This window comes from Aythya marila (genome assembly GCF_965140915.1).
Source record: "Aythya marila genome assembly, chromosome: 1".
NCBI lineage: Eukaryota > Metazoa > Chordata > Aves > Anseriformes > Anatidae > Aythya > Aythya marila.
This window is the reverse complement of record NC_139042.1, coordinates 134507366-134629261: the sequence shown is the minus strand read 5'-3', so window position 1 is coordinate 134629261 and position 121896 is coordinate 134507366. Positions and strand designations below refer to the sequence as shown.

General features: G+C 40.4%; 1 protein-coding gene across 8 annotated transcripts; it reads right to left on the bottom strand.

The window, feature by feature from the left end:
* Positions 1-2121: 2121 nt before the first annotated feature.
* LOC309879809 (rho GTPase-activating protein 8-like) lies at positions 2122-110702 on the bottom strand. 8 transcript variants are annotated; one of them, XM_082764023.1, is made up of 14 exons: positions 110591-110702; positions 65517-65628; positions 61025-61162; positions 50142-50229; positions 47316-47447; positions 43026-43112; positions 39037-39135; positions 37762-37872; positions 28643-28716; positions 18017-18094; positions 17182-17310; positions 12576-12679; positions 5618-5725; positions 2122-4292 (listed from the first exon to the last, which is right to left on the bottom strand). In XM_082764023.1, exons 2-14 carry the CDS (start codon positions 65551-65553, stop codon positions 4269-4271), a joined length of 1209 nt encoding a protein of 402 aa, XP_082620149.1. In that variant the 5' UTR covers positions 65554-65628; positions 110591-110702; the 3' UTR covers positions 2122-4268. The 8 variants fall into 8 exon arrangements, with proteins under 8 accessions (XP_082620149.1, XP_082620147.1, XP_082620148.1 ...); XM_082764021.1 differs by lacking the exon at positions 2122-4292 and having other exon boundaries at positions 4301-5725; XM_082764022.1 differs by lacking the exons at positions 2122-4292; positions 110591-110702 and adding an exon at positions 94111-94170 and having other exon boundaries at positions 4301-5725.
* Positions 110703-121896: the final 11194 nt, after the last annotated feature.

Sequence of the window (121896 nt, the reverse complement as noted above, 5' to 3'; positions counted from 1 at the left end):
CTTGACAACTTAAAGCAAGACATATTGTTCAAAAGGAATGGAAAATGGACACTGTTAAGTCATGGAACTTAAAAGATTGTTTGTTACCTTTCCTGATTGTAAGCATATATAGGCATGCTTGCATTTTGTATGTAAAGCAATGTTCTGTATATTTAGAATGTTTGATGTTCGTGTGTGCGTGTTGGTGGAGCGTAGACTCCCCGCACACCCAGCGCTGTTTACTTGCATTTTATACCTAATAGAAATATTTGTTTTACAAATATTACAAAATTCAGATTGAGTTGAGACCTCATTTATAACAGGCTGATGGATAAGTTCACTGCTGGGAAGGTCCAGGAGAATTGCCTCTGAAAGTGATGACCATTTACTCACAGAAACCAAATCAGCAGTTGATTTGCACTGAGCAATGCCCAAGTGCACAGAAGCAAGAGAAAAGCACCCAGTATGCAAGTGCTGGTGTCTAACAATGTGTCGGACATGTTTTGGGACATATTCTAGGTGGCTCCCCCCCTCCTGCTCTTCAGCTTTGGGACACCCTGCTGGCCAGATTAAAGGAGAAGTGATTCAAGATGGGTTTATGAAGACCTTGACGCACTGAATATGTCAGCCCACTCATACTTGGCATGCAGTAAGTCCTAATATTTGGCAACAGCAGACTGTAGCAGAGCAGCTTTGGCTGTCTGCTGTGATGGACATACACATACACTGATCTGCACACTCAGTCTAAGGATTGCGTTTAAACACGAAACGAACACAGGATTTAATGCATTATGGTTGAACTAACTCTGTACAGAGCATGTTCAGTCCAAAACCTCCCCAACCCAAAATGTGACAAGCATGAAGCACAGACTGTTGTCAGCAGGCTTTTGCTGTTATGCCCCGTTGACCTGGACATGCCTTTTGACCCAGGCCTATTGGCCTTGAAAAGGAGATGGATATGCTTTTCTTCAATCTAGGAAGAACGGGATACATAAGGCCTGAAGACCGAGTTGCTTGACAACTTAAAGCGAGACATATTGTTCAAAGGGAATGGAAAATGGAGACTTGTATGTAATCTAGAAAAGGAGTGGAAAATGGAGACTGTTAAGTCATGGAACTTAAAGGATTGTTTGTTACCTTTTCTGATTGTACGTATATATAGGCATACATGTACTTGTGTTTAGTATGTAAAGCTATGTTCTTTATATTTAGAATGTTTGATGTTCATGTGTGCGTGTTGGTGGAGCGTAGACTCCCCCCACATCCAGCGCTGTTTACTTGCCTTTTGTACCTAATAGAAATATTTGTTTTATAAATATTACAAAATTCAGATTGAGTTGAGACCTCATTTATAACAATATTAAAGTTTGCAAGGCTCTGAGAGATTCTGTGATGCTTAAGGAGTACAGCATGCACATGCAGGTCGTTTGCTCACACGTAAGTGATATTAATACATGGAAGTTTTTTGTAAGAACTGTAAAGACCCCCCTTGGTTAATGACATATTATTCGATCTTCCTACATTTTTTCATAGATTCAGGGTAGAAAAGTACTCCTTTCCCCCTTCAGTGCTTGTTGCTAGAAGCATCCAGATAATCAGACTAATCTTGGGACCAATTTTCAACTCCTAACAGCTCAGTAAACTAAAATACTTAGGCAATTTATTCTCTGTATATTGTCAGCTAGGCAACACTTGATTTCTCATTCCATGACTGCATTTTATTGTTTTAAACTGAAATCCAGCATGTGTGTTTCCAACAGATTATCTCCATAAGCACTTTCTTTTTGCTATGGAAATGATCTGAAAATTGTTCTTTGATATGAGAGAAGAGTTCACAAGGCCACACTGTACAAAAGCTCGAATTGTGCAATTATCATTTGTAAAGAGAAACTGTTATCAAAGTAACTGCAGGGGACACCTCCAGGACTCCTCTTAAAGTCAGGAAATTTGAAACATATATTTCTCTAACATGAATTTCACTCCAAACCCTTCTGAATAATTCATGAGAGCAGATTTAATGTCATAGTTAAATCTGGCACTCAGGACAGAGATCAGGGGCTTCTGTGGCAGATGTAGGATTTTGCCAGCTCCTTTAGGGTTGGGGGGGGTGGTTAGAGAGGTCTGACCAGCTGGGATCTCATCAGGAGGGTTTGGCTACTGAGGTGTGAATTGATTTGGGGAAGTTCCTTACCTGTGATGAACAAATTGGCAAGGAAAGACTGGGGTAGAAGTCACAGCCACACTTGGTGCTTCTTGTTGCTGCCAATTGGAGAGGCAGGAAGGTGATGGGGAGCAGGAGCGCACCATCCCCGTGCCCCATTCTGCCCCCACCAGCGCTAGTGGCAACCAGAACCACAGCCTCTATTTTTCTTACATGGCAACAAATTATCCACACCAAGGGATAACAGATGTTACCTGTTCTTTAAAGAAAGAAGCCACCTCGAAAGAAGAAAACGCCACTTTGCTCTTCATTCAGTAAATGAGTGTTATAAATTGCTGGGAAATGGTAGCTTACAAAGCACTCAAAGAAAGACCTACAGTTTGGCATGTGACCAATACCAAGGAGTGACTGCTTCTAATTAGCACGTGGTGTGTCTACAGCCAGGCAAACTAGCTGAGGGGATGTTCATTTTTTGCAATCCCTGCTCTTTCCCAACCTAGGATGAGTTGGAGAACTATGTCTGTGAGTGTGGGAATATAAATGTTTTTGCAGAGTTACATCGTTTAAGGGTAAGAAATGTGGTAATGAGATATGCTTGCAGTGATAAGAAAACTTAGCAGGCAACCTTGTAAAATGCAACCAGACTCCTTAGAACAATTAGGTGAAAATCACGGTGTCAAGTCAGGTAAGTGAAGAAACATTACCACTTCAAGCAGTAAAACAGTCAAAAGAAATTTGAAGTTTAACAGGCCAGCAACTGAAGGCCATGCATTGTCTGTGAAGCATCAGATAGATTGTGAACCTGGATTACCCACTCAGTGGGAAAACAGGGGAGGGTCCTGTCATCAAAGAAGTATATAAACTGTGTTTTGGAACTAGTAGGCGTGCTCTCCTGCTCCTGGTCATTGAGAAATAAAGTATATAAACAGTACTGTGTGACTAGTAGGTACGCTCCTGCTTGTGGGATGCCCGCCCTTGTAATCGCGAATAAATTACTACTTCACTGAGATCCTCGCCTGAGCCTAAGTTACTGGCTACGGAGTGTTTCTCAAAGTGAGGTAGACCCATCTCCCCCCAGCAAGCAAAGCTGGCTTCCACGAACTAGGGATTTCACCCCATTGGGATCTGGTACCTTAAAACCATCCAGTAATCACATTCCCATTATGCAGTGTAGCCTTAAGACTACTACATTTAAAATGCCATTTAATACCGCTAGATTTTTGGAAGAGCACAAAGGAAATGGAAAACAATTATTTTATACTGCTTATCAGCATTTAATCTCAAAGCACTTTTCTAATGCCAAGTGCTACCTCATTTTACAGACGGCAAGTCTAAAAGTTATACATATGTATTTTTACCAAGGTCAGAAAGTGGAAAAATATTCAGGTTTTGTTGATTCCCAGCCTCAGCCACGGGCTTGAAGCCACATTCCTCGTATGTTAAGAACACGCTGCTGATTCACAGAACCATGCTATGCCAAATCACTGAACAGCACTGAGCAGAACCGTGTGTTTTCCATAACACAAGCTATGGTGCTGTTACTGATAACTCAGACAAAACCAATATTAACTGCAATACAAAATCTAGACAGTTGTGTCCTTTGCAACCTCCTTTTGCTGAAATGCAACAATCATGAATAAATATTAATTATTCTCTTTGTACTATGCATAATTTTATATTTAAATAGGAGTCATATGTGGTTCTTACTCATAAATATTCAAAAGCCAAAAAATTGTCCTTAAGACACTGGATGAACTACCAAAAACACATGACTATGATGTGGAAAGTTGGTCCTAACGGATCTTGCTCTAAAGCCTCTGTATTTTTCAAATTTCAAATCATTGCCTAATGCTATAGATGACACCTACTGGGCAAATGAAGGCCTGGCACATCCAGCATGACAGCCCTCAGAATGTTTGGTTATTTCCCTAAATTGCTGAAAAAAACAAATCATCTTTACCCACTGCAATAAGATTTTATTGCACCCATTACATAGGGAGGCAATTCATAACTGCTGAGAGGAAGGTGAGAAGTACAAGTCATCAACTAGTTAGAACCTTCAGGATAAAAAGCAGCTTTTGTTTGCAGAGGAGGGGATGTCTAAATTGTCCTCCAGAGGCAAGTAGTTCTATTGAAGTCTGTTTCCATAGTTCTGTAGAAGCAGGAAGATGTGAACATTAGGGCAAATACTGCTTACCTTTTATTTTTAACCATTTTCTTTTGCTTTGCAAGCAAAAATTTGTTACACCAATAATTTCATTACACCAACCCACACTAATCAGTGTTAAACAATGAAAGAGTAATGGTTTAGAGTTCATCAAATACGAGCAATATCAATGGCATAGTTAGAAGGGAAACACTGAAAAATCTCCCTTTATGTTGGCTAATTATTCACATTGAGTCTAATAACAGACTTTAGATGTATAATAATGACATTAGGTATATTATCCAACTTATTGCTGTTACTGCTTTTTAGAGAAATCAATCTGAAGAACAAATTTCCATCAACTTAAACTGCAAAGGCATGCAGCCCAAACATAAGGAGTACTTTTCTCAAAGTTATTCTGTATTATCTATTATGCACTCACTAATGTTCCACTGATAAAGGTTACAAGTACCAAGAGTAAAAATGTAAGATTATTGTTCTTCATTTAAACTTACAATAAAAAGGACCTTCCACACATTTTGCATGTGTAGGTACAGTGATTAACTGCATAAGTTAGAAATCTGCAAGCATAACTAGCTAGCTGTCTGCACAGCTCATATTATCCAGGAAATACTTCACAGCAGCAGCAAGCCTGACATGCCACAACTGCACACACCTTTCTGTATAAAACAAAACACTTAAATATAGGGAAAAATAGGTCTAGACATTTTAATATCTTAAAAATTGATTCCATCTTTATTAACTTAGAGAAATTTCTAACAAACAAATAACAACAAAATAGCTGTACAGTCAGGTGTGGTCCAGAATTTAGCTCTGCATGGCCCCAGAAAATAATGTCATATAGTAAGGTCTTCAGATCCCTAAACAAATAACAGTGTCACCTACTGTCATGATTTTTTTTTTAACATACCTGTTTTTGTCAACTGTTCAAGTTTAATAAGGGGATTCACTTTGACCTATAGGTCTTTGAATGTTCATATTCTCCCATTTGAGAGGAACACATGGGGCACTGTGCTTCTCTCAATGTCTTTGGTACCTGGAAAGTTATAGAAACTTTACTCTGTATTGAAAGGTTTTGTTTGTTTGTTTGTTTGTTTGTTTGTTTGTTTGTTTTTTACAGGAGAGGGAACTGAATATAAAGCTCCTACCACGGAGCACATTTCCGTGGCACGGAGACATTTTCCTTAGGCAGTCTAACGTCATTTCCCTTTCTGGGAACATTAAGGTAAGACCTCACCAGGCACTGTTCGGGAGTTGAATATATTCACGTAGAAATCTATCAGTAGTTCAGTGAAGAGATTCAGAGGTACCAGAGCACTCAGTGAAACTGTTCCTTTAGACGGCCAGATCAAATTCAAGCCAAAGACACAGGCCAGGCTGGATGCTGTCATTCTGTTATATATGCTCTCATGTGAAACCTGAAAAGATATAAACATAAATAGGTATATGCAGATGCATGCCCTGTGACTGGGAGATGAGACTCCCCCATACTGAGGATGAGCCAATGACGGGCATAGACCCTGACCACAGGTACATCAGTAGCTTCTTAATAGCCTCAGGACTGTGAGGAATGTTTTAACAATTCGTGTCAATAAAGAACAGTCCTGTCTGCCTCTGGGTCCTGCACTGGCAATTTAATTCTTGAACCACAGATGCAGTGTGTCCCAGTCTCCCCCTCATTCTAGTCAATTTATCAAGTCTTCAGAAAATGCTCCTCAAATTTATGAACCTGTTTACTTTTGTTATTCCGAACTTCTATTTCTAACAGTTACAGCCTTTTTTTTGTCTTCTTCGAGATTGACTTAACACTGCTATAGGTCTGACTGTCCCTGTGAATGGCTGATGAGGAATGTTTTAATAAGAAAGCTATTTGTGTTTGTATGAAGTCTTTGATGTCCGGGGGTTTCAGAACAACTGATAACAACTAGTGACTGTTATGGGATACTATGCAAGCCTCTGATATCTGGCCAGGTGGCCAAGAGATTAAGAAGAAAAAAAAAAAGAAGCTGAAGGACGGCTAGGAGACAAGACCTGCAGGGGATGCTGTATAAACTTGATATGGTGCCAAGGAGTACAAAGGGGAAGGACAAGAAAAAAACTTGGAGAGGAAGACTATGAGCCTTCAGCATGAAAGACCCCTAGAGACCCCCAGAGGGACCACTGGAGACTGATGCGCATGCTCCAGTAGGAGGGACTGGACCCTGGAAGCTAATTATAATAACCTGGTTTTTTTAGAAGTAGTAATGAATACGTATTAGTCTAGGAGTATAAAAATCAGGTACTTGATGTGGCTGGTGTGCATCCTGGTGGAGCGGAGACTCCCGGTGCACCCAGTGCTGTTTGCTTACCTCTATTCTTTTAATAAATCCTATTTTTTTATTTAATCCTATTTTGAAGACTGAGCCATTTCTAACAGGACTGACCATGTAGCTGAGAGTCAGGGGACTACTAGGGTCTGTGTCCCACAAGAAAAGATTTCAGCGACTCAAGCAAAAAGACTGAACTGTTTCCTTATGCTAGGAAAAATAATTGTGTTGAGTCTTCTATATGGAATCTGTTGTTATCTGTGCTGGAGGGCAGAGAAGGACAGCAGAAACAGCTATTCCATCTGCTTGTGCTACATCTTTTACAGAATAAACCTCCAAAGTTCTGAAGTTGTTTGTGAGGGTTCAAAAGAACTTTTTTCTTCCACTGAAGCATGACTTCACTTCCAAGTACCTCCACATTCATCCAATTCCTCTAAAGCTATTGAGGTGTAAATGGGCTGTAGGTGAGATATTCAGCACTGAAATCTGTTCTGTACCTGCATGATGTATCCTTTGTGTGTCTATAGATGTGAACCCTGAACTGGGTAGCAGAAATAATTTTTCTTCCCTGTATGATCTTGGCAAGGAATTTGTGTATATTCTGCCCTCCTGCATTGCATGTCTGGTATCCAAAGCCAATAAGGTCAGGGTGTAATATCTGACAGGTTCCCTGCTATTGCAAACAGCCAGCTAGTTGAAAGTTTGTTCTTCCTGACATAGGTAATTCAGCCAGTTCTTCCCAGGCTGATGGCTGCAGTTGTTGGTAAGCAGTAATCTGTCATAGGAAGACCATACAGTCACATACTGTGACATGCAGGCTGCTTTGAAGTTGTCGCCTTGGAGTAGAATGGGGAAGAATTGGCTATATAATCCTGTGTGCTAGAGTTTCAAGTAGAAGAGAAAAACAAAAATTTTGCTTCTCATTGCCTCTCAATTTCTGCCTTTGCCATAAGGCCTCCTGAAAAGGCAGCTTAGTAGTATTGTGAAAAGTCTGATGGCAGTAAAGGAAAAATCTAAGAAACACTATAATCATGTGAGCACTTCTTAGTACATGCATAAAGTCCAGTTGCCCTCTACCCAGTAACGAAGGTTTTGTTCCCTTCTGCCTCCTTGAATGACCCCACTTTCCTCAGTGTTCTACCTAGAGAGAAGCCTTCTTGCTCAGCCATCAGGGGATATAAAATCCTTTAGACACACATGCAGGATGAATGTTTTCTTTGGGAGACATGAAGAAGCACACGTGCCAAAAGCTTAGCATTTTCTCTCTAGCCATAATTACTTTTTCCAAAAAGAGGTACAATTTTTCCTTCCAATCTTTCCTTTACCCTCCTAGGCCATTAGAGATACTATGATGTTGCCAATATTAAAGGGTCCAATTTTTTTTTAAGGTCATGAAGCAGGGCTGAATAAAGGAAGGGCTGTTAATAAGAACATACTGGAGCCATAACTACCTTTTCAAAGGATTGAGTTCACAATGCAAGACTAAAAAGTCACCAGATTAAACAATGATGCCTGCTTCATGACCTTACAGAAAACCCACATCATTCTCTCTAGACTATGTACCACATATAGCAATGTAGCAAGCTACCACCAAAGTAACTGATGAGGGAAAACAATCAGGACAATGACAATTACCCTGCTAACAATGTGGCACAGACCTAGGTATAACCCTGCTGGTAGATGGACAGTGAAGCTTGCCTTTGGATTCAAGTAAATGCAGCAAGGTTATGGACTGGTGTTCTGGCTCTCAGGTCAAGAGACCCACACTGGCTACATCCACACTGAGCAATGTGCTGAGTAGAACAAATCATTTTTTGGTGTTTCTTTCACTTTGAAGTCTCTAAAATAATGTGAGAGCTCTGCTGCAGCCTATCACATTGGTGTGCTTTTACAGCATGAAATTAAAACCATGTGCTGCATACCCTAAGGAGGGTACTTTAAGCATACATGGGTCAGCTACATTGTGGTGGCACAAAAGCACATGGTATTACCCAAGGGCAGTGGAGGGTGGAAGTAGCCAAACCTGTTGCAGGTGCCTCTCCCATGGTTTTTGAGGGTACTCCTGACATACTCTCACCTGCAAGGTGTACAGGTGCTGTCATTGAGTGCTTGTTGAAACACATCTAGATCAAACTACCCATCTCCTCAAATGCCAGTGCTTCAGCCCAAAGCAACAACACTGCAACTTGCTGGTAGAGCTGCATTATAATTCTTTTTTTTTTTATTTATTTTTTTTTATTTTCAGGTCCACTGTCTCAAAGACCGTTTCTAACTCTGAGATAAATCCACCTCTTCTTTCCTGTTACCGCTTCATGAACATTTCAAGGAGGCAGTCCATGTCAAAACAATCAACAAAAATACCCACGACACAGCCTCTCTCCTGAGAGAGACAATTCTTAACATAAAATGAACCAGTGATTATGTCTGAGGCAGAGCTATGCTAAGCCTTGCCTGTGAGTCATCAATTAGGTAGATGCTCAGGAATTCAAGGGAGACATTGCACTCATTCTACCTTGTTCTCATTCCGCAGTGTGCAGCAATGCCTTCCTCAGCAGATCCCAGAAAAAGTGTGCAGCTGAATCCTACTCTTTCTCCACAATAATCTTTGCTGCTCATCAAAAGCTGCAAGCAAGGAAGCCCTTTCATAACAGTGGTAACAGCTTTATCCCTCCCTGAGGGGATTTGGCTTCTTACAAGAAGAATACAAGATTTTGGCCATACAATTGGCATCTTTAGCATTTGGACTAACTCTCCTAGACTCTTTCTTTGATTCCATCACAAAGTTACTAACCATTACCTGTTTCAAGTGAGAATACACTTGCTCTGCCAATTTGACATGTTAATAAAAGACAATTCTCCAAGGACCTAGATTTTATCTTCAAAGGAATCATCTGAACATCACAAAAAAGTGTAGCAAGAAAGAACTACACAACTCCAGCTTGCTGGGTTTTTCCTTCTTTGACCTTCTTTTTTTTTCCTTCTTTTATATGGAACACGTATAAAAAATCATTATGTAATGACAACTTATATTGAAAGAAAGGCCTCTAGAAATCTTATTATTTACCTTCAAATAAAACTTGCAAATTGCTAAACTCATCATTGGAAGTAAATGCTGAAGATTTAGTGCCACATCAACAAATACAAAATATACATCTCCACCACTCCAGATTGCATATCCAGTTTCCCCCAGCAAAGCAGTAAAAATTTTTGGACTCCACAAACGTGCATCCCAGCACCCTGATGGATACTGCAGGAATGACACCAGTCTGCCACTATTCTGCATAATGAACTTCAACAGTGTAATGATAGAAGGTAGAAACTTCAGCAGTGTAATGATAGAAGGTAGAAACAACCAATTACCATCACATTTTACAAATACAAGGACATCACCATCTTTTTGTCTTTGTACTCACAATGCTTAAGGGAAGTTGACAAGCCACTTCCAGATGAAAAATACTAAATATTAAAACACTCCCACAAACTGACTGGAAATGCAAGTTTCTATCCCCTACTCTCTGCTATCCGCACATATGTGCCAACTGCTTGTATCTCCTCCACGAGGTTTAGTCATCTAATCCTTCCCAACGTGCCCCATAGCCCCAGCCCCCTCCAGGCTTTCCTGGTGCTAATTACACTTTTAAATTGGACAAGTGATTGAGATAAAACATCAATTCTTAGGTTTGTTTCTTCGGTTTTGGATCTGAAGCATAGCTCATGTGACACAAAATCTTATCTATTTTTTCCAGTTGGTCCAGGTAGACATTTTGAATTTGGCAGGTTTTTGCAGTAGCTCCCTCAGGCAAATCAGCCACCCTTTCCCTGCATCAGTGATGATTAAAGGGACAGAAAGATGCAGCAGAATGGGAAGGTGTGTAAGTATAGTGACAGGGGCTGTATGTGCTGTTTTGCCACTTGTTCCTGGTTGTCTGATTTTGTCTACAGACCTCAGTTCTCTGTGAATCCAAAGGGGCCTGCAGATCCCTCACTAGTGGCCACCTGTACTGCAAAGTGGAGATGGACAGTGTGGATCTTTAACAGTCAGCTGGGCTCCTTACTGGCAAAATCCCTGCCAGTCTAAGGTTAAGGAATTTGGGCCTATTTTTAAAATGCAAGTCTTTTACTTCTGTAGGAGTTGTAATGTCTTGATGTAGTACTCTTGGACTAGAAGGAGCTGTTTCATTAAGTAAGGGGGTCGAGACTGCAGAGAAAATGGAGATTTTTTTCTTCTTCCACAAGCCTGTATCAGCCTGTACTTAGAGTATTCAAAACCTGTATCTAGTGATTACAACGCATCCCACTTCATGAAATTAGCACAAGTGCCTCTTGTACTACTCAAGGCTGAGCTCATGGAAGAATTAAATTGCCTCTTATACGTAAGAAGGTTGATGCTTGCAGGTAAGAACTAGGATTATTGGTAGAGAGGTCTAAGTTTGAATTGTGTCAGTTTGCGCCGCACACCAATCTGCAATGAACAGAAATCTCTAGCTGCTAGATTGTTTCACATTCCCTTGACCTTTCCACATGCAAATATTCCCCAGGGCACTAAGGACGAAAAGCTATGAATCAGCAAAAATTGCAGAGCTGAGCACTAGTATCAGCTTGATGCTGTGCTTTACATAACAAGGCACACTCAAAAATAATGCTATGTTCTGTTGCCCAATTACAGAAAACACTATATAGTACTTTTGCACACCTCATTAACACCTCAAGTGCTTAGCTCTTAAGAAGTGCATTGAGATGGTGCATCTATTACTGGAACAAAGTCACTTACATGATTCATAATGCTGAGGAGAGATATCAGGTGCTAAAAGAATAGCCAGTAACAGGAGTTCCTTAAAAGCATTAGAGTTCAGCTAAGCAACAGTAAACGAGCATGTAGGTATTACAGGAACCTTGAAAGCACTGTCTGAGCAAGGGTCATATCAAGGGTCTTTCCTTTAATCTTGCTTTTCTGTAGTGTTTTGAGGTAATATGGGATGAAATGTACCTGCTTATGAAATACGCTACATGCTAGAATATGGATTATAGCCCAAGAATAGTTACAGAGGGCTAATTCCTCCAGTGGTAAAAATCAGCATTGTTCTGTATCTGTCATTAGTTCAGTGGGCTCTTCAGACTTCTGAAGGATGGGTCACTTCATTTAGTTGTCAGCTAAAGTTGATCCTCAATTTTAGGCACTTAGGTTTGAAAAATGCAATCTAGAAAAGGTAATGCACTGGATAAGGCAGAAAGGAGGGAAACTAACACCCTCCTTACTGTCTTTTCCTGCACATAAACTGGCAGCAAAAGGATGTCACTAGGATGACTGGAGAATGACAGGTACTGGAAGTTCCCCAAACCCTCACACTTGTGGGGTTAAAAATAATCAGCAAGCTGTAAAGTAAAACAGAACACAAATTATTTAGTTTATTCAGAAGTATACCAACCGTCCTTGCAAAATGGCACGACCAAAGCTTTTGTTCAACATTGTAGTAAATTCATTGCAGTAAATTCAAATTACAGAATTAGAGGCTATTTTACACAGGAAAATGTTATTTTAAAGATTATATAGAAAATACTTTGCTGATTGTTGTTCCAAAGCTCATTAATATTTTTACCATTCACTAAAATGACACAAATGTAGTGTTTTGTTTGTCCAAAACTTATGCCTTGGAAAAAAAAAAAAAAAGTGATTTTATGTAGTTTTATTCTGGCACCAAAAATTACACACTCACCATTGTCAATCTTTCTCACTGCAAATTAGGAAAAAAAAAGAGTAAAACATATATTTGTGAATGGGGAGTGGAGGACAGAAGACTTTTAAATATTTCAGTGCAGGCAGAGTTTCATTTACACAGTAGATTTTCTTACATCTAAAGAATTTCATGGTTAAGGTACGTCTGAGACTGTTGTTTAGCACTGGCTTTTGTTAGAAGCGGCACTAAAGATTGGCATTACTTTTGGAAATTTTGCTTATACTCACCATATGGAGAAAGCATATCAGATACTTCAGAACAACATAATTATGTTCAGGAAGTCCATGAATGATCTGTTTACATCTCGTTACTCGTAAACTGCTCTCCACACCTGCAATATCAAAGTCAGTCTTAATTTAACTCGAAAACATCAAAATATTACCAAGAACTAGCACCTTATTTATATCATCTGGATTTACTTTGGCTATTCATCTGTAAAACTGACCACAGAAATCAGCCCTATTAACTTCCACCAGCACTGTAACAGTTTGGGCTATCTCTTTGTATAAGCCGATCATATTCAGTATTTATCTGGCTAAGACTAACTTCCAGAGTATTTTCTCCATTCAGTGAAAGAGCCAAAATAATTTCTTTGCTAGAAAATACTTTCCAAGGTCTTGTTTTGAATCCCATTATCTCCCCATGCACTGAATCCAGATGTCTACCTTTCATGCCTTGATTTTATGCTTGCTGATCAAAGTGCTCTTTTGGCACTCTACTAACTTCAAACGCACTTCTGTGATTCTGCAGGAAACTTTTCAGTCTTGGACAAGGATTTAAGAGGCAGCCACTTGAATGGGTAAGAACTTTGTAGAGGTAAGCTTAAGCAGGTTCATTAACTCATTTCTATAGATGGGCAAATCTGCAACTAGACCCCAAACTCACTTAGACAGTCTGGGTAAGAATTATGCAAACATTAGAATGCATTTTGAATGCTATTCCAAGTGACTTTTTTTCTTTTTTCTTTTTTTTTCTTTTTTTTTTTCTTTTTTTCCCTGTAATATTGTAATTATCTTAGTACTGGAAGTTTAACATCAATTTGGAGAAAGGTCTGACTGTTACAATCATGCCTGACCTAACCGGCTGATTTGTGCTGATGTTTTTTCTCCATTTGTTCAATTTTTCTTTCTCTCCCTGACATTGCTAGAGATGTACAGAAGAATCTATGCATGCACAAAATTCCAGCATGTTAAATGTTCCCTTAAGCTCTGATTTAAATACACGAAGCTATACCCTGGTGAGCTGTGTTGATATTTTTACTATTGCAAAGCTATTACTAGTAGCTTTAGTAGCTTTTTTTTTTTTTTTTTGCTAGTAGCTAGTAGCTTTTACTACTGCAAAGCTAGCCTGTAAGACACAAAAATCTGAGTCACAAGAATTTTCTTGTCAGCCTTCTGCAGAGTAAATAATTCAGGAAGTATAGCAACACCAGGCAAAGTAACTTGAGTAGTTTTCATGACCAAACAAGAAGTTCTTTGAAAATGTCAAGCTTCAAGTTTCTATTATTTTATTTTTTTTTTATTTTATTTTGCCAGTCACTTGGCTAATTTATTTCTCAGCTCCTGTCAATAAATCTAGTAAAAAATATTTCAGATGAGACACTAAAGAGAAAAGCTTCGCTATTATTTCAAAGTATTGTAAAGTAGGCATAGTGTTTTTCTGGGTTTGCAGGTTAAGAGATGTAATAGATACATCACACACTGCTCTGGTGTTTTCCAGAAGCCAGAATGAGAATTTTCAAATCATCCCAAGACAGCTGTCTGTGATCAGACCTGTTCAAAGCTCCCTTCTGCACTGTATTCACAGAGAATATGCCTTTGCTGCAGTCCAGCTTGGCTCTCAGGCTTAACATCTTTAAAAAGTAGGATATCACCATAGCATCAAGAAAAGATAGTGGACATCACACTGCATAACAAAAAAGCTCAAGGAGAAATTATTTTAAACTCCATATTTCAACATATGCTGTCAACATTTAAAACACCAATAAACAAAAATAACATTGACTTAGACCTTCACAGATACTTTGCCATGAAAAAAAACCTTTAGTATTCCTAGGACAATGCATTGCTCTCAGACTTCAGATTTGTTCTTTTTTTTTTTCACTTAGCTCTAGCACAGAGTAACATCAGGCCCAGAAAGTCAGCAGACTAATTCAGTAAAAACTAGCAATCAATTTGAAATTCCCTTATTCTTTACTCTATTCTGAATGACTATCCTTACTTCCTTAATTTTTACAACTGCCTTGTGAAAAGACTTATTTCTCTTAACACCCTGAGATATTTATTGTGTAGATGTATGAATCCTTGATTTTAGTCTTGCAAATAAAAAACAGTATGAAACTTCAGAGGATTCTGAACACAATTATCTTTATTATTTTTAATGGAAATACATCAATAATGTTAGTGATATTAAATAATACATGCAGATGCCAGTGATGGGCACAGTATAAGAATTTTACGTAGAATGAAGTGTATCTAGGTACACTAAACTTTCTGTACTGTTATTTGAATAGTAGCAAAACATAGAAACCTCAGAAGGAGTCTTCACTACACTTTACCAACATGGTGCAGTTGAGATTTATGCCCAGCCCTAATTATTTTATTCAGCTACCCCAACAGCAATGGACTTCATAACGATGATAACCTTCACTTTGCAACAGCATCATCCAGTGGTTACCAGAGGTATGTTACCAGACTCAGTTGGAAACTCTACTCCATTATGATCTAATTTCCTCAAAAAACAGGTGTTGGAAAAATGTGTGCTTGTGATTTGTCACTGAAAGCCCCACTGGTTCTCTGCTAAATTGACAAGAGCCGCAATGGCAAAATACCAGCCTGAACAAGTACACCTATAATAAATCTCAGATTTCAACTTCTGTTATTAGGGGGTTGCCTTGCTAACATTATAAACTTTCACTTCCTGACAAAGGCCACACAATTAAAGTTCTATAATTCATACATTTATGTGGTATCAGATCTTTAGATAATCAATGCCTTCTATTCTCATGGTTTTAGATCCTTGGTTCCCTAATATGTTACTGTCCTGGTTTCAGCTAGGATAGAGTTAATTTTCCCCCTAGTAGCAGGTATGGTGCTGTGTTTGGGATTTAGGATGAGAATAATGTTGATAACACACTGTTTTACTTGTTGCAGAGCAATGCTTACACTAAGCCAACGACTTTTCAGCTTCTCGCTCTATCCTGCCAGCGGGCAGGCTGGAGGTGCAGTGGGAGCTGGGAGAGGACAGACCCAGGACAGCTGACCCAAACTGGCCAAAGGGGTATTCCATACCATCTGGGGTCATGCTAAACAATATATAGGGGTGGCTAGCTGGGGTGGGGGGAATGGCTGCTCAGGGATAGGCTGGGCATCGGTCAGCAGGTGGTGAGCAATTGCATTGTGCATCACTTGTTTGTACTCATTAATAGTAGTAGTACTATTATCATTATTGTTATTATTTTCCTTTCTTTTCTGTCCTAATAAACTGTCTCTATCTCAACCCCACAGGCCTTCATCTCTTTCTAATTCTCTCCCTCATCCCAGAGAGGGAGGGGGGAGGGTTAGTGAACAGCAGTGTGGTGCTTAGCTGCTGGGCTTAAACCACAGCAGTTACCCAGATAACAGTTCCAATACAAAAGATGTTCCTGTCCCTCTCCTCACACAAGAACAACCGTAACAAAAGATAAAATAAGCATACAAATGACCACCTATTTTTTTTTCTATGATCATTTTCTATGATTCTACAGTTTGGAAAAAGGACTTTCCAATTTACTGTAAGGTTCAAAGTTCTATCCCACAAAGGCCGTAAGAAAAGAAATTTCAAAATGAAAGCATTTTTGTGTGTGTAAAAGCAGATTTTTATTCTTCCAGACTGCCAGTAAAGAGGATGCATTGAAAAAAAAAAGGGGGGGGGGGGACATGGAGAAGAGTGTCTAAAGTACTGATTTTTCAGGCTGCTTTTCTGCAGAGACTGGACTTCTGGTGTGCTATCTGCCATCCATCTTCTGGTCCCCACCAACATTTAAACTGTTGGCACAATTAGATTAGATTTGATAGAGATGTAGATCAATGTCAATGTATTATATGCCTACACATTTTGTGGAATTAGGCAACCAGGTAAAGAAGATGGACCCTAAAGCTGTCCCTGCTTTGAAAACATGCTACTGTGTGATATCAATTCTCACTAGGCATTAGAGGAGACAAAAGAAAGCTCATGTTTGTGATGCAAATCCACAGGAAAACATGCTTCCTTAGCTCTGCTAGTCATAGGACTAGCTGTTCTTAGAGTCCTCTGTATGCACAAACAGTGAAAAAGATTGAGAGTGGACATTGGTATCAGGAAATGCAAATACAGGGAACACAAGAAGAATTATAAAGATGATTAACAGCCTATTTACCGTACTTACAGCAGAGTCTCTAATGTCTACAAAACATTATCTAACAATATAATGTGTTTGTACTTTTGTATTGAAGGTTAAGCCAAACTCCAAAAAGAACAGTAGTGGTGGTAGAGAAATTTGTCCCTCATATGTCCTGGTAAGGAGCTACATGTCAGTGTTCTGAACAGCCCATGATACTCAACAAAGCAAAAGAGCTTCTGATTCCCATGTTTTAAACTTCTGACAAGGAAATTACACCACTGTCCTCTTCTGGGTGGAATCCCACCTTGTGCTGGTACAGATTATGAGGTTGCCCATTAATGGCTGCACTGAAAGCACTAATAGTTTTATGTACCCACAACTAAGTCATGGTTAGCAAACAACGGTGATTAAGAATTAGCCTGGTCCGGTTCAAAATGCTGTATGAATTTTTCTAAAACTGAGTTAATACTCACTGGTGATTCCAAGGATATGATCATAACATTCAAAGGTTAGTAATGGCTGAGGGAGTTCCCTAAGGAAAGTCTTTAAGATAACAGCAGGAATATGGATATCGTGATAGTCATCAAAATTCACAGACTTGCCTAAAAGAAAGAAAGAAAAAAAAAAAAGAAAAAGGTGTTCAATCATATGTTTTACTTATTCTTTAAACCACCATTTAAAACCTGTTTCACACCACAGTTAGAAGAGAAAACCTTCTGTCTTTCCTGCTTTTGGCAACTCCTAGCATTTTCTTTTAATATTTTTCATGGAGTTTTATTCATCTTGCTGTAAGAGATTCTCCCCATTAAGGCATTTCATAAAATTACTTTACAGGGAAGTCAATGACTTGCAAAATGACTTCAATGTATTTCATAAACTATTGTGTAAAATTACATTTTGGTGCCATAGTCAAGGAAAAACACCAAAGGCAAAATGACACAAAGACACAGTACTTGGCATTTTTAACTAACTCTGGTAACTCAAACTGCACAGAAGTAATAGGGGTGTTTATGATAAAACAGACCATTTTTGACTCAAACTTTATCACTCATTAGCTGCTACGGCTTTCAGAAGCTTTGGTCTGACATCAGTTGATGACTGATGCTGAGTTGCTGTTCAGCAAGCTTTAAGTGCCTATTGCTATTTTTCAAGCTTCTGTATTAGTGCTCTTATTATGTTATTTTAGTTTACAAATGACTTCATGATTAACTAATTATAAAAAAAAACTAGCATCTCTGCTTCACAAACAGAAACAAGATCAATAAGCCCTCACACTATTAATCTGTGGCAGTGGTTATGGCAGCTTACCCTGATTGTAGAGTTTCTGAACATCTTTGATAGTCTGGACACTGGCTGACCTTCTGAAGAGGCCCTCTACTTGTAGTCCTGAAAAACAGTTAATGTCCCATCTGTAAAAGCCATCACTCTCTTGCTTTTCCACATAGGTTCAGTTGAAGATAGAACAGAGGGAGAAGGTTTGGGAACAAATCCACTTGATACACTCAAGGTGGTAATAAAGTCTTTCAAATCAAATATTTTTGGGAGAATCAAATAATGTTGTAGCAGTGCCGATATCACTTTCTTTAACGTGTCTCACAGAAATACTACCACCTTTCCTTAAGTTTTTTAATGTGTTGTACCAACTGTATTTTTTTCTTTAGAAGTAGCTTTCAATTGTGCCTCATGACAAGAAGCTGCATATTTACATATTTACATTCACCAGGCTGCTTATGACCTCACCCTCACTAAGCGTATCTGCAAACTGAGCCCCAAACCATGCCTGTAATCTGCTATTCTACTTTTAAATGCCTTAAAGCCTTTAGCAAGCTAAAGAGAGTATTTGCAAAGATTCCCTAAGCTCCCTCTTCTGTTAGCGGGAGAGACAAGATCCTTTAGGCTGAGGAATTTTTTATAGCATCTTTGGATGGAGGAGCCTATATCTTATCATTGGAGGGACATTAGCCTCCCCAGCTTCAAGGCAGGTTTGTGCAGACCACTGCTCTTTCCACCTCTCTCTGAAAGTCAGCTGGATTTAAGACTCTGCCTGCCCATGGTATTTTGAAATACCTGATTCTGGTCTTGAGGCACTTCTGAAATACGTATCATAAATTTCAGGAAGGGTTCCTATCTAGTTTCATTTTATGACTTTGACTAACTGAAATCCGTTTTCAGCTACAGAGGAAAAACTTCATACAGTCAAGGATCTAAGTAGGATCTAAGTAGGATCTAAGGACAACAGCTTTCAAGGTAAGTTATTTATCTGAATTATTACGCAAAATGGGATTTGGACAAGAAGTGTTACTTTTATTGAGACTTGCAGTACTTCCTGCTTTTGAGTTTGGTAAAATCATTGTTTCCCTCTCTTTTTCCCTCTCTGGTTTGTGCTGTTCCTTCCACCCAGCAGGTAATGCGATTTGGCTCACACATAGTCTAACTTTGAGATACCTACTGGAATCACAGCTATGCAAAATATTAGACTACCCTTGCCTGACAAAACATAAAATTGCAGGCATTTTGAGAAGGGTGGCAGACTACCCACTGACTTCAAGGGATTGCTGTGTGTTTTTTTTACATGAATGTGTGACAACAGATGATTGAACTTTTATTTTCTTTATAATCTTGCAGAAGCTAAGTAGCCAGGCTGAAAGCAATGCTTGTGTATCTCAACTGAAGTATGTGCATACCTATTTGAATGATCAAGAACTATTATGCTATTCTAAAAATATTGAGTCATATACTAGTGAAAGATATTGCCATTCTTGTAAATTCACCCAGGTCACATGCAAGAGAACTTTTTTTACTTGAAAAACTAATAAATACAATATTCCTTAATCAACCCATTCCTTACAGAATACCATTTAGTATCGGACATATGAATTTAAAACAATATACTAAAAGGATAGATAGTGTAATATTGAAGTAAATTTTCAAAGACAAGTCTCAGAGGCTTTTGCAAAGAAACACAAGCTCTACTTAAAAGCTCCTCACTCACAAGATTTAGAGGCTTAGATGGAGTTTAGCTGAATATGGCCCCTTGTTTTTCATTTTTTTTTTGTTTGTTTTGTTTTTCTGAACACTTACGCTCTCTTTTTAAGTCCTAGGTTAAATATTAAAACTTTAGCTCATGCCTTCAAATCTGGAAGGAGTATGAAATCTCAGACTATACTATCTGAGAAGAACATGTGTGTGTTTACTAAAGGAACCCAATAGAATGTAATTACGATCTATTTGAAGGCTTGTTTATTCCCAACCACATCATGTTTCAATTGGATAAAGTTACTGCAAATGACATCACTGTACTAAAACTGTTGCTTTAGATTTATAGCGCAACTTGTCTAAAGGCATGGCTTTGGAAACACAGGTCTGACCAGCTAGCTTGTCAAGGCATTGCCCTCAGCAAACAACAAATGCAATAATTTTCTTAAAATTTGTAGAATTTTATGCTGGCTGTCAGAGGTTTTCCATAGAAATACATTTCAGAAGAGGACATCATAAATGCTTACAATTTGCTTTGCAGGAATTCCCTGAATAGTTAATGCTTTAATCTGATGTGAAACTCACTGTATAAACTACAGTGTAATAAATATCCATTTTTAACATGTTTATTCCTTTATTGGCTGTGCTTTCAAGAGTCTAATTAAAGACATTAATCTGTAGTGCAGACAGCAGCTGTACTTGTCTGGCCCTGCATCCCATCAATGTTACTGTAATGGCACATAACACCAAGCTCTTTCTGGATATGTTGTTTGGACGTCTTAAGGGGGAAAAAGCATCTTTCCTCCTCATCTGCAGAAATGGGGAATATGGGTGAAAACTTTGTTACTTCTAGAATTACTTTTCTTGGACAGCTAAAACTGAATAAATATACAGTAATTTATTTGATCAATAGTGGCAACAAGCCAAATACCAATGCATGTATCTCCATTTCTTACATTTGTGGACAGCCACATGTACAACTTAGTCAAATGACATGACTAATTAAATGCAGATTAATGCAACAATTCTTAGGAATAAAGAAAAAGATAAACTCTTTCTAAAGTAAAAGAACAGCAACTGCATAATAGCTGTGCCTTTTTTTTCATTAAAAATGCTCAGAACAGAAAATAATATACTACAGGGATTTTTAAACAAATCATGGGTCATAACTTCAGCCCACTGGTAAACAGATTTGAGTCAGCAGCAGTTATGCTATTGAATGTGGAAAATGATGAGCCTGGGCACAAAGACAGACCTTCTGTTCCACATTTTTCTGACTTGATACATATGAACTGAGCGGGATCCTTCACTAAGAAGTTTGCAGGCTTAGTATTTGCTCTCAGTGCTTTCTGTGTTTCAGATGGGCCTGGCATAATAAGAGTAAGGGAAAGCTACCTAAATCATTTGAATGATGGTGCTACATGGAATTTGCCATGTCACATAGCCTGAACAGCATTAGCATATGCCCCTAGCTGGAGTCTCATAATATGGGACAGGAAAGGGAAAAGGGACCTAATGCCTCTTGTTGGTTATTCCACTGGGAAGGGTAAATATACAGCCTTACACACAACCAGGAAATATATTTGCCAAGCCTGACTCATCCCTTTCAGTCACTAGAGGGAAAAAAAAAAAAAAAAAAAAAAAAAAAGAGAGAGAGAGAGAGAAACAGTTCTTGGAACTACCATAATTAAGCAACGTTTAGCACTAGGTGTCCCCACTGAAGTGAAATTAATCACTTTGGTTTTGGAGACAACATACATGCCAGAGCTACCAGAGTTACGAGATGAGGAAACAAAATTGGTTGCAGACAATCCTGGTCATTGCACTTGAAAATATCAAAATACTCGTTTTTGCTCTTTCGAGAATATATTTTGATGTAGCCTATTTACTTTTTTGTTAGCAGTGTTCTCCAATCAAGTTCTGTTTACAGCATGATTTATGTCAGCTATCTCTTTAAACAGAAAAAAAATATATAGAGAGAGAGGTGTACAAGTTGAACTATTTTGCCATTATAGGCATGGGTATCCCAGTCCATTGAAAATACAAAAATTAGACTGAGAATTTAACTGAGTAATTATTTAAATGTCAGTAATCATAAATGAAAGCAGACAGGCTTTTCATTCCACACTGAAATAAGATGTGTTTTACCATAGTAGACAAAATGTTACACTGCAATGACACAATTGTGTCACACTGTGAATTAATAAATTGTTGCTAAAAATACTTAACCCCCTTCTGCCTCCCTGATCAGTTGTCCTAAAGGAAATACACAGAAAATCAAAACACATAGAGATAAATTAAAGCAACACATGCTGTCACATTGCTGAAAACTTGTCAAAGAAAGAGAGATGAGAAAATTACATTCTTTTTCTTTCAATCATCCTTGATTTGAGGGTTGCTGGCATCAAAAACCTTTGTTAATTTGTCTGTTTTCACAAGAGAAACAGCAAAGAGTGAGCATTTGAATTCCTTCTGTCCCATATTGAGTTTGGAAATGCTTCTGTTTACTGCTGGTCCTGCCAAGTCTCAGGAAGTGTCCATTCTGATTTGGAATCAGCTTTCATCCTCACTAATACAACTGATTCAGGCATCTTCTTGCAGATTAACTAATTCTAACAAGATTCCCTTTTAAAAATCCAAACTGATTTATTTCTACCACGAAACTGATGAGTTCCTATCATATTTCGAGTAATATCTTAGTTGTCCAAAGTGGTACCAATTAAAAATGTTTATACTTAGGATAAAATTTGAGATTTTTTTTAAGGCTAGAATACAGTACAAATTTTGCACAGCCTTCCTTTTCCTTGTACTCTGTGCAATGAATACAGAACAAGTGAGCATGATGTCTGCAGTTTGCAAAGATGATTTGCACAGCAAGAAGGTCCATAGAAAATCAAGGACAGAGGGAAAGAGAAGGCACAGTTTCAGCCCTACAAAAAAGCTGAGCAGTGGCAACAAGAATTTAGAACAGTGCATCTTCCCTAGAACTCAAAGTGTATTTGTGTCCTTGCAGTTTTGAAATGTACAGTCTAGCCTTTGGATTTATGAATGAATATTCTCAGTTTACACTTGGCACCCCTGAACATAATTTATTTACAATTACTGAGCATCTAAAACACAAACTGCTTTTTACAAGGTTCATTTTTATTTGATGACACATGAACCAGTCTTGAGGTTTATCTTGTCCCCATGAACCCCAGGTAAAAACATTCTCATGAAAACAGAAAGAGCCAAGAACTCAGAAATGTTTATATGGCCAATGTCAAGCTTTCCCAGTGTTGCATTTTTAAAAGATATTTGAGTGATCACAAGAAGTGGAGACCAGGAGGCAAAGTCACTAAGCTGCAGCACTCCATATGTACTCAGAACGCATAACTATCCATCTCTACCCATTCTGACTATCACCATCAGGATGCATTCATTCACATTAAAAAACGAAACCGAACTTCCTCCATCAGCAAGATTTGTTGTGCTTCATGAAAGGGATGGGAAGGAAAGATTAATCACTGTTTACCACTGCTTTTGCTATTGAACAGATAAAGGACAGTTTTAGTTGTCACTATAATCATACTATATAACATTTATTAATTTGTCATTAAACTTCTATAGTATAGTTATTACCGTTGCATTTAGAAGTTTTAGTCATTACCCAGGACTCTCCTGTGTCACAAGTCAACATGGAACAGAAAATTTGTGCTGCAAAGCACTTGCAGTCAACAAAAGAGATGAAGTAAGAGAGAAAGTCCCAGTAATGGGGACTACTGGGAGACAATTTTTCTTTAGGGGACTGTTATTTTTCATTTTTATTACTGTAGAGTGATTCCTTCACTGTGAGTTTATTGGTCTGTTCCATCACTTCTGAGCTGCTACTGATCTCAAATGCTCTCTTTAGTAATCAGCTCTCCCAAGTTTTCTACATAATTTTTGTATCCATTTCCTTTACAATGCATCAAATAAAAATTCCTTTAAAAGCTGGTTTCTGACCTCCAGAAGTTGATCTGCTTACAAACAGAGTATTGATTTTGCCATGCAGCTTTATTTTTAGTGTTTATCAGTTAGTACACTCAAACATAGGTTAGACTTTAAAAACCAAGAGAGCATAGTGAATTGTATTAATACTGCTCTAAACAAACACCAAAACCACAAGCCACACTCCATCCAGCTTTTAATTTCTCTTGATACCTTATATCCAGTATGTAAACTGGTTTCTATGAAAACAAATAAAAAATAAAGAATACATTAAAAAAAAAACAGACACGTAACCAAAAGACATGAAAGGGAACTGCTGTGACATCTTAAGTTTAAAGGCAGAAGTACATGTCTGAATCCTAAATCCTTCAGTGGATAAAACCACCAGCAAAGCTGAACCATTCTGAAGCCATCAGGTCCGTCTATGTCCTGTCAGGTCGCAGTGAGCAGCACCTGCAGCTGTAGCTACTTACACATCCCTGAGTATTAGGGACACACAAAGGTGCATCCTCTGTACCGTGGCATTACTTACATCCCTGGTTATCAAAACAGTCTGCTAGAAGTGACAGCTCCCATTTGCAATCTCACTTCAGCACAAAATAGGTTGATAAGGACATGTGGGGACATATTAACCAGAGAAAAAATTACTACCCTGTGGCATAAGCTAGGATTTTTTGAGCAAAGGGCCTGTGAGCAAAGCATCAAGATCATTGCCACCAAAGGAATGACACCAAGTTAGAAACACTTATGAATTGTTCTGACAAGAGAGTGAATATTTAATTAAGCAAGGTAATTTCTCATGGCATGGTAGAGATAAGGTAGTACACAGAAATCTTATTTAGTGCAAGTCAAGCCTTGCATTTTAAACTAGACAGACGAACAGGTTGAGGTTTTGAGTCTGAGCAAAGAAAAAAAAACATTCTGTGGCTTGCTGGTGGCTATGAAGATCTATTCACAAACATACTTTGTTAAACCTATCCTTTCTCTTTGGCTTGACTAAATCATTATCTGGCTTCAGGATGATACTTTCACTTTTTAAATTAAGAGAACTTCTCTATTTTGGTCCAGAAGATGAACTCTACGACTTAGTCTTAATGAGATGATGATCTTCTCAGACACTCAGAAATTGTTTTGAGAAACCAATTCTTCTCTATGAAGGTTAGCAAGAACCGATATGATGCATTTTTAAAATTCAGTAATAAAAACATCAAAACCATTTTCACCCTAAAGTCAAGCTAGAATGACTGAAAGTAGTGAAATGTCTGTTTTCTCTTCCTTTGTTAAAAAAATAACCTGAACTTTATTATAGAAATTAAGAAACGTAGTTCATTGTGTTTATTGTAACAGCAACTGAGGCATCAGGCAGTAACAGATCTCATTTACATGATACAAACAGATGTACATCTGTTTATGGTATATTCTTTAGTGTCTGTTAAGCTGTTACAGTACTGGGTGACTTACTATGGATCCGTTCAGAGTCACCTTGCTCAGAGACAGTTATCTAAATATTTTCTTGGATAAATATATGAGGAAGAAACCTGCACTCACTGTTAATTTGGCTGCTGGGGATAAGGATGTAGTTGCTGCCTTCAGAGTCCACTCAGTAATGTGGTAAAAGAAGGGGAGTTGTGGCTCACTTGCAAACAAGGGTGTCTGAGAAGTTTCTGTGATCTAAGTTTCAGAAATTGATTTCAGATACATAGATGGGGAGATGTAATAATGGGAAGAAAGAGCGGAAATACTTCACCTAGTGTAAAACAACAACAACGACAACAAAACTTCCCCCTGCAAATTCTGTGAGGACAAAAACTATGCCAAAAATCAAGTGGAAAAGGTAGTGACAGTGAATTTTTGTCACTTCCGGAAGATGAACTGAAGTTTTCGCCACACTCAGAACTGCATCTGGAGTGCAAAGAACGCTGCCAGTCAGCCTCCAGGGCTGTCAGCACTGAGACCGACACTCGCTGAAGCTGATGGTAGAATTGAGACATTCCAGATTTAGATAAAGAGTTAAAATCAGAGCAGACAGCAGGTACAACAGATACCTGCACACTTATAATCAAGTGCAAAAAACTGCATGTCTATCACCTACTGCTTAACAGCCTTGGCATGGCAGGTAGTTGGCTTTCAAGCATCAGCTGGCTGAGAATGTCAGAAAATGCTCTACCTGACATGCCATCTCTCTAACCTAGAAATCTGGTTTGAGGAGATCTCTTTATGATAGGGAATATGTCAGCTCTGAACAAACCTATGCTCGGTTGGAAGATACCAATGTTGGCAGAGCCTGTGTCCTGCCTTCTTGGGGACACAGAAGGACAGAGAGCTGAGGAAAAATGTGATAGTCTGGCCAGCAAGCGCATTGGCTGGACTACAGATCTGTGGTCAGCATTACCATACCACTGACTTGCACAGATGCACAAAGAAGGCTTTTGTTCAGAAGTGTCATCACAATTCCTCAGAGACTATCCTTAACAAATGGTGCTGATACTGCACTGAACAGATGAATTTTTAGCCAAAAAAAAAAAAAGATTAAGTTTGGAGAAAATGGATGATTACTGCTTTCAGAATAAAAAACATTAATCTAGGAGAAATTCTGCAATGACAAGGTTGAGACAACCCCCCCCCCCCCCCCTTTTTTTTTTCAACCCTGAAAGCTGAAACTTGTGGGTTGTTTTTTACTTTGTTTTGTTGTTGTTATTTTTGAGGGAGGAGGGCAAGTTTTTATATGCTGTGTTTTCAGAAAACTGAGGGCACCTGATCTGGATCCAACGACTGGTGAGAGGGAAGGGTCTGAGATAATGCAGTGGTGATGAGACAAAATAACAAGAAAAACGGGTCATGGGGGAGCTTTTGAGTCTGATCAGTACAACAAACTGCTAGTGAAACACTAGTCACCAAAATACAATGACAGCAAGAAACCCTCTAAATTTCTTAAAGATTTCTTTAAAATCTTTAAATAGGTCCAAGTAAATGCCAGATGAGAAAACAACACCTCCTCCATGCAGCCATAAGTTTAAAACAATTGACAATTTTAGTGACTGATTTTTCACTCAATTTCTTAATAATAACAGCTATGAGAAATAATCATAGTGCACATTCATCCTTGTTTCAGCTCTCCTGCCTCCTGTGGATTACCGAGGAAGAAGTATTTCCCTATTAAGATAAGCTAAATAGATGTAAGGATGATTGTTTCATAACAATTTAAAACATGAAAAAGTCTGTCTTTCATCTGCAGATGGGGCATGCACTGATACACTACGCAAGCTCTAATTATCCACTTACAATTATAATTACAGAGATTGTCTCAAGCTGCCAGTCACTTGCCTTCAACATCCCTAGTAGTGAACTATTTACATTTTCTGTATCCACCCATAATACATTTGAAACAAGCTACACCTGCAAAGTTTTCATCTTTAATATGTCTTGGAGCAGCACATCCAAACAATTTTATAAGCTTGAGTGGAAATTCTGAATTAGGACCAAGAGGCCTTCAATAAAGTCCATTGGGGGCCCTTCATGTGCTGCAGATCAGTAGATACCTTTAATAGCAGAACTGGCCCCACTCCAATACTTGGCCTTCGGCAGCTGCAGGTATTTTGAAGATAAATCAGCAATTTCAAGAGGCAAGGAGCCAGCTGTTCTGCACACAAGCAGGCCTATAGATGCTACGCTCTGCTTGTGAACTGAAAGAAGGTATCCACTGCAGTGGATCTGTCTCTCAATCTCCTACACACATCATTAAGCATCACTCAAGGTATGAAACCTAAACAAAAAAGGCAGTTATTGAATATTCTTATTTTCTACAGGATAAACTGAATTATGCAGGAGCTTAGCTAGCAATGAGGGCATGATACTGCACTGATTTAAATGAAGCCAGGATTTCTCATGAGAGTCAGCAATACAACTGAGAAGCATTTTTCTTGACACCCCCTCTTTGTTTTCACAAACGTGAAGCTTATTCGGTGCAGGTTTTAAAAATGTTTGAAATTTCTCACTCAGGATTCAAATAAACTCGTAACTCGAAACAAACCCTGCTGGCAACAGTTAAAACGAACAGAAAACAATGATGCACATACTTGAATACTGAAAGGAAAAATTACCTTGTTCAGAACAGCAGTTCAATAATGCAGTTAAGAATTGGGAATATTTGGGGATGTAGGTTTGGGGTAAGCCTCTCTAACACTTGTGAAACTCTGAGGCCTTGGAACATGAAGGGCTATGGATATGTTACTGTCACGGCTTTCAAAAACAGGGATCAAAATGTGCAATTATATTATACAGAGAAAATAAAAGGAATTTCACAACTTTAGCCTTGTATCTTTCTCCCTGCATGCTACTTTACATTGCTCTGGTATGCACTGAGGAGCCCAGCTGGTACAGTCAACATTTCAAAGTTGCCCCTCTTCACTCTGTTACATGAAGGTGATTTAGGAGCTCAGATTTGGACATTTCCATTTTAAATAAGGGCCGTTGTAATGTGTTTCCCCACATACTGCAGCTATAGATAGGAACTCCTGTCAAAGGGTATATAACTGCCATTAAAAATATTTTGTGAAGGGAAGACTTCAGGTTTACTCCTGCAAAATGCAATTTCTTTAATGAGTTTTTATGCCCACTGGTTCTGTAAATACAGAACTACTCCTTGATTTTAAAAGTAAGTGCTAATTAAAATCCACCATATGATATGGGTTCATGATGAGGATTTCAAGACATCTTTTCTCACTTGCTATTCCCTAATCTAATATTCAGAGCAAGAAGGTGTTTTGTTTTGTTTGTTTCTTTTCCATAGTGGGACAATAATCTACTTCCTATCAAAGATTTTGAAGCAGTGCCCAATTGCCATTCAAGTTTTCAGGATTTAAACACAACCTTCAATCGTAGGCTATTAATTAGGATATTAACTTTGGTGAATTGGGCACTGAGTGCTATACAGTTTCATGCTACTGACCTTGTTCTGAAAAACATATCATCCTTTAAAATAAAACTCACCTTTTCTTTTTAGGTAGGATACAGTTTCCTTCATTACTGGGGGGATTAATTCACCCTTATTTTTGTCCTTGATACTGTTAGAAAGAGGAAAAAAAAAGTAATGGTCTTTAAACAGTATTGAAAGAAAAGTTAAACACAAGACAGAGCAGTCTCAGGAAAAAACTTGGACTGAAAGCATACATTTGTTTCCACAAATAAAGGAGCCCACATCTTGGTGCCTGCACCAACTACAAGAGTCCTCCACAACTGCAGGAAGTGCTGAATGAGCCACTGAAAGAGACAACTGGGAGTTTCAGTCAAAAAGCCATTCCTAATTTTTTTTTTTTCCTGCTAGAAAGGATGTATGACCACAATGGCGATTCATAGACAGAAGTGATCTTTGCTGTGCTGAAACTGTCAAGGACAGTGGCAGAATGGCGTTCCAGGCTAACTCTGCCCCCACTTGAGGCTGGTTTTGCTCTAGTTTTGTTCCCCTCACTTGGCACGCCCCAGCTGGGCAGTGCTCAAGAGGTCATGGTGACAACAGAGGTGATTGCGTTGACTGTATTCGGTTGTATGCCCCTGGTGGAATGTGGCTTTAAGGCAGCTTAGAGGCAGATGAGGAAGGAGTTTGCAATGAATGCTTTCTAATAGTCTTGATCAAGGGATGCTGCAAGTTTAGGAGCCCTTTATCATGCAGATTTTTCTTTGTCATTTCTTTTCAAGCCACAGTGTATGTATAATTAAAAGGATATTGTACTATTTATTTTGAAGGCAGTGATTGATGCAGTGATTGATGCAGTGAGATTGAGGTTATTAATGCTTTGAATGATTCCCATGAAATGAGATTTCTTTCTCTTTCATGAGTGAGCAGCCGAGGCAAAAATCAAACATAGCACTTTCTTGATCTAGACAGCATGGAAAAATCCACAATTATCTTATTAAAAAAAATGAATTTAGCAGTTTTAGAAGTATAACAAAAAAGACAGTATCTGCTGAGCATTCTGCTACATTCATATAGTAATCAACAAAAAAATAAAGGACACATCTCAGATTTAAATGTAGCAATTTTATATGTCATATTTAAAGGGTGACCAGATTTACTGACAAGCTCTAAAGCACCTGCGCAACACAACATGGAGACTGTGACTGTACAGAGGGAGGCTGCCACTTCTGCAGCTCATCTACAGAGTATGCGAGATGCTTACAGAAGATGATATACACAATGTGTTAAACATACCCTCAACCTAGCTGAGGTTTGCACCTGTAGACAGGAAAGATTCTTACAGAGTTTTTCTTTTCAAAGCACTGTGATTTCTTTTCTTTTTGTCTAGGCTGGCTTAGTTTCTCAGCATAAAGCAACTGATACTAACTGGAATGTATTTGATAAAACTTCTGTAACACTGTTGCATGGAATGAGCAATCCAATATTCTATTTTGTGTTTACACTACACATAAAAACATATTTTAAAATAAGTATTACAGCTACGTCAGTCAGCATGGAGGGGTAAGGAAAGTGGTGAAGGAAATCTCCCCCTCCACCTCGCGTTTATTTGCCTGTGCCTATGAAGTGAGTTAGAAGAGGTCATGTAGACTGTTTGATCTAGGTTCTCTAGGCTTAGGAGGCTGCCCACCCAGCCTCACACACAGGGCTGGTGAGGGAGCTCCTCAAAAGGGAAGAGTCAGAGCAGGATCCTGCCTTAGACACACACCCACCGTGTGGTTTTGCCTCTCTCATAAACTGACAGGAATATACTTCACACCATTTAGTTATTCACCCTTATAACGTTTTCATCTAATTCATCACCCCAGTGACACAATGCTGAGCCATCAGTGCCATTTCTTCCAGTTACAGTTTTACTGTCCACCCAGCCCTGCTCTTCCTCTTTCCTGTCTTCACCATCCAACCTCTTTCTAGGCACTCATGTCTGTGAATGTTATCCAGATCTTCTCAGACCATATTCTTTTTCCTCTACGGTGCATATTTAGTGTGTCTCTTCCCCTGGTGCTACGTAAAACAATACAACTTGATAGGTAATTGGGATAAACTTGCTTATCCAGCTCCTACATCTTGCTTTACTACTTCAAATACCCTAGACCACCCTGCTGTTCAAAAGGAAATAAGCTTTCCCTTCAGCCACAGACCTAATGAAGTTGATCTGCTATGGATTTGTATCCTGTGTCCTATCAGTTTCCTCATGATAGTGATTGTGGATAGTTTCCGTATGTTATAAACTCACTTTCCTTCCATGGTACTTTCATTTCCTCCCCTCATCTCTTTCCCTCAGGTTTCCTCACGTTAGGAGCAACCCATAATTAATCACCACCTAAACACTAACTGGCGTATCAGTAGACCAAAGACAAAAAAAGAACCTAAATTTGTGCTATAGTTCCCCCCCTTCCAGACAGTGATTTTTAAAAGCTTGTTGAAATGTAGCATTTGTGAGAGCCCTTTCCTCTGCCGAATGTGGTTGACATATGTCTGTATCTTCCCTACAAAACCTGACTAAAAATCAATCCACTGAACTTTTTTTTTTCCTGCTCTTCTTCAACAAAGTACCCATACCAGAACCTGAAGTGTATAAAATTCAATTCAGATGTATGTATGTATTAATACTATTTTGTGAAGACAGTGCTGTATCTATATGTAACAGGAACTGTAGGAGAGAGGAATTTTCTGTAATGTAAGCAGACATAGGAATTTTGCTAGAAAATATACTCCAGTTTTACCTACCACATTCACAACATGATAATTTTAGTCATTTGACCAAATAAATTCTGTGTATGTGTGCAATGCACTTGCAGGAAGACCAACAGTAAGGACTGAGTTTAATTCAGATAATCCTAAAGTATGACCTTTTATGTATCAGTAATTCTCATCATTTGCTGCTGCTTGCAAGTATGATCTTAAGATCAAATGATACAAATTCCTGTCCTTACACACTGGCAAGGCAACATTAATTTCAATATGAAGCATTACTGGACTTGCTGGAGTAATCACTCTCTGCAATATCATAACAACATGGCAATAGCCAGAAGATTTATGACCTGACTTGTAAGTCCAAATTCACCTTTCTCATTACCACAGACATCTTGTGAGAGCTACGTTAGAGGCCAGAAATGCTTCACGAAAAATCTCACTGACTAGAGACAGACATGGCCTGAAATGCTACCAGGGCCAGGTTTATGACCTTGCCCTCAGAGGAGCATCCTCTTCCTACCCACGGTGACAATCAGGTACCTGAATACCCGATTTTTTTTTAACCTGAGCAAAATATCTTTCCCAGCAGCATAATCCTCCTAGCCGCTTTCAGGATATGAATTCTGTTACTCCTAAGTACTAAGTCTCTCCCTCTCCTTCCAGCTTCAGCATTACCTTCAACAAACTTCCAGCAGTTTCACAGATGCTGGTGACACCATAGCACAGAAAGTCAGTGTTACAACCATGCAGGAGACATGCAATGCTCTCAGAACAGCTCTGAGAGCCAGGTTGTCCTCCCCTTCACCCAACATCCACCTAGACCCTTGGGAGGAAAAATTTAAAAGCAGCTTTGCTGCAGTGCCATGAGTTCTTATACCAGCCCCTGCAAAAGGAACACAGCCACATAAACACAAAACATGTGAACCACATACTATGCTCTGAAAGGTTGCTTCTGAATGGGAGTTGTTTTCTCTTGCAGCAGATCACCGTTGTCTAACAACCCTGATGCAACAAAATAGGAGAGAACAGGCAGTGACTGTGCAGCCCCACTAACAAATTAACCTTCCTAATAAACCAAAAAGCAAGGGGGTTCTAGGGGTTCTCTGCACTACATGCAAAGTTGAAATCCCCAGTGAAATGACATACCCCAGACATGTATTAAACAAGAAAAAGTGTTGGGAGATTAGGTCAATTCCAAGGTCACCATCCGGGATACCAGTGAAGGAAAGGTTGCAGCAGATCAAGACAAAGACAAAAAAATATTATAGCCTTTCTCATAGGGCAGTTATGACACATTCTTTGTGTGCCAAATAATTTTATTTCATGTATTCAAGTCAGTACCTTAAACTTTTAGGACAACTTTTATTAAAATTAGTTGAAAGTCTAATTCACTTAAATGAGAACATTATCAAGACTTTAATTTGTTTGGAAGCTGTTACATCTTTATTGACAATTTGAGCTCATGGAATCCATTCTCAGTCTCTCTGAAGTTGCATTGATTGTTTTTGCTTTCTTACAGCTGTTCACTCCAGAGGCACCAAATAGCAGCCCGGCAGCTTTTTATAAACGTTTTCTAATTATTATCGTTTCCCATAAATGTGTTTCCCCATTTCAGGGTATAAATAGCAAACTGATTATTTACAGCACTTGCACCTGCTGAGTGCTAGCTTATCTGTCAGAGAGGTGAAACAAATAACTGGGCTATAATTTGTAATAATAAAACCTACACATTATTTTTCTGTTTCTAGGAAAAGAAAACCCTAGTTTCTGCACATTTGCCACTTTCTACAGGATTCCTTTTCCTCTTGAGGAAAGGTTCTGTTCCAAGCACATGAAAGAGGACCTCAGGATAAACTGTATTTTAAAATAGTGTAGAAAGTCACATGCCAAGTTTGTTCTATTTTTCCAATACCAGAGAAAGTCTGGATGCATACTTTCACAACATTTCACAATGTGGGAGATAGTGTTCAGTTTACTGGACCTAAGGTGACAGAAAATAATAGGGACATTACCTCAGCTAATGTAAATCAGACCAGCTCAGAGGTCAATGAAATTACACCTCTATCTTTTCTTTGTGGATCCTGTCAAGTAATCTGCATTTTTCTCCTCTTGTTCAGGATGGTCAGGATGGTATGATGAGCAGCTGTGCTCTGTGATGGACTATGGAAACTGCCACTGGAGATCAGGCTGTACGACAGGCAATTTGAAATGCAAGGTCTCTTACACTTTCTATTTAAGACATGGGCAAAACAGAGCATTTCAGTGCACAGTATAGTTTTCTGTAACTGATTCAGGTGTCTGAATCATAGTGCAACAATATGTCAGACTCAAGAGGGATCTATTTCAGTAAACACAGTAGCCAGGGAGACTGACTATTCCTCACTATAGAAATATATGATTAGTTACTGTGACATGTTACACATCCAATGACTCATTTCTAGTCTGTGGACAGTTATCATGAAGGGCCTCCACACATTGTTCTGAAGTGTCATTAAGTATTCTTGGTTGATAATCTCTCTATTCTCCTCCTCTCATTTTCATTTTTTCCCTGCTGAGACATGCTGAGATTCGGTTTCAAATGCATTCTTCTCCATGGTCACGCATGCACAGCATGCACAAGAAGATTATGACCAAAAGGAGAGTACCCTGAAATATTTATGATAACAATTCAACAAGCAAAAGCTGTACGGTTGTTGCAATTTTGTGATTTTTTCTCTGCCCTCAACTAGATAGGAAATGAAAGCATTTCCTATATTCCCACAAAAGTTATTTAATTTTAGATTTTAAAACCAGTTGGAGAAAACAGAACAATGTCAACAGCTAGTCAAGGTCAACTATGTTCTGTGGTGGAGCTCAGCTGTAGCCATCCTTGATTACAGGGGCAATAGGGTGCAGCAACAGGGGTTTGTAGGAGCTTGTTGAACATACAGCAGAGGACAATGATACAATTTGGCCCTCCATGGAAACTTCAGCACAACTTGGTACCAGACTTAAGTTCTAGCTGCAAAGACCCTGTAACTCACAGGAGCTCACGATGATGCAGGTTTCTATTTCATGTCTCTGCCTAACAATAAACACACCTACATTACAAAGAACTACATTTAAATAAAGTAGGATTCTTTGCCGAATCACAATGTGAACACTTGGCTTGGGATAACATAAATTTCTGTCACTCAGTCCAGAACAGATCTCTGATCTCCCAAAGCCCAGTCTCATATCTTTGCTGTCTTGCTCTTCTAGGTAAGATTCAAGCATACTGTGCAGGAATACTTACCGGGTTAAGTGCATTAGTGGAGTTAATTATAATGATTTTTTTTTTTTTGCTTTAAAAATAGTTATTTTAATTAAGTCTGCTCCAACACAAGATTCTGGGTCCCTTCACAGGTCTGTTAACAGGCATTCGCAAAATTGGGACCACAGGCAGATGCAACTGGGAACAACTACCTAACCTGTCTTCCTTTCTGCACGTATAGCATGTGTAGCATGCACTTGATCTGTGCCTAGATAGAATAGTGCATGCATTGAAGAGTAAAAACAAAGTTATGACTGTTCAGACTTCCCTCTGCACTTGAGTCTGAGCTCCCCTCATTTCATTGCACTGTGCAGCAACAGCACCTTGATTCACAGAAAAGCTCTTTAAAACAGACAAATATTTCTGAAAATCCCTCTATAATTACATACTTTAAGTAACAGAAATACACAAAAAAACTAGTATATGCATATTTTTGAAACACTGGAAAAGTCTAAAATAGCTATCTTAAGTTATGGGACACAAATAAAATGCCTGAGAGTGTGCTGCTGAATTTCATGGCTGAAATGACCAAAAATGCTTTCTGCCTGTATGTATTCCTCATGAGTAACTGCTAACTGTGGCCCATAACCCTCCAATGTCATCACATATTCCTTCAGTGATTCCTTCAGGTATTTATAGCTTTATTTTCTTCCCCTCTGCACAAACAATCACCTTCAGGATTCAACATAAATATAATTCTGCACTTTAAAGATATAAAGTCAGCGTAGTGTTTGTTTCTTCCCCCCACATAGAGCGTAAGTTGACACTGAGGGGTTAAAGAGATCAAAAGAAGACTTAAACTCAGATTTTGGATCATAAGCAGAGAAGGGTAACATAAGAAATAAAAGTTTTGAACTAACCTGATCATACATGTAAGTCCTTCAGCTAACTCATAAATTAAATGCAATTCAGTATATATTACATTTCCGAGTATTACACTCACAGCTCTCACAGACTTTCCACGATGTTTAAATGCCTAGTTGCCTGATGTCATTTTGAAAATTCAACTCTACAAGGTTAAAAATGTCTTTGTGATTTAACCGATTAGTCCAAGATGAGACACTGGTTCCAAACAGCTATTTCTCAGTGTCTAGATGGAAACTTCCTTCAGTTTTGTCTTGCTGTTCTACCAAACCAGGATTTTTTTCCCCTGCCCACTGGATGAAAATGAGAGATCTTGAACCAATGCTTAGTCACTTTTTGCTGTTCTAATTTTTAATTACAGCTACAAAAAACAAATGCATTAACAAATACAAACTGAGAAAAAAGTTAAATGAGGAAGTGTTACCTAAGACAGCATTGTCTGCTGCTTTTAGGGAGAAACATTCAAAAGGATATGGGTTTACCACTTTCCATAGCCAGAAGTTATTGGGATGCCATTGTGAAATATCTGATCAAAATTAGGCCATCTATGAGGGCTTTGGATAATCTCATTCACCATCCTTTAACTGCCTGAATAAAGATCATCATCCCAGAAGTACAGAAACTGGCAAAACCTCAAACCTATGGGTCTTTATTATTAAAAAAAAAAAAAAAAAAAAAAAGATTCCACAGAGAAATAGTCCTTTAATGACAGTAGCTTTCTCTCAGCAGCACGTAGCAGATATATTCCCAGATGAAATAGGAACCACGTAGCAGATATATTCCCATAAACCTGTACAAAATAAAATCAGGCTATCCCTGCAGCCCTCTTCAGAAAACAGAAACAACCTCACCTGTCTCTTTGGTGGGAGGTCACTGAACATTTTGACATTACAGACTATAGAGATCATAAAAGTAGAAGGAATCAGCAAGAGCAGTTAATTCATCAAGATAAAAGCTAATACTATTTTTTGTTAAAAAAAAAAAAGAAAATTAAAAGCTAATAAAAAACAAATTTAATACTATTTTTTTGCTCCATCAGCTTTATTTATTTTTTTTTTTTTTAAAAAAAAGCATAAGGCATTTTAAATCCAGTAAAAATCAGTTCATCTACTCATTTATAAGTTGTAGGGGATTTGTTTATTTGTAATTTCTGCATGGTGATGCAGCACTACCTCTTCTGCAAGAAGTGATCTAGACAAATGTGGGCAAACGATAATGAATATCCACAATGCTTCAGTTTTGGACATCAAAGTGCTCTGAACTCACACAAGGAGCCTCCTTAGTGAGTGGTAGAACTCTCCAGACCAAAAATGATAGTAATGCTTCTCTCAATGATCCTCCACCGACAGACTTTCCACAGAAAAGTTCTTTTTAAAGCAGCCACCCTCTATATACTTGCAAAGGTTGAGGCATGTAAGAAGGATGTGGTTTGCTGATGGTAACACAACTGGAAAGCAGCAGAGCCAGGAAGGATAGCCCCTGCACACTCATCATGTGCAACTCAGTCAAACACACTGTTCAGAGACACTGTTCAGGCACAGAGAAATAAAATACCAGTAGCAGATGGTAAGTGTGTCACACAACATGCTGTCTGATTGCATAAGCCTGCGAGAGGTTAGATAGAGCTGCTTGAGAAGCCAGGCTGGGCTGGAGGCAAGTGATAGCATGCCCTGATGCCAGACAACAGTCCCACCTTTACTATTGAAGCAGTGGCTTAAAATATTGTCCTTCTTAATGTCCCAATGAAGCCCACCTAAAACATATTTTCTGAATTAGGAAAGTGAGTTAGTCGCATTTCAAGTGTTAGGTTAGACTCTAAAGAGGTATCATAAAAGTTAATGTCATAGTAGCTCTTACACAATAGATATGGATTGTTCTAATATCAGGCCTTCCAGAGAGGACTGATGCTTAACATTTAACCAGGGGAAAATTACATATATTTTATATCTAATTTAAAGCTGAATCATTAGAACCAAAAGAGCAGAGTTGGGGGTGGGAAGAAATCCGACAAATGTCCATGGATAAGACAAACTGAATTGTTTTTGTTGAATGCAAACAGTATTTGTCAGCCACTCTTGAGAAGGACACCATCACAGGGAGTAAGGCCTGTCTTGGATTCATAAAAGCTACCGCCTAGCTCTGTAGTTTTATGGCTTTCAAAGAGAACAAGAAACTAAACATATACTAAATGAAACATCTGTTGACTTTGCGACCAGTGAATTTGCACATTATAGAAGGCTGCAGGATATAGAAATCTTGTATTATATAAATCTCATGGCTTACTATTGTAGGCTGACTCCAAATTGCTGGGTAGGTAGAGGTGGTCTTGGTGGAGGAATTTTAACAACAGGTGACAGTTTTCCCTTCTGTTTCCTCCGAAGATTTTCATCATGTCTGCAAAAATCAAGAAATCACTGATTTTCTCTGCATCACAGCTGACGACCTGTATGTACGAAGAGGTACCATTTTTGTTCATAACACTAATCTCCTGACAATACTCTATATGCTGCAGGTCTTATAGAATTTACATTTTAATTTAATGTAAGAATTAGGGAATTTTTAAAGTAGTATTTGCAGAAGAATCATTAAGCAAGGCACAGAATCCTTAAGCAAGGCATGCTTCAGCCAACAGAGTGCACTAACAGATGTGTCCAGATGTCCAAAAAATAGGAACGCACTACAATTTAAAGCTTACTTGCTACACAAAATATAACTTCCCTCTCTTTTGTAGCCATGCAATCCAATTTATAACCTTAGAGCTGTAAGGTATTTTCTGTTACTCCCTATTTACAAAAAAGGTGTGTAAAAACACAACAGGCATCAATAACTGTCAAAATCAAAGCTTCCAGTTACCTTCATTCAGCAGTGACATAAAATCACTTCCTGTCAGTATATCAAAGCATTTCCATGTAAAGCATTGAGTCCTAAATACTGTTATTGATACTAATACCAGCACTTGACAATTTTGGCATATATACCCTGTGCATGTCTTTTTCTTTCCCTCTCCATTACTCCTCCCTAACACACATACATACACAACATAAAAGTTCTGTTCATTCATAAAAATGGATCTGCTAACAATAGATGTATCCATAAAGTTTAAAATCAATCAACTCTTTGCTGATTGTGAATGCTCTTATCAAAAGGAAGTCACTCGATCTGTTACAATATGCAAGCGAAGATGTCAGGATTGTTATTTTTGCCCATAAACATTACAAGGTACTCACAAGCAGTAACGACATATGGATTGGTTTTGTTAACACTCACACAGAAGCTGCAATTATATGAAGAAAATGCTCCACAACTGAGATGTAGATATTTCAGATCTGTAGAAAACTATAAAGGGTTCTCCTCTGTAAATACGTGAAAAACTTTAGCGTGTCTTTCATGACATTGCAGCTTTCAGAATTAAATCCAGCGAAGCACAGATAGGTAAATTAGACTCTGAAGAAATTCATCACTGAAGAAATATGATAAGATTCTGCTTGGAATACAATGAACATGACACAGCTCTACCTGTTAAAAGGTGAGACCAAATATTTGAAACTTGCCACTTACTGGATGACTTCTTGAGGAATATTAAGCTGGTCATATTTGAGATGTTCTCTCAGGTCACTTAAATAGTTCAAGTAGGTGATTTTTTTCCCAAACTTATGGCTGAAAAAAATTGCAAAGAAGTATAAAAATCAGCATGAGAGGAACATTTTTGAAGGGTTTAGTTTCCATTACAAAAATGTAAGTGCTGATGCAACTCAAAATTAGACTGTAATTGAAGCAGCAGGAGACATGATGTATTTCATTTCATATGATCAAACATACACAGTTCATGCCTGAGAGTCTGATTTGAATAAAAATAACTGACTTCCATCTGAACGTTTTGTGATTTGCATAGATATGAAAAACACTGCTTTAAATGACACTGAAAAACAGCTTTCATACAGCATTACAAGGCTTGCTAACAGAACTGTTAACTTCTTTTATGTGGCCAACAGACTATGTTTGTGTTATTTAGGTATTCCTCCCTACCAAAAGACAGAATAATGGCACCATAGACAAAAACTATAAAGTAGTAATCGACAGGCAAGACTTTCAAAGAGTGGACAGTGTATACCCTTGAAGTGTTGGGCCATCTGTTTTGGAAAGGGCTGAATAGCTTCTAGGAAACAACTTGAATAATAAGGCTCTTTCGACAAACTGCACAAAACAGACTTTCAATTTTAAAGTACCAACTATTAGTAGCTGGGTCTTGAGTTTCAGTTACAGGTGGTCCAAAATAATTTCATATTTTTCTGCAGTACAAAATATCTGTCCTGTAATGAATTGTCAAGAAAAGTAGTAGGTGTTTACAATAAAAACTGCACTTTGCTGCAAGTTACTTTGATAGCAAAACTGGAGAAAAATTCTCTCACAGTAATGAATTTGTCACTGAACTGTCAAACATATGTACACATTGTCCCTCTAGTGGGAGATGGTACAAATTAAAGTTGCTTCAGAATTTTAGGGGCTTTTAATTGCAAAGTGCAAAATTTTGCTAGTAGACAAGTGATTTTGTAATCTGATAGTTATCTGTCCCTGTGTGTACAACTTCAGAGCTTTTCAGCTTGTCCTTTTTCCAAGCATTTTTTTTGGCCTGTGATTTCAAAATTATAAGTCAGGGCTAACAAAGAATTCTCTGTGAGTGACTTAGGAACTTTTCAGAGTTTACTCATACTTTCAATTATTTTCTCATAATACTTAGTATTATTATGACATATGACATGTCATAATAATCATTATTATTATTCCCAGTGTACAAATTTCTGTTGGTCATGTGGTGTTGTTTTGTTTGGTTGGTTGCATTAACAAGTAGAGTATTACCAGATCAGAGTCAAAACAAGTATCCAGGTATACAGTGGTAAAAGTTGAGTACAACCAAGAATACCCAATCCCGATGAAAGCAGGGTGTTCAGAAGGAAAAGATGATCATGCATCTAAGGTTACAAGCCCTGGTTTGAATTTTCTATGCCAGATACAGATGTTTAAGTTTGTCAATATCACTCATTTTCTCATCCAAAGTAAACAAGGATTTAAATGCCAGTGTATCAATGTAACATACTGTTGAAAGAAAAAAAATTATTAATTTTATTTATCATCTTAATATCCAGAGAAAACGAATACTTGAAAAGTTAACTTTTTCTTTTCTAAGTATTATCAGCCAATTATTATTCTAGACAAATAATATATCAGTCAAAATAAATATCTACAGTAATTCTTCTTGTTTCAAGAACAACAGATTCCAGAATGATTTCAAGCTTTAATTATTTTTTTTATTTTCACACACTTCTTGCATGTTCTGTTCAGTCTAGAATTTAGATTTCTCCCTTACAATTAAATAACTTGCTGCTATAACGGACATGAGTTGTTCGTTCGTTATGGTTTTCTCGAGATACGTTGCTTTATTCCTTTAACCCTGAGGACATTCATAATATATTTTGCAAAATGTTAGAATTTGAAAGTGATAGAAGTTCAGGAGCAAAATCTTAAGAAATCCCAACCAACTTAGCATTTATCAGTATCCATCCATTGTTGTGGGTTCCATGTAGCTACTACCATCGGTTTCTACTACACAAAGGAAAAGAATCTACCAGTAAAATACATTCAACATTATACCCTCCATCTCAAATTCTTAGGGGTACTTCAGGGCTTATCTATTAACTCTGAACACATGAGTAGCATCAATCCTATTCATCCCAGCATTTGAGATCAGATCAAAGGTTAAGCATTCATTATCTGCTTCACCATACAACCCAGTAACTCCAGTCAGGGACCCAGTTCTCTTGTGCTAAGTACTGTTAAACAGGACAAAAAAGTCATTCATGGGCCACAGAATAATTACATTTTAAAGTGGTGTTTAATTTAACATACCACTGAACCTACTATGAATCAAGACTGCCTTTTCTTAGATAGAAAAAACCCTCTACCCTATTATTCATAACCAAGCTTAAACTCATCTTACACAGTAGGTCAAAGCAATTTAAATGGGTGTTGTGCTGTTACCTGTTATATATGGAGTGGTAATTCGTGTCGAGAAAATGGTTGATATTAATAAAGAAGGAGGACATTTGGGAGTGTGGCCATAGGGGTAAGAAAGCCCTGTGGTTCATGATAACATTAGACTCTTAATGATGAGGCCATCAGGAATGTAAAAGAGTTTAGAGGGAACAAAGAAGGGTGATTCAGGAGACTCCATGCAGTCTGGGGTTTCTTGTTCTCCAGCCATTAAGGCATGGAAGTTTCTGGGTGTTTGCTGTTGTTGATATATTCAAAGTTGTTTGGCCAATGGAAAGTTGTTTTGAAAAGAACTGCTGTGGAGAGAAGGGTAGAAGAGGGGAGCCTCCCCTCAAGATAAAAAAGGCAACACGATGAAGTTATGTCATCAATAAAGAAGCAGGAAAAAGAAGTGAAGAGGAACAGGCTGGCAGAATAGAGACCAGAACAGGAACAGGCACATTGATCGCCTCACGAAGATAGGTTCGGCCAAACTCAGCAAACTGCTCAAAGAAGCTCTTACTGAAAGTCACTGGAAATGGGTGCACTGGAGCTGGAGAGAAGCTCAAGCTGAGAGAAGCGGACCTGCGCACACAACTGCCTCTCGCTGGTAAGCAGTTGCACATTATGGGGAATCATACGTCCCTAGAACAAAGACTGTCCTGGTAACCTTACAGCTTATTCTCCTTATTAACAATCAGACAGTTTATGATCCTGAAATATGGGACCAAATTGAGGTCAAGGTGTGGGACTCTGCAACTAAAAACGACAAGGTAGCAGTGGGATTGCTCGGCACCTGGCGAGCAATCTCTGAGGCCTTAAAGAGCCCTGTGGGGCCACAATCACAAACGTGTGGCTTTCCAGACAGCGAGTGAGCTGCAGGCTCCTTTACTGATCCGACTGCTACGCCATGGGCCCCTCTGCTGTTACAGCCATCGAAGGCTTTTGCTGTTATGCCCCCTGCTGACCTGCACTTGCCTTTTGACCCAGGCCTATTGGCCTTGAAGAGGAGATGGATATGCTTTTCTTCAATCTGGGAAGAACGGGATACGTAAGGCCCAAAGACCGAGTTGCTTGACAACTTAAAGCAAGACATATTGTTCAAAAGGAATGGAAAATGGAGTCTTGTTAGTAATCAAGAAAAGGAATGGAAAATGGAGACTGTTAAGTCATGGAACTTAAAGGATTGTTTGTTACCTTTTCTGATTGTACATATGTATAGGCATACTCGGGTTTAGTATGTGAAGCAATGTTCTATATATTTAGAATGTTTGATGTTTGTGTGTGCGTGTTGGTGGAGTGTAGACTCCCTGCACACCCAGCGCTGTTTACTTGCCTTTTAAACCTTTTATAGCTTTCATACCTTTTATCAGTATAGCTATTACTAAATTCAGATTGAGTTGAGACTTCATTTATAACATACCTGACATATTTTACTTCAAGCTTTTTAAGAGCAAAATATTAGAGAACAAATCATCCTTAAATAAACAGGAAAATGTGTTGAATAAAATGCGAAGTACCTTATAAGAGGTTTAAAAATATTCCACAGAATTTTTATGAAGTTGGTTGGATGTACAACATACAGTGCTTTAAGGTTTTTCTTATACCTAGTAGAAGAAAATGAAATTGTTAGAATATTTTTCAGTATCACCGACTGTAGAACTGAATAGATACAACTGAATGAAAGCTATTATTACAGCAAGTTTCCATTGGAGTTTCATACTAGAGAAATTTTCTAAATTTTCAGATGTAAAATCTACACCTAATCTTTTTCTTTCTTACTACTTTTGTCTTATCTTTGGTCATTGTTACCAAAGTTGACACCAATTACACATTGTTTTATATCAGATGGTCCCCTTCATTTAAAACAAAAGACTTTATTACAGCATTGCCTGATTTTACAGTGTTATATCACGGTACTCAACAGATTCTAGTAGGCTGAAACTGAAATGGAAACCAGGCTGCACAAAAAGACTCTGATTTTATTCAATCTTACTGCAAAATGAGATTGACAAAACACATAATCAAATACCCTGCTTTTCTATATAAACTGTTTCTTAGAAATTGCAAGTTTTCTTCCCAGTAGGGAAGCCTCTCTGGTGTTCACCATTCATTGCTAGAAAAAATAATCTTTAACTATTAAGAAAAATCTTCATGTAACAGGTTATGGTAAGAGGAAAAAAGGGTTCAACTCAGCAGTTACAACAGTTTTTCCTTTTGGGTTTTAACTGGACCCGTATATCTTTGAATAAAAATAGCATTGTTTTTACAAAGCCAGTATCACACAAGCAAGAACTACCCTCCTGTGCAACAGGCACCACTGTGGATAAGAACTCAAAATCAATGATAAAAACTAACAAGCAGAGCAGCTGAGGTGTTTTACTGATGTTTATATTTTAAGTCTTTTTTGCATCTTGAAGCAGTGGTCATAAGCCATTACTTCTATTGAAATTTACATACTTCACATTTTCCTGAGCTGCAATTAAATGCCCAAAAGACTTACTGAGCCTCTGCTTAAAAACAAGACCTATTCTTTTGAAACTATTCCAGTTAAGCATTTACTTTCATGATGCTAGCTAATTACTATATTCCTTTGTACTCTCTTTTTTTCTTTCTTTCATTTGACCCCCAAAACACATGCATGCAAGAATCTGAAAGGTGCTTTCTCCACATCCCCCCCCCATCTGGCTAGTATAGCTGAATATTTATGTTGTGCTGTAAATACCGCTGTGAGCTTCTCAATGACAGTATGCTAAGAACTTCATTGTGTATAAAATGAGTGAGTGTAAAGTTGACTGTAACGTTGCCTGCTTTTTCCCAGCTACCTGTCTTTATCTGTTCCTCTGGTTCTCCTGTTTTCAGGGTTGGGATGGGAGAACAGAGAAAACAGATTTCGGGCTTAACCCAGTCACACTGTACACCAGAGGTATTCGCAGGTCAGAAGGCAGCAAAACTGAAGAAGATATTGCCCCACATAATGCCTCTCCCCATAGCGCTGCTGTAAATTAGTTTGGGTTTGTCTTATAAGAAAAAGAAAACAATAGGGTAGGCTTCCAATTACTTACAGTGATTTATTTTCAAGAACTGTCAGAGTACAACAAAAAAACAGTATTGTAGTCCAAACCTTTCACCAAATATAAAATACAGGATGTTATATATGGAGTGGTAATTCGTGTTGAGAAAATGGTTGATATTAATAAAAAAAGGATGAGATGTGGGAGCATGGCCATGGGGGTAAGAAAGCCCTGTGGTTCATGATAACATTAGACTCTTAATGATGAGGCCATCAGGAATGTAAAAGAGTTTAGAGGGGACAAAGAAGGGTGATTCAGGAGATTCCATGCAGTCTGGGGTTTCTTGTTCTCCAGCCATTAAGGCATGGAAGTTTCTGGGTGTTTGCTGTTGCTGTTACATGCAAAGTTGTTTGACAATGAAAATTTGTTTTTGAAAATGACTGCTGTGGGCAGAAGAGTTTAAGAGGGGAGCCTGTCCTCAAGTTAAAAAAAAAAAAAAAAAGGCAACACAATAAAGTTATGTCATCAATAAAGAAGCAGAAAGAAGGAATGAAAAGGAACAGGCTAGCAGAATAGAGACCAGGACGGGAACAGGCACTTTGATCGCCTCACGAAGATAGGTTCAGCCAAACTCAGCAAACTGCTCAAAGAAGCTCTTACTGAAAGTCACTGGAAATGGGTGCACTGGAGCTGGAGAGAAGCTCAAGCTGAGAGAAGCGGACCTGCGCACACAACTGCCTCTCGCTGGTAAGCAGTTGCACATTATGGGGAATCATACGTCCCTAGAACAAAGACTGTCCTGGTAACCTTACAGCTTATTCTCCTTATTAACAATCAGACAGTTTATGATCCTGAAATATGGGACCAAATTGAGGTCAAGGTGTGGGACTCTGCAACTAAAAACGACAAGGTAGCAGTGGGATTGCTCGGCACCTGGCGAGCAATCTCTGAGGCCTTAAAGAGCCCTGTGGGGCCACAATCACAAACGTGTGGCTTTCCAGACAGTGAGGGAGCTGTGGGCTCCTTTATTGATCCGACTGCTACGCCATGGCCCCTCTGCTGCTACAGCCATCAAAGGTTTTTGCTGTTACACCCCCTGCTGACCTGCACTTGCCTTTTGACCCAGGCCTATTGGCCTTGAAGAGGAGATGGATATGCTTTTCTTCAATCTGGGAAGAACGGGATACGTAAGGCCCGAAGACTGAGTTGCTTGACAACTTAAAGCAAGACATATTGTTCAAAAGGAATGGAAAATGGAGACTTGTTAGTAATCAAGAAAAGGAATGGAAAATGGAGACTGTTAAGTCATGGAACTTAAAGGATTGTTTGTTACCCTTTCTAGTTGTACCTATGTATAGGCATACTCGGGTTTAGTATGTAAAGCAATGTTCTATATATTTAGAATGTTTGATGTTTGTGTGTGCGTGTTGGTGGAGTGTAGACTCCCTGCACACCCAGTGCTGTTTACTTGCCTTTTATACATTTTAGAAATATTCCTTTTATAAATATTACTAAATTCAGATTGAGTTGAGACTTCATTTATAACAAGGAGATCCCTTGCCTTTATTCTCCCTTACCCTATTTACAGAAGCAATAGATGCATTCTAGTAAACATACTCAGAAACCTAAAAAAAAAAATAAGCTTTTTTGGTCTGTTGCTGAGCCAAGAGCAGTCTCTCATGAAAACAGTTAGATGCTTCAGATGACTCCTTCCCACTGCAGCTCTATGCACAACCGCATTTTCTTGCATAGTGGATTTTAGAGTTTCAGGATGCTATTAAGATTCAAAAGACTGAGCTCTGGCACTAGACAACCAAACATTTTTGTACACATCTCAACTTCCATTTTTAAAGCAGGGTGGTGTGCAGTGTGAAATTCTCATGTATTTACATTCCAGCTTAGTCTAGAAACACCCAATAATTTTTTTTCACAGTGTCTTTTTGGAGATTTACTTCTTGCTCCAGCTCCCAAATCAAAAAAATCAGACATGTACAAACCATCTCCCCAGTACGCACACAGTTGTACACTTCCACTACCAGCAAAGAGCCATTTATGTATGTTCTTGCTTCCAGTCATGTTGCTCTCTTGAAGCCAACTTACAAAACCAAGTAAAACAAGTAACAACTTGCAAACAAGTAAAAGCCTAACTCATTTCAATAGGAACTTACAGTTCCATTGATAAGTACTCATTTTCAGAGAATAAACATCAGATATTTAGTTTTCACTTCTGAAATGCTATATATAGAGAAGCTTTAGCCTAGACCACACCACATCCAACCCCCTCAAAAAGAAGTCATCAGCAGTAGCCATTGTTGCTCCAAAGGACAGGCATATACAAAGCACAGGGGTCACTTCAGGCTTTACATATAACAATGAATGCCACAAGTGCTGTGTGAAATGATCTGTTAGAAACTAATCTCTCCCTTTTCGTATAGATCCTAGCCTTAAGATGATTAAAGGTTCACACACAACTGTGAGATAACAGAGAATGATGGCTAATGGAGTGCCACGGGCTTCTTGTTAAATAGTGCACATAAAGGCAGCACCTCTCAGTTCTTGTTCCCAAGGCTTTTCATATATTTGTATAACCATTCCAACACCTAGGACATTTGTTAGTACTTCACAGAAGACATTTATAAGAGAACCAACAGACTGAGATAATTACAAAAATTTGCAATGGCAAAATAAACTCAACAGCTAGCTGCGGGTGTATTGGGATAAATATGCTTCCTTCACAGAAGTTAGCTACAGACATTACAAAAACAAATGAGTAAACCAAATATTTTGGAGACATACTTCCTGTCAAATTCTTTGTAGGCAGTTTGTAACCATTTCAAAGATGGTTTATTCAGACTCTTCAAGCCATAGTGAAAGTAGACAACCATATAATCATTCTCTACATAGTGGTCCAGAGTATACTTCAAGTACCTGAGAAGAAAGAGAACATTTTAGTTTTGAGACAGTTTACTGGATGGGATTCTTAACCAAGAAATAAATGTGCTCTGAACACTCATGACTGCAGATTCATGCTTGCTTCAATGTATTTATCAAATAAGTTTGTCTTGCTTTAGTGACAGTGTTGTCAATAATTCTACCTCAGTACAAAGCATGAAATTTAAAAGAACATATTTAATTACAAAAATGGTGGTGTTCACAAATCACTAAAAGATGAAGAAGACAATATGGGACTGTGCTTTCCAAGAAATACTTTAAAGGATGCATTTTAACAGATGGTGACTTCTATTTTTGCTGTTTTTCTGGTCTTTGTAAATTCCTTTCTATTAGCCAAGTTTTACTTTTTAAAATAATAAGTCTTTTTTTCCTCTCAATTTAAACCATTTTAAATTATAAAAATAAAATAATCAATTAACCCTAATTACTGCTAATTACAACTGGTTACAGTAAACTGTTTTCTTGAATATGTTTACCTTTCCCCTGTTTGTGATACAGGGACTACATTCATAGATCATTTCCTTTAAAACTAATTTAAAGAACTACACTACTTATCCCATCTTGAAATAATACTGCATGTTTTATAAGAAGATTTCTGTACATTGATTCTTTTATGGTATAGCGTAAGATGCTTTTGTCTTCCCTTTCTCCTACAATTGAAAACAATGTATCGTCTATTACACAGCTCAGTGATTCAAATAAAGCAATGATGGAGGAATGCAATCTGGCCTCATTTCTTGCTGTGTCAGATTTGAACTTTCTCAAGTCATTCTCAATGCTATCTTATTATTCTGCAACAGAGCCCCAGCTATTGTTCTTAATTGCAAATAAGCCTTTTTCATTCAACAAAATATAGTTTCCTGTGACATTTATTAGGCTGTGGCTATTGCAAGTATGAAGGACACTGAATATTCACCTATGCAAAAGCAGGTAACTTCACTGCTACACTGCACTCCCACAGTCTTACTGATCTACTTACTCGCCCATCATACCGTAAATCTTAAGATTCCTTGTCTGGGACAAGGAATGCCACTTCAATTAATATAGTGCTGTTTTGATCCCTGACTTGAGTATTAAATAGTATTTTAATGGAAGTAGTGGTAACAGTTATTCAAGACTTGGAAAAAAAAATAGTCTGAAAAGAGTCTAAAATCAAAATATACCTAAACAGATACTCTTACATAAAGAGAGCCTCATGTTTTATTTTATAGTATGCAAATTCCTTGCCACATTGCATACAGAAAACCTGTACTTCTAAAAATAATTGAGAGCTTTGTGGGCATAAAATAAACAATGTTTCTGAACAATTAACTGTTCCATGGTTGTAACAGAATTGGAGGGACGTTATAAAAGCTTTACCAAATCAATTCTCTAAGTAATTTAATCACAAAACACCTGCCAAATTGGATCTACTCCACAGTTTCTTCCTCAAAATTCAACATCTTAGTCTAACTACTACCAAGTGATCTACTCTAACACAGATCACTTGATAGTTATATTGGCAGCTTCACATTCAGACATTTTCCTTCAGCTCTCTCTCTTAGCACAGACTTTCAAAGTGAATTTGATGTAGGCTCAGGTACAAAAAAACATTTAAGTGTTCAAGTCCAGGAGAGTCCTAGGGCTGGAAATCCTAGTTTCATCAAGGTGCCTCCCTGCAGAACTGAGGAAGGTTCTTAGATCTGATGATGTGGTTTGTCACATTCCTTTCTTTGGCATTTCCTATTAATCTGTGCAGGCAACTCCTCTAGGTTAGGTGCTGACTGGTGGGGCTCTTATTCCTAGGTGCTAACGCTCCCCAAGTGTTACACAGCAACTTTTGGCTTAAGGCTGTGGAGATATGCTAGGTGTGATGAGCACACAAATGAAGCAATATGGTCTCAAACACTCCTCTCTGCTTCTCAAAAGTTGAGATAAGAACATTTCTGTCCTTTACAAGGGTGATGGATACTGATGGTTGAAAGGTGCTCAAACATTTTGGTAATGGTGGCTGTACAAGAACTCCAAAAAGTTTTAAAATACTTAATAAGAACAAGCATTTCATGGCAGAATAGATCTCATTGCAATGACGGACGGTGAGTTCCAGCAGAAACATGTCCTTGCTGCAGCAAGTTTATAAGGAAGAATGTTGTGATTTTTTAGTTATATCCTCTTTTAAACAAAAAGAATATTACAAAGTGAGACATAAGAGAGTTAAGTATAATAATATTGTACTTAATGCAGGCCATTTTATACAAAGAGGAAAAACACTAACACATAAATAACAAAAACTTCTTGTTAAGTGATTTAGGAGCTGAAGTAGCCAATTAAGGAAAACCTTGCTATTCGTGAGAACATATATACTGAGCATTAAAATACTAGAATTCCTCCTCTCATCATAAATTCCATTTTAAAATACTATCAGAATTCATTAATAAAATTATGAGACCAAGTTAATTTCAGTACATAGTGCATTGCTTCTGCTAGTCAATATTCCAGGTGAAGTAACTGACAGTTTCATCCACATTTCATTGACTTAGTATTAACACTAGTAGGTTGTGCATTCTTTTTTCTTTTCACTCTCTAACTCCTGCTTCTCTGCCCTGAAAGCTCATTCATCTGGAAACAAGCTAATAGAAGTTCACATATAAAATGTAAAGTAGTCCACACAGAAGATTGAGAGAAACTTACTCCAGCAATCTGGTGTGATTGAGCTGGTGGGAAGGGGGCATACGGCAGCAACTGAAGGTAATCACCTTCCTTCCAAAATTGTCATCACCTAGTGAACAAAACAGTTAGTAAAGATAAAACTCACTCACTTATGCAGTGAGACATCAGTGATCTGAGGGAAAGGCTTGCATCTTCTCATACTGGGGGCTACCTTTGTATTTCTCAGCTCTACTCAACACCCTGTGAAACTCCACAATCAAATAGTGTCACCTACAGAAATCCGTTTGGCCACCACTTTAGTGAAATGAAGCAGCTGCTGGGCAACTGAGGCAACTAAGCTGAGAAAGTCACATTCAAAGGGTGGCTGGTAGTACGCAGCTCCTGAAAGAGAACGGTTAAGTCCTCTCACAGAATTCAGGAATGGAAAAAAACACGCTGGCTTTCTGTAGTAGTCTTAGAAGTGACATTTTTAAAGTCTTCATGCCTTAATTCTGGAATTTATAAAAATACTGTTCTGCTACACACACTTTTGGCATCTGCTTTGTCGAACATATAAGTCAATATTTTAACCAAATTAAGCTTTCTTAGATACTTTTCCAAAAGCACTGCTACATTCAGATCCATGAAAATCAATAAGACTCCATCCTTTAGCCCCTCTGGCAAAGCGTGTATTGTTGCACTCAAGTTCTGCTGTCTGGAAATCCAGACTCAGAAGTAAAGCAATGATCATACTGAAGGTAACTGCACTGAAGATTGTGAGGTGTTAAGATTTTAACATATATCTATATGAACGATATCAATTCTATTAAAATAATTCAGAAATATCAGAAAGTCACAGAATGGCTTCAGTTGGAAGGGACTTTAAACATCATCTAGTTTAAAACTATTTCCCCTTGTCCTATCATTATCTGAGCAAGCAAAATGTTGCTCTCCATCTTTTTTATAAGACTCCTTTAAGTATCGAAAAGTTGCAATAAGGTCATCCTGGAACCTTTTCTTTTTCAGGCTGAATAACCCCAGCTCTCTCAGCCTTTCTTCCATAGGAGAGGTGCTCCAGCCCTCTGATCAACTTCATGGCCCTGCTCTGGACCCACTCCAGCAGGCCCACATCCTTATGGTGCTGGGGACCCTAGAGCTGGCTGTAGCACTCCAAGTTGGGCCTCACAAGGCAGAGCAGAGGGGGACAATCCCCTCCCTTGACCTGCTGCTGGCCATACTTCTGTTGATGCAGCCCAGGGTGCAGTTGGTCTTCTGGGCTGCAAGCGCGTACTGCTGGCTCATGCCGAGCTTTTGGTCCAGCAGAACCCCCAAGTTCTCTCCACAGGGCTGCTCTTAGTGAGTTCTTCTCCCAGGCTGTCCTCATGTCTGGGATTGCCCCGACCCAGGTGCAGCACCTTGTACTTGGCCTTGCTGACCCTCCTTAGGCTCAGGTGGGCCCACTTCCCGAGCTTGTCCAGCTCTCTCTGGATGGCATCCCTTCCTTCTCTTGTACTGATCACACCACTCAGCTTGGTGTCACCTGCAAACTTTCTGAGGGTGCACCCAATGCCACTGCCTATGTCATTAATAAAAATATTAAATAGAACTGGTCTCAGTACAGACCCCTGAGGGACACCACTTGTCACCAGCCTCTACTTGGAAGTGGAGCTGTTGACCACCACTCTCTGGGTGCAGCATTCAAGCCAATTCCTTATACACTGAATGGTCCTCCCTTCAGTGGACCAGGATGTTTCAACTGAATTAATATTTGAGACATTATTGGTGTAATTTCAATATCCAAACTAAGCTATATTTAATCCTCGCTTCTATTCCCATTAAAACATTGAAGTTTGGCTTTGACATCAGTAGGAGTACAATAAAGTTAATAATTTGCCTTTTTTTAGATATTCTTTATAATTGTTGTTCTCCTTCCTCCTCTAATTATGTATGTAGCTGGAAAGAATAAGCAAGAAGTAAAAAGGGGCAAGTTAACTCTATAGCATAGTAACTTAATGAATTAAAAAAAATCTTGCATTTCTTTGACAACTGGATAGAAAAGCTTCACCTGTCCTAGTCTGTATTACTGATGTTAATTCAAATTACATGATCTGAATGAACAGACTATTTCCCAGCTTTGAAAACACACACAGTTTCCATGAAAACCCACCACTGACAGTAATATGCATCCCAGAGGTCACAATAGGACAGTATTTTTTTTATTTTTATTATTTATTTTGTATTATTATTTCTTCTTAAAGCAATTCTGTTTTAGGTGTGGGAGGAGAAAAGGGATAGAAGAGATGAGATTAACTCTTAATGACTTTTCACTTATGAATGCCAACTGGTAGACATCTTCTGCATTATAATTTCCAAGCCTGCGTTATCACCAGAAACCATACCCATATCCCTTCCATTGACTTGTCAAGCTCCATCTTGAATATCAGTGAGGTTTTTCTGGTTCTTGCTCATGCTGCTCAATGCTTTGACAACATGGAGCCTTTCTTTCTCAATTCCAATCTAAAAGTCATAGCAAGTTTGAACAAATGTGTTTGTGGGACAATGACATGACTTGGGTGAAACAGCTCTTCTCCAGTATTGTTTAACATCCTGAAGGAAGATCTAGGCAAGAATCACATCCCCCCTCAGCCTGCATTTTACTGTTTGCAAACAAGTTAGATCTCTGTCTTTTAAGATATTAAGATATTATCTAGATATTTTCTACAGTCTTGAATTCATCTTTCCTACACCTGGGGGCGTTAGCTTCTCAAGGTGAAGAGTTAGGTAGGTATCAGGTGAAGAGTTAGGTAATAAATTGTAGATGAACATCACACACAGAACTTAAAAGATTTTCTAATAATATCAACATCATCTTTACTGAAAACCAAGATGAAGTATTAATTTGACAGCTATACCTGGATTATCTCTGATGTCCACTCCACTCCCATTTCACAGATCATTTTTCTCCTTTTTCTCTCTTTGTAAAACCAAAGAAACTTTTGCTATTTGCTCTAACATCCCTTAAAGATCTAACTCAGCTTTTGTTTTGGCAATCAACACTTTAGTCCTGTAGTTTCGACTTCTACAACATAGTTTTCTCTGCTGGATGATGAGTTTCTCCTGTTCCTTTTAGGCTGGCTGCTTATTTTTATTTTTTCTTGAAGGTGCTTTTTCATCCCCCATGGTCCTGTGCCCCATTCCACATTAATGATAAATTCTGACTCCTGTGTTAAATAAGGTGCTTAAGCACCACTCAAGGAAAGATATGCATAACAACACAATTATATGTACTCAGGTACATGTATATATTGCTCTTAAATAGGCCATAATTTTATTTCCTGAAGTTATATTTAAGTGTCTTATTTGATATTCTCAGAGTACTTATAAAGGCATTATAATGTGATAAGCATTAATATAAATGATGTACTTAAATTAAAACATTAATAAAAGATTGTTCTCTAAATCATGACTTGTTTGTGGAAAAACTGCTGTGTTACAGTACACTGTGGAATATTTTATTTGTTAGAGACAACCATTTTTATGAGCAAAATAAATCTAAAAAATGATTCCAGTTAAATTACTAAATGAGTCACTAATTGTTACTGTTGGTTGCATTCAACTGTCTGATTTAAAAGGCAGAAAAAAAACACTTACCTTTATAAAAGAGTGCAAGCAGATACACTTAGAACATATACAAACACCGTTCCCTAGTTTCAGTGATGGGAAAATTAAGCCAGAGTAGCTTTGTCAAAACTACCAGCAGAGCAGAGAATAGAATCTTGGTTTCCCATCACATAGAGCCATCGGGGCAACAACCACAAAGCTGAAACACTGACTGAGAACTTCAACTTGACTAAAAACTAAATTAAGCAGTGCCAGGTTCCCACTACTGATGACAGATAATGAAGGGAAAGAGATGGCTATTTTTGCGTAGGCATCAATAATGCTTTGAAAAACATATTTTTTTAAAAAGACACATGAAGCGTTGATGCAAAGCCAAGCAGATCTCCCTTGCCCTCCACCAGAAGGGCTGTGACCAAGCACCCTACAAAATTCCTGTTGCTTTAGAGTGTTTGCTTCTCAGTTCAAAACAGTTTGAAGCCCAAGACTCTGGAGATACAACTTTTACCCAACCATGTGAAAGTGCAGTTTGAAGGGTAAAGTGGGGAACAGCAGTCATAATTAACAGAGCGCAATTTGAAGTATGCTGATTTTAAACCAGCACAGAGCAACAGATTATGCATTTGTTCCACAAAACCTGTATTTTTCTAGTACTTGGAATAAAACAAGTTAGAACTGAAAGATGCCTCAACTCTCTACAGGGGACAATGCAAAGAAGAAAAAAAAAAGAAAGAAAAAGTGCAATTTCAGCTTTGTTCCTTGATGTTTTACTTACAGGTCAAAAATATAGTTTTGTATTAATCTACTTTATTCCACATTACCAAACACTTTCAGATGATAACCTGTTCTACAGTCCCTGGAAATGTGCTCCTCCCCTTATCCTTCTACACCGTTTTTGAGCTCCAAGCATTCCAGAAGCATTCCCAAAGACAGAGTATCTTAACTGCACCCATACTCCTCTAACCAACTATCTCTATCTTCCTGCTCTTATTTTTTTTCATGTTGGCAAATCCCCTGGCTCAAATTCTGCCCTCATGCACAAAAAACATCTGGTAGACTTCTCTTGCCCATGGACAGGAGGATATTGCCTCGATGTCAGTCCCGTGTTATCATGCAGACACATTCACAGGTAAGGTATGTAAATACAGAAATCTCAGGCAGTCTCAGGACTGTGCACACTGCTGAGTCATTTCTGTGAGCTCAGCCCTGCAAAACCAACCTCCTCCTCTACACTTGATGAGTAAAGAGGAGTGTGAGAAGTGTAGTGTCCAGAATAATATTTATGCCCATTAAAATACAAGATATCCACTGAATAGATATCCTATGTATTCAGAGAAATAGACTGTGTGTATTTCTCTGAATCAGATATGATTCATACATCACTTCTGATATCAAACTTTGCAGTACCAAAAAAAACAGTTACAGTAAGAGACAAAGAAGGGCACATGAGAAAAAGTATTGTTCTACTTTTTTAATTAAGAATTTGGATGGCACAGCACTTACTGCTTCTTGCAAATTAAGTTTTTTTTCTAATGATACAGATCATTCCAACTTGCAAACAAGATCCATTGAATGCTGCAATTTTAGCATGACTTTTTAAAAGCCTTTATTCTGATGATCCTAAACATTACCATTTTATAAGTGAAAAGTGAAATACCGTTTTATTTCACTGAAGCTTGTCATTATCAATTGCAGTTACAATTACACCACAAATTATCAATTATAATAAAACAAAGCAAGATCCTGAAGTCCATGGAAGTTTTGCCATTGGTTTCAGCAGGAGCAGAAGCTTAGTCAAAATCCAGGAGACGTGCTACGACAGTGAAAAGACTGGCTCCTGTATCTGTTTCTTTCACAGAAATTAAACTAATGAAAATGAGTTTAAATCTCAATTACACTGTGATAAATGGTAAGACAAACTGTGCTTTCTAACCTCCTCCTGCTCTCTATGATTCAGAGAAATATGGGGGTGCGAAAAAGCCAGTATTAAACTTCTATGTTTTGCCTAGGCTGAGTAATGAATGGACAATAAATACGCCCACAATTAATACCACATGGGTCTTTGCCCATCAATAACGACAAACTTCTCACTTGACTAAGAAATACACAGCCAAGATAACTTTGAGTCTCAACATTTGAGATAACAGCTGAGTCTCAACGTTAGCAGTAAAAGCTTATACCTTTACATGCAGAGCCTTGAGTCCTCTTTCATGTGGCACTGATCACCCTGGTTGATCATACGAAAGCACATTACAATGGATATTTTAATACTTCAGCTTTAAGATGGTCAAAAATTGTGATAATGAGCCAGCTGTTTATCCTTCAGGACAGAGATTGGATTCCCCAAATAGATATTGGGAGTGACATCAACTCTAAATGCCAAGTCAACCCATTTTGATTTCACAAACTTCTCTTTTTGTATTCATCCCTCTGAATGCTCCTCATGTTCACCCATTTATTTAGAAACCAATTTTCTGTGAGAGGATGGCACCTGCACTCTACCTGTCTAACTCTGGAAAGTGCTAAAATTGTAATTAAAATCAAGTATATGCTCAGGATGATTCCTAAAAAGGAACTACTGTAAGTGAATATTTCAGAGATTTCCTACATCAAAACCTTTATACATTCCCTTTGGAAAATAAATATTCCTCAGCAGAGATTCCTCCATGGAAAATTTTTCTTCTAAATTTTGACTAAGAGAAATCCTTTGTCACAGCACATTTTCTTCAGGCCAGATGAAAGCAAAGGGACAGATTGTTTTTTGGTGTAATTAATTATTTACATTTTGTCTGTGCTATTCTTAAAGCATGCAAAATTATCTGAAATACCAGTGAGTTAGTCATTCCTGAACCTAACCTCTAAATATAGGTACATCTGGCTGATTCTGTGTTTTCTCAGATTCAACAAGAAAATACGTGGATATATTTTGATGAAATTAACTCTGCTCTGTCTTTAAAAGTGACAGCATTGCAGGCTGATGTTCGAAAGTGAGAAAAGGATTTGTTTTATTTGACATTCTGAGAAGGAAATAGTTGGAGAAAGAAGCAACAGAAAAAACATCTCAATGTGGAAAATCCAAATTCAATTCCTCCCTGAAGAATTTGAACCCATGTATTTAAAATGACAACAACCAAATGGTTAGGACAGGTTTCCTAAAGTGCAAAGCCCACATTAACATCTTATCTGGTACTGCAGATAAGTTACAACACCCTCAGTTTCCTTTTCGGAAAGTGTCCAAGTTTTAGGTCTCTCCAGCTGATTTTTTGTTTTCACCAGAAGGGTATTATTCATGATATAATGCCAAAGATAACAATTTCAGGAATACCCTTTGGAAATATGATTTTCTTTGTCCATTTTTTTTTTCTCTTTTAAGAAGAAAAGTATTAAACACAGCTCTTTCTTATTGCACTGCAATTTATATACTACAAATCTACTCCTGAAAGTATTGCAAGAAGCGGCAAAGCTGTCAATGATATGGCCTGAATGTTATAAAGACCCATGTCTTAGTCTTATTAGGTAATTCACTACTGTTTCTCCTTACATGTCACAAAAACTTTGTTACCATTATCTTTCACAGCCTGATCCATGTAGCACAATTTTAATCAGTTTCTAATGCACAAGTCTAAAATCGTAAATGTGCATGAAATGAAGCTCGAAGAAAAATACAGTCAGTCTCTCCCAAAGAACTAACATTTCAAATCTTTAAATATAACCAGAAAAGCAGAAAAAAAATGATGAGCAAAATACAGCGTTAAAACAATAATACACTTTACTTCCATTAAAAAGTTTAATCAAACACATAAGAAGATGTAACTGGTAGTTAATGAAAGCATAAGTACTGGGAACAGACTCATTCAAAATCATCACATAGTAAAAAAAAAAAAAAAAAAAAAAGGTACTATGTAAAGTTATCAGCAATGACATTATAAAAGCAAACCATAGAAAACTGGAAAGCTTGGTACATCTTATATGCTTATATGTCCCTTCCTGTTTGCCACAAAAAAACACTCTACATTCTTTTTAGGCAACAGATTGAAATTTCTCATTCAAGATGGAAATAAAAAGAACCAGCACTGAAGAACTGTTCCATTTACATGTGCTTAGAATAGTCAGCTGCACTTTGGTGTTAATGAGATAAACCAATGTAATTAATAAAAAGTAATTAAAGCTTACACCTTTTAAAAATGTTCCCTGATTTTATTTGTTTCATACTGTATAACTACAACTCAGATATCTCCTTTGCACATAGTAAAACCTATTGTTACAGAAAGCATGTGCTAGTCAATTTACAAAAAGCGAAGAGGAATCTTATTTTTTTTTTTAATAACTTGGAAATTAGATCATTGTAAGAGATGGGTAAATCACTGCAAATATTTTCACCTGAATTCTTTTTTTTTTTTTTCTTCATTCACTTCAAACAATACATCTCATTGTCTTTCAATGACATAATTTAAACGGAAGGAACAGCTTTTAAAATTGCTTTAAAACAGCCATTCCAAACACTGAAATTACACTTTTTCTTTTTCAAAGAGATTATTAAAATCATAATAACCAAGTATAAATCATTTTAAAATGATTTGTTTCAAAAGGGATGGGCCTCTTGCAAGATGGGAAGGAGATCTGAAGAGCTCATCCTTTCCTCACTTGAATGTAAATCCAGAAAGCAATCAAACCTGACTCCACTCCAGTTCACAGAGGGGATAGGGAGGTCTCCTTTTGTGGAGGTGAAGCATGTCTTTGGATGGTATTTTACCTCCTACATGTTTCTGCATGCATATGCACACCTCTGTGTTCCCATCTTACACTTTACTATCAGAATTATTTTACATGCACATATACTGCATTCTGAAGCACAGTTCCTGGCTTGTGCTTTGCATTTAAATTGACCAGTAGACTTGCAAAATCCCATCAAATTTTTCTGACCGAAATGGCAGCTAAAGTCACTTTTTTCCAAGCTTAGACAAAGGCTAAGGGGCATGTTTTCCCTACAAAAGACCGCTATATTAAGATGAAAAACATAAAAAATCCAGTGTTTCAGCCAAGATTCATCTTGTGAATACCCCCACTTACTTCAGCAAATTTATACCAGGAGCATACCTAATGTTTGGATTGTACTCCAAGCATACACTGATATGAAGGAAGTTCCAAGAAGAATCAATGAATGCTACCACTACCAGGAGGTCTCTTTAAAAAACACTATTGTTTTCACTCAACTACACTTAAGCACATTCCCATTTTCTAATACAGGAATAATGCAAAGGCATACACATAAAATGAAGGCAGTTGAGACTGATCTAGAATGGACAGGTTGTTTATCACTCTGTTCCCACCACATGTACTCCGTTTCACCATCAGTAAAAGTGATGATTTTTAAAAGGAGCTGTTCCAGTATATTTCACCATCTCACCTAAAACTTAGCCCTTTTTTGAGTTCCCCCACCATTTCAACTTTTCCAAGTCAAATGGTAGTGTCAGTCTGCAGCTATGGAAGTTGTGTTTTTTGTTTGCCTAGGCAATAAGTGAACTTTTACTTACTCACTTTTTAAAATGAGCTGGGAATGTCTTATTGGTCAGTCAAGCAGAGATTACTAGGACTGCCAACTTGTTCCCTTCCCCTCCAGTACAAAGGGACAGAGAAAGCAAAAGTTTTCAAAATGCAGACCCAGGGGTTTCAGCTCATCATCAGGCATGTCTGCCCATAGCTGTAAAAATCATAATGATTCCTCCCAGCAAGATAAACACAAAAGGACACTTTAGAATTACCACCACTAAACCAGACAAATACCAAGTGCTTCTGACTTCCACGGCAGCTTTGACTGAATGAAAAATGAGGACTAACAATAAATGTTTACTAAATAGTTGTGCATGACTAAAGCTGAAGCAGTAAATATGTGGCCCACCCACAACTGGATCTTGAGTATACTAGAAGGAGAAAAAAACCTCTTAATAATGCTTTAAAAGAGAGCTCTTTCAGTAGCACTGCCTAATAAAGCAGATGGGAGAAGTTCTTAGAGTGACTCTGGAGTATCCAGTGTGTCTGTTAACACACTATTTCACACTTCGTCAGTTTGATTTCAATGTTTTCATTAATAACTCCTGGTATTTCCTCCATCCCAAACTGGTGCTTGAGCACGAAACATCCTACTGGTCTAGTAGACAGTAGCTTTTTACTCACAAGAGTGTGGATGTTACTCCCTTGTTTATGGATAGGAATCTTATGATGGGGTGTAAGTTTTTATAAAGCTAAAAAGTAATTATTATCCAGTGCATAACTAGCTTCAAGAAGACATTAGTATGGGTACAATTCTCATTCCACTACAGTCAGAAGTCAAACTACAACAGTTTTTCCTACCCTATTCAATCAAACTTTTTCAGAGGACTGGTTCAGCTGAAGGTCATACTCATCTGGATGACATTCTGTTTATGGCTCAAATTCAGGAAGGTGAATACCTATAACTTGAGTTCATCATTTTCCAGATAAACCACAGGCCCATCATGCCCACTAAAGTATGAAGTGCAAAAAGCGTGTAATATTGAGTAATCTTAAGCTTCATTAGAATGAGCAGTGTTAAAAAATTTTATTTCTTATCGTATTTTTTTTTTAGTTCAGTACCCTGGTTATTAATATTAGCTTAACAAGTGTGTTAATTCCCAAAGTAAACCAAATGGATTAAAAAAAAAAATGTATACTTTAAAGAGGTGCTTTTATTTCATAAATGTGCTTGCGTGTCCTGTATATTGCCAGAAAGTTTTAAAACTAAATAACTGTAAACACCAAATGAACCAATATTCAAATATGTTAGGTACCCATAACTTCTCTCCATATCACAACATAAAGTCAGGTGATAAATGTAGTTAACATTTATGTCAACAGTTTCCTTTCTGCCTTTTATTAGTTTTTATGCAGTAACCCATATCTCTTTAGCTGCATGCCCTTCCCTGAGCAGACTAGAAAAATGATTACATGTGTGGCTTCACAACACTTCAGATATTCACAATATTTGTGAATAATTTAAGATTATTCACAAAACAAAATTACTTATCACTGAAATAAAGTACAGCTCTGTTACAGCCACAGTTAGGACCTAGATTATAATATATTGTTATGGTTATATTTTAAAGCAAGATTAAGCTCAAATATTTGGCTCATATGTCACCTTTAGAAAAGCAAGGGATCACGTTACTATGCAACTACTTTTCAAGATTAAGGCTGAAAGTATTAGCATGATTACAATGCATTACATCAAGGAGTACAGTGAGAAAAATATGATAAGGGGCTTAATAATGTGAATCTTTCTCCAAACATACCTGCTAATTGGATGATGCCGTGTCTTGCAACATCATAGTAGGGGTGATTGATATTTAACTCAGTATCCTCAAATGGTGGAGACATAAATGTTTTTTCCTGTCCTGACTGTGCGTCTTCTGTTTCATCTTTCTGCAGTTCTAAAAAAGCAAGCAAGAATGCTTAAGTGCTAGTGAACAAAGAAAAACTTTTGCCTCTGATGAATTATTAAGGGGGTGAATTTTTCCTCAATCAAAAACACAGGCCTTGATCACCATTTGTTTCATTTTCAATTCAGGTTCTTGCTCTTTCTCCACTCTCCAGTATGGAAAAAACAATCTTCTAATTACTCAAAGCTACCTTCGCATCCTACTTAAAGTTAGTATCTGCTGCAGTGCTCATAAAAATCTTGACAATGACTGGACAGCTGGCATACTGTGACTTTGCTATGCACAACTGCTGTTGTCTCATTATTTCCTAGACTCTCACAATCTGCTTGTTGTATCCATCTACATCTTCTTGTCTTTTACTTCAAGGTTGTCCAAATGGGGAAATCAAAGTTTCAGTATGCTAATGCGCGTTGACAACTACTCCATGTGTGCACTGTCTGAAAGCAGACTTTCAAAAGGATACCTTGCATAAAGGTATCAAAGTGCAAAAAAGCCTTCACCATAACTGCATGAAAATCCACCATTTACTTTAAATCCTTCAACCTTCAGAACCTGCAATAAGCAAAGCAGCCATATGTCGATCCATCATATAGTCCAGCTAGAGGCCAAGCTAAGTTGCTCAAAAGATCATCTCAAAAGCCCAATGAAATCAATAGGCATCTTTCTCTCTCTCCCCTCCCCGCCCCCCCCTTTAGTAGATTCTGGACTAGGTCCTCAAGTTAAAATCTACTTTGCACTAAAATGAACAATACAAAGTCAATCAATCTTATTTGAAGGTTTGGTTAATTTTTCCCCCAACTTTTTACAAATTGTTTTACAGTTCAAGAAAGGATGATCCTAAGTACCTTCCCAGATAAACACAGATTCTGGGATAACTGCTGGCCCTGAGGTTGCCACACTATCCAAGTGAATGCTTCCTAGAAACTGACTAGGGACCAACAATAGTGCCAACCATACCCTGGGGTGCATTGAGCATGACGTTGCTAGCGGGTTAGAGGGAAATGACTGTCCTGCTCTGTGCTGCACTGGTGCAGCCTCACCTTGAGCGCTGTGTTCCATTTTGGGGCACCACAATAATAAGAAGGACATAAAACTATTAGAGAGTGTCCGAAGTATGGTTACAAAGATGGTGAAGAGTCTAGAGGGGAAGACGTATGAGAAGCAGCTGAAGTTGTTCGTTTTGTTCTGTCCAGATCAGAGTAGGCTGAGGGGAGGCCTCATGGGGGCCTCCAGCTTCCTCAAGAGGGGAGCGGAGGGGCAGGCGCTGAGCTCTTCTCTCTGAGAACAGCAACAGGACCTGAGTGAACAGCATGGAGCTGGGACAGGGGATGGTCAGGCTGGATGTTAGGAAATGGTTCTTCACTCAGAGGGTGGTCAGGCACTGGGACAGGCTCCCCAGGGCAGTAGTGACAGCACTGAGCCTGATGGAGTTCAAGAAGCATTGGGACAACACTCTCAGGCATAGGGTCTGGTTTTTGGGTGGTCCTGAGCAGAGCCAGGAGTTGGACTCCATGATCCTTGTGGGTGCCTTCCAACTCAGGATAGTCTATGATTCTATGACAAGAATAAACATTATATTAACCCATCAACACACAAGTGTCTTGGTGGCTTAAGAGAAGAAAACAGAATCATAGAATGGCTTGGGCTGGAAGGGGCCTTAAAGACCATCTAATTCCATCCCCCCCCCACCATGGGCATGGACATGTTGCTCTAGACCAGGTTGCCCAAAGCCCCATCCAACATGGCTTTAAACATCTCGAGCATGGGATAGGACATTCACAACTTCTCTGGGCAACATGTTCCAGTGCCTCACCACCCTCTGAGTAAAGAATTTCCTCCTTATATCTGATCTAAGTCTTCCCTCTTTTAGTTCTAAACCATTCCCCCTTGTTCTATCACTACACTCCCTAACAGAGTCTCTCCCCAGCTTTCCTGTAGGCCCCCTTTAAGTACTGGAAGGCTGCTATAAGGTCTCCCTGGATCCTTCTCTTCTCCAGGCTGAACAACTCCAACTCCCTCATCCCCTCTTCATCGGACAGGTGCTCCAGCCCTCTGATCATCTTCATGACCCTCCTCTGGACCTGGTCTAATATGTCCATGCCCTTCTTGTGCTGGGGCTCCAGGTGGGGTCTCACAAGAGCAGAGCAGAGGGGGAGATTCACCACATCCTGTACATCATTCATCTCTTTTATCATACAAGTTTTAATAAGGTGGAATCAGCAGGTTTATCTATAACACTATTAGTGCCACTTAATTTTAAGTCCTTCAAGAATGTTTTGCCTTCTGATCATTTTATATGCCTTAACCACCACCAAAGATACACTAGGGCAGACAGAATATATTAGGTATTGATTTCAGCCAGATTTATGTACTAGTAGCTAATACATGTCAGAGAAAAAACTCTCAGTAAATATTTTTGAATGCTTTACACTCAGTTTCCCAGTATCTTTCTATTCTATAAATGGTTATATGAAATCTTGTCTCATTTTTGTTTTTAACATGGTTAGTACCAAAACTGTATTTCAAAAGGATGAAGATTGTAACCAATGGCTGGGCTTCTCAAAGACAAAGAGCAGTCACAAATTATATTTTTTCTTAAGTTTATTTATGTTTGAATTCAAATCAAAGCTTCTTCAGAAAATAAAGCAACAGTCCTATTAGTCTCAGGGAAAAAAAAAAAAAAAAAAAAAAGAAACCTGTGTTTAGAAATATACCATTAGAGTTCTCCACGTACACAAAAACTTAATTTTTTTTATTGTCTCCAAAATCTGTATCATTCTACCATTTAAAAGTGTATCATACATAAAGAGCTACACTAACCTCAACTGGAAAAGTATTCTTTCCTTTTAAAGAATTATTTTTTCCCCAAAGCCAAAAAGAACAATACAAATATAACCCAATACCTGAATTTCACCATTTCCCCCCTCTATTTATATATTTGAAGTCACATTAAAATGACAAAAAACAAAAGCGCTGCTTTGTTTAGTATGTTTTCATGTCTGAGCACTGTAACCACCCTAAGTACCAAAAACTTGCAAAGAAAATAGAGAACGTGACTGGGTGGGAATGTGAAGTGGGAAACAGAAACTATGTACCAGGATCCACTGAAACTGAACAAGCCTTATTAAAAGTGAAATGTATATTAAAGTTAAAAACAGAAACAACTAATATTCCAACTACAGCCTTTAGTACAGAGAGGTGGATGCCAATTCCTCCTGTGAATATATATTTTTTTATTACATATAGTAATAGGCTTCCAAAAAGCAGGATTTGTAACCAAGTACAGACAGCTATCTGGCTTTGAAAAATGGCAAAGAACTAGAGAAGCAAAATATCCATGACCATTTGTACTGCAGTTATTCACAGGGACTAAAGCAGTCCCAGCAGTAATCACAAATTACTTGAAAAGCTAGTTAACTCTAACCTAGTAAATAATTATTTGTTTATTCTTTTTCTTTCCCTTAGTTTTCTCCCCATACATGAACAAGAGGACTGAATCTCAAGAGACATTTCCAAATAAACACAAATAAAAAAGAAGATTAATTGTTCCAAACTGAGGAAGACCTGAGCTTCATATTTCTCCTGCAAATGATAGGAGTTTATTGTCCTGCTTCATGAGCCATAGCAGAGAATCATCTGTTACCAATCACACTGCTACTGCTGTTCAACCCTTGCTGGGAGACACCACAAAAGGTCTGATCCAGAGATTGCCAAGGCTGAGAGGAAAATTGCTTTCCATGGGTTTTGAATCACGCCTTAAGAATAGAAAGCTGGCCAGCTGCAGTTGAAAGTCATGACATGGAGAAATCAAAGCTAAATGGATGGTCAGGGAGACTGAGGCAGAGGGGGAAAAACAAACAAAAAAACCTGAAAGACACTTGCTCTGGAGTTCAGCCTGACAACCTCAAAATCTCAGTGAAAAAAAACACATAATGCTGATCTTCAAAATGAAAGATCATGGTCAAATGCCATGGTCATATTGCTCAGGTCGACTAACATCTTTGGAGATAACACGCAATACAGCAATCACTGTGCTCATTCAATACGTGTCTCTTTGGAGTAATGACTCCCATTTGTGCCACAATATGTGATGATGGTGATATTCCAACAGCCTAGAATTGCACTGGGAACATTTAAAAATAATTCATAAGAGAAGCATGCATTAAACTAACCTTCAACCCTAATGGCTTTAATAGGGTACCTATTAGTACAGTGGCTGTAACTCATACAGGATTGCTCCAAGAAGCATTACAAAATGCCAGTGAAGCCTCTCACTGAAGATGCTCTATTAAATCACCTGTAACTCTACACAGATGTCATTTGAAGTATAATAAAACATATTTACCTATTTCAGCTAACTTCTCATAGTCAATCTCAGACATGTTTCCCCTTAGGAGGAAGTCTGCGCAGATCTTACTAACTGATTCTTGCACGATGAAATGGTTGTCAGGTCAACCCTACAAAAATAAACAGAAGCTGTGAGTACAGCATGCCATATTTTACACACTACACAGGTATAAAAAGAACATAAAAAAATAACAGTAACACAAGTCCTCTTGCTGTTACGGCTCAGGAACAAACTCATTTGCATTTAGGCACCATTCTCCTAGAACACAGAGTACTACTAAAGAATTTTAAAAGAGCAGTTCAAAAAGAAAGCTGCATATAATAACAAGACTACCAACCAATTTACATGTTTTTATTTGGGGGGTTATTCTACAAAATATATTATACACATTTGTATGATAAACAACAGAATTTAGGATTAATTCACTTCTATAAACAACATTAATCTTCTTTATATCTTCCTAATTGTATTTCTCTGATGAAGATACATACTCCATACCCTCACACTAAAGTCACTTTTTCTATGGCAGTCATAAGGTTTATTACAGGAAAATGTTGTATACTTCACGTTGCACATGCAACAGCTTCATGAAAATTTCAAGTGAGCATTAACATTCATAAAATTGAAAAAAACAGCACTTCCTGTAGCTAATCATTGCTTTGTATCAAATTCTCTGCAGAGCACTTTGTAAACAGAATATTAAGTAACACACCCAAAGAGAACATCAGGAACTAAAAATACAATTTAGAAGCTCTGTTTTCCCAAGCAGCTGCTCCATGCAGCAATAAGGGTACTTCCCTTAAATTAAAAATCCAGACTCAGATGGGGAGGTGAGAAAGAAATGGAGCTTTTCAAACTCTCCTTTTAATTTCAATACCCTGTTTCATACCAGTTTATTTCCATATACGCATGTTAAAAATAAGATAGGTAAATTTATGGTCTAGTTATTGAGAAAATGCATATACAAGCACATTCTTCTCTCCTCTCCCAGAAGGTTACATATTGTACTGTTACTTCAAAGCACTGAAACTGGGAAATTACCGTATGCCAAACAAACAAACACACAAGCTAAAAGGCCAGTCTGCCTGCTAACTGCTGCCCACCCTGCATATCCCACAGCTTAAGGATGCTTGTTCTAGACCCCTAAGTCCTCAGACTAGATACCATCTATTTTCTTTTAACCAGAGAATGGATATCTAAGTAGATTTCCAGGAATAAAATAGATGTTTGCTTGCTTGGTTGATGTGAACATCTGCTTAATTATAGGCGTATGTTTACCTATTTTGTTGCAGAGGGATTAGTCATTAGAGTGATCACAGCTATTGGGTGTGTGAACTAGAGTCAGGATCTCACTGGCTGATGCAAAGTTTAACTTTCGGTTTCAAGTTTCTGCAGAAAAAATGAATTTGCATCCTAGTATGACTACAACTCCCAAGTACTACAGTAAAACAAGTACCTGTTAACAGTCACAATAATTAAGAGCTTCTAATGGCTAGTGAAGCTTTTTTAAAAATTTCATAACATTTTACAGATCTGATACTAATGTAGTAGTAATTATCACCAAAGGCAACCATGCATTTCCATAACTTGCTGCACTTTAGATATGGCTCTACTACTTTGTAGATTTTTAACACAAACCAACTATTTCATAATATTTTTCTTCATTTTTTCTTGAAAATTATATTCATTTTTTCTTGAAAATTATCATCTTCATTTTCAGCAAATTTAAAAGCACAATTTGCAATTTACAATTATTTACACCCAATTTAAAAGCACATACACTGGAAAAAGACCTAAAAAAATATTTTCAAGAGAAAATCCCCACTAAATAACAATTTTCTTAAAAAAATAAATTAATTCTTGGCCAGATATATTTCATTTTGTGTTAACTTTTTTTCACATGACATTCAAAATGAAAATACTGTTATTGTTTTAAAGTTATGATGCAAAGAAAACACTTAGTGATTGATATTCCAACCAGTGATTAATTTGTTCATTACTATTGAGAATGGTATTTTGACATTTCTAAAATTAATAATTAGCAACTAGTGTGATAAAGTGTGTTTTATTTAGCAACTAATTTGTGACAGGTATTCTAGATGAATTGCTATTTGATGCAGTTTGCTCATAAGTAATCGGTATATTATCTGATCATGTGTGCCTGTGATGGTGAGAAGCAATTGGTATGTATGTAATTTGGCCAAACCAAAGAGGTGTTTTTGAAGCAAAAAGCAGTTTCAAAGTAAGGTCAGGAAAGATGACTTTTTTTCTACCTTACTTGAACACTTCCTTCCCAGCTTTTCCTCCTAAATGAAGTATTTACATTTTGTAGGCATGTTTTATTTCAATACAGAGTAGTTTTCAAGGAGCTCCAAATTAAAACAGAGCTCACACTTGTGTTCTACTAATTTTAAAGTCTCCAATGCCACCAAGCATTTAAAGCTAGACTTTCAACCCTCTGCTGAAGCTGGAACTTGACCGCAATAAGCTCTTTGTAACAACACAGACATTGTTTTTGTTATGTTTTTCCATTCTGTGTCCAGAGACCACCACCTACACCCAGTCAAACTTTCAGAACAAAGAAAGACAATGGGTAGGATGGATGTTTTTACCTCTGTAGACTCTTCATCCCAACCAAATACACCCAAAAGCCCTTATAATGTAACAGACCACTACCTTGCTTCTTCAGTGCCTCTTTGTGCCAGGCTCTTCCATCCTATTGAACATTAATTATAAATAAGTGGAAAAAAAAAACACAGCCTATATCTTTGGTGCTGCAATGCTTTTCAAATCTCATGAATAATAAAATCTCAGTGTAATGATGGGGGAAAAAATGCCACCTCCTTATGCCTCTTCTTGGCAAAACAAAACACCACACACACCACCATCTTTCCACTGCATAGAATGAAATAAAAAACAATTTCTCCTTCACATCAGTTGCTAACACTCCAGGCTAGGAGTAGCAGCTCAATCTAAAGAGAACAGATTTAAATATCTCCCAGAACCTGCTGAAGAATATCGGGCTTTTGAAGAGCCAAGTTACTGTACAAGTGAAAGCAACTATTATAGTTTAAACGTTTAATGCACAAAGTTAGTGGGAAGCTAGAAATTATTCAGATGGAATCAAAGGAGGAGGAAATAGGGAAGGAACCATCTGCCTGCTTTTCAGCTCACTGTTCCCTTGGGGCAGCAATTAGAAAGTTTCCAGTTACAAGACAAATTTACTGTAGCACCCTCAGAAATTGATTTCCTGTTGACCACAGCATTCTCTGTTCCTGGGAGATAACAATCTCCTTAACTGTGCTCCTTGCCATGTATCGCTGTTTATAGTAAACCATCAGATTTAGTACCTTCCCCCACCTCACCCCACTAGAAAGGTAATAAAAAACAGCATCCAATAGAACTGAACTACAAGCCTTTTATTAATAACAGACATTTGGAAGTATTTTACAAAATACCACATCCTACATCCCTCCACAGGCAAGGTTATTATTTAATGACATCCCTAAAAGAGCATTACTTTATCAAAAATGAAGGCAGTCACCCAGAGAACTGCTCAGTAATGAACTCGCATCTACAGATAGTCCAAACAAAGGTGAGGGATCCCTCACAACATTTGTCTGGGCACAAATGCATTTGATGCCTATTCTTTTTGTTCATTCAGCTGTCAGAAATGTTATTCTTCAAAATTAAACAGTGGGGCTTCTCTTCATTTTTTCGCGATGTTGTTGCCTTCAACAGATATTCTTTGTTACTTTTCAGAGGTGTGACACAGCATCAGTATGCAATTTACATTTCGATTAGATGCTTCTGCATAGACCAGCATTTGCTAAGGAGTATAGTCGACAAAACCAGGTAAAGAGGTTTCAGAAGGTTATTTTATTATTTATAATGCTGTGGTAACTTTGCTATGAAACTTATAAACACAGAACCACACCAATTGATTGCATAATGTGCTTGTGGAAAGTGTATTCAACACGTTCTGCTTTTCCTCCCATATGTTGTCTGTTCTACTACATATTTTTCCTCAGTGTATTCCTCCCACAATGTCTACCAAACCCAAAGTCCATATTATTCATCAGCAGTATATTTCAAGTGTTTGACACTTATATTCTGTATGAACGTACCACTCTTTATTGACAATACATAAAAGAAAGTTAGCTAGACCACACATAGGAAGCAAACACCAAGAGGACTGACTGTCAGCTACAGCACACAGGGCCGCAGTTCTTCGGGCCTCCTTTAGTTTAACCACAGAAGGGTTGAGGTGGAAAGGGCCCTTTGGAGGCCATTTGGCCCAGCCCCTGATCCAGGAAGGCCACCTGGAGCAGGCTGCCCAGCACCACGCCCTGGTGGCTTCAGAAGATCTCCAAGGAGGAGACTCCACGAACTCTCTGGGCAAACTCTCTGTGCTCCGTCACACCCACACAGCACAAAAGGGTTACTGATATTCAGAGGGAACCTCCTGTCCGTCAGTTTGTGCCCAATGCCGCTTGTCCCAGCACTGGGCAACCCTGACAAGAGCCTGGCTCTGTCCTTTTTGCAGCCTCCCTTCATGTATTTATACACACTCACGAGCTCACACCCTGAGCCTCCTCTTCTCCAGGCACAGCAGTCCCAGCCCTCTCAGCCTCTCTTCATAGGAGAGATACTTTAATCAGTTTAATGACTGAATTTGGTCTAGTTTAGCTAACATCAAAAGCCTGCCTTACTTCTCAGAGGCTGTCACTTCTCGATAAATTTTTCTATGACAGAAAAAAAAAAAATAATTCAAGAGGATCACCATATTTTCACATATATAACTTAAGGATTAGCTTTTAAAAAGGAAACTGTGGTTCAGCAGCAGAACAGCTGTACACCCAGGCAAGGAACATGAGCAGTGCAGGTTATCACAGCCATCCTTCGTTGCACTGTTTCTTCCACAGGAAGCATTTACTCCAACAACCTCCCTGCCCCAAATCCTGCAGCAGCACTGATCCCCCTCCAACTCTTCTTCTCCCTCTTTCTGATCTTGATTTTGTGCAAAATCCTGCAGAGGTGAGCCACATGAGGGTACAGAGCACACACAGACTCATTTTTAAATACCAACACCAGAATCAAGATCTGTCACAGATGAAAATATAGCAAATCCTTTCCTTTTTGTAGCTTTAACGAATTATCACACCACACAACCTGTTAAAGTTTCACTTGTCAGCAGGTGGGGCTTTGGGATTTATTTACTTTTAAATCTACAGCTGTCATACTAACACTTTCAGCCCTCCTGTTTGCTCAGAGCTCTTGCTTCTCTTCTTCCTTTGTGTCAGGCTGCTGTTTATATTGAATATACTGTATATATTGTTGGCGTAACCTCATAGCAGAGGTTCACCCTCAAGAAAATCCACACTTTCTTGCAAGGCCTGTTACTTCATCTGCCTTCCTGGCATCACAAGGCTGGACAGCGCACTGCCACCGCTACACAGCCCTGCCTGTGCCAGCCCTCCTGCTGCCGTGCTTTCAGCCAACACCAAGGGATGAAGGAGGATGAGAGCCTGTAACCAACAGGCACGCTCTCAGTTGTATCTGGCAGCAGCTCGCGCGTTTTGGAGAACATTCAAGGTCCCAAAATCAGGCCTACACCCTGCAGTAGAGTTGTGAAGACTTGCAGTGTAAGATCCAACTGCACCACGCTGACCAGAACAGAAATGGGAACAGATGGATCAATCTGCTCTTAAAATGCAGTGGGTCTCCTGTTCATTACAGTGCCTCTCCATCGAGTCCACAGACTCAGTGGAGATCTACCTTCTAGCTGAGACTCCTGAGCTCTGCCAGCATGCCAGCCACGCAGCCAGGCTTCGCAAGAAAAAAGCAGAGCCTCCTGCCAGCGTCTCAGGCTTCGCACAACACTGCAATACCCAAACCAAAAATACTGAGAAGCCTGTGAAGGCAAATATTCCATTATTACTTCCACACATCAATATTGATGAAAAATTGTATTGAACTGAAACTCAGAAAAATTTAAACAGCTTTAATTTTATTACATTTTCCATTTAGGCTCTATTCCCAAATTAATTTTACTACTATAATAACTTTAATTGATTTCAGTGCAGTAAAGATAAATACACATAAATTCATAGATGTGGCCACATTCCCCTGAAGTGTCAAAATATTTTTAACCAAACTTTCCATGAAAAATTCATTTTAAAAGGAAAAAGTAGTTTATCAAACTGAAAAAAAAAATAATTTGAAGTATGATGATCATACACAGGTTGATATATTTATATTGACAGAAAGTTAACTAGCTTGTAAATATTATGATAAAAATATTATGCTAAGATGGACTAGTAAAAATAAAAAATTAAATGCATATAGCCTTAAAAATATGCCAAACACTTCATCCTTTGTTATCATTAATTTGGTGGATTTTGAGCTTCTTTTTATGTAATGATCAGAGAAGAAGCACACACAGAGGTTAATTCCTGCCATGGACTGAGATACAGCCTTGAAAATCAGAAAGCAAGGAAGACAGTCACCCTGTCACAAGTCTCCGTGCTCTATCACACCAAGTTACATACTGATCAAACAGCAATGATTTCTCTAAAAGCAATTTTCTACTAGTCTCATCCATTCAGTGCTTGGAAAATAGGAGAACACTGTCTATTTGGTGATGGTAAATATTGTCCTAAACTTGGAAAGAAGCCCAAGTTCATGCAGCTATATTTTTTTCCCAGTGTTTATGCCTGGATAAGTACTGAAGCGTTATTCTGTAACTATGTGAAGCCCCCAGTCATCTCAGTTTCTTTCTTTCTTTGGAGCTGTGATGCCACCCTGAAAACAGGGCTTTGCTCTTCTAACATCTGAGCCACCCCGCACGTCCACACTGCTATTCTGGGCCACAGAAAGCAACACAATATGGCAGAGCCCCACAGCACAGCGCCGTGCAGAAATCCTGGCTGGTGTCTCAACTTGGCAGAGCAATGACTGTGGAGAGAGTGCTACAGTTATTTGGCATTCCCATGGTCCTCACCTCCACAGTGCATGGGGGGGGGGTAGAGTTACCCACCTAGCCCACCCCTACTCCCAGGCACTACTCCTTTCTGATCTAGGGACTCTGATTTCGATACTGATTTTTGCTGGCAACTCACCCCTGGGTCCTGGTCATCCTGGATCTTGCTGGCACGGGGAAGGAGGGAGAGCCAGGGATCTGCTACTGGTCTTCCCTCCACAACAGTGTTTTCAGTCATACTTTCCTGCGCCCATTCAAGTTGATCAATTCCTTCTTTAGCTCTCACCTCATTTTCTGTCTTCCCATCCACCAAGCTCTCTCCTTTTCCCTGTCTGGCTTTCCCCTTTGCTCATCTCTCTGCTTGCTCATCTCTGTTTTCCCTTCCACCACAACCTTTTCCACATTCTCTCTAGTTCCCTCATCTTGGCTTAGTTCCTCTGTACATCTTTTTGTTCTCAACAGAGCAAACTGCAACTACCACCAAATCCACTGGTTAACACACTCCTCTGTGTTGCTGATGTCCAACTTCTCCTGCCTAAACTCCTCTCTCTCCTCAGCTCTCTCAGCATGAACTCATTTTGAGCTCTCAGGCTGTACAGGAATTAACAACCCTCCGAGGCTATAGGAGAAAAAGGAATGCAAAGACCGTAACTGCAAAAAAAGGCACTTCTTCAGTCCCCTGCATTTTTTACATCTTCCCTGTTACCTGTTAGAGCAGAGTTCTGTCTGAAACTTGCAGAAACATCTTTTCTTACTTTGCAGTTCCTTAAATGATCACAGCTTAAGAATTCATCCCTCTATGCTTTTACTGCTTAAACTGTTAATGATGAAACTTGACTTAATAAGTGCATTTTTATTTCCTTACCACTTAAAATTATACTGGCAGCCAGAACTGCAATCTTCTAAGCAACAAACTCTTCATTTGTGATCTAGTTTTTGAGGAAGCTTGATGGCTCAATAACCTGGTATGCAGACAGTTATCACCTCTAAATTAGTAGCATGGATTTCTTATGTTTACTTAAGTAATAGCTTACTCTATGTTCATCTTACAGGCATGAGACAGCAAAGACAGAAAAGACCAGTAAATTGACAAACAGAAATAGTAAGCGTTTTTATCAAAGGTGCTAAATGCAGTTTTGAAACATCCTCTTAACCCCCCCACGGTTTGGACCTTATTTAGAACACAAATTTATTCATGCTGAAGGGAGAAAGGAGGTGCTTACGTTCTATGTTGTACTTGTGCCAACGATAAATCAGACTGCATTTTTTGATGACTTTAGTGAGTAATTTTTAACCAGTGCTGCATTCATTTACAGTAAACATCCACTGTATATAAAATAAAGCAAAACGTGTTACACTGTGTAAGAGAGCAAATTTTCATCAGAAAGAATGGTAAACACTGCATAGCATAGTCCTGAAATGAGAATTGTTCCCAAAACAGTTTTTCCCCCAGAAAGAAAGTCAGAGAAAAGAAACATATTTTTTGCTACACACACATATATGAAAATTTAGAACATAATTACCTAACAGTACAGATGCTGGAGTGGGGTAGATATGAAAGAGCAAGATGACTGTCCAGTGCAGGACCACCAAGCCCTTCCTGCAGCAGTGGTTATGGTGCAGTTTGGGATGTACTTCACAGCCTTTTCTGGGCCACGAGCAACCAAGCAGGATGCCTAAACCTGACTCTGTCCCTCATGTCTTTCCTCTGAAAGAAGGAACTACCCCATGAGCTGACTCTGGCCTGCAGGCTGCCATGAAGGCCTCACTAACCTAGTAAAATATTTTCCCAAAGTTACATACTGTTGGCAATCTCCAACAACTGTATTGCACAGTACCTGCCTCTATAGTGCTTGTGATCCCCTCTGTTGCAGGACTAGAACAGGCAGGTTAACAGAGGCTATACTTCCAACCTACAGAGCACCCATCACGAGATTTCCTCAATTAGGAAACCAGTGACACATGGTAAAGGGGAAAAAAAAAGACAGGAAACCATGAAATACATAAGCACTGTCTCTTTGCCCTCACCATACCTTCCCTGCTGGACAGTCAAAAATCTATTTATGGGAAGAATTAAATACATCAGAGTGAAACAGAAATTGTTTCCCTAATATGTATAAATATCTGTATGTATCAGCTACTCCCATTTGAAAGCACTGAATTAACGGGATTATTTCTACCCATTACTAGCACAGAGATTTTTGGAAATACTCTTTTGTTGTCTGAAACAGTGTAGCTATTTTCTTATCACATTCACTCATTCATTTGGCACAGTGCAAGTACATGGAAAAAAGTGCCTAATGTTTAACCTATTAACAGAAATCCATGTAAGCCTCTTGTATCATTAGAGTAAAATTATGTGAACATGGATAAGTGGCTGCATTATGACACACTACAAGACCATTTTTTTGATTCAATGTAAGTGTTTATTGGCTAAACAAAGATTACGATAATGTAATCATAATAAGCATTAATGATCAACTATAAAGTCATCTATGGAACTTGCTTTCTAAATTAATATACTGTAATGCACACTAATGTGGCAGAATTATGTCAGGCTGAACTCATGTTTAATTAGTGCTTCCATCTCAAGGGATTAAACACTTGCAATTGCAGACAAGTACACTTTTAAGACTGTATTCTTTAATAAAATTAATCTGACAAGTTACTGGACAAAGAGTTGGTGTATTATCATATATTTTTTTAATATGTATAATTATTCACTGGGGATTCCTCGGGCTGGAATAAATTAGGACTTGTATAAGAAATTAATATTCTTTTTTTTTTTTTTTTTTTTTTTTTTTTTTAGTAACTCAGGCCATTGTTTCTAGCTCTTGTCAAGACATAGTTGCAGCTCACCCAGCTTAGCACCATCCCTCCTGTAGCCTAGCTGCACCAAAATGAAACAGTGCATTATAGCAGAGAAGAGTAGTTCCGTTCCAAAATCCATTTTATATGGGCAATGTATAGCCCATATTTAGATATAAATCTTAACTCAAAACTAAGCAAAATGATGATAACCACACCTATTGTCCCACTGTTTCTCCATTTGCACTGGATTTGTCCTTAGTCAGTGCACTAAAGACCTGGTTGTCTGTTTGCCTAAAATAATTATTTTTCCCTTAATTCACAAGTGCTAAGACTAAACATTTTCATCCCAGCAAATTTGTGAGTTACCATAACTTACTGTGCAAAACAAAAAATTCAGTATAGTAAAACACCACCAGGCTTTGCAATAAGAGCTCAATGCATAATGTCAAGGCAAGCTGCCCAAGCAGTCCAGCGCGTTTCAAATGAGAATTCAGTCATTGATCCGCATGTGGCAACGTACCTAGTAGGGCCCAAAACAGTTCATGTTTGATAATCTCATTATTATCAAGCAGTAACAACGGCCACTTCAAACCTAACTCTGAAACCAACTTCCTTCTATAATCCTCATTTTTAGTCCACCTCAAACTTCCCCTCTACTCACATCAGTACATCCCATCACCAGAACCTTATTTTTTAAATTGCATCCTATGCTAGATAATCAATAAATGTTTTGTAGTTAGAACTGAAGAGAAATTGAGAAAGGATCCAACATTTCCAGAGTTTTGACTGGTTTTTGGTGTTAGAATTGTAAAGACATTTACATTGGTAGCTTATCTTGCTACCAAAATTAAAACTCACTGCAAAGTCACAAACACTTTATTATTTTGCTGGCTTTTGTGAGCAAAGCTATTAGTTTGTGATGGGCAATGTTTGTGGAAGAGCACAAAGAATCCTTATATGTGGAAAACTGAGAAATAAAATAATAATATTTTTGTCAGCAAAGACTACGGAGTATAGGAAACTAGAGGAAGACGAAGAAATAGAAAAGGAAAGGAGAGGGAGGAGAATCTTTCCACACTAAATTATAAAGGCTGGAAAAAATAATTAGATTTAAAGTTTGAAATGTGGCTAAAATGCTTCCTGTTCACTTTCCGTCTTATTCACTATGCCCATGTCTTACAGAGAAGTAATTCTCCTGCCTGGTATAGCATACAGACCTTCAAAAGACTAGTTAAAACCTACGTGAGAAGCATCTCATGCCACGGTTCAATGATACAGTACATGTGGATTTTAACTTCCCTGCACAGGATCAGAAAAATTGAGGTCACAGGAAAGTAACAAATGGCCGAGCATGAATGAACTCTGAATTCAAATTTGTTCAAAAAATTTTGGCAGGTTATTTTTTCTGTTGGAAAGATTTGTGTGTTATCAAGTATCTCCTGTCCTTGAAAAGCTAACAAACAAGGATTTATGCCTTTTTGCTTCCCCTATGTACTTTTGACTAACTTGATGGAAATGGGATTGTGCATCACTACATGAGCTGGATCAAATTTTTATCACTGGGTGATCTGCTTGCATGTATATTTGGTAATAGTGGCTGTGAAACCATTGCCCCATTATGAAGGCTTCTACCCTGAAGACATCATCACCTTATCCAAAGGTCTTTGCCTATATCCATGCATATTACAGAGCAGTTTTCAGGTAAGAGACTGGAGGGAAAAAAAAAATGAAGGACTAGCACAACAGCTGAAAATATGGCTTACAATTATTAAGTGGATTCTGCTATCAGACCTTTTCAACACTTTAATGGAAGTCCAAGAAAACTTGTCAATTCCCCGATATCACAAACTACTTGGCATCATTGCACCTGGTTTCTTACCTTTCTCTTTCTTACCTACAACCCCAAAACATTCACAAATTATCATCCTAGGAAATAATACAAAGTTCTAGTATCTGGAAGATAACATATCCTATTTCCCACATAGTAAGTCTAACAACGGAAACATTCTGCAGGAATGATTCACTCTAGCCCACTAATGTCCATGAAACACTACTAGAAGGCTCTTCAGAGGTACTTAACAGCAATGGTACCCATATCTTTCTGAACTTGCAAACACACGTATGCTAACTGCTAGACAAACCTAAAGATACATCACTTGTATGCACACTTCTCTAAACCTATGCTAACTTTAACAAGACCACACTGCTTATTCTTCTTCTTAGCAGCACATCACAAAAATGGAAACTTTAGAGAAATTTTATATTTCTTCCATGTTGAAATAGTCATTGGTGCTGCTACACTCTACAATATGACTACAACAGTAGTGACATGAAGGTCTGTGATTAAGCAAGGAACAGAGGGAAAGATGAGGTTTTTGCTTGTTTGGTTGGTTTGCTTTTATTGATTTTTTTTATTAGACCAACTAATGCAGCCGTTTGAAAAACAATTGGTAACTTTTCAGGCATTCAAGCCCTTCTGGTGACCTCCAAGAGAAGCTTGTGCACCCAACAGCTTATCATTTTAGGCACCTTCCAACAACTTTGATATATTTAATAAATATTTAATAAGCAGTATATAAACAATGAAGTGCAGAGTTCGAGAAAGGTGCAAGGGGACAAAGCTACCCTAAGGCAGCTGTGGAAGACAGCAAGGACATAGCCTAGGAGAAGAACATGCAAACCACTCATAAATGCAATAATTGGAAATGTATAAGGTTGTCAGGTAAGGTTCTTCTCCTCTATCTGCCATAATTTATAATTTAACCATTTAAATAAACCTTGAGTTTTCTTAAACAATATTTATTCTCTTCCTAAGGATGTAGAGACCTTGCTAACCTCTCCTGAAATGCTACATAACACACTTGATTTACCAAAATGGTTGGCAAGAAAAATGTATTTGCTTAGAGTGGTTAATGTATATGCTGTTGTTGTCTCTGCTGTAGCTATACCTATTCCATATGCTTCTTAAGCCAGCATCATTTTTTTTTTTTTCCCAGAAGTAGCTCAGATGCCAAACCCTGAAAATAATTCAGGGTCAGCAAGAAAAATCCTTCCATTCTTCTCAGATGGTCAATTAAAACTATGCAGAACCAAAATCAAACCAGACCAAAAAAAAACCACCACAACAACAAACAAACATAAACCACGAAACACCCTCCACACTGCTTACCAGGTAAGTTTTCAGTTACAGTGTCACACTGACATAAACTTTGAGAATCCCATCAGTACAACAAAGCATGTGACAGTACAATCCAAACATGGATTTTATTCTTTTCTTCATTTTAAATTAGCTATTAAGAACAAACACCTGTAAGTCATTTGCTGTACCTCAATGTAAAATAGATATACAACCCCATTAGGCCCAGACTGAGGAAAGCATTTGGGACAGCCATAAAACAAAAGCACAGAAGCCCAGCTGAAATGATTGATGCGTTCAAGGTTTTCTTGAATCAATGCCTCAAAGAAGTCTTAGTGGCCTGATCAGTCAGGAGGCAGCTCTGCTACCCTTTGCCTGATCACATCTTGCTACTTTTAGCTCACATTGTGATAGATCTTCTTTCAAAGTACTTTTGCAGATACCAGGATCACAATGAAATTGGGTTTCACTCCCCCCAGCCATAGCTGCTGAAATCAAAACCCCTCCACTTGCACCCCACTCTGTGCCCACCTGGCAGACAATCAGTGAAAATAAATGGTATTCCTTGTGGCAAAGCATGCCATTTATTGTCAGTCATGGTATCACAGCAGAGCTCTTCGTTAGCTTCTGTTGAAAAGCGTACTTCAGGAGTAAAGTAATATCGCTTTTTCATCCAGTCTTTGGTATATGACTTCTAACAACAACTCTCTCTTCATAAATTTAGTCAGCCTTCTGTAGGGTTTCATGAGGCTTCTTAAACGTATCTTTTTTCTCATCATCTGACTTCAAAATTCACCAAAAAAGTTTCAAATAAGTTACCCCAATAAGAAATATGAATTGTTTGACTCCAGAGCCAATTCATTCATGTTTCCTGTCTGCTGGCAAAGAAAGAAGAGAGGGAAATAAAAAAGAAACCAAAAGGTGAATTTATTATAATCCTGTTTATAATGATTGGACCCTACTAGATTTAAGGCTGGAACAAGAAGCTATTTTAATCTTTCAAAGGCATTTTATACTTAAAATTAATTTCTATCCAAGGCATTTTACCTGTTGCTGGTACAACTAAAAGCAAAGAAAACTACAAGAAATTAAGAATAAGACTTTTCCCCAGTGTCATGGTTTTCTTCTCCGGTGGTTCTTAATTTCAGCCCTGAACAAGTGCAAAATCCAAGAAAACTGGTAGAATGTTTGCAAGACATATGCCCTGACCCTGGCAATACTAGAGAACTCCACCAGCTTGCTGCACTCCGCTGGGATCTGGCTTATGCCTATCAAATGTCAATTAACATTGCCCAGCACCCTCAAGGGGATAGGGAAGTTCCTGAATTTGATGATGAGACAGCACAGACTGTGACCACTCCAGAGGACCAACCATCTATGGTATCAGTCGCCCCTATAGTAAAGACAAAACAATGGAAACAGAAATCAGGTCATTTAGTAAGGGAAGAAGCTCCTCCTAAGGATGAGGGAGAAGAGGAAAAGGCAGGCAGCTCTAAAGCAGCGTCATCACGGCAACAGCAGGGAGAAGAGACCGAAATCATAGATGAATCAGAAACTACTCAGTCTCTACCCTTGAGTGAGCTGCGAGAAATACGAAAAGATTTTAGTCGTCTTCCAGGTGAGCACACCCTCACCTGGCTGCTTTGATGCTGGGACACTGGGGCCAACAGCCAACAGCTAGAAGGCAATGAAGCCAAGCAGCTGGGATCCCTCTCTAGAGAAAGGCTCATTGATAGAGTAATTGGGAGAGAGGCACAAGTTCTCAGCCTCTGGAGGTGACTCCTAACAGCTGTGAAAGAAGGGTATCCCCACAAGGAAGATATTGTATACCAAGTAAGCAAATGGACCACTATGGATAAGGGCCTCCGGCACCTGCAGGAATTAGCTGTGCTGGAGATGCTATATAGTGATTTAAACAACGCCCAGGCACCTAAAGACCCTAATGAAGTCCAATGCGCAACATCCATGTGGCGGAAGTTTGTACGGGCTGCACCCTCATCACATGCCAGCATACTGGCAGCAATGGATTGGGAGGAGGGGATGGGGCCAACTGTGGATAACGTGTCCAACCAGCTTCATAAATATGAATAAAATCTCTCTGGCCCATTATGGGCCTGCATTTCAGCTGTGGAGAGACTGTCCCAACGATTAGAAGAACACATAGCTTCCTCCTCACCTAGACGGAAGAATCTTTTGGCCATCAAGCGCCAGCACTCCCCAGCTCAAACAAGGGAGAATCCAGGATGCACACCGCGGGGTACCTTGTGGTTTTATTTACGTGACCACGGGGAAAATACGTGTAAGTAGGACGGTGAACCAACCTTGGCCCTACCTGCTTGGGTACATGAGCTGTGGAAAGATACAGCAGCAACAAAGGGGGTCCCTAGGAGGATTGCTGCCCCAGTTTCTGTTGGGCAGTCCCCCAGAGGCAGTAGAAGGGTTAGTATTACTTCTGACCCTGACGAAGAAACCTCTGCTTCACATTTGGAAGAATTAATTGATAGATGCTCCAACCAGGACTAGTAGGGCCCTGCCTCTGGACAGGTAGAGGAGAGGGACAACCAGATTTACTTGACTGCGTGGATTCAATGGCCTGGCACACCAGAACCGCAGAAATATAAAGCTTTAGTGGACACAGACACACAGTGTACCCTAATGCCATCAGGCCACCAAGGGGCAGAACTCGTCTCTATCTCTGGAGTGACAGGGGGATCCCAAGAGCTAACTGTCTTGGAAGCTGAAGTGAGTCTAACCGGGAATGAGTGGCAAAAGCACCCCATTGTGACTGGCCCAGAGGCTCCGTGCATCCTCGGCATAGACTACCTCAAGAAAGGGTACTTCAAGGATCCAAAAGAGTACCGGTGGGCTTTTGGCATAGCTGCCTTGAGCACAGAGAAGATTAAGCAGCTGTCTGCCCTGCCTGGTCTCTCACACGACCCTTCTGCTGTAGGATTGGTGAGGACTGAAGAACAGCAAGTGCCAATTGCAACTACAACTGTGCACTGGCGGCAATATCGCACCAACCGAGACTCCCTGATTCCTATCCATGAGTTAGTTCATCATCTGGAGAGCCAAGGAATGATCAGCAAGACTCACTCACCTTTTAACAGTCCTATATGGCCAGTGCGAAAGTCTAATGGTGAGTGGAGGCTAATGGTGGACTATCGGGGCCTGAATGAAGTCACACCACCACTAAGTGCTACAGTGCCAGACATGCTGGAACTCCAGTACAAACTAGAGTCAAAGGCAGACAAGTGGTATGCTACAATCAATATTGCTTATGCATTTTTCTCCATCCCTCTGGCAGCAGCATGCAGGCCACAATTTGCTTTCACTTGGAGGGGCATTCAGTATACTTGGAATCGACTGCCCCAGGGGTGGAAACACAGCCCTACCATTTGCCATGGACTGATCCAGACAACACTGGAACAGGGGAACGTTCCCGAATACCTGCAGTACTTTGATGATATCACCGTATGGGGTAACACAGCAGAAGTTCTTTTTGAGAAAGGGAAGAAAATAATTCAAATTCTCCTGAAAGCTGGCTTTGCTATTAAACAGAATAAGGTCAAGGGACCCGCACAGGAAATCCAGTTCTTGGGGGTAAAATGGCAGGATGGACGTCACTACATTCCGATGGATGTGATCAACAAATAACAGTTATGTCTCCGCCAACTAGCAAAAAAGAAACACAAGCTTTCCTAGGCCTTGTGGGATTTTGGAGAATGCATGTGCCAGGCTATAGTCAGCTTGTGAGTCCTCTATATCGAGTGACTTGAAAGAGGAACTCTTTTCAGAATAACAGAACTCTTCCGAGTGGGGCCCCAAGCAACAACAGGCTTGTGAACAACTTAAACAAGAAATAGATCGTGCAGTAGCCCTTGGGCCTGTCCACACCAGACCAGCTGTGCAAAACATACTTTATACTGCAGCTGGGGAGCATGGGCTCACCTGGAGCCTCTGGCAGAAGACCCCAGGAGAAACTTGACGCCGACCTCTGGGGTTCTGGAGCCAAGGCTATCGAGGATCAGAAGCCAATTACACTCCAACTGAAAAGGGAATATTAACAGCATATGAGGGGATTCAAGCCACCTCAGAAGTTGTTGGTACAGAACCACAACTCCTCTTGGCCCCACAGCTACCTGTGTTACATTGGATGTTCAAAGGGAAAATCCCCACTACACATCATGCAACCAACGCTACGTGGCGTAAATGGGTAGCGTTAATTACACAGCGGGCTCGAATGGGGAAACTCAACCGCCCGGGAATCCTGGAACAGATTATGGACTGGCCAGAGGGCAGGGATTTCAGAGCACCAACAGAAGAGGTAACTCGTGCTGAAGAGGCACCACCACACAATGAGTTGCCAGAAGACAGAAAGCAGTATGTGTTGTTCACTGACAGATCCTGCCGTGTGGTAGGGAGCCATCAGAAGTGGAAAGCTGCTGTGTGGAGTCCCACACGACGAGTTGTGGAGGCCATGGAAGGGGAAGGTGAGTCGAGTCAGTATGCAGCAGTGAAAGCTATACAACTGGCCTTAGAAATTGCTGAAACAGAAAAATGGCCGGTACTGTATCTCTACACTGACTCATGGGTGGTGGCAAATGCTCTGTGGGGGTGGCTGTGACAATGGAAACAGAACAACTGGAAGCACAGAGGTAATCCCATCTGGGCTGCTACCCTGTGGCAAGACATTGCTGCCCAGGTAGAAAACCTGGCTGTAAAAGTACGTCATGTAGATGCCCACATGCCTACGAATCGTGCCTCCGAAGAACATTAAAACAATGAAGAAGAAGATCGAGCTTCGAAAATTGAAGTAGCTCAGGTGGACCTGGACTGGGGACATAAGGGTGAGCTGTTTGTAGCTCGATGGGCCCATGAAACATCAGGACATCTAGGGAAGGATGCCACATACAGATGGGCTCATGATCAAGGGGTGGACCTGACCATTGAGGCCATTACACAGGTTACCCATCAGTGTGAGACCTGTGCTGCAATCAAACGAGCCATGAGGGTAAAGTCTCCCTGGAATAGGGGGAGATGGCTTGGATTTCGATATGGTGAGGCCTGGCAGATTGACTACATCGGACCACTCCCACAAACCCGCCAAGGTAAATGTTACATACTCACCATGGTAGAAGCAATTACTGGGTGGCTGGAAACATATCCAGTAAACCATGCCACGGCCCGAAACACTACTTGGGCCTGGAAAGACAAGTGCTGTGGCAACATGGTACACCAGAGAGAATTGAGTCTGACAATGGGAGTCACTTCCGAGACAATTTGGTTACTTCCTGGGCCAAGAGACATGGCATTGAATGGGTGTATCACATCCCTTATCACCCACAAGCCTCTGGGAAGGTTGAGAGGTACAATGGACTGTTAAAAACTATGCTGCGAGCATTGGGTGCTGGGACGTGGAAACATTGGGATATAAATCTACCAGAGGCCACTTGGCTAGTTAACAACAGGGGGTCTGACAGCTGTCCTGGTCCTGCTGAAACAAAACCCCTACACACTGTGGGAGAAGCTAAAGTCACTGTAGTGCATGTGGAAAAGTGGAAGGGGAAGGAGGTGTGGGTTTCCCCTGCCATGGGAAAAGGCAAACCCACTCGTGGGATTGTCTTCACCCAAGGACCAGGGTATACCTGGTGGGTAATGCAGAAGGATGGGGATATCAAGTGTGTGCCTCAAGGAGATTTAACACTGGGAGAAAATTAATCTGTAATCCAAGTTATGTGTTGTAGGAGGACACTGCAGAACCAATGACAGGTCAACTTCACAAGGAACCAGGCAAGTGCAACAGTGATGAGCTAAGCTGGTGCTGGTGTCAAGAAAACCAACTTTGCCTGCCCTGAGTGACCACTTTGACAGATGAAGCTGAAACCATCAACAGTTTTTATGAACATTTTGGGAAAAGACCTATGGAATGAAAGGAAGTACAGACATATAAATACTTCAATGGACAGAGAACAATGGTGATGAGAGCATCTATATACTAAACTGTACCTGATTGTGACACAAATGTTATGGAATAAGGGGTGGAGGTTGTGTTGGGTCTGTCTGAGCTGGAGTCACCTTTTCCCTGCAGCAGCCCACACAGTGCTGTGCTCTGCACTCGTAGCTGGAACAGCACTGATATCACTCAAGTGTTGTGTCTATTGTTGCATAGTGCTGGCACAGCATCAGGACTCCTTCCAAGCCCCCAAGAGCCAGCAGACTGGGGATGGGCAAGTGATGGGGAGGGAACAATGCCAGGGCAGCTGACCTAAACCAACCAAAGGGATATTCCATAACACCTGATGTCACACTCAGCAATAAAAAGGGGGGCTCTCATGGGGGAGTGGGCTGTTCCTCCTGAACAACCACTACACGTTTTGAGGCCCTGCCTCCCAGGACATGGCCGAACATCGCTCGTTGATGGGAAGTAGAGAATATTTTTTTTTCCCCTCTCTCTGTGCTTCCACGCAGAATTATTGTTTCTTTTGTTTCTTTTTCTCCCCATTCCCTTTCCCTTTAATTAAACCTTCTCATCTCAAACCTCGAGTTCTCTGTGTTGTATTTTCTCCCCCTTCCTCTTTGAGGAGAGGGGGAGTGAGAGAGTGGTTGTGGTGGAGCTTGGCTGCTCACCTGAGTAAAACCACCACACCCGGTTTACAATTTCTTTCTTTTAGTTGATACTTTTAATGGTACTTAGTTGGTAGGTACCATTCTATACTGAGACACCTTCACCATCTCTTCAGTAGTTTACTGGCTCCTTTGCATGGGTCTTTCACAAAAGGAAGAGAAATCTTTTTTAAGGGACAAGAAAATAAGGGATGAGAACAGTTACCAGGTTGTCAGAGGGAACAAGAAGCAAATGAAATATGTGAAGCTAATTATAATAAATTGCTTAAAAACCACTAGCTTTCAGTTCCTATCAGTGCAGCTCTTCTTTCTATGTTAACTGCAATACAACATTAAATATTTACAGACAGGATGTCAGCTGGTAACAGTAAACAATCAACGAGGCCAACATACTCAGAATAAAATTTAAGACACTCATAAAAAAGACCTATATTACTTGTGTTTTTGTAACACCAGCAGTACTACACTACATCCAAAGTCCACAAGACAGCTGTTGAATCAAACACAATTTCCTTTTTTCCTTTTTCCTTCAGAATTTTCCTTTGTAGCTCTTAACAACATACATTTTATCCTGACTTGTAGGGCTCTGACTGTAAAGGTAAGTTTACAACTGTGAGTTTGTCAAGTCCGCTTAATCTTTCTGTCAAGCAAAACAGCACGTATCACAGGTCCAGATGCTGAGAAAAATAAAGCAGCAAACAACTGCAACTCATTCTGCTACCTGAACACTGTCTCAGAAGAATTTCTTTGCCATTAGGCAGGGTCATAAAAACATTGCCAAAACAACATCACCCAGTGGACACACCGGAGCAGGTAAGACAACACAAAGCCTTTGGGTACCACCTGTTTCTGAGTTCCAAGTTTAACATAAAAGCTTGTCTACCTGTTTAATGGCATTCTTGCATACACTGCGCAAAGTTCTGTCTCTGGGGAAATCAGCACCATAACTCACACTGACCTCAGCTGAACTGGGGTAAGATCTCCTCAGGCATTTTCCTCCCAAGCAGAAGATCAGTTCTTATATTAAAACTTTCTTCTGAGGAACACAAGAATTATCCACCTTCTTTTGTGAGTCATCTTCCTTCCCCCATGGTGCTCAGCTTCAGCAGAGGACCCTGTAGCATCCCATCATACTCTCAGCTAAGACTCAACAAGCATGCTGAAGCTTTCAATTCTCATCTTCTAAAACACAGGGTAAAATCCAGTAAACCAATGGTATATTTTTCAGAAAATAATAAAATAAATAGATTACATTTGTTCATAGTTCATCCAATAGTTGTAAATAAGCACCATATCCATGCAAATGTTCATAGTTATATTGAACTGAGGTTTAGAGCTGAAGCTACCATGGTGTCCAGACTACCACATACTAAAGCTAGATATAGATGAGTTGCTGTGAGCGTCGGTATTCTCTGAAGCTACAGAAATCAGCCTAAGTTGTAAAGGCTTTGTTTAAAGCCAGCTTTATAAGGAACATGCCAAATCTTTGAGTTTCAGCCCCAGACTCAAGCAGGTAGCTTCTAGAGATCGGGGCAGCTTCCAAAAATGGAACTTCCAATGACACTACACACTTTTGTTAGCAACATTTACCAGAAGAGAAGACAGATTCTGAGAAAAAAAAGCCCATTAAACTTTTTTCATTGCTTTTATTAATTTTAATGCACAGTATGAATGAACATATTAAAGCCCATGTATATAGTAAACAAAATCATTTTTGTGCTTTTCTCTGCCTTGCACAGCAAATTAAAATACAGAATGATAAAACAAAAGATGGATGTGGAAACTATATGATGGGAAACATCTCAATCTTTCCAATTTTTAAATGTTGGTTATGCATTCTTCCCTAATTATTTGATGCCTTCTTATAAGTAAAAATCGACTCAATAGCCTTACTTTCAGAATGTGTTGTATAAAGCAGCAGAGACTTAAGACAGCAACATCAGACAAAACAGAAATAGTGTAGGTCATTTATTATCAAAACAACACCAACAAGATCTGGATATTTACTGAGATTATTCACTGGAGAAAAAGAGAGAAAAAAAAAAAAAAGACCACTTTTCTGTAAATGACCTTGTACCATTTTCCTGTACATCCCTTTTTACACCTAGCCTAAGTTCCACATGCCCATCTGTGAGAGCCCATCAGTGGCCAGCAAACCCCTGCAAGGGCTACCACATGGGCACTTAAATACCTGAGAATTACAGGATCATTTAGATTGGAAAAAACCTTCAGGATCATCGTGTTTTTGAAAGCTGTGGTGAAAAGAGAAACCAACTATCCCCTACAAGGAATTCCTGGTGAATGATCTTCTTGCAAATCTGATATTCACCTTACAAGCATAGCCCTGGAACATCATGACAAAGGCAGTACATTCCTTGCTGGCTGCAGCAGCCACGTAGAGAAGGAAGCTCAAAGTCTCCAGAAAGCTCAATTTCAAAGTTTGAAAAGCCTAGTGAAATATATGCACTGCACAGCATATATAAAATGCCAGGTGAAGAATTTACAGCTAAAAGAAATATTCCTAGAATATATTAACATAAAGTATAAAAGATATCTTCAGAATGCAGAAGTCAAAGAAACATCCCTTGAGGTAGACATCACTGAAGGGCAATGAAGTTACATGGCTGTTGATTTTCTTTATTACAGACAGGATTGGTATCACAGCCTAGTCGCTATCATTAATGTTACTTCAAACTTTCAAGTCTGAGATCCTTTTTTCAGTTCTTCACAACTTGATTTGTGGACTGAAATTTTCCAACCTCAGAAGAAGTGTGTGCATAAGATTGATATTCAGGAAGGATTACTGAGAAGGCTAAGTGAAAGAAATGGGATTTGAACAAATAAGAGAGAAGAGATGAGATAGGAGAGAAGTTGAATGAGTCCCAACTGGGGATAATAGGCAGAAAATCTGTGCCCACTAATGTAGCTTGAAATGAAACCCAAGATTGCACCGTCTCACTTTTTTTTTTCCGTCCTATCAGCACATTGGCTGTTACATCCTCTTACACTGCTTGGATGCAGAAACAGCAACCTACAATTGTTATCAGTTATTCCATCACATCAACACACAGAATGCTGTGCAGTTAATCTTGAGATTCAGCCTTGATGATGACAGACACTGGTGTCAATAACATGTCCTACAACAGAATTACCATGTTTTTTGTTTATTTAAATTAAAGGACTATATACGGATACAAAATAACAGTTTGTTACAACATCAGTACTCTTCCTAAGCTTACTATTCAAGCCTTTAGGAACACCAGAGATGACTTTGCCTCAAAAATGTCATCTTTTATCCCTATGCATGTGTAAAGACACATTTTTAATTACAGGCTCAGAAGAGAAATTTTTCTTTCCATGTATTCCTGCTCCAGCTGCTGCATAGGAGAACAAGATTTCTGACAAAGAGATGATTGTCTTCCCATTAACATACTCATACAGGCAAAACTTGCACACATGGAAGAGGAAAGTGGATGATCTCAGAGCTAATATCGAAGATCCAGAAACTATTTTTGCCTCTGCCAACAATTTCCAATGGGATACTTTGTAAGTTATCAAATAAAACTTTTCTCTTAAATGATTTTAAGACTACTTAAAAGTTTACCAAGAGAAAACATAAGAAAAATGAACAGACTGATTCCCTCAGGAGAGCTGATCCTAGCTTACTTCCCTTGACTGACAGATCTGTAAGGCCTTCCACATGGGCTCACATGACATCCTGATCTCCAGGTTGCAGAGAGATGGATGTGAAAGGTGGGCCATTCAGTAGGCAAGGAATTGGCTATAAGGCCACACCCAGAGAGCGGTAGACAGTGGCTCTACATCCACGTGGAGGCTGGTGATGAGTGGTGTCCCTCAGGGGTCTGTCTTGGGACCAGTAACAAATACCTTTATCCACGACAAATACAGTGGGATCAGGTGCACTCTCAGAAAGTTTCCAGGTGACACCAAGCTGAGTGGTGTAGTTGATGCAAGCAAAGGAAGGGATGCCATCCAAACGGACTTGGACATGCTTGAGAAGTGGGCCCATGTGAGCCTAAAGGAGGTTCAGCAAGGCCAAGCACAAGGTGCTGCACCTGGGTCAGGACAATCCCAGACATGAGGACAGACTGGGAGAAGAACTCACTGAGAGCAGCCCTGCAGAGAGAACTTGGGGTTTCTGGTGGACCAAAAGCTTGGCATGACCAGCAGTGTGCCTGCAGCCCAGGCCAATTGCCATCTTTCACTGCCTTTTGATTAGACATTGCTAATTCAGACTTTTCCTTAGAATATGTGAGTGATAGTACTATTTTTTATTTTTTCTTTAAAGAATAAATAAAAGTGTTTACATTTTCCAAATCATTTTTGCTGTATTTATTTTTCCATTAAAATTTTGATACTGTTCACACAGCCTGTTTTTTTAAAAAAGACATTTTTCAAGAAGAAAATATAAATTCTATCTGCAACTTTCACGCCTACACATGCACATATCTGCTTCTTTTTTGTAGTTCTGCTGGACCAATAAAGTCAGGCAATGCGCAGAAAAACTGTCAAATGCAAGTCATTTCTTCTTTCCTTTGAAAGCAAAGGGTGCCCAACCTGTGCAACTTGCCTGACTCATAGGCCAGTCAGATGTGGTTCCCATGATAACACCTGTATCATTACATAGAATCGTAGAACATCCCGAGTTGGAAGGGACCCATAAGGATCATCAAGTCCAACTCCTGGCAACACACAAGTCTACACAAAATTTTAGACCATGTGACTAAGTGCACAGTCCAAACACTTCTTAAATTCAGACAGGCTTGGTGCAGTGACTACTTCCCTGGAGGGCCTGTTCCAGTGTGCAGCTAACCTCTTGATGAAGAACCTCTTCCTGATGTCTAGCCTAAACCTCCCCTGCCTCAGCTTAACACCATTCCCACAGGTCCCATCGTTGGTCACTAAAGAGAATAGATTGGCGCCTTCCCCTCCACTCCCTCTCATGAGGAAGCTGTAGACCGCGATGAGGTCTCCCCTCAGCCTCCTCTTCTCCAGGCTGAACAGGCCCAGTGCCATCAGCCGCTCCTCACACATCTTCCCCTCTAGGCCTTTCACCATCTTCATCGCCCTCCTCTGGACACTCTCCAACAGTTTTACATCCTTTTTGTACTGTGGTGTCCAGAACTGCATGCAGTACTCAAGGTGAGGCCACACCAGTGCAGAGTAGAGCGGGACAATCCCTTCCCTTGACCAACTAACAATGCCATCCTTGATGCATCCCAGGATACGGTTGGCCCTCCTGGCTGCCAGGGCACACTGCTGGCTCATAGTCAACTTACTGTCAACCACAACCCCCAGATCCCTCTCTGCAGGGCTGCTGTCCAGCGTCCCATCACCCAGTCTGTACATATAGCCAGGGTTGCCCAGTCCCAGGTGCAGGACCCGGCACTTGCTCTTGTTAAACATCATGCAGCGGGTAATTGCCCAGATCTCTCTGCAAGGCCTTTCCACCCTCATCTGAGTCCACAACTCCTCCAAGTTTAGTGTTATCAGCAAATTTGCTCAAAACATCTTCTAGTACTACATCCAAATTGTTTATAAAAACATTGAAATGAAATAAAATTAAATTTATGAAAGCAGCATAGTACCAACATCTGCTCTGATCATCCAGCAACAGTGTAAATTTAAAACACAGCATGAACTCAGTGACCTTCTGACTATTGGCAAGAAAGGGGTTGGGGTGCAGGGGGGGGAAGAGAAGGAGAAAATTAATTTAAAGAACATTTTTTGGGGAAGGGAGTGTGCTTTGGTCTGAGCTTTTGGGTAGACCTGTGCGGTGTCAAGAGTTGGACTTGATGATCCTTAAGGGTCCCTTCCAACTCAGGATATTCTATGATTCTATGAAGAGGACTGGCCCTAAAATGGAGCGTTGGGGGACCCCACTGGTGACCATCTACCATCCTGATGTGGCCCCATTAACCACAACCCTTTGAGCCCTGCCCGTCAGCCAATTGCTCACCCATCATATGATGTTTTTGTTTAGCTGTGTGCTGGATATTTTGTCTAGTAGGATCCTATGGGAAACTGTGTCAAAAGCTTTGCTGAAGTCCAAAAAGATCACATCAGCTGGTTTCCCTTGGTCGACTAGATGGGTGATCTTATGATAAAAGGAAATCAAATTTGTTAAACAGGACCTACCCCTCATGAACCCATGCTGGCTAGGACCAATGACTGCATTGTCCCCTAGGTTCAATAACTTCAAGGACAATCTTCTTCATAATTTTACCAGGCACTGACATGAGACTGACAGGCCTGTAACTGCTAGGGTCTTCTTTCTTGCCCTTCTTGAAAAGTGTGGAGGCTGGCAACAAATCTGAAACCCCAACTTTGAACATAGTGAGCAGCAGGCCACCTAGACTCCTTCATTTCCACCTCTCAGAGCTACATCCGTAGCCATAGCAACATTTTGGACAATCACTTGTATGGTCTGGAGGGCAACAATCCTTATCTTAGAGTTATAATGGTCTGTTAAATGCCACAAAAATATGAAGCATTGGTAATTCTAATCAAAAATCAATTTTAAATAAAATTGGATTTCTAATTTCAATGAGTATTAAATAATGACTGTTCAATTATAGCTGAATTTCAAACTTAAACCAATCCAGTCAGCACAGCATAAACACCTACAGCTATTCTACACACAAACACTTTACACCAAGGTCAGTTTTGACTCTGAACAATTTCCCTTTAAAAAAAAAGAAAAAAAAGCATTAATTTAAAGCTGATAGCCACATGAACATACAGAACACTCATTCAGCTGAGTTAAAGAATGATTTCATGGCTCTATCCATATTCTTACAGTAAAGCTTAAAATTTAATAAGTACAAAAATATTGTTTATGCATTTCCCCAGCTGTACTACTATTAAGCATCTATTCAAACCAGAATACCTTTAAAAATCCAGTTTACATCTCACCATGGTTATTTACTTTTTGAATTCCTGCTCTAACAATGAAGAAACCAACACAAGGAAGTCACCTTCATTTCACATAATACACTTAGTTCCACTTAGTATGACTGCATATTTTTGTCTGAAGCCATCGAAACAGCAACTAATTTGTGTAAAAGCAACTTTATTTTAAAAGTTATTTTGTCACAGAATCATTGTAGCCTTTCTTAGATGCATTCAAAACCCTCTTCAGCAAACTGCTAAATTTGAGGCTAAAATGGCATGCTGTTTTAGACAACATATATGGCATGCTTGTCAATAACAAGCATGCAGCAAAATCACACATAGATCCCAGAACACCTCACAAAAGCAGAGGTCACTCCTCAAAAGTAGTGAGGCCCTTACCTTCAAAGGCCCTGGCTGCTGCTCCAGAAGGAGCCTTCACTCCTGTACCCAGCCACCTAGGCTGGACTTGCAAAGGGGAAAGACCAGACAAAAAGCAGTTTAGTGATCATTCAGCGCAGGGACTGAGTAACAGGCAAAAAGCTCATCTGTGTTAAAAAAGAAAAACTGCCAACATCCCAGCAAGGCCATCATTACAACACAGAGGACAGGGGACTCCTGTCTGTGCACCTGGTCACATTTGTGGGAAGGGGAAAGGTATTTCCTTGGAAATGGGCTTCTTTCTCAGATTGAGATGAGCTGTTTAGTTGCAGTGCAAGCACGTAAAGAAGGGCTTAAACTCTTTTGCCACTGTTGGAGATTTTCAGCCTCTTCGTGGACAACTTCTACCAGGGTGTGTTTCCAAGGGGGGCAGGAAGGAAGGAATTGCAGGAATGCTGGTGGCAACTCACCCACAGCATCAGTTCCAGAACACTCTCCTGGGCTACCACGGCCCACCTGAGGTTAAACCTGTATCAACAAAACCCTGCTCTGCCTCCTACCTGGAAAACTTGCTGTGCAATAACAAGGTCACAGGATCATTGCTCAGACATCTGGAAAGGTCAGAATGAAATATTCATGTGCAACATGAATTCAGCCCCCTTCACATTTCACAGAAAAGCCAGATGCAACATATACAAAAAGAGTGCTGAAAAATTAAACTAATAATAAATACATATTATAGTAGCAATGAAGAGGAATTCATTTTTCAAAGGACTGGTAACAAAGAGGAGGAAAGAAGCCCTAAAAGAACAATATATGAGTATATAGCTAAAGACATTCTTTATGAGATTTTATGGCTTCTAGTTACAGTGTTAAATTTCTACACCCTCAGTTTGTCATGTCCAGACAACCACACAACGTTTACTGTAATCTTTACCCCTGCTTACCCTGTGTATTGTGAGATCTTATACCCAAACATGAGCTCCAATTCTCCAACAGCTCTTCCACACAGAAGCTTTTGGTCCTTCCATGAAGTCAGGGGGCATGACCACAAGAGCACAAATTCACCCACCCACCATTGAACCGGAAAAATGACATTGCATGAACATAGAAAATCCTCCTGGGCTGAGTCATATCCCTGTGTAAACAGCTACAAGGCTCAGTTCTGTGACTGAGGAGCAAGCACAGCTGTAAGCCAACAGCCTCATATAAAGCCTGCGACTGTTGACCCCATCCATCATTATGAACTTTGAATCCTATTGTTGTGGGATATTGTAGAAATGGACGCATCCCACAGAACGAGCACATTCATGCTCCCAGTTGGTCATACTGGAAGCTAAAAGCTTCTTTAGCTTCCAAACAGTCATCTTGCCCCGCACAAAAACCTCTTGTGTGTCCTCGCGGGGCACACCAAACACTGCACAGGGGAACAGCAAGGCTGCCTCCCTAGCATACACACACAAGGAAGAAAGGCTGGCAGAGAACCCCAGCCCGACCAGCGGGTCGCTGCACCTTCCGACGGGGCACCTCTCGCCCAAAGGCCAGCACCACCGCAGAGGCTGGCTGGAAAGCGAACCCTATCCATCCTCCTTCCCTCCGCCCTGGTCAGCCCAAGCCGCTTTCTCCCTCCCTTCTTCGGCAGGCAACCTCTGGGGCCCCAGGGGCAGGGGCCAGACGGGGGCCGCTCCCTCCCGCTGCCCCCAGGTGGCGGCGGCCGGCGGGGCCCGGCGGCTCTGACGTACCTGGCGGGGGCACGACGGGCGGGCGCCGCAGGTCCTCCTGCCGGCCAGCAGCAGGCCTCGGGGCCGGCCTCACCTGTGGGCGGCCGGAGGAGGGGCGAAGGCCGAGGGCAGGGCGCCTCCGGCCGCCGGGAGGAAGCGCGGGGGCGTCCGCCATCGAAAGAGACCGAGACTGAGACAGAGGGGAAGGGAGGGAAGGGAGAGAAGGGAGGGTAAGGAGGGGAGAGAGAAAGACAGGGGTTGCCCCTCGGGCTCGGCTTGGGGCTGCGAGGGGCATGGCAAAGCCCCGGGGCCTTTCGGTTTCTGTTCCTGCTGAGGGTTGCTGGAGGCAGCAGGAGCTGAGGCTGGGCTTGCTGTGACCCCAGGGTCCCTCAGCGTCCCTCCTGCATGCTCGTGGGTCTGGGGGTAACCGAGTATCAGAGTAGTCGGTATCCGAGTTAGTTGGATTTCCAGAGGGGAGGAGGAAAATAAAACCATATGCAGAAGGAAGATATGGAAAATAATCACATTTTACTGCCTCTTTACTACTGGGGGGGAATCGGTTATCAAGTGTTTGAGCAGCACCATCTGAGTGCAGCAGGGAGCAGTGAACATATTGACGTAGAGCTCAGGGGGGATCGGACCTGTGTGAGTCGCTCCAGCGATCTGCGGAGGAAAAGTCAAAAATGCAGCCCCTTGCTGCAAGGCCCGCATGTGCCGAGGGGCTCTGTGAGTGTGCAGTGGCACTGCTCCATCTGTCTGGAGAACAAACAGGAGACATCTGCCCAAAGGAATTTTCCAGTTTGTATACAAAAGACCGACGTTCATCATTTTCACATAGCTTTTTTTCCAAAGTGTATGACACCAGTAACTCCTCTAGGCTACCCAAGTGGATGTAGTCCCAAAACAGGTAGGATAGGGTACAAAGTACCATCGGCATCCTAATTAAATGCTCTAGGTTGATCTGTCCCACACTTTCACCTGGATTATGCCATTTTCTAACTACTCCCTCAGACTGATGCTGGGAAACAGTCATTGCCAACAAGAGGCGGGGGGGGGAGTAAGAAGTAAGCTAAATCACTGGAAGGAGGGAAAAAAAAAAAAAGGGGGCATGAAAAAAGGCACAAAGACATCACTGAGTCACAAACTGCCGGCTGCTTCCACAGATCCAGGAAAATACTGCTGGATTCCCCTTTTCTCTGACTACTGCTGCTGGCTGCTGTCAGAGATGGGAATGCCAGCTCTGACCAGAACGACTGCTTGTATGGCTCTAGCATGTTGCTTGTGCCACCTTTTCCAAACAAAAAGCAGCTCGCTGTGGATTCCCTTCTGCCTCTGACTGATGCAGTTTCTTTTCTGTCTTCTGTCTGTGTGGAGAAGCCTCCTCCTTACTTTATTAGAATTAATAAGTATTTTTGCTAAGTGCATGACTTTGTATTTCTTCCATTAAATTGCATGTCATTTCTTTCTCCAGTCAACAGACTCATACAATTCCTTCCATGAGGTATTCCAGTCCTTTTCTTTTGTAACAGCAGGTCTTAGCTTGATGTCATCAGCAAATTTCATTAGCACACTCATGTTTTCTGTGCCAAGGTCACCAATAAAAGTTTACCTAAGATTAGTTCTGAGATCAGTCCCTATGGAACTGCATTAGTAACCGCCTTCCATCCAGAGTTTCCCTTTCAGCACATGCTATTATCCTTACTTTTCATGCCTTACATTCATCCACATCTCCCCATCTTAATTAATATTTTCTCGCATGGCATCCTCTCAAATGTTTTATTAAAGTCCAGACAGATTTTATCTACCATATTTTCATTGTTTGAAAAAATGATTTATCAGAGAAAGATGCTGGCTTAGTATGGTATATTCTATTCTTGGTGAAGCTCTGCTGCATTTTAACTAGTTTTGCATTTACCTCCACATCTTTAATTAGATTTTCATTCAGCATTTGTTTTAAAGCTTTGTGTACTAATGAGATCAGTTAAAAGAGCCTGTAGTTGCTTGGATCACTTCATTTTCTCACCAAATCCCCCCTGAAGTCTCTGGACTTTTCAGAGTCTTTCCTGAGCTGTTGTTGCTACTAGGTCTGACCTGAAATTAAAGCACAGCAGGCCTATGATTGATTTTGGACTTACTCCTCAGGCTGAAAAAGCCAATTTATGTATGTATGTATGTATGTATGTATGTATTTATTTATTTATTTATTTATTTATTTTACTTCAAAGCCTGCCTCAAAGGTTTCTTCTGAAAAACTGTGCATTCAGATTGCCTAGTTCCCAGATTTACTTACAATCATGCCTTCATGATTTTGTTAGGAATGTTTTAACAATTCGTGTCCACAAAGAACAGTCCTGTCTGCCTCTGGGCCCTGCACTGGCAATTTAATTCTTGAACCACAGATGCAGTGTGTCCCAGTCTCCCCCTCATTCTAGTCAATTTATCAAGTCTTCAGAAAATACTCCTCAAATTTATGAACCTGTTTGCTTTTGTTATTCCAGACTTCTATTTCTAACAGTTACAGCCTTTTTTCTGTCTTCTTTGAGATTAATTTAACACTGCTATAGGTCTGACTGTCCCTGTGAATGGCTGGTGAAGAATGTTTTAATTACTCGTGAAGTGTCAATAAGAAAGCTATTTGTGTTTGTATGAAGTCTTTGATGTCTGGGGGTTTCAGAACAACTGATAACAACTAGTGACTGTTATGGGATACTATGCAAGCCTCTGATATCTGGCCAGGTGGCCAAGAGATTAAGAAGAAGAAAAAAGAAGCTGAAGGACGGCTAGGAGACAAGACCTGCAGGGAATGTTCTATAAACTTGATATGGTGCCAAAGGAGTACAAAGGGGAAGGAGGAGAAAAAAACTTGGAGAGGAAGACTACGAGCCTTCAGCATGAAAGACCCCTAGAGACCCCCAGAGGGACCACCGGAGACTGATGTGCATGCTCCAGTAGGAGGGACTGGACCCTGGAAGCTAATTATAATAACCTGGTTTTTTTTAGAAGTAGTAATGAATATGTATTAGTCTAGGAGCATAAAAATCAGCTACTTGATGTAACTGGTGTGCGTCCTGGTGGAGCGGAGACTCCCAGTGCACCCAGTGCTGTTTGCTTACCTCTATTCTTTTAATGAATCCTATTTTTTTTATTTAATCCTATTTTGAAGATTGAGCCATTTCTAACAATTTTATGCATGCAACCTGAATGCTCTGACATTGCTTTGTATGTTTCAAATGCATTGTTTTATACTTGTATTTTTACTATTTTAACATTGTGTCTGCAACCACAAAAGAACAGCTAAGAACACTGCTTCCAGTTTTCTCTTTATTAACACTTTTACTCAATGGATTTAGAATAAACCTTATTATTTTAAAACAAAATCATTTTGCTTGTGCAATTGCAGACAACTGCCATCTCAAAATGAGATGTAGAAGTGAAGTTCATGGGTGAGAGGTTGTCCTATAGATGAGAGCTATTTTGCTTATGTTAGTCTGGTCTAAAAGAGATCTCTTTCTGTGGACTTTGCCACCTTCTTAATTAGCTACCAATTTATATGAGTCTCCAACTGCCTTCTTCCAGATGGTAATGACTATGGTGAGGTCATTCCTGGGAGTGGCATTTAATTCCTCAGAGCAGTAGTACCAATGGGAAGAGAGGAAGGCAAGTCCAAATTTTTGGTTGGTCTACTGTACTTCTATATCCTTCACTGGGCATGAAACTCTCCTTGATTGTACCTTAGCCCTTCTGTGTCTTTCTGCATGTTTCAATAAACAGGTTGGTTAGAAAGAACTTTAGATGGAAACCTGTCTATCACCCTAAGCTCAATTTGTAGAGAAGAGGTTATCTAGAAATTTTGAAGAGTGGGAACTTCGACTCACTGAGATCTCCTGCACAGCAAAGTTCAAATTAGGGCAGCGATAACTGCAAGGACTGGATTGCCATTTGCCGAGGCGATCGGCTCCGGGGCAGACGCGTTCTGCAGCGGAGCGGGGGATCGGGCCAGGCAGGGCTAATTTTTTCCGGCATCGAGCCTACTTGAGGGAGCTGCCAGGACCCGGCAGCCCTCGTGAGGGAGGCTGACGAGGCGAAGGCGGAGCCAGCAGCGCCCCCTCCCCAGGCGTTCAAAAGCTGCCCCTAGGGAGCGCGGCGAACAGGGCGGGCAAACAGGGCGTGGCGCGTCAGAAGGGAGTGGCGCGGCAGTTAGCGCGGCAGTTCGCGCAGGCAGGGCGCGCAGGAAGGGCAGAGCGCTCCCCCTACACACAAACAACACCTCGTTAACAACAGCCGTAACTAGGCGATAATGGTCGCCACCAGGCACGGCGCGCTCTCCAGAAAGTCGGTACACACGCAGACCGACTACCCGTTAAAAAATGCCGCAGTTCAGGTCACCGGATGCAAGGAGTGTCTGAGCCTGTTGCTGCCATCGGCGGGAGGCAGAGAAACTGCGTGCGTGAGGTGCGAGCAGGTGGATGATCTGGTCCGCATGGTGGCGGAGCTCAAGGAGGAGGGGGAGAGGTTGAGGGCCATCAGGGAGTGTGAGCGGGAGATAGACTTCTGGAGTAACTCCCTGCAGGGCCTCAAGGGGAGGTGCCGAGGTGAGACTCCTCAAATGGGGGCGGACCCCCTGCCCTGTCCCCGTCGGGCAGAGGGAGGGGATCTGGGAGCTGAGGAGGAATGGAAACAGGTCCCTGCTCGACATCGCAGGCGATGCCCTCCCCTTCCGGCCCCACCTTCCCAGGTGCCCTTACGCAACAGGTTTGAGGCCCTAGAGATTGAGAGGCCGGTGTGTGAGGAAGAGGTAGCAAATGTTCCCAGGAGGATGCCTGGGGCGAGGAGGTCAACTCCGCGCCTCAGGACTGCCTCCACCAAGAAAGACAGTAGGGTTATTGTTGTTGGTGACTCGATTCTTAGGGGAACAGAGGGCCCTATTTGTCGGCCTGACCCTACCCGTACGGAAGTCTGCTGTCTCCCTGGGGCCAGGGTCAGGGACGTTGCCAGGAAGCTTCCTAACCTGGTATGCCCCTCTGACTATTACCCCCTTTTGATAGTCCAGGCGGGCAGTGATAACATCAAAGAGAGAAGCCTGAAGGCTATCAAAAGGGACTTTAGGGGACTGGGTCGGTTAGTGGATGGAGCGGGAGTGCAGGTGGTGTTTTCGTCCATCCCTATGGTGGCAGGGAGGGGTTCAGAGAGGACACGGAAAGCCCACCTGTTAAACACGTGGCTCCGGGACTGGTGCCAACGCAGAAATCTTGGGTTTTTTGATCATGGGGCACTTTACTCAGCACCTGGCCTGATGGCCGCAGACGGGTCCCTATCTTTTAGGGGAAAAAGGATCCTGGGCCAGGAACTGGCAGGGCTCATTGAGAGTGCTTTAAACTAGGTAGGAAGGGGGATGGGGCTGAGGCTAGGATTGTTGGGGCTGTGCCAGGGGGAACAATGGCAAGGCCGGAGGATAAGGCAATGGCCCAGCTGAAGTGCATCTACACCAATGCACGCAGCATGGGTAACAAACAGGAGGAGCTGGAAGCCATCGTGCGGCAGGCAGGCTACGACTTGGTTGCCATCACGGAGACGTGGTGGGACCAGTCTCATGACTGGAGTGCTGCAATGCCTGGCTATAAGCTCTATAGAAGGGACAGGCAGCATAGAAGGGGTGGTGGTGTGGCTCTCTATATTAGAGAGTCTTTCGAGGTTGTAGAACTCAAGGTTGGGAATGACAAAGTCGAGTCCCTTTGGGTTAGGATCGGCAGGGACAACAAGGCTAGTGTCCTGGTCGGGGTCTGCTATAGACCGCCGAACCAGGATGAGGAGACGGATGAGGAATTCTACAGGCAGCTGACAGAGGTTGCAAAATCATCAGCTCTTGTACTCGTGGGGGACTTCAACTTCCCAGACATATCCTGGAAGCACAACACAGCCCTGAGAAAGCAGTCTAGGAGGTTTCTGGAGAGCGTGGAAGATAGCTTCCTGACGCAGCTGGTTAGTGAGCCTACCAGGGGTGGTGCCCCGCTAGACCTTCTCTTCACAAACAGAGAAGGACTGGTGGAGGACGTCTTGGAGCTGTCTTGGGCAGAGTGACCACGCAATGGTGGAGTTCACTATTCTTGGCGAGGCCAGGAAGGGGACCAGTAAAACCGCTGTATTGGACTTTTGGAGGGCTGACTTTGAGCTGCTCAGGACACTGGTTGGTGGAGTCCCTTGGGAGGTGGTTCTGAAGGGCAGAGGGGTCCAGGAAGGCTGGGCGCTCTTCAAGAGGGAAGTCTTCATGGCGCAGGAACGGTCTGTCCCCACGTGCCCAAAGACGAGCTGGCGGGGAAGAAGACCGGCCTGGCTCAACAGAGAATTGTGGCTTGATCTTAGGAGGAAAAAGAGGGTTTATAAGCTTTGGAAAAGTGGGCAAGCCACTAAGGAGGACTTTAAAGAAGTAGCGAGGCTGTGCAGGGACAAAATTAGGAAGGCCAAAGCTCATCTGGAGCTCAATCTGGCTACTGCCGTTAAAGATAACAAAAAACGTTTCTATAAATACATCAACACAAAAAGGAGGACTAAGGAGAATCTCCATCCTTTACTGGATGCAGGGGGAAAATTAGTTACAAGAGATGAGGAAAAGGCGGAGGTGCTCAATGCCTTCTTTGCCTCAGTCTTTAGCGGCAATACCGGATGTTCTCTGGATACCCAGTACCCTGAGCTGGTGGAAGGGGATGGGGAGCAGGATGTGGCCCTCATTATCCATGAAGAACTGGTTGGTGACCTGCTACGGCACTTAGATGTGCACGAGTCGATGGGGCCGGATGGGATCCACCCAAGGGTACTGAGGGAACTGGCAGAGGAGCTGGCCAAGCCACTATCCATCGTTTATCAGCAGTCCTGGCTATCGGGGGAGGTCCCAATCGACTGGCGGCTAGCAAACGTGACGCCCATCTACAAGAAGGGCCAGAGGGCAGACCCGGGAAACTACAGGCCTGTCAGTTTGACCTCAGTGCCAGGAAAGCTCATGGAGCAGATCCTCCTGAGAGTCATCATGCAGCACTTGCAGGGGAAGCAGGCGATCAGGCCCAGTCAGCATGGCTTTATGAAAGGCAGGTCATGCCTGACGAACCTGATCTCCTTCTATGACAGAGTGACGCGCTGGGTGGATGAGGGAAAGGCTGTGGATGTGGTCTACCTTGACTTCAGCAAGGCTTTTGACACCGTCTCCCACAGCATTCTCCTCAAGAAACTGGCTGCTCTTGGCTTGGACTGGCGCACGCTTCGTTGGGTTAGAAACTGGCTGGATAGCCGGGCCCAAAGAGTCGTGGTGAATGGAGCCAAGTCCAGTTGGAGGCCAGTCACTAGTGGCGTCCCCCAGGGCTCGGTGCTGGGGCCGGTCCTCTTTAATATCTTCATCGATGATCTGGACGAGGGCATCGAGTGCACCCTCAGTAAGTTCGCAGATGACACCAAGTTAGGTGCGTGTGTCGATCTGCTTGAGGGTAGGAAAGCTCTGCAGGAGGATCTGGATAGGCTGCACCGATGGGCTGAGGTCAACTGCATGAAGTTCAACAAGGCCAAGTGCCGGGTCCTGCACCTGGGGCGCAATAACCCCAAGCAGAGCTACAGGCTGGGAGAGGAATGGTTGGAGAGCTGCCAGGCAGAGAAGGACCTGGGAGTGATGGTGGATAGTCGGCTGAATATGAGCCAGCAGTGTGCTCAGGTGGCCAAGAAGGCCAACGGCATCCTGGCTTGTATCAGGAACAGTGTGACCAGCAGGGCTAGGGAGGTGATCGTCCCCCTGTACTCAGCTCTGGTGAGGCCGCACCTCGAGTACTGTGTTCAGTTTTGGGCCCCTCGCTACAAGAAGGACATCGAGGTGCTTGAGCGGGTGCAGAGAAGGGCGACGAAGCTGGTGAGGGGCCTGGAGAACAAGTCCTACGAGGAGCGGCTGAGGGAGCTGGGCTTGTTCAGCATGGAGAAGAGGAGGCTCAGGGGTGACCTTATCGCTCTTTTTAGGTACCTCAAGGGAGGCTGTAGCGAGGTGGGGTTTGGCCTGTTCTCCCACGTGCCTGGTGACAGGACGAGGGGGAATGGGCTTAAGTTGAGCCAGGGGAGTTTTAGGTTAGATGTTAGGAAGAACTTCTTCACTGAAAGGGTTGTTAGGCACTGGAACAGGCTGCCCAGGGAAGTGGTGGAGTCACCATCCCTGGAAGTCTTCAAAAGACGTTTAGATGTAGAGCTTAGGGATATGGTTTAGTGGAGGGCTGTTAGCGTTAGGTCAGAGGTTGGACTCGATGACCTTGAGGTCTCTTCCAACCTAGAAAATTCTGTGATTCTGTGACTGTAGAATTGTCACTGGAAGACTTTGGTCTCAGCTGCTCATCATCTTATGTTGGCTGAATGCCCACATAAGGTGTATACCACTGGTGGTGTTTTAACTGCATTGGTAGATGATCAATATTCCAGGATCGTAGCTAGGATTGAAAGCTAAGTATTAAGTTAAGTATAGACTACAGTTTCAACACAGAAAGCAATTTTGACTGATAAAATAGTGTAGTAATATCAGGCTATGTGTTTTTACTTTGTAAAAGATGGCCTGTTTTTTAATCTCAAAATGCAACAGGTTTACATCATGGGTCTCTAAGATACGTTTCAGCACTGAGGGCAGCTGACTTTATGGGAACTGGAGAAAAGATCAACAAAAACAGCAAAATCATGTTTTCAAGTAATGCTGTGGCATGTTTACCAGGCTAATGCTTACCAGGCTAAGCTTATTAAGTTATGCAGTCTTTTTTCTTCATAATAAGAGAATATGATACGGGTGAGTGTACCCAATCTGACTCTCAAATGTGTGTATATCCTATCCTTTCATTTTATATGAACAAGAACAAAATATGTTATTTGTCATCTACAAATCTGTAATTTATATACAGTTTCACTTAAGGAATGTAATTCACTATTGTTACACTTTGCTTTAAAAAAGTTGCAAATGAGAGCCTTCTAACACAAAAATTACTTAATATGGGTTACTGTGTTCCTTATTATTAGGGTTATTTATGATGTATATTGTAAGTTACCACAATGAATGCAACATAAATACACAAATTCAGTATTCAGCAGTGTTCTTTGAATGAATCTGTAATTTCTAAAATGGCAGTGAAGTACTACAGTATGGGTAATAAAGCAAAAACATAATTTAAAACACAAGAAGAAATTCCTGTTATACCACTTAGAGTAAAAATAATATACATGTCAGTAAAAAAGAACCGCTTGTTTTCTGGTTTTGTTTCTTTAATACTTCCCTCCTTCATGTAGCTTGCATTGCTGCAGAACAGAACAGAATAAAGGAAGAAAGCTGTGATTCGAAAGCAAGATTTAAGTGACTGAAGAGCTGTCTGAATTTTGTTTTTCCTCTCCATTTGCTTTCACACATGTTTATGAACTCACAGTTGGATTTCCTCAAACAGGAAATTCCACAGTAATTAGCATTAGTGAGCTATGGTACTAGCAGTCCGGTGAATCCACAGGCTCTTTTCAGTCACTCCCTTTTAAAGGAAATAAATGCTGATATGGGCCAAATCCTCTGTTGCTGGGTTAATATTACCACATTATGCAGCAAAACCATTTACTCTGGCAAATAGAGTGTGTGCTTTTTTGAAAGAAGTTAATTAGGATGCATAGATTAACTGAAAGAGTAGTACTTTATGACCCACAAGTACCTCTAAACCACTGCTGCACAAATATGTTTCTTGCTTTAGACGATAAATGTAATTTATCTGGTAATTCCTTGAGGGCAGAGATAAATAAGGAATGAATGAGAAAGACGACAGGTATGGATTTTTCTGAGAGATACCTTCTGCAACCAAAGAATTCAGTAAGAAGCACATTGGTCCACCTCTCAGTGTGTACCATGTGTTCAAAAAGTTGCACACTTCTTGGTAGGAAAACATGACAAAATCTGTCCCTTGTGAAGGCATAAAAGATCTGGTCTTCAACCAAAGAGAGAGATTTAAACCCCTTTCCAAGTTTTTTAACAACTAATGAATAATCTTGGAACCAAGTTCTTTTTATCAATTTCTTCAGCTTTTGTCCAGAAGCCTATTCATGAATCTTTCTACCTCATATTTAACACTTTCCTAAATTATGCATTAGGTGATGACTTGCACTCTGCTTTTTGACATGCATTCATTAACTGGAATTTGTCCCCAAGTTATGGAACATAAAGAGCTGGCTTATGTCAGGTCATGAACGGCTTGGATCTGAATTTCTACCAAAAGCTTTGTATCAGTTTTCATCAAGTTTCCTCTCTCACAAATTAGATGTGCAACTGTGACCTGAGTCTCTGTATAGAAGGACACTATCATAATCAGAACAGGATTTAGATAAGAGTTCTTCCCAAAACAGTTTCCAATGCAAATAAAACAGCAAACTGTAGAATCAGCACATATGGCAGTAGATTTTTATTAATTCATTAACAATTCCAATAAAATAGATGCCTACATCATCAAAGTCATGTAAACAGAGCTCAATCACCATATGGAACTAGACCACTAGATAATGGACAACAAAGCAAGGCAATTTCATTCATGTTCCATATGGCTTCTGTTGACTTCTATCTATTACACTGAAACCTCCATGTAGGCTATTATGGAGTATCATCTGCTTTTTGAAATGGCTGAATGAAATTAGGAATCCATGTGTACTCTCAGTGGAACAAAAATTCAGAAGGAATGTAAAAAGAACTTAAATTGGCACTTATGTGTGTATATATATATATATACATATATATATATCATACATATATCAGTACTGTGCTTGCTTGAACCCTATTATTTTTTCTCCTATTTGATGAAGATGGCGGGTAAACTGAATCTTACTCCATTTCCAGGACAGTCCTGTTAAAATGCCCTTTCATAAGCCAAACTAAGAAAAGAGGTCCTTTTGTTATAGCAGGACTATTGCAGTAACAAGCCTTAGGAGAGAAACACAAAGGCTACAGCAGCAAATACAAGCAAAGGTATCTATTTACACATTCCTTTATCTGAACCATTCCAAGTGCACAGTACAAATGGACATAGATTCTTATTCCATGGTCAGAAGGATAGAAAGACATAGACATTTTGAGGAATTCACTTGTGAGGAACTCTTGTGAAATTACTGTTCTGCAAAGCCCGATGCTTTTCCTGCTTTCAGTGTGAACACATACATCATCTGGAGCTAATAATTAACAGATTGGATTTTTCAGACAGGTATGCTAAGTACACCTTTTGAAAATCAAATGGTCCTTGCAGAGTGAATTGCCAATGCAATGTAAGTGCCTTCCCAAGTGACACAGGGGTACAATTACAGCACAGTAGCTTTCAGGTCCGAGTCTCACTGAGTAGGGGGAATTGATGAGGAGATAGCAGAAAGAATAGCCTTCCATCTAGTGGAAGCATTATTTTTAACAGCTGATTCACAAGTGTGCAATCTTAACAGTGAGTTTTATCTGATAACCACTACTTGCAGAGCCCCATGCTACCGTTTATCACAGCATCTAGCTGCAGATTGGGATGCTGCACTGATACAGGGTTCAGCCTCAAAGCACTTTCTCTCCTTTCGCATGCACAAAACTCTTATTAAGCAGTCAATGTGCAAGATAAAATTATTTCAGAAATGAGGTTGGGGGAGCATGATGTTGCCTTTATTTTTTTTCTTCCTTAATAGGACGGTAACTTGAATAGCGATACCTGTTTGAACTTTGGGCCCCACATGTAATTCGTTTTGACTCAAATCTGGTGCCTCTCTTATGGCCAAGTCACGTGGGTAGTGTTGGTTGTTTCCTCAGAGATCTTGTAAATCTGAAGCATGTACCTTCGAAGGATGAGCTCCACCTGGCTATGCACAAAGAAGAAAATTGATCTACACCGTAAAGCATGCATCATTGGTCTTTTTCCTGTCTCCCATCAATGATAGTCTTCTGAATAAAAGACAGCAGAGGACTTGCATGCTTCATTTCCCTGACCAGATTTACATACCACAGCAGCACCCTAGCAGGTGCTGAGGTTCTGAAGTTCACAGAAGCATTAAGTCATTATTCAAATGAAAAGCTGCTTTTACCTATTAACATATTTTCATCAACAACAAAAAATCATGATGCTGATATGAGGGGAGATATGTCTATTCTTATTTATATGGTAATTGAATAGTCAGGGAGTTGGCCTGTTATTTTCCTGAGACATGGTATGTGTCAATTAAAACTATGTTGCGCTACTGTTCTAATGGAACCTGGCACCATTAAGAAATCTTTTCTTCTTCATACGATGTGATGGGGAGAGAAGCATTGAAAGTCAACCAATTTACGCAACCTACTTTGTAATATGATTGCTGGCTTTTGCCTTTCTACAGACAAAGCAGAATTAATAATTCTTCTCTTTAACAAGTGACAAGAAAATTATTCCTGTCTATCAAGCCCATCCTAAATAGGAGCAAGAATATTGCTTCCCCTCCCATAAATTTGCATATTTAGAGTGTTCTTAGTAAAATCTGGTGCGTTATAATTCAATGGCTCATATTGTTTGTCAATCAGGCTTCTTTCAAGAGTGAAAACATTTTAAAAAGCCAGCATACAACTGCAATTCCCTTTCGTCGAAGCAGCACATGCTGTAAAACATGGTGCAAAAAACTCAGGCTTCATTTCGATGGGCAGAATTCCACTGAAGCTGATGGTGCTGTGTTTAGGCTGAACTGGGTCCAAAATGTCCACTAAACTTCCCTGCAAATGCATCATTAACAGCGATAATGGTCAGTACTAAAGAGACACCCTGAGAACACATACCTTATTCTTGTAAAAGAATCGTTTTAATAGCCTAGGTTCATCACTCAGGCTGGAGCTACTGCTTAGTATTCAAGCCAGGGGATCCATTCCTCACTGTTTTATGCCTACCTGGCTTTCTATTCATGCAGATTCTCCAGGGCCTCACCAAAAAGAAAACAAAAAGACAACGTAGGATTATTAGCATTTTTTGCTGAACATGCTGTTGTGGTTTAACCCTGCGGGCAGCTAAACACCACACAGCGGTTCGCTGACCCTTCCCCCTCCCTCTCTGGGATGGGGGAGAGAAACGGGAAAACGAAGCCTGTGAGCTGAGATAAACACAGTTTATTGAGACAGAAAAATAATAACAACAACAACAACAACAACAACAATAACAACAACAATAACAACAACAATAACAACAACAATAACAACAACAATAACAACAACAATAACAACAACAGCAGTGATAGTGCTACTAATAATAATGTGTACAAAACAAGTGATGCACAATGCACTTGCTCACCACACACCGACCGATGCCCAGCCTATCCCCGAGCAGCCGGCCTCCCCACCCCAGCTACCCACCCCTATATATTGTTCAGCATGACGCCATATGGTATGGAATACCCCTTTGGCCAGTTTGGGTCAGCTGTCCTGAGTCTGTCCCCTCCCAGCTTCTGCTGCACCCTCAGCCTGCCCACTGTCAGGACAGAGAGAGAAGCTGAAATGTCCTTGGCTTGGTGTAAGCACTGCTCTGCAACAATTAAAGCATCAGCATGTTATCAGCACTCCTCTCATCCTAAGCCAAAACATAGCGCCCTACCAGCTACTAGGAGGAAAATGAACTCTGTCCTAACTGAAACCAGGACACATGCTTACACACATGGCACTAGTTTCTGACCTACGCAGCCTTAGCCTGAAAAGAGAGGAGTTGAGGTGCAGAAAGGAAAACTATAGTCCTCTCATGAATTTCACAGGTCAAAACCATCACTTAGAAGGGGTCTGATGGAGGAGTTGTAGGAAAAAAAACAAAAACAAAACACAACACAAAACACAAACAACTCTGAAGAAATTACTAGAAGGTGAATTGTCTAAATTTCAAGGTATGGTGCTAAGGCATCAAATGTAATACAAAAGGACAAAGCTCAGATTCACAAGCTGCCCAATGCCCCTGAACTCCACTCTTCATGAGTTGCCAGCTTCTCATGAGGAAGGCACATCAGAGCACAATGCGGATTTCACCCACAGAGATTCAACAAATCATGTTTAATTATTATTATTATTATTTTTTTTTATTAAAAAGAAACTTGTTCTTAAGACAGGAAGTATTCATAAACCAATGGAATGTATGTACTTACAGCTAAATAGTGTGTGTGTTGGCCAAAGCACTGGCAGACTGCTTTATAACTTTTGTATTTTGTAGCTGTGGAACTGAGATAATGAGGAACTTGAGTGTGTGACTGATAAGCAGTTTGACTAGCATCCAACAGCGCCAGAAACAAGGACCAAGGAAAAGCTATGCTGGACACTGTGTCTCTGTAGGATGAGCAGAATGTGGAAGTCTCCCAGTGTATCTGTGGATTGATTTAAAGCACCAGAGTGTTTAAATAACTCTGGTCTTAGCTGAATGCATGATGAATAGGGTTCATGTAGTATATTGCATATGGATGAGGTAAGTAGCCAATTAATAATTGCATGTAGTAGCTGGTACTACTGGTATTGCTAGCATTATTTGTAGTTACAATAGCAAGTACATGCCCTAGCTAAATTCAAAAGCTTATGGTGTTTTATACTTTATATATACCTAACAAGCAAAATTGTGTCTCCAGAAAATGACACCTAACATCTTGACAACACCAGAAAAATGCAAGGCTTTAGTTATATTGATATACCCACTGTTGTGCAACTATTTCTAGAAGTGGATGCTGATACAAATAGGAATAAGGTGTTCTTCCCAGACCCTGCCATTTTCATCACAGAAAGACCAGGATTTCCAAAAAAGTATTTAGGGTTGTTAAAAAGATATGATCAAATAGAGCTTTAGACCAGATTCATGTATTGTCCTTGTACATATTCAAGAACCCTAGAGGCAGTCATATGTACCAAAAGGAGAAAGTTCAGATTTAAGCAAGATGAGATAAAAATCAAACACAATAAGGAAGAAACGTTGCACACATTTACACTGGGAGTGGAGATTTTCCAAAGTACAGGACTGAAAATTTTATAACATGTAAATGTTTAAATTGCAATCTGTCAAAGGGCAAATGAGCATCATGCATTATTCTTGGAAACATTAATTTCAAGTTGCACAGTATTACAGAATGATCCCACTTTCAAAAGTCAGAGTTTTTGATAATTAAAAACAAAACAAAAACAAACAAACAAAACATGAAAGGCATTTCATTGCATCCATTTAATCATAGTCTAAAGATACCAGTCTGGGAAAAAAAATAATAAGGAAAAGCCAAATGTAAGAGAAAAATCTGAGTTAAAAATTAGGAAAAAGGAATAAAATATGAGTTAAAAAATAATCATGAAAAAATAGGAAATTGTAGCTGGGGGGATGCAGTGTTCCCTTCCCTTCAGCTATGAAGGCAAATACATTTGTTATATGCCCCTTCAGAAAGGTAGAGGCCATGTGCAAAGACAAGGCTGGGACTCAGTGCAGAGCTGATTAACTGGAGAGAACCTGCTGAGGGTGAATGCTCAAGAATGCCTGCAAGTGGAGCAATGAGGCTGCAGGAATCCAGTGGCTAACTGTGGGCTCTGCTGAAGCTTTATATGGCTGAGAATTATTTTTATGACCAAAGACCTCAGGGAAGGAAGGGTTTTCTGGACCAGAACAATGACTGAAGCTACAAAGCCTGTCAGAGTAGTACTGATTCGTGGAAGAACTCTACAACTCAAAGCAAATGAGTCATAAAGTAGGTATGTGGTTTATTTTAGAGCCGGGCACATGCGGGATAGCTCCCAAAGGCATGAGTGCCCTAACACGGCAACTTGCTTTGGTTATATGCAGTAAAGAGTTACATATGCATTAAGTTTCCCAATACACCTATACATATTCATAACCTATCTCTGCTTTGTATTAAAATTAGCTCAAGGAAGTAATTTCCATAAACTCCTCCCATCTGCACCTGCATAGTGCCTTCTGGTGGTGATCATCAGGGGATCACGGGAATGAAGGTTGATAACTCTTCTTCATCACCACTTGTTGCCTTTGTACAGACATAACCGCTCCTTGTCTCTTGTCCAAACCACAAGGTTGGTCTCAGCTGGTTTTTGAGACAGGTTCCCCATTTTGTCAGGAAACATCCTCTGTGAGGGGCCTCAAGACTCCTTGTTTCAGTTAATTTGCACAGCAGTAAGCAAAGGCACTCAGCAGTATCTATTTTAATGCGATTAAGCGAGCCCCTGTTCTTCCATTCCTCACTTCAGTAAGTACGATTGTTTTATTTAGAAATCATCATTGCGATTAAGCAAGCCCCCATTCTTCTATCCCTGGCTTCAGTATAGGGGTAATACTTTATTCACATAAAAGTTTGAAAAATCAGGAGAGAATGGCTGGGAGATGGAGAAGACAAAACAATGCTATATAAGGACTGAATGTTGGAAACGAGTTGTTTATAATTTATTTCATGGACCTTTACATTTTTCATGCATATTTTCTCTCTAAGCCCTTGCCTGCACTCCCAGAAATCTTTCAAGACGGTAGAAAATAAAACCTACCCCATTTTCACTTGCCGAGGCGATCGGCTCCGGGGCAGACGCGTTCTGCAGCGGAGCGGGATACCGGGACAGGGAGAGCTTTTCCTCCGGCATCGAGGCCACTCGAGGCAGCCGAGGGAACTGCCAGGGCCCGGCAGCCCGCGCGAGGGAGGCTGACGAGGCGTAGGCGGAGCCGGCAGCGCCCCCTCCGCGGCCGTTCAGAAGTCGCCCCGGGGGGGCGCGGCGACCTGGACGGGCAAACAGGGCGGGGCGTGGTAGTTAGTGCAGGCAGGGCGAGCAGGGAGGGCAGAGCGATCCCCCCGCCCATAAGAACAACTCCTCTAACGGCTGTCATCCACTAGCTAGGGCGTAATGGTCTACACTAGGCAGAGAGCTCTCCCTAGGAAGTCTGTAACCACCCAGACTGACTGCCCGCTCAGCAATGCGGCAGTTCAGGTCTCTGGATGCAGGGAGTGCCTGAGCCTGTTGCTGCCCTCTGAGGGCGGCGGAGACACCGTGCGTGTGAGGTGTGAGCAGGTGGATGACCTGGTCCGCCTGGTGGCAGGGCTCAGGGAGGAGGCGGAGAGGTTGAGGGCCATCAGTGAGTGTGAGTGGGAGATAGACTAGTGAAGTGACTCCCTGCAGGGCCTGAAGGAGAGGTACTGGAGTGAGACACCCCAAATGGGGGTGGGCCCCCTGCCCTGTCGCAGTCGGGCAGAGGGGAGGGGACCTGGGCGTTGAGGAGGAATGGAGACGCTGCAGGTGATACCCGCCCCCCCCCCCCCCCCCCGCACTGGCCCTCCCTTCCCAAGTGCCCTTACATAATAAATTTGAGGCCCTGGAGCTTGAGAGAGCAATGGGTAAGGTTGGGGTAGGAAGTCTGCCCAGGAGGATGCCTAGGGCAAGGAATTTGACTCCACACCTCAAGACTGCCTCCACCAAGAAAGACAGAAGGGTAATCACTGTAGGTGACTCCCTTCTCAGGGGAACAGAGGGCCCTATTTATCAGCCTGACCCTACCCGTAGGGAAATCTGCTGCCTCCCTGGGGCCAGGGTCAGGGACATTGCCAGAAAGCTTCCCAACCTGCTTTGCCCCTCTGACTGTTACCCTCTTTCGATAGTCCAGGCTGGCAGTGATAACATTGAAGAGAGAAGCCTGAAGGCTATCAAACGGGGCTTTAGGGGACTGGAATGGTTAGTGGATGGGGTGGGAGTACAGGTGGTGTTCTTGTCCCTCCCTACAGTGGCAGGGAGGGGTACAGAGAGGACACAGAAAGCCCACCTGATAAACACATGGCTCAGAGGCTGGTGCCAACACAGAATTTTTCTTGGTTTTTTTTTTTTTTTTTTTTTTTTTTGACCATGGGGCGCTTTACTCGGCACCTGGCCTGATAGCCACAGACGGGTCCCTATCACTAAGGGGAAAATGGATCCTAGCCCAGGAGCTGGCAGGGCTCATTGAGAGGGCTTTAAACTAGGTAAGAAGGGGGATGGGGCTGAAATAAGGCTTGTTGGAGGTGTGCCAGGGGGAATAATGACTAGGCCAGAGGAGAAGGCAGTGGCCCAACTGAAGTGCATCTACACTAATGCATGCAGAATGGGTAACAAAGAAGAGGAGCTGGAAGCCATCGTGCGGCAGGCAGGCTATGACTTGGTTGCCATCACGGAAACATGGTGGGACCACTCTCGTGACTGGAGTGCTGCAATGACTGGCTATAGGCTCTTCAGAAGGGACAGGCAGCATAGAAGGGGTGGTGGTGTGGCTCTCTATATCAGAGAGAGTTTTGATGTCGCAGAACTTGAGGCTGGGAATGATAAGGTTGAGTCCCTATGGGTTAGGATCAGCAGGAAGGCCAACCAGGCAAGCATCCTGGTGGGGATCTGTTATAGCCCACTGAATTAGGATGAGGAGACAGATGAGGAATTCTAAAGGCAGCTGACAGAAGTTGCGAAATTGTCAGCGCTTGGTCTTGTGGGGACTTCAACTTCCCAGACATATCCTGGAAGCACAACACAGCCCAGAGAAAGCAGTCTAGGAGGTTTCTGGAGAGCGTGGAAGATAGCTTCGTGATGCAGCTGGTTAGTGAGCCTACCAGGGGAGGTGTCCCGCTAGACCTTCTGCTCACATGTGTTGGTCAGGAGCTGTTTTGGGCAGAGTGACCACAAAATGGTAGAAAGTTCTTGGCAAAGTCAGGAGGGGGATCAGTAAAACCGCAGTCTTGGACTTCCAGAGGGCAGAGCTGTTCAGGACACTGGTTGGCAGAGTCCCTTGGGAGGTGGTTCTGAAGGGCAGAGGAGTCCAGGAAGGCTGGGCACTCTTTAGGAAGGAAATCTTAATGGCTCAGGAGCAGTCTGTCCCTATGTGCCCAAAGACGAGCTGCCGTGGAAGAAGACCCGCCTGGCTGAACAGAGAATTGTGGCTTGAGCTTAGGAGAAAAAAGAGGGTTTATAATCTTTGGAAAAGAGGGTGGGCCACTCAGGAGGACTATAAGGATGTTGTGAGGCTGTGCAGGGACAAAATAAGAAAGGCCAAAGCTCATCTGGAGCTCAATCTGGCTACTGCCGTTAAAGACAACAAAAAATGTTTTTACAAATACATCAACGCAAAACGGAGGACAAAGGAGAATCTCCATCCTTTACTGGATGTGGGGGAGAACTTAGTTACAAAAGATGAGGAAAAGGCGGAGGTGCTTAATGCTTTCTTTGCCTCAGCCTCTAGCAGCAAAACCAGTTGCTCTCTGGGTACCCAGTACCCTGAACTGGTGGAAGGGGATGGGGAGCGGAATGTCGCCCTCATAATCCATGAGGAAATGGTAGGTGACCTGCTACGGCACTTGGATGTATGCAAGTCAATGGGGCCAGATGGGATCCACCCAAGGATACTGAGAGAACTGGCAGAGGAGCTGGCCAAGCCGCTTACCATCATTTATCAGCAGTCCTGGCTATCAGGGGAGGTCCCAGTCGACTGGTGTCTAGCAAATGTGACACCCATCTACAAGAAGGGCCGGAGGGCAGACCCGGGGAACTACAGGCCTGTCAGTTTGACCTCAGTGTCAGGGAAGCTCATAGAGCAGATTACCTTGAGTGTCATCATGTGGCACTTACAGGGCAAGCAGGTGATCAGGCCCAGTCAGCGTGGGTTTATGGAAGGCAGATCCTGCTTGATGAACCTGATCTCCTTCTATGACAAAGTGACGCACTTGGTGGATGAGGGAAAGGCTGTGGATGTAGTCTACCTTGACTTCAGCAAGGCTTTTGACACCATTCCCCACAACATTCTCCTCAAGAAACTGGCTGCTCGTGGCTTGGACTGGTGTACACTTTGTTGGGTTAAAAACTGGCTGGGTAGCTGGGCCCAAAGAGTTGTCGTGAATGGAGTTAAATCCAGTTGGAGGCCGGTCACTAGTGGCATCCCCCAAGGCTCAGTACTGGGGCCAGTCCTCTTTAATATCTTTATCGATGATCTGGATGAGGGGATTGAGCGCACCCCCAGTAAGTTCACAGATGACACTAAGTTAGGTGCGTGTGTTGATCTGCTCGAGGGTAGGAAGGCTCTGCAGGAGGATCTGGATAGGCTGCACTGATGGGCTGAGGCCAACTGTATGAAGTTCAACAAGGTTAAGTGCCGGGTCCTGCACCTGGGGCACAATAACCCCAAGCAGAGCTACAGGCTGGGAGATGAGTGGTTGGAAAGCTGCCAGGCAGAGAGGGACCTGGGAGTATTGGTGGATAGTCGGCTGAATATGAGCCAGCAGTGTGCTCAGGTGGCCAAGAAGGCCAACAGCATCCTGGCTTGTATAAGAAGCAGTGTGACCAGCAGGTCTAGGGAAGTGATTGTCCCCATCTACTTGTCTCTGGTGAGGCCGCACCTCGAGTACTGTGTTCAGTTTTGGGCCCCTTGTTACAAGAAGTACATGGAAGTGCTCTAGCGAGTCCAGAGAAGGGCAACGAAGCTGGTGAGGGGTCTGGAGAACAAGTCTTATGAGGAGCAGCTGAGGGAGCTGGGACTGTTCCTCCTGGAGAAGAGGAGGCTCAGGGACGACCTCATCACTCTCTATTGGTACATTAAAGGAGGCTGTAGTGAGGTGGGGGGCTTTGTATATTCTCCCATGTGTCTGTTGACAGGATGAGGGGGGATGGGCTAAAGTTGCACCAGGGAAAGTTTAGGTTGGATATTAGGAAAAGCTTCTTTACTGAAAGGGTTGTTAGGCATTGGAATGGGCTGCCCAGGGAAGTGGTGGAGTCACCATCCCTGGCTGTCTTTAAAAGATGTTTAGGTGTAGAACTTAGTGATATGGTTTAGTGGAGGACTTGTTAGTGTTAGGTCAGAGGTTGAACTAGGTGATCTTGGAGGTCTCTTCCAACCTAGATGATTCTGTGATTTTCCCACCTCACCCATGGAAAAGAGATTTTTATGTCCCTTCTGTTAGCATCATAGGCTTTCCTAAGAACTTATTTTCTTCATTCATCATGTATGCTATTCTGCCTGACTCATGTTCGCTTACACATCTCATTACACTGCACACCTTCCAGGACATAGAAGTTTCCAGAGTGACGATGCATATTTCAAGGGTGACAGAAGAAGTCATTAACTTTAATAACGCTCCAAACCTTGTGCTGAATATTCCCGAACATGTCAGTACTTGGCTGATAATTATTCTTCTTGGCAGTCTTTTACTAAGGATATACCAGGTGAAGATTATTCAGAAGAGGCCATAAATGCAAACTGAGTTGCATTTGAAAACCAGCAAAGAGAAGGCAGCTTGATAACATATAGTTTGGAGCTCCTGTAGTTACAAGGCCCCGTGGATCAATTTTTTTTTTTGAATCCTTGGCCCCATTATAAATTCAACAAACAATATTCTGCTCCTGGATGTTAACATGCTGAGCGTAGCAGGGAATCAGTTCATAGAAGTCCCTGCAGAGAAGGCAATACTATTACAAGCATCTGTTGTATTTTCAGAAGCATTACACTGCCTTGTCTGTTAGGGCTTAATATTATGAACAACCACTGCACGTGAAAAAGCCAAAAGCCAATGGAAATAAAGCAGGAAAAAATAAAAGGAAAGGTTCATAGTTCTTAGAAATCATGTAAAAGTTACTGTGGTCATATAGAAACTTCCTTCAGAAAGTCCCAAATCTACTAGGGGAATTCTACACACTCTACAGATGCTACTACTTGACCTCTGGGCTTTTTTCTTTATACGCTTTGTAGGAATGCAAGCCTTGGACTGCATGGTGCAAGGACTTTCACAAATGCAGAACAGAAGTGAAGCATGTCCCCAAGAACTTAGAGTCTAAGAAACCAACAAAAATCAGGCAGCAAGGCAGAGGCAGCAACAAGCTGGACTATCTTCCTAGGAGGTCTTCCTGAGAGCACAGGCCAAGCAGTATTTCCTAGCTCACTCTACTGAAAATTCCCAAACCAATACAATTAAGAGCAAATGACTTAAAGATACTGTGTCACCTAAAGAAAGCCTCATCTATGTGTCATAGAAATATTCCTTATCCTGTCTGTGTGCCTGCGTTTTGGTGCATGATAGCAGTTTATTTGTTGAGTTTAATTCTAGCAATAACATTATCTGGAGTTCCCAGCGATACCAGGTAACAACAAATAGCCTTCCAGGTAGTTGAGTCAGATGTCTGATGAACATCTTTGCACAGCAAAGAAAGGATTTTGCTAATCTGTTTACTGCGATTAGTGGTAGTTTTAGAAGCCTTTGTACAGTATCTTTGGAAGCTGTAAGCTAGATAAATTTCTCAGTACCCAGGAAATAAATAAATAAATAAATAAATAAATAAAAGGCCAAAACAGAAAAGACTCCAAACTTGTGCAAACAAATGTTTCACTTTGCACTAAAATCTCTGAGCCTACACATATGATCAAACATTGTATAGTGAATTTCAATTAGATTTTCATTCAACATTTGCCTCATAACACTTTGATATTTTGTTTTTGTGTTACTTTACATTTGATCAGTTCTTGCCAAAGAGAGAGGGAATTTTTGGGCACAGCTTATAGTTAGTAGATTTCTTTGTAAACTCATCAATCAGCATCTATTGTGTTGGTTGCCAAATGGGTATTACTGCTAAAGAATATATGCACTTCAAGTCTTCTGCTTGGGAAGTTCAATAAATCTGTCATGATCAAAAACCTCCAAAGCAGACCTTTATGTTGCATTGCAGCAGCAACTGCCTGTGAATTTCATCAGGAGAACAGAATTGATACCTCAGCTATACCTGCCATCTCAGACTGCCAAAGGGCCGGCACAATGTGTACTTCCATGCCAAGAGGCTGAAACCTTTATAGAAGTAATTGGTGGCTTGCCAGCTGAAAGCTTAGGTCAAAATCAATGGCAATGTCTGCTTTCTAGGAATTGCTGCTATCCATTGCTGTAAATTGTGATCAGTCACCTTGAGAAAAGTACTGAAACTTCAAGAACAGACCAAAAGCCTATTCAAGTAGCTCATCATCAGTTATATTTAGACAAAACAGAAAAAACAAATGAACAAACAACAACAACAAAAAACACTGTACTGATTTCACCCATCTTTCAAGTAATTTAGGTAACTATGAGCAGAAATATGCCTGTAATTATTTAATGCTGAAGTGCATCCATCCTTCATACGTTACATAGATTCTAGTGAAATACGAGTATTGTCCCATTCATTTTTGTTAAAGCTTTGTTCTCAGTAGTACTTTAAAAGGACAAGATGCCATGTCTTTGAATCTCTTTTTCCATGGTTAAGATGAAATGTGATTTGTTGTGGACTCCATCGCTTGTGGGAAAGAGAACACAGGGCTAGAAATAAACATTTGGCAGGAGAAGGAAGTGCTATCATTTTCATACTATAATTTTCATTCAGCTCTGCTATTTTTTGGCAAGATTTGGGCATAGCTGAAACAACTTGTTCCAGGATGTAAAACATTAATCTCTGTTCACATATTGCTGTCCCAGGGAAATTTGTTCTGCAAAGTGATCTTTAAAAAACAGTAAAGTGAGCACCATGAATGACAGCATTATTCTGAAACCTATTTAAGAAAAGCAAATTTCTTCACTGGAAACTCGTACTGAATCATTACCATGATCAAAAGTTAGGGGAGGCTTTTTGATGACATTGCAAATGCATCTGGCAGGTGTGACAAGTTATGCGAAGAAGTTGCACAAAGTGCTGTTACACACAGAGTGATTCTTGAGCATTGAAGAGTGTCGATGCCCTCATGTCAAGTGAATTTAGCTGAGTTACACCAATTAGTGTTAATAACATCCTCAGATGGCATAAAGTTTTTAATGAGTGGTGGGATTCAGGTGCCTAACAAGCACTCAGGGACAGATCCCTGCCTTGCAAAGTACTCCACAGAACACATTTATAGCCCAGCCGGCTGCACAGGCAAGGTGATGGCAAGCATCAGCTCTGTGATTATTACTTTTTCCTTTTGTGGGTTTACTCTGGAGGTGAAGCGATACATGGATATTAGAGCAAAAAAGAGAGGTTATACTGGAGAAGTAAGTGTGGAGTGAGGCTGATGTGAAGAGAATATGAGAGAGGGCTTGAGCAGCAGCCAGGTAGCAGGGAAAGAGGGAAAACTCAATCTGTTGCTTTCAGGTTCTTGCTTTCCTTATTTCTGTTGACTGCTGATGCTGCCTGGCTCTTCCCTCATGTTTCACCAAGACCATGCGGTTTGGAGACGGTTGGATCCGAACTGCTGCTGGGCACTGCAAGGGAAGCCCCTTCCCACAGTGGTGGATGGAGAGAGGTGGCACCCCTTGGGCTATGCCCACCCTGCTGCTTTGAGAGCAGCTGCAGAAGATAACAGAGGGACTGCTGTATCACCGCTGATGTTTCACCCCAACATTAGGGTAACCATCTCTGGAAAAGAATACCACTTCATCCTTCAGGCTGGCAACATTTCATTTTAGCATTACAATGTAGAAAGCATTGCTCAAAATTAAATAGCCTTCACTGGCAGGGGGTGACTCAACATTGCACTGGACCAAGCCAAGTTTTGCTTTTACCAAACAAACCCAGATGAAAGCAGAGGTCAAGCAGATCTTGGTCCCCTGGATAGCCAAATAAAATAGACTACATGTGCTGCTTGTGCTGCAATAGCCAGCGAAAACAAAAGTGTCAGTCAGCTTGTAAGGAAGCAGTCCTTACAATAGAATACATAAGGAAGCAAAATATATAAGGAAGCAGTCTCCAAAGCTGAATCATGGAACTAATGCCACGTGCTGAGCTTTCAGCTACACACTAGAAAAATCAACCAGATCTTGATTTTTCAAACCAAATTCCACATAAAAACACATTAATTGTAACAATGATAATGATACATAAAAGATGTAATAACAGCAGTTGTACAGCACTTTGTACCTCCAGAGCAACAATTCACTATCTAGAATTCTGAAATTCTAGTAGGTTTTCATGACTCAAAAAAAAAAAAAAAAGCACTTTGTTTCAGGTCATCATCATTTCTACGTCAGAATCAAAGCCTGTAGACTAATTGAAGATTCTTTCTGTCAATTGATATGACCCATTATGAAGTTATATCTGGTCAGAGATTATTTCAATACACAAAACAGAGGCTTAATATTTTTATATGGGTGTGTACTTTCAGTAAATCTGCTTATGATTTTGTAAGGTCCACCATGTGAATGTCTTCACTATATGGAGGTGCTAACCAACAACATGAAGGGAGCATCATGGTGGCTGTGAACCTCGCTCAAAGTCCATCACAGAAATTTAAAAATACCAAAGTTATATCCATGTCAGGTGTCAAAGCTGCAGACCGGGAATCCAGAGTCTGACACACATTAAGAGCCTGTATTCCATGTGTGAACAGTAATCACAGCTATTTGTCTTGAGAAGAGTAAGAAATAATCTGCTGCTCTCAGCACTGCAGCTCATTGAATTTCCTTGCACACACATGCATTCACATACCCCAACATGAAAAAGCAGAGTTAACACTGTGTATTTATTAAACAAAAATATAAGGACAATTGAACTGATCATGGTGTTTAAATATGCTGTAACATTTCTGTGTCTATAAATCTTGTATAAACAAAGCTGAAAAGATTTAATAGCCCTGAATTCAGCTACTTAAACTGATGTTAAAAAAGGCTCAGCTGTTACTTCCTGAAGACAAGGTCATAAGCACTGGGGCTTTGGAGAAGGAAAAAGGATTGCAGGAGTGGGAAAGAAGGACCATTTAATTGCAAGACAGGAATATACAGAATCATTCTCTGGTATGAAAAAAATATCATTTAGATCCAACTCTTAATAACTACCTAGTCTATAAATATGTATGTCTTAATTTTCCTCCCATTTTATTTATTTATTTATTTATTGCTGTTGCATTTTTAGCTTTCCTGTCTGTAGGTAGCCCCAACACCATGCTGAAATGCAGAGCCCATCCTACACTCAGCCTTTTAACTCCTATTTATCTTGTATATACAAGGTCTACGAAGATGGGTGATTTAAAACAGATTCAAGCCTGTGCAAAAGGCTGCCTAGGTACTCATTTTGGTTGAAACCAAGCTTATTTTGGGTATGCTGTTATTAGTTAAAAACAGTTTTGCACAGTTTTTCCTAGTCTAACATAAACTAAAATAATAAAGTAGAGCCAAAATCAGAAGTTTAAGTGATGGAAAAAGATGACTGAACTTCAAACCAATAAAGTTGTCTTCTGGTCTTCAAGACTATGATTAAAAGATACTAAGGAAAGAGCTGTGTCTGTGTTATTTGCATAGCTAATCCCTATATAACGGATGTAAGATAAACAATTATAATTGGAAGATAGCCGTAGAAAGGCTTTTTAGAGGTAGATGAGCAATCACAAACACAGCATCTCTTGAATATAAAGAAACCTGTATGAGTAACAACAAATTATTCTCTTTTCTATTATTTTCTCTGCTGCAGCCACTTTGAGATGCCCTTAGTACGTAACAACAATTAAGAAATCCATGCACTTTCTTCATTTACTGCCTCCAAAGTGTTATGGACCCTGGAGGAAGAGATCTTCAACAATGCAAATACAGAAGAGCAATTATGATCTTACTGAAAAGCATCATTTAGCCCAAAGAAATTCAACAGCCATGTGCTTTGAAGGAACAATTTCAAAAATGTCAGTGTGGAAAATTAAGTCTGCAACAACCCCTTTGATAACCGTCCTCAGTGCTACAAAGGCTCTCCAGGGGGGGAAGGTGCCTTAAAAGTCCCCTGCATTTTTTTTTTTTTTTGTCATTGTTGTTTGTACTCTTTATATATTTCTCTTGGGGGTAAAACAAAACAAAACAAAAAAATAATCAAAGGTGTTAGTAGAATATTTGCTACTTTTCTATTGTGAGAGATGCTCTGTTTTCTGGTTTACATCCTCTCTTCTGCCGGTGCTACATGATGTAGGCCAATATTGGATAGTATTTCTTTGTTTTTGTGGCTCCCCACAAGCCAAGTATGGCTATTTTATCACGGTGATTTCCAATTATAGAGTTTACTCATTTCCTTTTAGGAGGCAGAGGGATCACTAAGGGCAAAGAATTGCCCAACAAAGTTCTGAACAGCACTGCTACTAAAAGGGGACTTTTTTTTTTTTTTTCTTTTTAAAGGTGAAGTGAGAGAAGTGTAACTAGAGATGGAAGATGAAAGCATCTTTCCTGCTTTGGTGATGAAAGGGAGATACAGCTTAAGAAGTTTTCTGGAAAGGAAGAAGCATATTAGAAGACATAAGTATTTCTTTACACACACACACACACACACAAGAAACAAAACAAAACAAAACAAAAAAAAACACTACAACCCAAAACATTGCTGTACTTCAATATAAAGCTCAAAAACAAGCCTGTCATTTAGAAAATAACAGGCAGTCAGGGAGTACTGGAACCTCATCCTGATTTTGGGATTCTCATGTTAGTGCTAGCAGATAATTAGTGCCACTTAAATTGAATTACTTAGTGGAGTAATGGACAAAAGTTTTCCAAATGTCATCCCTCGCCTGGGCTTCTTGTGCATTCTTTGAACAAACATCAAAGAATAGGATTTTCTTCCTCTGCATGGTAGCCATTTAAATCTTATTGGTCTCACAAACACCAACACAGGATAAAAACTGATGTATTTATTTACAAAACCTCCATCACTATAAGTCCCAGTTTGTGATTGAGGAAATACATAAAATAATGTTTTCTTATTGACAACGTTGTGTCCGTTTAGGGTCAGGACAGGGACTTCATTCTGTAGTTTGTCAGAATTATGAAAATTCCTCTCAACTTAACATGTTAATTTACTTTTTATTCTTAACAGAGCACCATAGCCCAATGCTAGTGAAAATTATT

What these genes read in the sequence shown, in the direction of transcription:
- LOC309879809 (XM_082764021.1), bottom strand. Translation starts at nt 65,553, where the DNA reads ATGTCTGAGATTGACTATGAGAAGTTAGCTGAAATAG. An exon ending in TTTGGAGTCAGCCTACAATA is followed by an intron (nt 28,717 to 37,761) that starts GTAAGCCATGAG and finishes TCTTTCTAACAG; the next exon opens with TATCAAGGACAAAAATAAGG. An exon ending in TCATATCCTTGGAATCACCA is followed by an intron (nt 12,680 to 17,181) that starts GTGAGTATTAAC and finishes TTGATATTGCAG; the next exon opens with GTGTGGAGAGCAGTTTACGA.